The sequence below is a fragment of the Vanessa atalanta genome, chromosome 22 (assembly GCF_905147765.1).
Source record: "Vanessa atalanta chromosome 22, ilVanAtal1.2, whole genome shotgun sequence".
NCBI classification, from domain to species: domain Eukaryota; kingdom Metazoa; phylum Arthropoda; class Insecta; order Lepidoptera; family Nymphalidae; genus Vanessa; species Vanessa atalanta.
This window is the reverse complement of record NC_061892.1, coordinates 4,864,609-5,008,787: the sequence shown is the minus strand read 5'-3', so window position 1 is coordinate 5,008,787 and position 144,179 is coordinate 4,864,609. Positions and strand designations below refer to the sequence as shown.

General features: G+C 30.4%; 10 protein-coding genes and 1 long non-coding RNA gene across 11 annotated transcripts; 4 read left to right on the top strand and 7 right to left on the bottom strand.

Moving 5' to 3' along the window:
• The first annotated feature begins 48,462 nt into the window (after nt 1–48,462).
• On the top strand, nt 48,463–69,151 carry LOC125072599 (paired box pox-neuro protein). Its single transcript, XM_047683229.1, has 4 exons — nt 48,463–48,497; nt 49,496–49,733; nt 65,331–65,532; nt 68,481–69,151. Exons 1-4 carry the CDS (start codon nt 48,463–48,465, stop codon nt 69,149–69,151), a joined length of 1,146 nt encoding a protein of 381 aa, XP_047539185.1.
• A 2,337-nt stretch (nt 69,152–71,488) lies between these two features.
• On the top strand, nt 71,489–74,591 carry LOC125072735 (protein IMPACT-like). The gene is made up of 6 exons (XM_047683417.1): nt 71,489–71,642; nt 71,943–72,175; nt 72,762–72,891; nt 73,318–73,421; nt 73,636–73,842; nt 74,229–74,591. Exons 1-6 carry the CDS (start codon nt 71,616–71,618, stop codon nt 74,320–74,322), a joined length of 795 nt encoding a protein of 264 aa, XP_047539373.1. The 5' UTR covers nt 71,489–71,615; the 3' UTR covers nt 74,323–74,591.
• A 130-nt stretch (nt 74,592–74,721) lies between these two features.
• LOC125072780 (protein PFC0760c) lies at nt 74,722–79,707 on the bottom strand. The gene is made up of 5 exons (XM_047683473.1): nt 79,567–79,707; nt 76,363–79,490; nt 75,702–75,985; nt 75,147–75,299; nt 74,722–74,861 (listed from the first exon to the last, which is right to left on the bottom strand). Exons 1-5 carry the CDS (start codon nt 79,587–79,589, stop codon nt 74,784–74,786), a joined length of 3,666 nt encoding a protein of 1,221 aa, XP_047539429.1. The 5' UTR covers nt 79,590–79,707; the 3' UTR covers nt 74,722–74,783.
• LOC125072781 lies at nt 79,506–80,025 on the bottom strand. The gene is made up of 2 exons (XM_047683474.1): nt 79,867–80,025; nt 79,506–79,762 (listed from the first exon to the last, which is right to left on the bottom strand). The coding sequence occupies exons 1-2, from the start codon at nt 79,992–79,994 to the stop codon at nt 79,591–79,593; spliced, it is 300 nt and encodes a 99-aa protein (XP_047539430.1). The 5' UTR covers nt 79,995–80,025; the 3' UTR covers nt 79,506–79,590.
• Nucleotides 80,026–80,761: 736 nt separating this feature from the next.
• LOC125072791 lies at nt 80,762–81,538 on the bottom strand. The gene is made up of 2 exons (XR_007119971.1): nt 81,332–81,538; nt 80,762–81,074 (listed from the first exon to the last, which is right to left on the bottom strand). It is a non-coding gene; the product is annotated as an uncharacterized LOC125072791 (long non-coding RNA).
• On the top strand, nt 81,508–84,273 carry LOC125072788. The gene is made up of 6 exons (XM_047683484.1): nt 81,508–81,774; nt 81,862–82,202; nt 82,349–82,538; nt 82,858–83,135; nt 83,318–83,401; nt 83,647–84,273. The coding sequence occupies exons 1-6, from the start codon at nt 81,677–81,679 to the stop codon at nt 83,718–83,720; spliced, it is 1,065 nt and encodes a 354-aa protein (XP_047539440.1). The 5' UTR covers nt 81,508–81,676; the 3' UTR covers nt 83,721–84,273.
• On the bottom strand, nt 83,615–86,050 carry LOC125072789. Its single transcript, XM_047683485.1, has 4 exons — nt 85,617–86,050; nt 85,319–85,483; nt 84,945–85,063; nt 83,615–84,007 (listed from the first exon to the last, which is right to left on the bottom strand). Exons 1-4 carry the CDS (start codon nt 85,917–85,919, stop codon nt 83,872–83,874), a joined length of 723 nt encoding a protein of 240 aa, XP_047539441.1. The 5' UTR covers nt 85,920–86,050; the 3' UTR covers nt 83,615–83,871.
• A 559-nt stretch (nt 86,051–86,609) lies between these two features.
• LOC125072721 (CDK-activating kinase assembly factor MAT1) lies at nt 86,610–89,795 on the top strand. Its single transcript, XM_047683397.1, has 5 exons — nt 86,610–86,852; nt 86,954–87,250; nt 87,412–87,644; nt 87,989–88,164; nt 88,894–89,795. Exons 1-5 carry the CDS (start codon nt 86,729–86,731, stop codon nt 88,991–88,993), a joined length of 930 nt encoding a protein of 309 aa, XP_047539353.1. The 5' UTR covers nt 86,610–86,728; the 3' UTR covers nt 88,994–89,795.
• A 525-nt stretch (nt 89,796–90,320) lies between these two features.
• On the bottom strand, nt 90,321–93,702 carry LOC125072678 (elongation factor Tu-like). Its single transcript, XM_047683338.1, has 6 exons — nt 93,312–93,702; nt 92,539–92,792; nt 92,244–92,367; nt 91,736–91,986; nt 90,810–91,038; nt 90,321–90,563 (listed from the first exon to the last, which is right to left on the bottom strand). The coding sequence occupies exons 1-6, from the start codon at nt 93,613–93,615 to the stop codon at nt 90,358–90,360; spliced, it is 1,368 nt and encodes a 455-aa protein (XP_047539294.1). The 5' UTR covers nt 93,616–93,702; the 3' UTR covers nt 90,321–90,357.
• Nucleotides 93,703–95,660: 1,958 nt separating this feature from the next.
• On the bottom strand, nt 95,661–100,404 carry LOC125072598. Its single transcript, XM_047683228.1, has 2 exons — nt 97,869–100,404; nt 95,661–95,698 (listed from the first exon to the last, which is right to left on the bottom strand). Exons 1-2 carry the CDS (start codon nt 100,402–100,404, stop codon nt 95,661–95,663), a joined length of 2,574 nt encoding a protein of 857 aa, XP_047539184.1.
• A 269-nt stretch (nt 100,405–100,673) lies between these two features.
• LOC125072803 (WD repeat-containing protein 48 homolog) lies at nt 100,674–106,385 on the bottom strand. Its single transcript, XM_047683497.1, has 4 exons — nt 104,780–106,385; nt 104,006–104,170; nt 102,438–102,605; nt 100,674–101,661 (listed from the first exon to the last, which is right to left on the bottom strand). The coding sequence occupies exons 1-4, from the start codon at nt 106,292–106,294 to the stop codon at nt 101,566–101,568; spliced, it is 1,944 nt and encodes a 647-aa protein (XP_047539453.1). The 5' UTR covers nt 106,295–106,385; the 3' UTR covers nt 100,674–101,565.
• Between the last annotated feature and the right edge of the window lie 37,794 nt (nt 106,386–144,179).

The window sequence follows — 144,179 nt, the reverse complement described above, 5'->3', positions numbered from 1 at the left end:
TGCTTAGATATGTATAGACAATTTCTAGGTTTTGTTGGATCAATGTTTTTGAAATTTATAAGTAATCATACAAAGATAGATCTGTAGAGGTATTATGTGAGAGTGAACTCGAAAATCAGGTGTGAAATGTCAGAATGTGATATGCGACATGAACTACAATAATTATAAAATTTATAGGAAATACGAAACAAAATAGTGTAAGTCGATTGTCAACATTTCAAGAGTGAGAAACTAAGTGAATTCTTATAGAATCGTACTTAATTAGCTTATCTATTCATTGTCAATCAACCAATATCTTGAGAACAATATATAATATGGCCAATTATTTTAAATAAATTTTATCTTAGGATGCGTAATAACACTAAATTATTTTACAGTTATCATCCCCAGAAGTTACGTTGCATGGCGTTGTAAATTAATTTGATTTTCTCCAAGTGAACCTTTTTTAAAAACTTGTAGTAATCATATGAAAAGAGCTTAAAAAAATGATTTAACTTAATATCACAAATATACTTGTGGTTATAAGATTATGTCACGTGGTTTTGCCGTCTTTTACTATTAAAGACTCTTTTGTATGTAATGTAGTGTCAGTAAAACCACCAAAATATCGTACCCATTTCATAATGATAATGATTAATGTTATGGTCAATTTTATTCCAATCATTGACTAATAGTACCTATTACATATTGAATGTGAATTTGTAAATTCGCCCGCTTGCTACAATATACGTAATACCTTTTGTGATTCATGCAACATATCGATTTCATAGTTTTTTTTTTCACCTGCAACATACCAGAAACCTTTGACCTCTTGTCTAACTTTCTACTAAAATATTGACACTAATTATGTTTCTATGACTTATTTAGCAAATTATAGCGCAACTCACACCAGGCCGTTTTCTAAAGATTGCATTCATTCCGCTATTCGATAGCATATTTTTTTATATAATTTTTATGTCAACAACACCCAAGGTGTCAATATTGAAATTACTTATGTAAATACTGACACATTAGCTATTATTTTATGTTTTTGTTTATGTATTTATAGATTGCGTGGATTTCGTCGTAGCGCCAGTCGTGTATTTATTAGTTAGAACTAATATTTGTAAGGCGATAAAATAACTTTATATAATTCATGGCACGATTCTCACGTGTTACATATCTGTGACATTACAATGAAACTTATCCTATTATATGCCATTATTTTTAACAATATTTGTTTCCCGTCTAACTTTGCAACGTAATCTGTATCAGCTTTACTGACATAAGATATCAGTAGTTATAGATTTTTTTTCCAAAACCTTTTTAAATAACGAAGAGTTCTAGTATAATATGTTATATCTAAAATGTTTTATTTAAATTATACTAGAGTACGTCCACGACTTTGCCCACATGTGAAGTGGTTTAGGGTGGTTAGTGGTTACGCGTTTGGTACTTTATGCGCTCTTCCTTTACCCTGATTTCGTGTTTACATTATTTTATATAAATGATCGGCCGAATAGTTAAGCCGTCTAAGCGTTAAAGTAAACAAAGTCACTTTTACTGTTACATATAATAATTGCATCAAAATTATTATAAATTGTATATTGAGTTTATCTCATGGTATGTCCTTGTTTTGCTAACGTGTCCGGCGCGTGGCTGGCGCGCGAACCTCAAGCTTCCAACAAAACGCGTTGTGCATCCGTGCTCCCGTAGGCGCTTATTGATGACCTAGTACACTGCACGACGTCCGTACGTTTTGAAACTTAATTTGCACACAGATGAGTCCTCGCCTTTGCGTAATATTTAATTTAAGATTAAAAATAAATACCAATTTGACTTATCCATTGTCTTATAAAATACCATCATAATTTATCAGTTAATATATTATAGTTTCCTTAAGCTAATATTACTTCAGTTACTTTCATTATGTATTAAAAAATTCGTTTGTAAACCAGTATGTATAGTTTGTTTTTTATGTAAGTAGATGGCGTGGATGATTATCTAAATATCGCAGTTTTTGTCAAAACATCTTTCAATGATTAATATTTTATACAAATTGCATCGGCGATAAAAAAGCGTGGAGTCGATTTTCATGCAGGATTTTTAAATTCAAATGTAAATAATTAATATATGTATGTTAATTAGTAAAAAAGAGTAACTACCGAGTGTCTTGCCGGCTGTTCGTGGAAGAATCCACATTCCGAACCAATGGTAGCTTCACTTGTAACAAACTTGTAAAATGACTACTAAAAATTGTAAGAGCCCAACAAAGTGTAATTAAATTTTTACTTATTTAAATAACTTTTTCCTTATAGAATTTTAAAATTCATAGTTAGGTATCGAGTAAGAATATTTTTCTCATATACCTAGATCAAATTTGTTTTTTTAATTTTCTTGTGCATCAAAAGTGGTTACTTATTAATTAATAAGTAACTTAACTTAATTAAGTAAAAAAAAAATCAATCCACACATACTAAACAATTATCATTAACCCTTGAAAATTAGTACATTTTAATTAAAGCCGCACGTACCAACTTGCAGTATTATTTTCCCAGTATTTCCTGTACAATTACAAATTGCTATGTTTATGTGCGCAATTAACAGGTGTACTGATTTAGATTAAAATTAAAAAAAAAAAATGTACGTCACCGGTCGCCAATAAAATAGGGATTTGAAACGCGCGCTTATGAGCGCGCTTAGGCATAAAGGAATGTGTACACAAGCTTGTAGATTTTTATAATGTTTTTTTTGGACCATGGTCTTAATTTATAAGTTAGATTCGCAAACTAAATTTATAATCTAAATTATTTAGTAGATGAACTACGACTAAATAATTATAGTATAAATAATTTAAAACATTTTAAGTGCGTCACTTACTTATATATAATATGTTTATCTGTGAGTAAATTACAAAAATCCCTGAATTATTTATAAAGAAAATAATTATAATTCAAAATCAGTAGAGCGGCTTCATAAGACCAAAATTAAATGAAATAGCGAAACACGGCTATGAAATGTCAAAATGGTAACTTTAAATAGGTAAGGTAAGTCAACTTTAAGTATCTTCATTATACAACCTTCTTACTTTGCGCTTTTTTGGTGCGTGTATCATTTAAATATTAATTCAAAATTGGTTTTGAACAATTCACGAGTGAAATACGAAGTACTGCTGACGTCATGGAATGTACCATTGTAATCTCTGTAATAACTATAATTTCCTTAGATTATGCACGTTTTATTAAAATGATTTGAAATAATTTATTTAAGTCATGTTGGTCAAATGCCTACAAATAAGGCTGCAAATTCCGAGGGCCTGTTTATAAACACCAGGTCGAGCCAAAAAAAATCTCAGTAACAGCTCTTAGTTTGGAAAACAGAATCGTGTAATACTGTGCCTCCAAAAGCACGAAAATTCTGTCGTGTGGGATTTGTCGCACCCTCGGATAATAAGAGAGTGCATTCGTATTTGTGCACGCACTTGTGCAATATAATACGTCCTGCTTAGTTGACTGGTCTCAACAATGTAGACAATAATATCAATAGTTAGCAAACCGAATCGTTTCCTCAATTAATAACCTCAGTATTAAAAAAAAAACCTGCTACAATAACCGATAATAATGGTAAGTGTGCAAGGCACGTTGTAGGCATCCGAATGACGGACATTCTCATAAGACAGGTGACTATTACTGACCACGTCTTTGTTCGATGTATTTTTGATCTGACACATCATAATCAACCTCTTTTGCAGTTATCCTTCTTTCTAAGTATTTTTTTTTTTATCTGTCTACGATAACGGTATTGACAGAGCAAAACAAAAACTAAGCACATAAAATTCAGTGGTTGCCTGGGTTTGAACCCACAATAAGAAAATTAGATATGGTTTGCTGCGATTTCCCAAAACAATTCTGCCTTCAGAGTAATTTTTATTCTTCAGTAAATGTATAATGACATATTTTACTTGACAATCTTCCAACTATAAATAAATAAACATATAAACAAGATTATATATGATAAATACTTTGAATTCTGTTGAGAATCTTGGTAGTGTTCTCGAATCTACTTATATATTTTAATATATTTATTAATTATTAATATATTTATTTTCATAAGAATTATTAACATTAATTTTATAAGGATCTATTACAATATTGAATGAGGTTAAATAATTAAATTATCGTTTTACTTAAACACATAAACAAAAAAGTAAACATGCTTTTTTGATTAACCTTTTTGGTGGAACAAAAAGAAAGTAATCTATTTATGAAGACTAATATTATTATTTTTTTATATGAATTTTGTGTAATATAAGCAATATTATGAAATTAGGTATTTATTTAGCCTTGACATGTGTAGATTTCGACTTCAAATAAATGGATTGTCGAATATTCGATAAAAGTTTCAAATTACACAAAACATTTAAAAAAAAAAAAACAATATATCATATACCGATGTCAGTTCTGACAAATAATGTGAAACGTTTTATGTTCACCTGTACAATAATATTAGAGTAGTGCCCCCACCTACATTGTAAATATTTTTTATCTACACATTGTAAATATTCTTTATGACTGGTTATATATTGGCCAGATTATAAAATAAAAAGAACATTGAGCGCAACAGAAGCGAATACAAATCTACTATCAAATTTCCGATGATACGAAATGACGCGTCTCTTCGTTAATACGTCAAAAGTGCTGTCACTATAATATTGATGAAATATTACTTTTTTTTTATTTGTGCCGAGAGAGCACAGATTATTTATCCAATGTCACGTGCGAATTCAAATATTAACAAAAGACGATCTGAGATAAAGCAAATTAATAAGTAGGTACTCACTACCACAGAGATTTTTACGTAAGTTTCTTATAAGCAATAATACTTACATAAACATTTAATTTACAGATTCAATAAAAATATATATTATTTTTTATATAATATATCTGAATTATATACTCATAACTCATCATGTGAAACCAAACTGTTTTAATGATTGGCACAAAATATTTAACACAAAGGCAAGTTTAACTTTTAATTATTATGATTTTCATTGCACTCTCATGTAAAAATGTAGAGGAGCGAGGGGCTTGATTACGTTTGTTAGACCTTGCTTTTTTCTTGTGCTTCAGTATTTCAAAATTGTCAAAAATCTTTAAAACGTTTTATCAATATAACAGTTCAGTAGTTCTAGTTCAGATCCTAAGGTTGGTGGAACATTGGACGATGGTGACCATTTACCATTACGGGACCCATTTGCATACACATATAGATATTCCTTCTGACGTACTGTTAAATATAGAAATAAAAAAAACATTATTTAGTAAATGCCATAGACAATTACTTACTATTTTTAAGCCGGTTAGATATATTCCTGATAATATTATGACATCTCTCAGCTGAATCATTGAACATGTTTTAATATTTTAACTCTTCATTACATTTTTTTTTATATGAACAATCTCAATTCCATGTCTGTCAACATGGCTTTTGTTCTTGAAATTTGTGAAAACAAATTAGGTAGTAGTAGTAGGTAATTGTGAACTAAGTATACCTTACGTTACATAAATAATGTCTGTCTGTATACAGTATTCCTCTGTTAAGCCGAACTGAATGAAGAAACGAAATCGATAGATATTAGTATAGTATCTAACTTTTAATAACAAAAATGCTATATTATAGTTTACCCTTCATTGTATTGTTTGTAGCAATGTTAGTCACGTATAACGAAAACTGATCATTTTTTTTTATATGAACAATCTCAATTCCATGTCTGTCAACATGGCTTTTGTTCTTGAAATTTGTGAAAACAAATTAGGTTCGACTCTCGAATAAACTTTTTCTTATTAATTTATTTATTTAAATTCTTTATTTCACAACATAAAAGTTAACTTATAACTTATGAGATTCCAAAAAATAATAATAATAGCCAAATGGCGCTGCAAGATTGTTTAATCGCTTATCGCTTCTCACAGACAACCTCTGGTGAAAAAAGCTTTGTATAAAAACAGGTAAATCCATATACGAGAGACAGGAAAGTATAATTATAACATTAGAATATTTATATTAAAGTATAACAATAGATTACACACAACTACATCCAAAAAATACACACATAAAAATATATATTATATAATTATAGACTATTAAACGATACTTAAAGATGGACACGGATTTAGACTGCCGAATATCAGTGGGTAGTGTATTGCAAAGTTTAATGGTCCGGCTGCATAGTGTTACAAGTTTGTTATCCTCACTAGAACGCAGGTTGTGTATGCCGTCACATCCAAGAAATTTAAAGCGTTCTTTAAGGTAAGGTGGTGTATGTTTAACATTTAGTAAAGGTAAGTTTCTTCTAAGACTGATTGGAAACTTTAACTGAGACCGATACTGGGAAACATGATCAAACTTGCGCAGTATCAATGATAGATCTTATGGCCATATTTTGCAGCCGTTCTAATTTATTAAGATCAAAGGAAAAAGCAGAGAATAGACTAAGCTGGTCTACTTCCCTTCAAGCATTTACTTACCTTACTTCACTTACTACAAAATTTACTTCCCATCAAGCATATGCTTGAGTACATTTTTTCATCGCCTTAAAAAATGACAGCGTACATCATACGGCTCATTTCTGCAATCCGAACTAGCCATGAGAAGCAAGCATCCAGAAGTAGTCCGAGATTTTGAACAATTTCTTGTAGTGGCACTACGTGGTCGTCAAACAAGATTGCAGACAGATTTTTTCCACGACATAAGCTTAAGACTGCCAAAAACTGCCACTTGTGACTTACACGGATTCACTTAGATATTTCCTTATTATTATTCTTGTGACTCGTGTGAGTGTTGCCTTCTCTATTAGATATTATGCGTCCACGCTGTTTGCTCGATATACTCAGATATCTAAAGAAGAAATAATAATAAGTATATATAATATAAATATTACTAACCTAACTTTATTACTCACACACATTATACGAACACACGTAAGACATTATTATCGAGCAGCATACGAACTATATACATAAGTATATTGATTAATTGCTTCATAATAAATTTGACCCCACCCAATTTGGCCATTTTTTAACTTCAGTCAAGTATTAACGTGTATCCCTCGTGTATATAGTAATGTAACATGATAGTACCTACCTAATAAATAAAAGTAAAGATGATTAAACACACATTAATAATATTTATTACACACACTTCCACGCAAATATCCTTATTTGAAATTTAGTTTTGATAATTTTTTTTTTTTAAACAACGCGATTCGTCTCGGAAACAAAATAACTGTCCACATCCAAGTTACATGTAATTTATAATCAATTAGCAGCACCGGTATCGAAAGGTGTCCCTTAATGTGCTTTTTTTACTACTTTACTACTGAGCCACGAGGCAAAAAATGTGTCTAGGATAAAAAAAATGTCGAATGACAAATGGATTAACTACTTAGGCATAAATATGGTGGTTCTTTGTAAAGATTAATGATCATTTTGGTTATAATTATTCACTAATTCATATAAAAAATGTTTTCGTCATTATATTAGCGTCTCGTTTTGCATTGCATCAATTAATTTTAACCAAATCAAAATATTACCCGTATCTATAGTAAATTAGGTACGAACTTATGTTCCACTACCTGATAAGGACTTCCTCGAAGTCATTATATTCTATCACTCTTAGACCATTACTTTTTAAATTCTTTTTTTTTTAAATAAATAAATAGATTAGATACTGCGCAATTTTTTTTTTTTAAGTCAGGACATCACCTAAAATATTTCGTTTTAAATTATAAAGAGTATATACTCTTAATAAAATAAATAAAAAATAAAAACGTTTAAAAATATCTTTGACCTCATACAATTTATAATAGACTTAATAATAATAACTCAATAATGAAAAGAATCCGGCCAATTAAGAACTTTTTTCATTGAGCAGATATAAATAAAAAGCTAATGGATGCGAATTGAACAGCCACGGAGTTATCTATTTGTACACGCCCACCTAAAAGCGCCGCTTGCTAAAATATACCCGTCCCTTTCACACATATCTCCGACATATTTATATTCAGATAGGCATTTGGAAGACAAAAACAATATTAAAATGTCTCAAGAAATATTCCTTACGTATGTAACTAATTTGTATTAATTACCTAAATGATTTTATAGAGACATTATAATATTATCAACCGCGTTAAACACACTCTATTTTTTTTGTAATTATACTTAGTTCGTTTTAAATGTTAGTAATATTTTTTTACATTTGTAATTAAAGTTTTGCGTAAGAATTATTTGTACGCATACATATATGGATATAGTTATTGCCTAGAATATATAACCTGTCTCTACAAATATACAACATTATTGTACAGGTGAAAAACATAAGTATTTGAAACATAAAAATGTTGAACATTATCTGTCATATTAGGTGCCATCTTTAAAAGTTATTGCGGCACGAAGACGTTTTAAAACAATAACTCATTTGGAGTAATTTCTTGGACGTTAATTCTGACAAGAGGTCTGGCAAAAGAAAGTTGTTAAAAAATTGCTATATTTTTGTTATTTCCTTATGTAATTGCTACTTGCGTCGAGACGGAAGGCAGATGCGTGTGACTTTTTTTTCAAATTTCACGTGTACAATTATTGCGACCACGAAACGTTCGGCTCTTACAAAACTAATCTTTTGAATTTTAAGTAAAAAATATATTTATAGTTTATCAAGATATTATTGATATACGATAGACTGTCATAGTAATATTTATCAGTTTTACCCATTGATATTTTTAATCTACAATAGATAAATTAAAACAAACGACCAAACTTTAATATCTTGGTGTGCGTGACAGTTACGCTTGATACTCGCCAAACGTCATACTACTTTACTATTATGCGTGAGCTTAGTGGCCAACTATTGGCCACTACTGTTGACGTATAAATAATCAAAGTTTCTACCTTGTTTAAGTTTGTATTCAATTTCGTTCTGTCACAATCTAAATATTGTATTCTGAGAAATAATTGCATTTTTTTTACCGATGTCGATTGTAAGTCCGTACTACCTATTAATGAAATAAATAATTACATTGACATTTAATTAAAGCCGTTTTGTTGTATGCGATACGAGTGAATTAAACAAATTCAAAAAAAGAATAGGTACCCAATAATGTAAATAATAAATAAAGGAATAATGTAAATAAGCTTCTTGTCTAAATACCTACTATATTTTTTGTGATTCTATACTTTTATCGACAAATATTAATTATTATTTTGTTTACACCTTCTGAAGTCACATTTATATAATGACTATAAAACGCAATATCACATCTATGAACATTTTTGAATTAACAAATTTTTGATGTAACTGATTATGTAAATTATGCATTATCGATAGGTATCGGTGTTATTATTATTTGCAATAGTATTAACAATAAGTATATAAAATAATTTACTTCGATATCAATTTATTTAAATACACAACATTTACTTATATCTATAACAATTATTCTCACTTATTCTTAATATAAAGTATAGTTCAAAAGTAAAATTTAATATCATTAACGAAACTTCACTAAGTCCACAGCTTACCCAGCTTTGCGTCCCTCCCAGCAATTCCCCCATAATTCGAGGGTGCCCGCTCGGGTGCGAACGCTGATTGTTGACTAGATAGCACGCGCTTGACATTTTATAGCGGACCAACGGGCAGATCAGTTTTGACAGTTCTTTTATTTTTTTATTGGTCGACGACTTTACGAGCGATTAGTGAGATTAGTGTTAACTTGAGTTACACTATGATTTATTGGTCTACACTTAATACAAGAGACATCAACTAGATCGTTTTTGAATATCTCATTTTCGTTATTATATGGAAATTATTTGATAGATTTTTATAGGGAGTTTTTTTTGCAATATAACAACCGTGAATCCACAGTAAATATACACAGTAAAATTATGTGTGAGAATAAATAAAATGATTTGAATATTTTGTACGTTATATACCTACAGAATAAGTACCTATATTTTATAGCCAAGATGCTATTAGCTACGCACTGCAGTTGCCGAACCTATATAGAGCGATAATTTTGATAAGTCTAATCTTACTTAAATTAAAACAAGGTAAAATTAGTTCTAATAATTTTGTAGTCTATCAATACCTACAATAAAATTGATGAAACTACTTGATAACAATTAACAACAAGTGGATAGTATCGTATTTAATTTAAAAAGTTAGGTTTACAATAAGATGTACTTCAGCGGATATTTTAATTAGAACAAAAATACATTAAAGAAACGTAAATATAGTCTATTCGAACCCGCAAGATAAATAAAGCAAAATAAACAACTTTGACATTGAATTGAAGCGATACCATTGGTCGGTATGTTGAATAACCTATGATTTTCATTATTGATTCGCGAAAAATATGGCGTTTACGTCTTAGAATTTGTTGTAATTTTGTCAGTTAAAATTAAAGTTCATATAAGTAGTGAAGAGGAACAGTGTCGTATTTTGTCTAATAATATAGTTATCGAGAACTGTTTGTAGTTCGTAATAGAAGAGAGCTATGTGTGAAATATGTAAATTTAATGTTTGTCTATATTTTTTTTAAAAAATCGATTTCAATAAGACGTTTGAATATTATATTTCGCGTTCCACTTCACATAAAAAATTAAAATTAAAATATTTCGATTCTTGATTTTATTCAATTCTGTGTTTTTGTAAAACATTTTTCAAATTATTATCACTAAAAACTGGATGGTACATGAGATCGAGTCATCACCAGTCAAATCTATGGTTGATATGTCAATATTAGGGGCAATGCCCGGTGGCTAAAATCCGAGATCTTGAAATAAACTTTAGTTTTGAGAGACCCTATGATTATTGATTGATATATTTAACTGGAATTTTGCAGTTCAAGAATGTATTGCTTAGCCTCATACGGTTGGAGCTTTAATTCACTTGAATTCTCAAACCTAAAAATAATCTAGTGGTACCTGGTGTAGCATACAATATGAATATAGTTAATATTATTTTATCTTTATTTGGATTTGTATTGCGTTATTTAAGATATAAGGAACCACAAAGTCAAGTCAAAGTCAAAGTCAAAGTCAAAAATCTGTATATGAAAAACCATTTTCCATGTACAATGATAATTATATTTTAGTTATTTGAAACAACCTGGAGGCGATTTAAAAAAAAATAGTTCGTTACCTGTACTTGACTGATTAGGTACAACACAATGTTAAGATTTCACAATCTCACACTTCACTAATTTTAATGTAATCTTATTAATATTATACATATTTGTAATAATTTTAGTTAACGATTCAACTAGAATATTTAATAATTATAATTAAATTAAAATTCATATTGCGATAAGTGTATTTGACATGTGTATCAAATGATTGCCAGAAAGAAAAATATATAAATAAAAATCATACAGGCTTGCATATTTCCCATTTTCTCTATTAAAAACGTTTGGTTAAAAACAATAAGCCTGAATATGTGATGACCTCATACATTTTGGCACCAGCACACTTTTAAAGGAAACATATCTGAAGATATTGTATTGCTTTATTTTTTGCCCAAATCCTAAACTCTACTATCTTTATTATCTTCCAAGTTGTTAGCTTCTTGCATACATCATGCTCTACAAACATTCGGTAGAGCATGATATCTTTGTGAAGATAATTGAAATGATATGAGTATATATTCAATGAAAATGTTTTCTTAAAGGTTTTTAGAAGTTTTTAAATGAATCATAATTTATTCCCAATATCCGCAATGTTCTTCCTTGGGGTTCAAGAATGTTTCGTAGCAGTACCGATTCAGTAGCTTAGCCGAGAAAGCGTAACAAACAGACAGACAAGGTTACTGACGCATTTATTTATAATATATATTTGTTCAGATTATATACTTTCCAAATACCTATCTCAGTTTCGAACTCAAAGTTTGCCTATTTCGGTACTCTCAACAACTACTATATGGAGTACTACTACTTCAAAGCGATAACATATACTATATTCAACTCATTGCATACCTATATGATTTTGAGATAAATAAATATATACTAAAAATAAAATACGGTAGATATTCATTAATTTTGGTACTGTGTGGTGAAGGAAAACGAAAACATCCTCAGTTAGCCTGCATGTATCGGGTGATATTTTTTGACATGCCGGTACCATTATTTAAGATAAAAATACCTTTGTTCAGCCGTGGGGCACTTACGACTGTCATTTACTTAACTTTAACGGGGTATTGAAGTGTATTAACATATTTTTAAAACAATCTACGTTTAGTGTTTGCATAAAAATATGTTCTAAATGCCACTTTACTTGAAAACACGTAACGTTTTCACATATAGCTAGTAGGTAGCCATTAAAAACTATTAATTATAAAAAATTTCAAACATCAGTTAATTAGTGCGTGATAACATATACGTCACAGTACATAGAGAAAATGGGCATATATACCGAGAAATAGGTGCGTAATGTCTATTGTTTAAAGACCATGACTGTCACGTGACAGGACATAGAGCCAAGTTATACGCGGTGGCGGGTAAGACTTGCTAGTAAATGTTCTAGATACAGTCGTTCAGTCGTAGAGTAAAGTTTACTATTTGATTTAGACAAAACATGTATTTTCACCTCTGATTTTAATTAAGCTGCGTCCTTAATAAAACTTTAACGATGTTTGTACAATTTTTCTTAATACCTAAACGGTGGTACTCTTAACCCATATTTTATTACCCATATTTTCATTATCTTGATAGTTTTTATATTTACCGACCGATCGGTATTACCTAATATACGCTATAATGCCGCTGAATTCAGGGTTCAAACTCCATGTTGCGTCATTAAAAGCTTATCCTAAAATCTTATAAGTCCTTTACCCTTTTCTAGCCACTTAAAATATATATTTGTGCTAAAGCGCAATTTTATTCATGATTACAATGTGTTTTTACGGTATTACAAATATTAGAAATGCCAATACCATAGGGTACTTAAATAAAAGAAAAATAATACTTAGATAATTTAAATGAACTTTTTTAAACCTCATTTACCAGGTTTCGTCTGCCTAAGGGCCCGCATTAGTTAGGGACCCCTAGGCAGTTGCTTTACTGCCTAATGGATCAGGACCTGCCTGCCAACCTTCTATAGGCTTCAGCATTCTACCATCGAACAAGCAATTGCCTTTAGATCCTAACTTCTTTGACATTTCTCATGTACAAATGAAAAATAAAGTTCTGCATTCCAAGGCGCTTGGCGTTCCATTTTAGAATACATGAGTACTTACCATCGGTTAGTATTGTGGTCAAGTGTAAGCCAAAATTTCGCTTCTAACTCACACCGCGTTAGTAGGTAGGTATATAATACTTATAGACACGTAGTCTCCCATGACGCGAGCCACACTTCGTTACACCTATTACGATTTTATATAGGAACTTTTTATTATTTTCAACGAATCATATTTATCTTTCAAAGTGGAAATATTAAACATTTTATAATATTAACGAGATTTAAATATTAGCTTGTAAGATGATTTGAATTATATTCAACTCGTTGTCGCCTGTGGATTCGCCCGCATTTTATGGGGTTGCTTGTCATGTGTTGCCTATGTCCTTCCTTGGAGTTCAAGTTTGCTTCATAGCAAATTTCTTCAAATTCAGTTCATTGGTTTTGGTAGTGAAAGAGCGACAGACAGACGGACAGAGATACTTTCACATTTATAATATTAGTAGAGTATATATTAAAATGAAAACAACTATTTGCGTGTGTAACGTTTAATTTTAGAGCCATCTCAAATTAAAAATAATGTCAAGATCGAAACCTTTAACCAAATATAAGATATTTTTTTGATTGTAAATTCACGAAAATGAATAAAATAGATTCTTAGGTTGTTTCGTTAAAATTTATCCATAGTCTATATAAATAAATAAATAAATATTTTACTTTTATTTAACGCGATATCATTGGACGTGAACTTCAATAATAAATAATTAATCTATGATATTCATTATGGTTTCGCGAACATATGGCGTTTCATCGACGAAGCTGTTATGGGAACTTTGGAAGTAAGATTAAAGTTAATATAAGTATTTAAGCGGAATAGTGTTGTATTATAAATGATACAGATATATTAATCACGAACTGTTAGTAGTGTACAATATAGCTGAGCTTTTAGAAAATGGCGTGAAATAATATAAATATCTAAGGTTTGTTTATCTTTATTTTTCTTTGATTGGAATAGGCTTACTATTTAATATCGTACCTTCACCCTACTTACTGTGACTCTTGTATAATAATGTTGAAAATAAATAGGTATCCATATTTAAATAATATGTTTTACGACAGACCATATTATTATATTTAATTTTATTATATTAGTTATAAAATAAGAAAATATTTCTAAAACGTGTACTTTTCATAAATATATGTGTGTATTTTAGTAACTAATTTTGTATATATTAAAATATTCAATATTTCTTATAGACTCTACATTTATTTATACACAACTAAAACCTACTACATCCTCAAAGAACATAATAGCACCCTTCTAATAGAAACCGTCTATATCTACTCATACCTACTGGTATTAAATTTTACAAACGTTTATCTTCCCGCCCAGATGCGCCGAAAACCAAACTCATAAAACTATCCAGTTGCTCCTTATTACAACGGTATAAGGTACTTTATCAGATAGCACAACTGAAGAGCAATTTTCTAAATGACAACCAGTTAAGCTTGACCTTTGATTTGTCTCCAAAATACCCCGCGCGGTTCTAATATATTATAACATAATAGAGGAGGTAGAGGTCGAGTAAAGCGGTTAAGCTAGTAGGTACGGTAAGTGTGAAGAAGCTAAGAGGTGTATCGGTCCCCTCCGTTCCGTGCTATAGTAGGCGGGGCTCCGGACACGCTCCACACCGTTACAAGTGATCCACGCACCGTCACGAGCTTACGTGCCGGGCACTGGACGCCCCGATTCGAATTCTAATTTCAAATTTTTATTTTTCATGTGCCAGTGTTTTAAATTTATATTGTGATAGACGTGTAAAAAGGTTCTACTGATTTAGTTTCTTTATATTTGGACTTTATTTTGAGTTTGGTTTTGGACATTTTTTTTATTTGCCATTTGTTTTGATGATGTAAAGACTGTTCGTTATACAGCTGTATAACGACATCAAAAATATTCGGCGACATCTATACAAGGTAAGTTCAATTAATGAAATTTTTATTTAATATAATTAAAAATATTGGTAATGTTTCTTACTCGAGGAAGTTTAAATACAAAATTTATAAAATATTATCATTGAATATTTTTCTAAGCTTTAAATATTTATTAGAATAAGAAATGTCAGAGAGTTGATATTATTTTACGTTCAGGAAAAGACATCAACGAGAGTATTGTTGAAAAACGTGTTCATGATACTGAATTAAACTTTAAATATATCTTATAAAAAGTATTTATGCGTAAGAAAAACATCATTAATAATCTTATTTTTTTTTATATATATCTTTCTTAACAAATACTAATCAACTATAATTTCTATTAATGTAATTAAAACAAAAAACTTAATAACTTTAACGTCCATAAACAAGGCTGTATATACTCGTATATAATGTTTTATTTTTAATATTAGCATTCAAAGAATAACTGAATACATTATCTATGAATGCAAGTTTTTTATAAATAAAATGCAAATATCTTTATGATATGTAGTTTAATTATTGTATTGTACTATTTATTGATTATAAAGGAATATTCTAAAAAAATTAATTGATTAAAGTTGTAGGTTCTATATTATGTCCTTCATCGAATATAGAATGTGTTTGTGCTTAGTTCAAACTCAATTCCAATGCACTAAATTCGTTTCCTAGAACAAACATATTAATTATAATACCATCTCTATCTTTTATCATGCTCTCTCTTTCAAAGTTGTAATTTAACTTATTATACTCTTAAACTATTAACTTTTACTTGATAATATATAAAATACATATATAATACAATACAGAGAAAATCTTTTACTGGATTATTTAAAAAGTTAAAGAGAACACTATAAGTAACAAAAAGTTATGGAAGAGGCTGTTATATATTTCAGACAGTCTTTAAATAAAAAATCATAAAGGTAGCTAAAAAATTAAAAAGCTAGCTCCGATATACGTTATTCATATTAAATAATGTCATATTATTTTCATTCACAGATTATACACCTAATATAGCGCGCGAGAGTGTAATTATGCATTTTATAAAAACGCCTAATGATTAAGGACTTGTCTATTCGTTATTAAAAAAAAAAACTATAATAATGCAAACCGACTACAGTACTAAACACATTATATTTTTATATTCTATGTCTATATTAAATTATGCTTAATATATTTAGTATAATTTAAAACCAAGACCGTGCTCACATTATTATGACTATTAACAATAATAATTACACTAATAAATGTATGAAAGTATGTTTTAAAGAAATATATTCCTATCGTACCTCATTAAGAGATTTTAATGTTCTTTATTAATTTATAAGAATAATTATAATATTTATATACATACTTTAATTATACCTATCAACTTATATCTCACACTCTATATTTGAATTTATTAAAACATTCACAAAGTAATGGCATATTTTATCCTAGAATAATCCCGCCCCGGTTTCGCCCAAGTGGGTACTTATAATGACGTCACTCATCACGTACGTTTTTATAAATGACCTTTATTTAAATAATATATGTCTTGACTGGCACATTGGTCTAGTAGCTAGATGGGTCGCCGATTAAAAGTCAATTTCTCAATGTAATCTGGAATTTCTGAAGAACTCATTCTGGTCGTGTTGAATTTGCCGTCCGATTATGAGAATGAGGAAATAGAGATTAATATAACTTGTCTCGTCTTTCTTAAGATCGACCGCCGGAACCGAAATCGGTCAGGAGGACATCATCATCATTAACAACGATAAATACGGCAAAGTTCACTCAATGTGAATACGACATTCACGGAACGTTATTCTGTAACAAGATGATACCGCGGAGTTTTTAATCGTTCTAATAAAACAGGAATAACTTAGGCAGAAGCAAGCAGGTTATATATGTAGATCATAAAAATGAATCGTGCTTGTATTTGATAACTTACATGGAGGATATATAAATTTAATTATCTGTTGCTTCTGTCATTATATTTGAGATGTAGTACTTATTGCCGGCTTATTTCCGGTCCTTCTCAAGATAATCTATTCCTACCCGGCACTAGTTTTATATTATATACCTACAATCCAAAACAAGATCTCATTAATTGTATTAAGGTAGATTATGCTTTGTGCTTTATAAATGATTTTATTGTTGATAGCTTTACTTTTCATAAGAAATTACAAGCAGATTTAGATAGATATAAGTACTTCGAGCTCTTTTAGATATTTGATGTAGGTAGGTAGATGTATATATAGTACCTTTCGTATCGTAAGTATAAGTCAGCGTGTGTTATGTATATTGCTCTTAATGACTCCTTCTGCAACTTGACCACAAATTTAGGATATATTTACTATATTTTAATATGATATAATTAGTTTACGCACATAAAACTCCAGTGAAAATTATGTATATATTTGTAAACTTTATATCAAAATAAATTTATTTTAAGTAAGCACACACAGACACATAACACAAGACTGGCTTATACTTCTAGTTCTCCTTGTAACAAACATATACATGATAAATATGTACATATATAAAACAATCACCAAATATGGCGATTTTTGAAAACATATTGAAACAAATAATGTCGTAGTTATATTCCTCTCGGTAAAATATGCGTCGGAATAAAACGTTTGATATTAATAGTTTATAATATTAAAATATATTCTAAAACTTATTAAACATACATTGAATTTTTTTTTGTTACAAATAAATAATACATTTTTGCACGAGAATTTCATATAATGCTATAGTGTCTTCACATTCCTTATAACTGTATGTGAAATGTTTTGAATATAGTGTTTTTTCTGCTACATTTATTGCGAATAGAAATTGTTATCTTGTTATTGAGTCGTGACGAAATAATAATTACCTCTAGTTACTACTACACCCGTGACGTCACAATGGTAAAATTAAGACTGTCAGATACTTAATAATAGGTACATTAGATAGCTTAATAATGATATAAAAAAAGCTATATAAGCCTTGTTTCAATAACGAAGGAGTAAACCTTAGATTTACACATTCCATACGATCCGCTAATAGGTCTGCTGTATTATGAACTGTAAACAGTTCTTCAGTAACATATATTTATTTATAATTAGCTGAAACTACGGTTTAGCCCGCGCGATAGTTATTAAACATTTACTTTTTTTTTCTCGAAGGGTGAATTAAAAAAGTAGCCGACGTCCTTCCCCGATACTCAAACTATCTCCGTATCGAATTTCGTTTAAATCGGTTCAGCAATTTAAACGTGAAGAGGTGTTACTTCTTAGACAGAGTTACTTTCGCATTTTTAATATTAGTAGAGATGTAACACCATTTCACTTAACTACTTATTAAATTGACTACGAAAGTTTTGATAAAAACTTCGCCATGTTTTTTAACAATTCCTTAATAATTAAATTATCACAGATTATTCAGGATATCGACAAATTATGTCAAGTTTATACATTGCTTTTTTGTATATAGAGAAAACTCTAGTCCTTTTGTAATTGGAATGGGTTAAATATATCTTTGGCGGTTGTGTATAGCCCAAATTTGGCTGAAACTAAAAAAATAAAAATCTTATAATATCTCCAAAAAATCTGCCACCAATTTTTACCTACAAAGTGTAATTGTTAAAATTTTATGGAAAATTACATGAAAGTTTCACATGAACTGGATTCGTATATTTTGTATAAAACAGATAAAACAACTTCACAAAATCAGTACGATGTTATTGCAGCTTTTTACTCTTGAAGTATGATTTTATAAAACAATCATCTGTATTAACGTGACTGATTATACTAAATAATACAATCGGAAAATACATTATATTTGCAAGATCCCGCAATAAACTCGCTAGTAGGTAGGTAACCCTTTTGAAAGAAATTACAGTCTTTACGGTAGTTATTGTAATAAAATTGACTATTCTGTCCGTTACTTATTCACAATTAAATTTATACATCCTGTATAAAAAATACTAAATACCATTTCCACGCTTCTTACCAACTATTAGATGATAATATTTTTTTATGACTGATGATAATTCTTCAAATACAAAGCATCCGTGAAATTGTGTTATTATGATTAATTTAACTTATAGTTAATTTAATTCAATTAAAAAACATAATATCGAGAACAACTTAAAAACAAAACAAATTAACGTAAAAGTACTAATTAAAAATAATTATTATAACACCATATAATTGGTGTAATTGTTTTACAAATTCAAGCAATGTGTGTAGCGCTATGACCTGCTGAGATTCAGCATTTCTAATAAAAACTTAAGAATTAAATAATAACATAAATGAAAATAGTATTTATTTCAACACTCTAAGGTTTGTTTTTAAATGAAACGATACTTTTGATCTGGTTTTCGAAAATCGTGTTATGACACAGGCGTTTAACAAACCTAGAGTTATTTGGCGTAAATTGCGTTTAATTTTTAACACGCAATGTTTAAGTTTCGTTATTATATGTGATTAAAAAACTCTAATAACGCATTCTTAAAATGCATTAATGATATTTCGAAAACTATAGGGTAAAAGTAGAAGTGTATCTTCCTAGGGCACTATGAGAATATCTTCATCTTACTCTCAAGTCGTATTTCGGTATAATTGTATTATTATATTACATTGTATATGTTTATAATGTAATTTTTCATAAACTTTATTACTTCAGAATTATGCCCACATCAATATTTTTAATTATAGTTTTTTATATTACGAAAATATTTATTAACACTTGTGCCAAACATAAGTGCGAAATTCAAAGTAGTTGAAACGCAACGCTATTGGCCCGATCGAATGTGACGTCACAGTCTACAATATTCATATTAACAGAGCACAATACTTCTACACGAGTTTACTAGTTAATTTTTATTAGCGACTGTGACGTCACACCAAGCGCGCCAAAATGGACGCCGTCCAAATGTCCTAAATCTGTCTGCTGATGAAAAAAAAAATTCCATGATAAATTTTAGTTTTTTGGTGTTAGCTATTTTTTTTATAATTAAAAACGATATAGGCTATCGCATAAAATATAAAAAATACACGCATATTCCCTATTATTTTTAACTTTTTAAACGTGGTTTAAATCCTTTTTATATAAAAAAATCAAATGCTAGTAAATTAAAGTTATTTGTTTATTATATACAATTAATTATATGTATATATTCAATGTATGTATTACTCATGTAGGTAATTGTATCTAGTTTTGTTACTCATGTTAACGAAATGAAATAAACAAACTTCTACTTCTAAGTACTAACTTTCTACTACGAAGATATTCTATTTGAAAACCGAATTATTAATCGATATAATTGATATTTGTTTAACAAACGTGTCCGACGGCTTGATGTCCGAACTCTAGTAGAGCGCAAAGACAATATATCAAATCGGATATCTAAAATAATCTGCTAATTCTAGCAACGACTGCTTTCTACACGCCTAAGCTTAGTTTTAAGTTGGTGGCGAATTGACTGCAAGGAATGTTAATTGTAAGTGAAATTAATATGTCCTGTTCGTTTATATGTATTTATGATACTATAAAGTAGAAACTTTATATTTGTTACATCGTAATTTATTATATATGTGGCACGTATAAAATTATGTTGATGATGGTGAAACTAATGATGAAAAATTTTGATGAATAGTTCAATATTTTACCAAAAACAGAAAAACAAACCTATGTAACAATGGATTCAAATGAAAGCACAACGAGACCGTGTAATGTAATTATAAAAAAAAAAAATTAAAAACGAAAGAGAGCTACAATCGAATAGATACTGTTTACAGCACTAATTTTTCAATGGTGTTAATGAACTGATATATTATCGATATAAATTATAATTTATATAATGAGCTCACTTAAACGAAAAAAAGATAATTTAATACATTTGTAGACATACCTACCAGAATCAAAAACAAATATAAAAAAAACAATGTTTCTACAAAATTAAGTACAAAAGAGATAAAGAATTTGAAAGGGATTTCTACTCAGCCAAGAAATTATTGGAAAGACGTATAATATTGTGTACGGTGTACACTTGTGCTGTTTTTACTTTTATAAACATATAAAATCGAAAAAAAATTCTAACTTCAACTTAAGTTTTACTCTGGTCATCCTTCTCACGAACCCCCAGCAAACGTTTTCGTGTTATTGGCATATAAATCGTACGAGGGTTAAAATTTAAACCGCGTATAATATTGCATGCCTAGTTCACCGTGTCACTTTTAGGGCTAAAATTATTTGTTTGATTTATTTGTATTATATTTTTATAAGTCGCGACGGCATTGCGGTTTCTAAGGCACGAATATTTAATTTATGAAACGCTGAATTTTGATAAGATTTTAAGTACATTTTATATTTTATTTAATGTTTTTGTTTTAAAGGTATATATTGTATTAGGGAATATCGTTTACGCTATGAACTATTTATTTAAATATAAATTAATGTTAATATATATTATATTAAAATTAGTAAAAATAACTGCACACATTACGACGTCCGACTGGGTCGAATTGTGGCAGGAACGATAGCATCAGTTTCTCATTGAGTTTCTGCTCCGATTCTTTGAAAAAATTAACCAATGAACAGAAGAGACTCTCTAGGAGAGAGGCGTAATCATAGTTCAAGTGTTTTAACTGTAAATGGCTAAATAGCATTATATATCGTTTTAAGAAAAAAGCTGTAAATATAAATATTTGCTAGGTGACATTAAACTATACAGTATAAGTATGAAAAAGAAGACTTATAATTGTGATAACCACTTATTAAGTACTTTATTCTTTCAAGCACGTTTTTGATTTCGACAAACAAAATCAACTTTATTTTTTTTTAAATCGAACTGAATATACAATTTTCTCTAAAATAGAGATTAAAAGTATTTCATTATATGTTTTAAAATATTTTTCTATCACAAACATAAATAACATTTACTATATTTACAAGTTTATCATTTAAGTCTAAGCTAATGAAGTGCTTGAATTATCAAATGTCGTCTAATTTACATAGGAAAATCATAAATTAATTAACTTTATTCTTCTGTTGTGACAGCGAACGGTAGCTATTTCATTCATTACTGAGACCACATGATTGAAATTCTTTATAAGAGAATTATCGAGTACGATACCATCAATTTTACTTTGATATATCATTCGATTAATTTTTGATAATCGATTAATTTCAAAAGCTTATCGAGTACAGTTTAAATAAAAATATTCTTTATGGTGTAGCTTTAGAATTTAAAATGCTATGACAGTATTTTATTTGGAATGTAGGTACGTCGTGAAATATAGTTTCATAATTGTTCGTGCTAGAATATTACGCGTCAATCGATTTAGCAACTGTTCAAATATGGTATGGTTTTTATAATTTATTACCTGTTACTTTATTAAAATTATATATTAATCGAGTTTTTATATGAGTTTTATTTAAGATTTTCGGCTAGGGGTAACATTGTTTTTTTTTCAATAAAAATTAAAATTACAGTAATAAAAAACGGAATAAGACTCACGTACAATTTAGTAGTCTTGTGCTGGTTAGCAATAATATAGTTAAATAGGCATTAAAAACTCAATTAAAAAATAATAAAATAGAGTTGTATTATTTTGAGATTTATGTCAATTATTTTAGCTATATCGACTACACTAAAGGCTTTTCAAAATATAATTATACATTATTAAATATATTTTAAAAGGCAATTGGAACATTGGAGCGAACCTAAAAAAAAAATGAACACGCCGTTTTACTGCCTTACTTATTGTAGGAATAGGATTATTGTTTCATCCACGAAAACAGACATGTAGGTATTCGCATTTAACGGGGAAATGTGTCGAGCGTTTTTACCACGACAACACTTGGTTTTAATTTCTAAAGGTATTGCGTAGTTTTTAACATTAAGTCTTTTATTTTTAGGCAACACATCGGGCTTTAGCTTAAGATAAGATTTCAATTAATTTATGGCTAATAAAACATTAGATCCGATTCGAAATAGATTCGACTAGGTAGTCGCTACAACAATAAAAAAATGTAATTGATTTTCAAGTTTGACATGACGTGTGTTCTCATTGGCAGTATAAACGTAAACCTGTATCTGTTAAAGGTATCGTAGTGTGTGTAATGTTTTTTTTTAATAATTTTAATGTATTTCTAACGCATATTTTATTAAAATATTAGCGTTCTGCACGCCTTCTCCACATAAACTTTAATAGTGCCAAATTTAATACACCTCCGTCCGCGTCTTATTGGAAAAAAGGGGTACAAAGTTATTGCTTCACGTATTAATATATAGATTACTATGTTACTATTGACATAAAGATGCCATTACATCAAACAGTATCAGCATTTGAGTTAGTCAAAATGTTTTTTGTGTCTTATATTGTTTGATATAAAAGTTGCTAAATTTCGTTTGTGAATACGCAGGCTTTTGAATATCTAAAATGTCCTTGAATATTATTTTATATGTCAAATTATAAAATATATTTATTTAAATAAATAATATACTTAGTATAACTATTTCGACACTAACTAATATTAAATATATATTCATTCAAAATATATTTTGAAATTTGCACCATTTATCTGTGAAAATATAACACCAATCAATAATTCACATAAAATAACAAAATAATTTATATTTATTGAGAATGTGATAATATATGGATCATTTAAATTAATTCGATTATTATATGTTACACATTCTCTAATATATTCGATAGTGTTATGAAATATCAAAGCCATTTGCATAAGTTTTTTATTTATCGTTTGAAAATTGATTTCATTCATATTTATGGTTTCCGTTGATTAGACATGTAACTTTAGGTATGAAGATGTTGACGCTAATCTATATACAAAAGAGTCTATCTTACTATTAATAATACAAAAGCGACTGTGAGTTTTTTTGTTTCACATCTTAACTTCGCAACCGATCATCTTGAATCGCATATAATTTGTCACCTGCCCCGCTTTATTCATATGCGGGCAAAGCCGGCGGAAACTAGTGTTACATACAACATAATTGTTCACAATTAAAATTATTACTAATACTGTTCGATTTTCATATTTTTATTTTATCTTCACCTATTAGAGGGTAAAATCTCAGAACGGAAATATACTCCACTTCCAGTAGTTCAACACTACTGAGCTAAAATTTATCACATACTTTAAGCGTTGGTGACTATGCAAACTATAAGATAATATTTTTTTGTTTATTTTTGTACAGAGGTGATATTAAAAGCATTTAATTACTTATATCTTTATTAATTACGTCATTCCACGACGTGTTTTTCAAGGAAGTAGTAAAACACCAAGTATTATTATATATTTAAAAGCTTTTTAACGCGATTAAATATTTTAGGAAATTTAACACATCTTTAATACCGCATAATACTATCCAACGGAAATTTGCTAAGGTGGTAATGAGACGTGTAATCAATTCAGGGGTGTTAAACTCCGAACATATCGCGTGTCCTCGCTTAACAACTCTATAATGAGATGTTGATGAGCCGTTTCATTTTACACTCAATTTTCGCACCTTCCACCATCCCTGTAATTCGCTGTAATTAGCTTCCAATATGCTTACAATGAATGCACGAATTGAAATCGTCTTCTCTTTCACTCTTATATGAAAACTCATTGGTATGAAAGGAATGGTTTTTCGGAAAATGTTACGTTAAATTTTATTGACGAAATTTGCGGCTAGTTTCGTCAGTTTTAAACGATATTAGAACTTAAGCCAAAGGAATAGAGTCGTGGATAATATTGACGAAGGAATAAAAATAGGTATTGCTCGAAGGCATTTTTGTAGCATCGTATGTCAATGAAGCTCCACTTAATTTGAATAAATGAGAAACTGAAGAGGTGCTAAATACAGGTACTTAAGGGTCTCTGACTGGTAGATTGCGGATAAAAAAATATTCGTAATAAGCGATGACACGCGCGTTGTGCAACTGCTGCGGGATTTTCCACGAAAGCTTTGTAAATCAGTAGCTATGGTCATTAAATACAAACCATTTTAGATAATGAGGATACTTTGCAGAAGTAATAACGTATAAATAGATCAATTTGTAAACGCACATTTCATTATAAAAGAATGTACTAGCTTAAGTCTGCTTAATAGCTATACTTGACAGATGTCTAATTTTGCACTATGTTCGTAAGCGCTAAGTGCTCGTTGGTATGTGAAAATATAGTACTTTATCTAGGTGAAAATAATATATTTACTATACTATATTTTTAATAGGTTCGAAAAATAATATGTTAATACTATGGTTCAATAGAATATAACCCTATGAATAACTCTATTATTGAAACTTAAATAACTACTGGAATTCATCGCTCAGCGTCTCCACGTAGTGTCTTGTTTTATCAATAGGCATACTTTACCATTTTTATATGCAAAATAAAATTGTTACGCAGAATGTTATCCGCAAAAAATGTTTTCAAATACTTTAATCGTTATAATTTAATTAATTCGATTATAATTCTTGAGACATAATATATTTCCAGTAAATATATATAACATAATATTATTTACGAACAAAAAAAATCTTAATAGCAATAATAATTGCTTATTATGACTTATTAGCCTAAATATCCCACGGAACGGTTCACCGCCGTTAAAGAGAGCGATAAAAAAATAAAATAAAAATAAAACTTATCATCCCAATAAGTTCAGCATTAAAGAAAATTACAGTAAGCGGCACACGCCATCTGATAAAGTGCCGATATATCATCACAGAGGACGACGAAAATTAAAATGGCGGACGCTAAATAACGTCTTCATACCAGATATTGTTATTCGATCGTACGTCATTACCCTGTCCCACCGATCCTAATTATTTCAACGAGACGCGAGGCAACTAATTTGTGTTGAAATTGCAACGCGTACGGTAATATTCGAGCGGAGAATTTTGATGACCATGATATTAATAGTCGTCAATATATCATTTACTAATTCTTTTGTCTATTGTGTAATACTAAAGTTATACGTATATTTTGTAATATATTTTTTTTAGTTAACCAGATATAAAGCAAGCAAAGGGAATATTTCTGGTTATCATTGTTTTTTAAAAGCGTGGTGATGATAAAATTGTAGATTTAAAATTTTATGCATATCCATTCGCGTGTAAGTTTTTATACACTTTTTTTCCAAGACATTTTATGAGGTATTTGAAATCTAAAGCACATTTTTATTAAACACAGATTAAATAATAAACAGTTAGGATTAATAAAATTACACAATGAACATTAAAATATTTGAACGGTCATTTAAAAAAAACAATGCTTAATTTCCGCTTCATACTTTGTAAGCTTAATAATTATCTATATAATATATTTTAGCTTTTCGATTTCTTAAATATGAATTTATATGCCCTTCCCGGACTTCCTACGGTTGAAATAAATTTTCTTTTTTTCTAGAAACAAATAGTTCAGAATCCAATATAAATTACCCAAATACCTATTTGAACACACAAAAAAAATTATCAAAATATATCCAGATGCTTGGAATAAGTTCGGTGACACACAAAAACAAAAAAAAATATATACAAAGATATATATATAGTTTGTAAATAACATTTTGTCAACAGTTTTCTTGTCTTCATTAACTTAGCAGTTAGTATTTATTATTTTTTAAAGACTAATAACGAAACGAAGTAGCATCCGTCCACTTTAAAAAACGTTAAATTATTACAAATATAACTTAATTTTAATAATATTTTTTTACTCTTATATTAATCGTCTCACACAAACTAAAACGTCTTGTTAGTACGAGCGTCACACTAATGCATGCCGATAATTTGACGTCAAGTGGCGCGCCTTCGTGAGTGAATATCTTATATCGACATAAATAAAATATGTATATATTATATTTAAATTGTATTTTACATACACTTTAACATATCAAGTAAACATTTAATTAATATTAATGAACAAATAATATTAACGTAACGCTAACCTATAATTTAACTTGAAACTTACATAAACATGACTGTGTAACCTGAAGTATGTGGATTTCGCTATAAATGTAATTTTTGTGGGAACACATAAAAATTGTTGAACGAATAAAACATGATATCAACGTATTTCATGCAACACGAAAATGCAAATGTTACGTTATGCTGTTTTTTGTTTCAAACCAAGTAATGAGTTTGTTTTGCGAGAATTCAAACTATGCAGTTAATTAGGCTATGCTTAACCCTTGACTTTGTATCGAGTTGAGTTTAAGCAAATTCTTGAATATTTTAAATGTATCAATTCCTGAAGAATGTGTTTAAAAGTCTTAAGAAAGAGTTTTGTAAATAAAACAGATTATCTAAGCTGTTTCATTATTTATTTAATTTCTTACTCTCACAAATTATTCCAAATTGAGAATAGCATTTTAAATTTGGAATAATTTAAAATGCTATTAAAGCAATCGAAACGAACATTGTAACATATGTCATATTTCTCGTTTTGAAGATTACTCCCAATTAACAATTAAAAAATTGTAATATTCAGTCATATAATATCCTAAAAGCGCTTATGTTTAGTGCAGTGACCAAATAACTTAACCTCTTATTATATTGTCATACAAACATCAGAAGTAAATTAACCTTTATGGAGACGCAATTTATGTCAGTTACATCAAATACCTTGCACGCCGTTTTTCTTAACATAAAGATACGTGTTCTAGGATGTATATATTATGGAAATAGCAATAGTATGGAATAAATAACAATTACTCAATTACAACGTAACTTAAACTGTAAATACTTATTTATTATTTTCATTTATATGCAATGTTAACATAAGGTAAGGTGAATAAATTATAAAATAATAGGTAAAGGCAAGCTTTTATTTGGTAGCCATTTTGAACAAATTATATTTAGAATACCAGATTATATCATCGACAGATCTGTGTGTGCAAAATGTCAGCGCAATCAGATTAAATTAGTTTGAAAAACAGTTGCAAGAGGAACAGGTGCAATAAAATAAAAACATGTAATAAACTAACTAATTTACACACAAAAAGAAAAAAAATGATATTTTACTATTAAATAGGGAAATATGATAAAAAATATTAATCTAAAAATATTTGTTGCGCTCGTAATTATGAAAATGTATATCAATGAAATCGTAACAGACAGACAGAGTTACTTTCGCATTTACAATATTATTTATTACATTTATCCAGAATCTGATATTGTGCAATGTAACGATGGAAGAGTACATCCACTAGTAGAATTATAATAATTATATTCGTTTGATTAATTTCGCAACTTTAAACTTGTATAAATATATATTTAGTCTTATTAATCTAAGATATAAACTATATCTTATTAACATCGTCACTCGCTTGATCGTATTCCATTTATCTGGAATCGGCGCCGATTTAACAGGCTTCACCGGCTTGCCCAGCAGCCAAAGACTAATTTTCCTTATGAATACTTTTACCAGTGGTTCGGTCCTTGCCGCCATACAGTTATTGACACTTCCGAGGCTATAGTTAATTTAAATCTATTTATTAATCACTTAATATTGCAAGCATCTCTAAATAGTATAAAACAAAGTCGCTTTGCGCCATCTATACGCTTTGATATTTTAAACATGGAGCTTACTGTGGTTTTCATGTATAAACAGAGTGATTTAAGATGGAGCCATATGTGCATGTATAATACATGCATATTAAAGGAAAGCAGGAAATGAAGAGGAAAGCCAATAATATCAATTTTCTTAGCCGATAAAAAACTTTGTTCTCCGCTCTAAAAGATTTATGAAGTTTCCCTTTTTTTTTCTTTTTTATATCCGTATGAAGACGGGTCTGGTAGCTAGACTACACTTAAAATATATGAAAGAGACAATACGTTATGAAGATGTTTTAAATAGTTCATATACGAACAATGATATGAAATTCACATTTGTGACGACATTAGTCGAAATTTAAAGCGATTGAAAATACAAAGCGCAACTACTATACTATGATATATACTTAGACCTTCTCCGCCAAGCAGCAATGGTTCGTATTGTTGTTTAAAATGTGAGCGAACCAATGTTAAAAAAATGGCTAGAATTTCTTACGTCTGATGTCTGTGGGTATCCAATGCTATAAAAAAGGATATTTTTTTACAATGCCTATGTTAACGGAAAAGACCACAAACTCAAGTTGACAATTAGCCTTTAATTTTAATAAATAAAAAGCACACGGCTCAATGGTTTATTTCTGTTCTAGTTCAATATGTTTGTTACATCTGCGTGAAGTCTCTACGTCCACACTAACATCGCTTCGCTTGCTCCAACCTAAGCCTTTCAAAATGGAATTCAAATAGGCTAAACCTATTTCGCTGAACCATTATCTATTAACCGAGAACATTATCTACACGGCTGGCACCGTGTAGGCCGGGATTGAGAATATTATTTAGTTAAAATGAGATAAGTCGAACCGTTAGCTTCAAGTTAGTATTTGAACTTCTTAATAAAATCAAATCTCACTGCATTTATCATTTCATTATCAAGATAATGAGATTAATCAAATTAATATAATATATCAATTTTCAATACACGTGACAGAATTGACATATTTTTGACACATAAATTTAACGTACAGAAATGATGCGTTAAAATTTTGAATGCAAATAACTTTCCTATCAAATAAAGAATATTACATACATACACACACGAATCATAATACGTTTCATATGACACTTAAAATTAACACAATTTAAAAAAAAAAGTGTCGTAAAAAGGTTATATTGAGCAATTATTTACCAAATTTATTATAACAATAGAACCGCAACATACTAAATAATCTGCTTTTAAAGTCAAAACTTAACAATGTGTTTGTCGTGAAGGTCAATGGGTAAGCTGTGAATGTATTTAGGCTATATTTTCGCAAGTAGTGATTATGAAATCAACACCCAAGCACATAAATAATGAATAATTTTATAGCAAGCCAGCAGAACTTATTTTATCCCATTGGCCGGCGAGGTGGTCTTTCTGTGTGGCGATGCAAATGCGAGGTGTCGCTGTCTTTATCTCAGACATGCGAGGCCGCCGGTCACACCGGAGTGTAATGCGGTGTTTCTGTACAATATAATGACATTCTATAAACTAATCAATTTTGTTAATTGATTGTCGTTAATTCGGGCTTGTTTTTTAGACTGTGTTTTAGTACATTAATTTGCGAATAATATAAAAATATTCTTTAAAAAAATTCCTACCTATGTGGTCAAGTTAATATTTTTAGTAAAGCTATTGAGTAGCCAATAAGTATTTATTGATAAATGATATAAATTAATTGATAAATATCAAAGAATAAAAATAAGTAATGTATTTCAAATAACAATTAAGTAGGTGACGTACATTTATATAAAATATTATTGGACTTTGTTAAATTTAATATCGAAAACATAAAATAAAACTACTCTATATGTAAAACTCATTATAATTTTGTAACAGTGCTTTGGAACATCATGTTCCAAAGCACTGTTACAGAATAAAATAAGTTGTGGATGTATAGAATGTCTTACGCTTCGGTGTGATAGTGGCTCCCATTATACCTCCCCGTTCGCAACTGAAGTTAAATGAAGATATATTCCACCGTTAATGTGTTTAAATGGCGTTTCTGTTATGGAACCTGTTATCATTTACCTGATATTAATTAAGGCTTTAAATAATAAAAAAACTATAAAGACTATCTCTTATAGCGCATAAAAAGTCTGTAAAAAACAATATTATGTAAATAAATAGATTAATGTATGTGATTAAATTTTTTATCTGTTTAGATAGTCTTGTAGAAATTGCTAATGTAATAATTATTCTTTTTTTTATTCGCTTGTCGTTGATTCATTGATTTTTATTTAATGAATAAAAAAGAAGTGTCAATGACATTTTTTTTATTTATAATTTTCTACAAATATTAATTTACAGTAGTTTGTGTTATGTTGTTACGAAAACTTCTAATACTTACGTTTAATTATATATCTCTTATAATCGGTTTTGAATTATAATTGTACGTATTTTTACAAATTTGTAACCACTCTAGCGAGCTCTTCCAACTCTGGCAAGAATGTATTTAACTAGTACAATTAGTAATTATCACTAATGGAAACATATTTTTATGAATGAAACCTAAGCTAACTTAGTAACAAGTGGTTTGGGTTTGTTTGACTTTAATTTTATTTTAACAAAAAATAGTTTTTATGCTAAGAGTTTAATAAAATAAAAAGTAAATTTGATTTTATAATACATATTTTAGTATTTAATTTTATTAAAAAAATCCAATTTAACTAAAATAAATATATATTAATCAAAAAAATGGGCGTATCCATTATAAAGTCGCATAGGCACCGCCTACACTTTAAACATTTAAGATGATAACTTTGAGTTTTAAAATAAAAAAACAGTATGCATAAAATATTTCAACAATATTAACACGTTATGCTAATTTATTCATTAATAAAATGTCATCATTACAAAGCGAATTGACATAATTATGTTATTTATAATAATATCGCAAAAAGCACAATATAAAAAAAAGAAAATCTTTTTGTTAATTTATTCGTTCCGTATATCCGTAAATCTGGTACGACAGTTTCAATTCAATTTGCAGCACAAATTACAAAAATTAAAACTCCAATGTATTAAAAGGCGTCTAGTATAAAATTCAGCAGAAAATAAAGTCACCCACACAATCGCGATAAGGGCGGACGCACACCGCGCGAACAGACAAGTAGTTTAATTGAGAGTTGTCGCTGGGGGGTCCTGAGGTGTTGCTTTATGCTAATCAATTCAGTAGTTTGTTTTTTACCCGCTATCGCCACTGGAATCGGGCCCTTACTTTTTATTTGGGTTCCGCACTGAACGATTGGAATATTTGTCGACTTGAATTTTTCGGTTAGACGAGTTTTTTGTCCCCTAATTACATTAGATATCTTTGACTTGACGTCCTGATTTTTGGTCGAGTTTTTTTAAAGTTCCTTCGGGATTACATATCTTCTTAATAGATAAAGAGTAATTAATATAATAGTTTAGTACTAAGATAATAACGAATTGCCGGTTTCTGTAGCTCAACGATTAAAGCGATTGTTTACGGTTCACAAAAGTTTGATATACGAAAATATACATTGTTTATTCGTCCACGCAAAGAAACTAGATCTTAATACTATAAAGGCTTACAACATTTCGTGTAAAGTATATCCATTCTAATTTATTTATTCGCAAAGTCGTAAATACAGATTGAATATTACCATAACTTTGAGTTCAGCCACAATAACGACAAAATGTTATGCAAATACATCATTCCTAATTTAAAGTGACCTCAATACATTCCAACATTTCACTATCTTAAAAATACCTATTACACTAAAAGTCTTTTCTTACCAAATTCTTGCGACAAAATTTAAAATAATTTAAGTTTTATATTATATTTTATTTATACGTTATCTATAAAAATAACGTAAACACTTTCAATCAATCCAATATACAGAACCTCTATGTTGCAAAATAAATACTTCTAAATTTATTTTTTAACGGAGCGTATAATTTAACCCTGTCGTCGTCGAGTTAAGATATCTTAATGTGTTCTCCGTAAATTTATTTTGACCATTCTTTATATACATTTTTATTTACATAAAAAGATTATTTCTTGAAACATTTATGAAATATTGTATAAATGAGTATTACTTTATACACAATGTTCGTAACCCTCTGCATACATGTTTAATTTATAAAACGAAAAATATGATTTATTAAATTTAGTATATTTTCGAATGTGTGCTCAAAATTAAAAGGGAATTTGTTACTTGTTTATGTTGCTCATGACTGTTAACTTAATAATTGTTTATTGTGGCATAGGGTATACCTCGTGGATGACCTCATATAAACTTCCAACGAAAAGGGTCCAAGGTAAGGTTTAAATAGGTAGAAACACGAGGGATTCGACTATTGTATCGTTAGGCGGTGATATTTGATTTGAGCAGCGTTAAGCTAGAAACAAATTTACCGGTAATTATGTAAAAGATTTTTATTTAATAAAAAAATATGTATATATTCACCTATTAATATTTTAAAGCTAAAACAAGATAATAATATATATTGTCATATTTTCTTCAAAAAAATTAAACAAATTGTTCAAAGTGTAGAAGGCCAATTTTAGTTTTATTTGTTCATAATAATAATAAACACACAGATACACAGCCGAAGTAGAAATACAATAAAATCGAGTAGCTCGTACAAGGATGCAGTTCTCGGACCGGGTTAATAAAGCATATTTGGATTTTTTATATAGAAAATTTATCTCTAGAGAATTAAGCTTAGCACGTGCAGAAAGGACATAAAGCCTTTGGTCCTACGCCTGATCGCTATCTTTTGTAGGATTGAAGGAAGATGGTGCAGACACACTTGTGCACAAAAATATAATATAAACTACGTAGTTTCTGAGTCTAAGTTTAGAATGTTCGCCGTGACCGAAATCGGTCAAATCACTTAATCTTCATTAACATTTTATTCCATTTTTAAGCTATGTTTGAATTAATAAATACCTATATATTCATTCAATATGAGCCATATGGAAACTCAGTTTCAAAGACAAAGTAAACACATAAGAAACGGTTCAAAGTGAAAATTTATTATGTAGAACCTCTGATAGGCTCTTTTATAGGTATTTCTTTCTATTCCATTCTATTTCATATTTATTAAATAAATCGTTGTTTTGTTTAAACCTCTTTTGTTCCCCTAACATTTTGTCAATAAACAATTGTCTTCATATTGCTAGATCCTGCAGGACTGTTCTGTAAGATTCCTATTTTAATGTCTATCTTTAAAATTTTAGGATATTATAATCAATTTCGCGTATCACCTTATAATATTTTACGAACGTGTTGTGTGAGTTTCGACTTTCGAGTTTGTTCTTACAGAATAATCCTCCTGAACTCTGCAGTGTAAATGTGTCGTGTCACTTGCGACCATATCTAGTGTTGTGATTTTTATTAGGGTTAAGCCACTCACTTTACTACTATGTCAAGGTTAGGTAGTAAGTACTAATTGGATGACACGTATATCACTGTCACACGTCTGTCGGTATGTCTGATTGATAACCGATAACAGGACATTGAATAACGTTATTATTATCTGTATTTGAAGCGATTAATAAATAATTAAAAAACATATGTTGCAATTCTGTATACATTTTAATTAATATATGAAAATAGAGTCTGTTAAAGGTAATTAAAAAATAATAGGTATTAAAAAATTTGAAAATAGAGTTTTTTAATCTGTATGTAGACATACTTTTCATTTTTCATATTAACGTTCAATAACATATAGATAATATTGTAGTAGTATTGTAGTATTTGTTTTTTTTTTTAAAGAGTATTGAATTATTAATATAATCAAACTTTATTTATCGTTAGTATTTACTAAAGATTTTATATACTTTTTACTTTGGATATACATAGTTTATTTATAGTATAATTAACTATTAAGTTTTTGGCTAAAACAATTTCGATGGGTATAAAGATTGAGCCCCGATGACCATTGTCAAAAAAAATACTACAAGTACGAATATTTACTAAGCGATTAAAGCGGCGACTTAACTTACGATTAGTGACTATTATGTGTAATTAATTTCGTAATAAACGAAAACTATAATACGGACGTAAAAAGTTTTTTTTCAATATTAAATTAATCAACTTCGCGTCAATAGTAATGCATCTTAATATCCAACCGTATGTCTTAATAACCATCATTTCGATAGTGTAATTGTATCGATTAACTCATTTACACGGTAGGAAATATGAGGTTTTCCTCGCACAAAAGTGGCGTGTTCACGGAGCACGATTGTAATATGCCGTTTTGTCGTCTAATATTATGTTAATAGGCACAGTAATAATTTTGATACGGTCGCCCTAACACCGAATCGGTCATGGACACGGGCTTTTATAGAACAATTTTATAAGTATATGGAACCTTTTTATTTTTTCCATTATTGGTTACATTTTTATAAAATAAGCCTATTTAATCGATTATTATAATGCAAAAATATATTAATACAAAACTAAATATATAAATTAATATCATTCAAAAGCAATTAAAGCGTTTGCAATAATTTAAAAAATATTAAATTTATTTAATGTTTCAAAAAAAATTTGGTGATAATCTAAATAAATCTATGCATATTGTCCAAAAACTATTTTTAAATCGTTGTTTATCGATATCGACAGTTAATTAGGCTAGCACGTCACTAGATCATCTTGATATGCAAAACGAAGCGTTGTTTATCTGATCGGTAACGAGTAAGCGCGGTCACACTTGGCGTTTGGTGACGAATTATTATTTTCCACTCCCCTTGAACTTTTTTTTTATTATGTTCCATATTTTTGAATATTTGAATAAATAATGACAACAATGATTAACAAGGTTAAATTATTTTAAGGTAATCATAAATTAAATGGCATGCAATTCAGTACACGTAATAGGTATAAGTTGAATCTGTTTGCTCCACTAACGTTTCACTTAAATGGTTCATTAAAAATATTAATAAAATTTTCTTGGTGATAGGTCTTTTGATTCTGGGTAGGTAGCCACTAATCACTTATGCTACCTTTAGCACGATTTAGTATTGTTGTGTTGTGGTTTGAAGGGTTCGATTACCAACGTAACTACATGCTCATAACGACATTGTTCCTAAAGTTGGCGCATTGGCGATGTATGTGATGTTTAACATTTGTTTACTATTATGTAAGGTAGTGACAATCATGTCATACCAAATTAAATTACGTTTTACATTTTAGTCTTATCGCGCCTAAACTTCAACAATATTTTAATCAAACTTACAAATGGTTTTTATGATAGTTAATATAAAAAGTCTAAAGAATAATGAAATTATTTTAAATTTCCAATGCTAACCAATAAAATAATTTATGAAATGATTTCTGGACGTTTCAAATAATTTATGAAAAAATCGTGTAGTGGCCGTAATTTGATTAAAAAAAAAAAACACTAATTCAAATATCGACATAGCTCTCCCGTCCGCACTATTTCGATGTACTTAATACTTAAAAAGTGATATTCGCGTGTAACACAATTTTTTATTCATAATTTTTTGATTTTCACGGTGATCGGCCCCGTTGATACCATTGATTTTTCGCTACGGGCACGCACTGGCTCACTTAATTCCTGATTTAGTACCGCATCATATTTTGATAAGTATTTTTAATTTGAATAAATTATGTTTTAAGCGTGCTATCGGTGCGTAATGGCCGGTTTAATCATAACCGTGGTGGCTTTATGCTAGAATGTCACAGTTGAATATTAGGCTGTTTTGTGCACGAACTTTCGTGGCGATTACGAAAAAAAAAACGATAAAGATGTCACGTGGTTTCATATTTCGGCGCCGCGCCGATCGCTTTCCGAGATTGCCTTTTTTACGAGTCGAAAATCTTTTATTGTTTTTTTACATATTTTTTTCGGCCCTTTTTAAACTTTGCTACTGGTTTTAAAGTGCCGGTTTATTTATAATATTGCGTTCGTGCTAAATTTATTGTGTTTCGTTTTAAAGTTAAACCACCTTCGTGATTAGATAAAAGGCTGTTTTTTTTAATATTTATGTTTATTCGCAACTAAATTTCTATTTTTGTTCTATACTCAAACAAGTTTTATATTCGTGTAACACCTTCTTTTTCATGCCTGAAAAATTAAACTTAGTCACGAGATATTAAATAAGATTAGGAGCACATTAATTAAAGCATTATTTATTAAATACAACAATTCTTCCGTAGCTACCGCAGTTAAGTAGTAAAAAAAAACCTTAAAATACCTAAATTTAATCTACATAATATATTCAAGACATTTCGACTCAACTGCATTACAATAACTTATTTCAAATATATCGAAATGTAAATAAAATATTTTCTTGTTTCAGATTCGCGCCGCAGAATGCCACATACAGGTAACCGAAATCACGAATTCGTAAAAAAATCATCAATCCACATCCACCCACGCATCGGCGAAGCTTAAAGCGAAAACCTAAAAACCTTTACGAGACCTCAGATCTTAATTAACTCGAACGACAACATTAAGAAACCGAAGCTTAAGCATTTTACAAGATTTTACCTCACGCATTGAAATCATAAGCGTTTCAAAGAACTCTTATCGGTCGGGACCATTACGAGTAATTAAGAGAATCGAGTCGAATCTCGTATCGAGATAAAATCGGATCCGTATCGGCCCACCCGGGCAATGCTGGGTTTCTAATTCATTATACATGCTTAAAGTTACATTAGCTCTTCGAGGTGACTATCCACGTTACTTCCTTGTGCTTTAGTGTTCATTATGCTGTGATAAAGATAACGCTTGTTCATTTGTTCGTCTTATTATCGTTTTCGTTCTATGGATACGTTATTCGAATTTGTTTCATATCACTTCGTTATTTTTTTTTTATTTTGTTCACGATTTCTGTCTGGTGAAAACCTGTGGTTTTGATTTAATTTTGATGAATTTTTGCAATCTTTCTTTTTTTTGGAGACCTGTCATGAAATTGTATTTTGAATAACTTAAAAATTAATGTTGGTTGCTCGTGAACATAGTAGCGTTTAATTTTAATATTTAGTTATTTATTGTTTAAATATTTCTATAGCTTTTTAAGAATTGAAACATTTAAAAAAAGCTCAAGAAAAATAATATGAAAATACAAGTACCTACGTCTTGAATACTTGATAGTTAAAAGGAAAAAATAATGCTTTTTTTTTTAAACACATTTTTGATTGAGAGTAAAAACCCACACCTACACCACCAACTTGTTCTACTAATAAAAATATATTCGATACCCTACTGTGACAACAGTTTTGATGTCACTCTTAATTATTTAAACAGACTTAATAAGAGATTCTTTCAATCTTTGATCGTAGACTCAAAGAAAATAATGACAGATAACATATATATATTTTTTTTTTGTTAAATAATACCTAAACTTTGAAATGACAAGATAAAATTTTGGAGGATTTTCATCCAAAAAATATAACACGTGAAGCTGTGGCATCAGCTAGTGAGCACGATATTTTTTAAAGCAATAACTTTCTGGCGTTTATCATTTTACCGTTGATACAATTAACAATCCAGTTTTTTTTTTTTATAATAAACACGAGTTAAAATCATACCAATTGTCTATGGTCACTGAATATTTAATGCCATTTCTTGTTCTAAACTGGTAGTCACAAAAATTTAATTATCTGTAATAAAATTTAAAATTTATCGATCTCATATTTGATTCGATTAAATTATACCAAAGCGTAAAAATTATCGTTGATTTGATTATGAATAGAATATTCTTATGAGATCACACACGAAGCTTCCGACTTAGCGAAATACTAATTAATGTTATTATTATACATTCTAACATCCGTGTTAGCTGAATACACAATGTCCTTTTAACAGTATAAAAAAAAAAGGTTTGTCTTAAATCAAATGCTTTAAATACTAGTGCATGTGTGTTTTTACGTTTATTAGTATAATTTTACGAACTTTAAATTTGACCATTAGCGTACAACAATCTGCAATGTATATAAACACTTGAGTTCATTGCCATATAGGTTTTTCTATTGTCAGTTGTGACCAACATATTTTTATTTGTTTTTTTTTTAATATATAGGTAGTTGGACGCACAAAGGCGCCACCTTATAGTAAGGGGTAATAACCGCCTATAAACATTGGCGCTGTAAAAAATATTAACCATTCCTGACATCGCCAATGCGCCACCAACCTTGGGAACTATGATGTTATGCCTTGTGCCTGTAATTACACTGGCTCACTCACCCTTCAAACCGAAACTCAACAATACTGAGTACAGTAGTTTGTAAAATATCTGATGAGTGGGTAACTACTTACACTGGTTTGCAGCAGCAGGGCAAAGCTCTACCACCAAGTAAATATGGTTTGAATAAACACTGGTTTATATTAAGAACAAATAATTTGAATCTATAATAAATAATAAATACACACACACATTCGCAAATGAAACACACATACGTTATGAACAACATTTATTTTTATATATTAGTTAGTGGCACGGTTTACTGCTTAAGGAATTTATGCCACGGTATGTCATCGTCAAAATAATTTAACAACAGTGACACATACGGCAATAGTGACAGCGCTCCGATACGGACATACAAAATGATACTTATATATCACAGCAAGGTACCTTGTGACTATTAAAATTGTAGCGTGAAAATCGAACTACGGATCTCTTTAATATTATTATACAAGCACTCCTTTTTCTCTTCCCTTCAATTATTTTTTAGTTTTTAATCTATTTTAAAGAAAAATATATCATTATTCATACAAAGTTAATAAAATATACATTATCTCGGATATCAGTATGTAATTGACGAAAAATAAACAACAAAAGCAAAATGGCGTTGAAATGAAAATCCGATTCAAAACCCACGAACCTTATCTATACAACACGTTGAACATTCTTACAAAAGATCTATGAGTTAGAAAATAATACACAGATTAAATATTGTTATAAATAACATAAAAACAAATATGTAATGATAACATCACATGAATTTTAAATACGGTTGTATTAAAATTTTAAAATATTTATCATTTTATTATATCAAAGTTTCACCATATACGACGAGATTCTTAGATAATTAATTATTTATTTACATCCTCAAACACTTTTAAGCCTAAGAATCACGTATCAAACAATGTGATCTTCTATCTTCGGGCTGTCGCCCTCGGCGCGTCTTCGTTTCTTTACGCCAAATTACCTAGACGGCCGTCAATCCTTCGATTTGTATAGACATGGCCTCGAAACGATTCTATCTTTATCCGTTAAAAAAATGGTGTAGGTTTGTGCAAGCTGTTCTGTGTTTCTTCGTAATATAATAATATTCTACCGCCAAATAGCAATACAGTGAGTGAGTCAGTTTACTACAGGCACAAAGGACATAAGATCTTAGTTCCCAAGGTTGTTGGCTCTTTAATGTTATAAAGATGGTTAATATTTCTTATAAATCTAATATTTATGAACGCTGGTGACCTCTTACCATAAAGCTACCTATTTGAACGCCTACCAATAGAAAACATACAAAATAAATATTTTGTACTAGTGAAATTATTCTACAAGAAAAGTCTACAAACTACATAATTAGTCCCTACCAAGTACTCATTCGGATGATTGCATATTTTAGTAAAATGAAGAGAAACGCAGCCGCGATAAAACAGACGTATAATAAAAATTGGTAGTTATGTGTTATTTTATATTAATAATTTCAAAGTCACTGTTCAGCTTGTGATGTTCTATTGGTCAAAATAATGCAGGGTCAGTCATATTCTACAATAAAATACCCATACAGCTTTCGAGTAAAATATCAAAATTATTACTTTTAGTATATCCAGACTTTGTAGCAAATATCCAGTTTTTGTAGCAAAATATTAAATACATGTTTTTATTTTAATTTAACTTCAAGGGAATTACAATTGTATAGATACGTTGTAACTGGTCATATTATATCTTGAACAGAGTATTAATATACCATAAAATAGATATACAAGACAATATAATATGTGAAATATATATTGATATCGTAAACATTGATCATGTATAGTATTGATATGTAATATCATATCAATATAATATATTGTCATGTCCATATAATTCTTACGTTACTCTCCAAATGCGGTTAAAATCAAATGGGCCTGGCATCAGATCGAATTTTCTAGTTCGGTGTTTACAACTGTATTACAATCTTAGATCGTAAGCTTTTATATTTTATTGTTAATTAATTGAAATGGAAAAAAAACCGATATTTTGTGCGGTCGTAAAGTCAGATTAGGCAATGGTGCGAAATGATTGAATTAGATCAATTATATCCTTAAAATTAGTCTATGAATAAATTTATATTTTTTAGGAATATAGAAAATTTAAAAATATTTTTTTGACTAATAGTTGTTCTCATTTTAAATTATCTTTATAACTCGTCTTATTTCGATTGATTTCAATATTATAGATAAAAAAATATATCAGAAGTTTTTAAAAATCGAATAAGTATATTTTTTTAAATTTTAAGTATTTGTGTGAGTAAAATATTGACAAGCATTTGCCCTTTTAGAGTTGAGATTAAATCGTGATTCATATTGCGTAACGTGAACTTTATATTCGGTTTTAAACGTAACTACATTTAATTTTGAAGTTTAAAGTTGATTTCATAGTTCATGTTGACACGTGTGGCAGTAGCTTTATTAATACGTCTCGTTTTCCCTCCATTTGATGAACGCAGATGTGTTCGATCACTTATAAGGCAAAGGTTACATACATTACCGAAAACGATAATTAAAAAATGCATGAATAACATTGTAAGCACATTCATTAGTTATCTTCACACTACCTGCTCGAAAAATAGTAATAAAAATACTAAATTGTGTTTAATATAATTAACTAATACATGTTTTAATTACTTTATGAAGTTATAGGAAATGTTCAATAAAATATCTTTGTTTATTTCAATAAAATAAATAGTTAAATTTTACCACAATCATTTTAAAAGCAGGTTATATTACCTGTGCCATAAGGGCTTTTGAGACGTAAAAGTGAGACGTAGATTTGGAGTTTTGAATTCAAATTTAACCCTAACGGGGTTTGCAGCATGCAAGTTGCCTCAAGATGTTTTCATTGAGGAAAGATCAATTGTAACCTCAAATTAAAATCACCTGAAAATCTGTAGAGCTTGATAGATATGAACACGATGTTCGGTTAATAACCCCTTATTCATCCCCGATATAACACAATGGAAGATTGACCCATCTAACATCTGTATATTAATATAAACAAAATATAATAAATTTTATAATTTTTATTATAATTTTATTATTTTTTGTGTTTTAATCGGCTTAACCACTATGTAAATAATTGGGAAATTTGCATAGCTCTATGAGCGGCGTATTGTCAAAGTACGAAATAGTTACTTTTTCTGACTGTGCCGCGCCATACGCGGTGAAGATCAAATAAGTATAATTTGCATTCCTATGAAACAAAAAAAAAATATTGTTTATGGATAACTCAGCCCTAGAACTTTAATCTTATAAATAAATACGGTATCTACTGCACAGTGGCCGCTGATATTATCTCTGAATCTTATCTTTATCTCATATTTGAATATCTGTTAAACGAAGCGTCATGTCAACCACTTTCGACTTTCTCTAAACCAAAATCTTGACTAATATATAGCCGAGTTTATCTGCTTTGACTAATTTAAGTTTGTTGTTTTAATCGATAATGATATCGATTTACATATTTTATTTTATTGATATTTCCAATTTCTTTTTCCTACACTTAAAAATCATACCTATATATTTTTTTACACGCGGAAAATCAAATTAAATATAATTAAATATAATTAATTAGTCATTTGTAATCAATAAATGTTTATGGTAATTATCAACATTTTAGAACAGTCATAGATTATTTTACCATTAAAAATAAAATCAGAGAATCGCCGTTTTAATCGGATTATTAAATAAGTTAAGGGCTTTTATTTGAAGTTCCATATAAATCAAATTTCAATAATAAGTATCCTTGATTGAATTGTCTCAAGTGCAAAATTGTTATCCAAATGCAATCCAACTCACAGATAGACAAAAAAAAGTTATTTAGATTAAAAAGATTATGTTTATATGAATACTATAATGCTATTAATATTATTTTAAAGATATTTTATTTTATTTACTCGTTACATAAAAGCTTGTTCATAAGGTTGAATTTATTTTTATTTTGTTCAAGTCAAGACATTTTTAGGTCTACTTCCTTACTGGTGTCATATATTTACACCACATTTTCTCTATCTTGCGACTCTGTGGTGTTAATTGGTTCTCTGATAACTCATGAGGTTCATACACCTTTGTTGCTTTTGGCTTGCTGAACTTTAAATCTTCGTAGTCAACTCCATGTCTTATCCAATTGACTACGTAGCCTGACCCTGTAACAAGAGTGTTGCCTGTTACAAAAAAACTAAAATAATATGTTCTGCCTTTAATTTACAAATGATACAACATTACAAAACAATTTCATAATAGATACAGATATGATAAAAAATGTATCTTTGAACAAATCCTTCATTTACTAGATAGTACAGGTCATGTCACGGTAGCATGTGAAACCGATGGCGCCCGCCGAAGAGATGGAGAGGTTACCGCTGGTTTTTTCGTGGGTATTCCGGTGTATTAGTCGCTCTAGGTAACGGTGAGTTCCACTTACCCACTTCACGTGGGGGAGGGAGAAAAAAGGTACAAGGTAAGGAAGAAAGTAACAGCCGGTAAATGAGCCATAGCTAGACTAAGGTCTGAGTAGGTTATAAGCTCTTTTCACGTTGCTCCAGCCCGGATTGGTAGATACAAATGTGGCAGGTTTTTCTCCGGACAAAATTTTTGCATTCATATATTAATTTTATGTTAGTATGCAGTACCTACTAGAGTAAATTAATGTCAAACTTACGATTATAGTTCTCAATAATATCAGGTCTCAGTGTTCCAACCGTATAGAACTTTAAATTATCCACAGCAGCTCTGTATTCTTCGCAACGACATCTATCCATTAATAAAATAAAATGCTCATAAATAAAAATAAATATAAAAATAGCTCCAATATTGACAGGAAATGTAGTATGAAAAATGAAAAAAATATACGTTTTCTTACAAATTATATTAATTATCTATGGGTGTACTTAATAAAAATATATCTAAGGAGTTCAATTGGTTTACCGCTCTTAATTAAAAACTTTTTGTTTTTTGTATCTTTATGAAAGTAAATGTTGAACGATGTTGTTATATTTTCATATAACTAAAGTTGCGTTGTTTTTTAAAACAACTTAAAATATTATCTAAATAATAAAAAATATCTTCTATAATTACTTTTAAAGAATATACAAGTAATTAATTAATTCAAGTAAACTTCCATCAATTAGGCAACATGATTTTTACCACAGATAAATTAAACTTTGTAATAAAAGTTGCAAACGTTCAAGCAGACAAAAAATACTTTACGTCAAGTTGACGTTTCGAATACAAATAGGGATCTTAAGAGTAACTGATGACATAGTTATATGAAAACTTTTTCTCGTCATATGTAGGCAGTTACGGCGTCCACAATCGCAATATTAGCATTTTTGCTTCATTTATTGCGCATTTTGATAGAGTTTAGAGCAATTTTTAACGTATTAATTGGCAACATTTATTATTATTCTTTCTTTTACAACATTAGGTATAAAAAGCGTATTTTTTTACTCATAAACTATTACTATATTACTCATAAAATAGTAAATGTTCTTTAGTTCCTTGAAATTACAAACACATTTTCAAGTATATACATTTTGTACTTTTTAACCTGTCTCTTAAACTCTGTAGTTTCAATATAATATAAAATTCTTTAATACTTATTTTCTTAACATCTATCTTACTTGGGAAAGCTTCGGTCATATTTTTCACATTTTTTTTATATTTCAGCATCTATTACATTGCTGTATTTCACATGATATATCGACAATAATTATTATAACTTAAAATGATACCAACCGCAAAAAATAACATAATAAATCATTTAAAAAAAAATATAATTGTCTATTGTCTTTTTCATGACTCCTTTAGAATTATTATTAATAATCAATTTGCAATTTTGGTTACCTTATTTGCATTTAAACATTATATAATATCAATAATTCAATAAAAGTATTAATTTATACAAAAAAAAAATACGTTCGAAGGTTTCACGCCGTGAGTGATTAAACACAAATGAAGACCATAAATAAATTTATCGCTAAACTTGAAAAACGGCGCGATAACATGTAAATAATCTCGTGCATATGCTTAATTTTACAAATTAAATTACTTATTACCATAATTATGTTAGAATAGTATTCTACTATCGATTAGTACTGATATGAATAAAATAAAATATTTAAAAATAATCTTTATGATGCTTCATCAAGATTATTATGACCAGTTGCCGCTAAAATTTAGCTTAAAATGAATATCGTGCTTAGTGCAACATCATGGGGAACCTCACGTGTAGGATGTAATTGTTAAAATTTCAAATTGTGTCAAAACCCTTCTTAGGGTGCTGTTAGCATTGAATTTTAATTATGGAAAATAACAGGATGTTATTTTATTTTAAATTTCATTACATATGAAAAACAAAGAGAAAAATTGATTGCGCGTCTATTTGTACACGAATGTATGAAACATCAAATATTTTTTATAAAATCATAAAACAGTACAGGTTTTATTTAAGATTAATATGTATATACATAGAGCCGAGATGGCCCAGTGGTTAGAAAGCGTGTATCTTAACCCATGATTTCGGGTTCAAACCCAGGCAGGCACCACTGAATTTTCATGTGCTTAATTTGTGTTTATAATTCATCTCATGCTCGGCGGTGAAGGAAAACATCGTGAGGAAACCTGCATGTGTCTAATTTCAAAGAAATTCTGCTACATGTGTATTCCGCCAACCCGCATTGGAGTAGCGTGGTGGAATATGCTCCAAACCTTCTCCTCAAAGGGAGAGGAGGCCTTTAGCCCAGCAGTGGGAAAATTTACAGGCTGCTAATGCTAAAAAAATTCTAATGTATATACATTGCCTTAGGAAGCAAAACAGAACAGCCAAAACGTTGAGTTTATACTCAACGTTTTCAACCACAGATAACAATAATATTAATCAAATTATAAACCGTCTTGAATAAAACAATAAACGTAACAACATCTCTATTTTATATCTATTTTTTTATTATTGTACAGTATTCGATTTAATGATTGCTAAATTGACCTTAAATTCAAGGAATCCAAAAATCACCGCTCCCGTTCCCTAACACCGTTGTAATTGACGGAGCTATAAAATTAGTCACAAGTTGTAAAGATCGCAATAACTTGCGCGATATACGAGCGATATTCTTTCGCAAAAAATCGTTTAAATAACCTTTTACGATGCGATTGTAAAACTGGGAGCATAATATTAGCGTTGATCGGACGCGCGCAATTCACTCCTTTAAGAACATTTCCTTGAAAGGTAAATCGTAAACTTGGAATACATATTCAGTGCACATAGTTCTTATGAAAATAAACACAGAGTATATAATGTTTAATGCGATGTTGTTCGCGTCTAGCAAACAATATTGTTCGAAAGGACTCTTAGAAGCTTTCGTTTTCAAATATTTTAATTAATGTTGAAAAAATCTGATAATATGTATATGGTAGAAGCGAACTCTTCGTTTCGGTTGTTTATTTGAAGTTAAGGACTTATACCGTACGACTTTTGTGTCGTACAGTCTTGAACCAGAAAACTTCAATGACAAAGTTTAAACTCAATCAGATGAATGACGAATAAACGCATTTGTCATATCACGAGACATTTTCCAGATTCAATAGTTTTGTATCTCAAGAGATGCTTGTCATAATTCTCATTCTCATATTCGGTAAGATTTCTAGCATTAGCATTAGCAGCCTGTAAATTTCCCACTGCTGGGCTAAAGGCCTCCTCTCCCTTGAGGAGAAGGTTTGGAGCATATTCCACCACGCTGCTCCAATGCGGCTTGGTGGAATACACATGTGGCAGAATTTCGTTGAAATTAGACACATGCAGGTTTCCTCACGATGTTTTCCTTCACCGCCGAGCACGAGATGAATTATAAACACAAATTAAGCACATGAAAATTCAGTGGTGCCTGCCTGGGTTTGAACCCGAAATCATCGGTTAATATGAACGCGTTCTAACCACTGGGCCATCTCGGCTCTAGATTTCATATAATACGAATCTTAAATGTATATATATAACAACAATTTTACAGTATATTTGACAGACATATTTTGAAGAAATTATAATTAACGAATCCAAGTGTACCAAAACAAATCGAATACGTAGCGTCAATAGTAATTGGACTTTCTTAACTCCTCTTTTACAACTACCGTGACCCCAGAGTTCTCGAGCAAAAATAATCTTTATAGTGTTAAGTTTTAAGTATGTTTCACCGTGGCAAATTATAGCAGTCCACTAAGAGCAATCGTAATGCGAGGAAAGCAATTTGCAACCGTTCGAATCGCGGTGGTTTTGAATGACAATACCCGTGAAATGGTGTGGCGGGTGTGTTAAAAGAAATAGCAATAAATACTAATCGTTGCAAACAAATTACAACTCTAAGTTTATGGTATTAAGATGATAAATCGCTCGGCTCGAATGTTTTATTACTTTACAATGGACAGTAACGGTAGCCGTTAAGTTCGTAAAGGATTTAATCCTAGAATTTAAGCTGTATAGAAAATCGACTTGCTATAAAGCCTGATTAATCATTAAACTGTTAATAGAAGTAATTTAATGTTCTACCGTAATGTTACGTCGAATTATATTTTCACTTATTACTTTTTTACTCTGCGACGTTAAATAGTTTTCTTAATAAACTTTTTATTTTCTTTTTTTTATTCTGCCCTTGACCGAAACTATTTGGGGTCGACGAAATATGTCTTTTCCTTCCATTATCTTTAATATACATTAACTATAAAATATAAATAAATTAGTTAATGCTTACTTAAATTTATAATGATATCATTTTTGAAACTTAATTTAAATGAAAACAAATAACGTAAGAAAACTTACCTAACGGTTTACCTATAGACTTTAAAGATACCACTAGGTAATAAGTCATAACTCACTTTGGTGGCAGATCAGTACTCCAACCGACCTGGATACTATTGGTACCACTCGTTCGCTCGGATTGACATTTCAGTTTACAGTAATTTCTAGAATTTATGATGCTGTTAATGTCAATTTCACTATTAAATGCGGATACCATTATATAGTTAACTAATTAATTTTGATCCTTCGCATTTTTGTTTTTTGTTAATATATATTTTGTGATGTTTATCAAAACAAATAAAATTTTAAATTATAATGACGGAAACTACCACATAATTTACCGTTATGTCAAATTTAAAAATCGAATACACGAAAATAATAATATTTATACAACGACCATTACAAAGTTCATAATCGTTGTTCAGGTAGGAACGTATAGACGTTTGCATTTGGCAATCAAATAAATATTAGTCCAAACGAGACAGGTGTACCGCAAAATAACTCAATGAGACCTTTGTTTCCAATTGACAGTTAAATAACCTCTTACTAATGAACGTAAATTATGATTGTGGTTTTTTATTACTTTTAGTTTACATTTGTATCTTTTTTGTCTATTTTCCATTGAAATATATTTCGTATTAAGTATTTGACTTAATGTTTACGAAATTCCAATTTGGTTTAGAAAAAACTAAAATTTCATTTTCGAACATGCCCAATTCAAACATGCCTGGCCTTGTCAGTCAGTATGTCTGGGTTCTGTATATGTTTATGAAACGTTATGTGTAGTTTAGAAGTTTGCATACCCCTATGTGAACACATAGATAAATAAGCTGGAACTTACGCGTGCGAATTCTGGTTGTATCATTCAGTGACAGATTTTTTTTTTTGAAAAATAATAATTAAACTGACTTGACATAGGACTTTTTATTAATAGTTTCATGTACTACAAACAATCTGAAGTCGGTGTCAATTTTTTTTTGTATATTTACATACATGGGAACAAGCTTAGCCTAAAATTAGATATACGTGAGTATTTAAATTCCAATGGCATTAACCGGAAACTGCGATTGTATTTATACAAAACCACAAAGGAACTGTGTAATGGAAGAACTAAAAACTCCCGCTACTCAAGTGACTTCTTGACTTCACTACACCATTCCTAATTCGACCCAAATAGCAAAAGATCTTTTTTATTTATGTTTTAGTTCATCTTAGGGATCTTATACCATAGTGGTCTTTATAAATAAGTCAAAATTCGAACTCCTTTTACTAGCTCATCGCAATTATTATAAACAATGTGCATACATTTGTCAGTTAAATCAAAGCTTGCGACTTAATTTTTAAAATTGTGCTCAAATTTACATATACTTATGGCGCTAATGGTATTATATATTTATTTAATTTTAATACTTGGATAAGTTAATGAAATAGTTCTTCATCATCAAGCTTGTCGATTCAGACTTTTTGAAATAAAAAAGGAAATAATGCAAGTTATATAATGAACTGATTCCTTATTTCTTGCCAGTTACATTAAACGAAGGACTGGATGGGTGAATGTCGCAATAATCTATGAATAAAACAAATTGAATATAAATTTCAAAAAAAATGTAGACCATAATTCATAAGGTAAACTCAAATTAGAGTGACAATCGATAAAAATCGTTTTCTACGGCGCAATTACAAAGAGTCAGAAATCGTTAAGTTTTTACAATGAGTTACATCTTATTCGTTTATTCATAAGACGTGTCTCCTTTCCAGGCCAGGCAGGCGTGAACCAGCTGGGAGGCGTGTTTGTAAACGGCCGGCCCCTTCCCGATGTGGTCCGCAAGAGGATCGTCGAGCTCGCCATATTGGGAGTACGGCCATGTGACATCAGTAGACAGCTACTCGTGTCACATGGCTGCGTGTCGAAGATTTTGACAAGATTCTACGAGACTGGCTCGATTCGACCTGGATCCATCGGCGGTAGTAAGACTAAGGTTAGTTGAAGCAAATCTTCTCGGTTAAATTGCTGGTTAGTAAGTACCATTATTATTTTAAACGGATATCCGTTGAATTTCATCGTTATGACCTCGTTTATTTTACAATTAGAAAAGATTAAATTTCTTATCTGTTCTTATAACGAAAAAAAACATAAGAATAGATACCAAAAAACAGCACCAAATTTATAAAACAAAAGTTTCTCAAATGTGTATATTTTATAAGTTTTATTTCATTTACTAAAATTTCTAGTGTAAAAATAATCGAACAATTTTCACACATTGAATCTGCTAATTACTTACGGCTACAAATCACTATTTCGAGATCTGCATTGCACGATTTATTTGTCATTTTAAATTTATTAGGTAGATTAAAAACAAGGATAAAAACAAAATAAACATTGCAACCGTGGGGATCGTTCGGAGCGGCGAATCGAGTGGGTCACGGCGGCAATCAGGTGTAATTATAAACTATAAAATGACCTGCCTTTCGGCTTCTTATGGTGGCCTTTCGACACGCCCGACAAGCAGTGATATGAACGTGTGAGGGTTCCGTATTAATTATCGTCATGTCCATAATAAGTTGCAAAGTAACTCGATGTGATTCGGAGTAGGAAATTATAGATTATTTCAATTTATTATGATTACAGCATCAAACATTTTATTAATTTAGAATTAATTCAGTTAGGTCGATTTTCAGGATTTCTCAAAATGTACAAATTTTTATTGTAGATTATGACATTTTAAAATACGTCTTGACAGTTTAATGTCTGATGAATACGTTCCATAAAAACAATTATCAGACCGTTTTTAGTCTCTCGTATCTCAATCGATGTATCCTAAAACCGAGTGTGTGTAAAAATCGCTCACAATCCAATGATCGTATTCATCGACCTCACTAAATTCGGTACGCCAATAAAATCTCCATTTTTGTTGTATCACAAACGAACGCCGACGTCAGAAATTGATTACAACAAAATACTTTGAATCACCGAATACTTTTATTGATGCTGTTATGGGAATGCTTAATTGACTACTAATCAACTATATATTGCATGGATCGAATGATTTCTGAACTCAACAACACAAAACTGAATTCATATTGAACTCTACATATAAGGTTAATTGCTGTATGACCGTTCGGAAATTTCTTAAATAAAAATATTACGTATTAAAGCTATATATTAGTTATTCCTTTGCCAATTTAATTAAAAAAACAATTCGATACATTTTTACCACGATTATGAATAAACTTATAGACACCGCTTAGCTGTATAATTAATTCCTTTATTGAGTAGTAAGAGTTCCGTCCACGTAAGAAAAATTCGTGAACAGATACAGCAATGACATTATCGTGGTTATTTGTTAAATTCCAAGCATTAAAGAAGCTTTCTAAATTAAAATACTATTTATAACTCATAGTTTAGCCATATTAAGACTTTGAAGCAAGCGTTCGAATAAACTTATTTAATTATTAATAAATCAATATTGGAAACAGTCATCTATAATACATGGACACTTATAATTGTTTAATCGGTATCATCAACCTTCGCCTTAATGCCTAAGGTTGCGAATGGAGGCACCTTGAATTAGGAACAGGGATTAAAACATTTTTATAATATTTTTATTAGTAATTCATTTATCTGATAATAAAACGCAAACACAGCGATTAAGTTACCTTTTTCATGCAAACAATGATTACAAATTAAAGCATTTAGTATGTTTTCTTTACTGCGTCGCTAGTATAGTGGGTAGCTTGTAAGGCTTAAATATGAAATACGCAGTCTCGAAAATCTTCGGTCGGTGTGATAAAAAGTTACACTTCCAAGTCGAAGCAACATCGTAAAGCTATTAGTTTTGCGCCTGATGTCTCTCAGTTCTTGTCGGAATACTGTCCCAGATAATGAAAGTTAGAGATACGTTACACATAAGAGCACAGGTGCTTTCCCTAGCACCTTATTAGTACGCACATATTTCTGCACTATAACTCCTCCTCAAATTCCTATCGACAATGTTTATTAAGATTGGAAGAAAATGCCCAGGAATTACGTTAATCGTTTTGCTTTCAGAGATTACATATATAATACACATATTTTTTTTAATCTTCCATGAAAAGTTGCACAATGATTGATTACTTAATTTATTGCCTTATAAGTTACCTATCGCGTTGCTAAAACGTACCAATTATCCGGTAGAAATAATATAACGCGTTTTAACTAACCCGACCGCGACGAATCCACACTGTGGGAAACCACGCTATTGCGTATATTGTAACAAATATTTACCGTTACAAACATGTGTTACGAATAGCGAAAATCACATGAAAATTTACAGAATACATTCGTCTAACCATTAAAATAACACACGCTAATTAAGTCTTAATTGCTTTTAGTAAACGTTCGAAAACCGTATGAATTCATTTTAAAAATAACCGCCTACGCTTTAGATCTGAAGCCGTAACGATTAGAGCGATATGACACGCTTTTTCTTTAATAATCTGTGGTGATTACAGAAGCGTTTATACTCTATATCGGTCGAGCTTCCATTTGTTATAATTCATAATTGTACTCGGCAATCAATCGATTTCTACTTCGTAATAGACTCACGAAACATTTATCTCACGAGCATTTAATTTTTCAACTTTTATTTTATGATGTTTCTACTTTTTTGTTTTGATTATTGATGCTTTGATGGGTTCGAAAGAATTTATAAGCACTATAGTATAATGGTATACCTTTAGTTCGTCATTTTATTAAAATTAAATGTTCAAACCATAATATGTGTTATGTTTTTAAAGTTATTACACTATATCATTTCAATTGAAATTAAACTCATTTGCCTGTCATTTGAAATATTTCTCGGAATTTCTTCAGTTACTTGTGTAATTGTTTTTACTGTTAAAAGTAGAATATTTTCTTCGCTTTTAAAGATAATTACATATATTTTAATACAACATACACTTATGCTAGTCTTCGCGTAAAAGCTTGTTTCTTTGCATAATAGCTTAATGTCGTACTTAATTGATACCAACACGCGACAAGTTACGACTGCAATGGTGACAGATTTCGATTGCATCTGAAATTAATTATATTGAAAATATTAATAAGTTGCCTTAAATAAATTGTTATGATACTATTATCGATACGTATTTTGCAATTAATATACACTAATGCTGGAACACTTCCATTATTCAAACAAGTTTCAAAAATATAAGTATCTACTCTCCTTTAGTAGAAAAGATTTTGAACGATGACGCTTCATTATCTCCGAATGAATTGTTATTTATAAGGACAAAATAAGCAAGTGCAAAACTAGGTCTACCTGGATTTGAACCAGCGATCATCGATTATAGCCATATGTTCTATCCATTGAGCGGTATCGGTAAATCAAGATCTCAATAAAGAATCCTGCTACCAAAGAATCTCTTTGAATTAAAATAACATAAAATGTTAACGGTAGGATTTGTATATTGTGCATAGGTGCTACATTTTGCGCATTCGGATCTTGTAATCCACGTTTTACGACCACGAGTTATGGTCTTTATGATCGATGACCACCATTTATGGTCAAATGACCGTAATTAGAGCCGGCACCGCTTTATGGTCATGAGGGCGGTTCGCTATTGACCACTTTCACACTGAATTTGTGTGTTCATCGAATGGCCCTGTATACAGTTGCTGTGTATTTATTTTTTAAAGTTAAGTTATTAATACACATATAAATGAGTTTTGTATTTTATTAAATAAATATTAGTCTTATTCATCAATAAGAGTTCAAAGTAATTAAACGGATATGCAACCTCTACCGATTTTATAATCATGTATTAATTAACGTGTCTTTGTGTGTCTGTAATAATATAATTTTAATTGTAAATTATTCTTTATAGCTGAAATGGTGGAAAGAATAACTACTGAGTTTCTTACCGATTCTGTACATACCATGTACCTGTATGAGGGGATTGTACCAATGGATAAATATTGATGATAAACTTATTACCAACCCTACCAAAAGCTATGTATGTGCGCGTGTCGACGTGTCGCCGCGCAACAATGAAAAACATTTATATACAAACACATTGTATTCAATTTTATGATTAAACACGTAAAACAACACATAAATATTGGTAATAGGAAAATTATTTCCTTTACAGCGTAGCGTTATGACCAATTAGTATGTTGGCAAGTACTCGCGAAATTCATTCACCATGACATTTTGTAAGGTTAGAATTTTATGCTTAAATTACGATTAGAAACAAATTTATACTCATTCTATACTTTAAAATTATATTTTTTATATTTTAATATAAGTGATTTTATATTAATATGTATATAATTCGAAAGCCTTTTTTTTTACTTACGTTCTAAAGTTAACGTTCTGGTACAAACTTTTTTGGTCTGTGAGATATCGACTAATTTTTTTTTCCTTTGATCTCATTTGCTTATTTATAATTTTAAAAAAAAATTGCAAGCTTCTTGAACATAATTTCACTGCTCTTCAGATAAGTTCATATAATGTCAGAGTTGAAAATATAATTATATAGGAAGCATTATTGCGATCAAGAGAACATATATTCATGTATAAATCAAGTATAGTTATAGCCTGTAAAAGTACCACTTGCGGGCTAAGGCCTGCTTTCCACTTGTCGAGATACTTCGGACCATATTCCATCATGCTTCGACAAATGAACATGACAGATTTTCATTGAATATTGCTACTATTGTGGCACTCGGAATTATAAAGGATTCTAACGATACTTTATAAATTAAAATCTTAAACAGAACTTTAGAGTTATACGCGGGATAATGATACAATTGGCCAGATGGTTAATATATAAGAAATATTTTGTTACCAAATACATTATTCATAAATGTAATAAAATAATATTTCGAAACAATAAACTTATAAATAAATACATAATTAGCATGATTGATAATAAATAATTCACATTTCATTCACCGAACTAACCGTTCAAACAAATTTAACCCTGCCCTACCAATTAAATACTAATTCACCCTTATTTCCGGACGAACATTATCTAAATAACATGTTAATACATCGCAGCGGGGTTAAGTTTTAACATGTTAAGAATCATTATATCTTTATATCATCATTCCATTATTTGATTTGGTTCATTTTTGAAATAAATGAAAAATATGTTAAAAGGGGTGATTCTTTTCTAAATTCAAATTTTATTAATGATTTTATTATGAAACTTGTACATTATGTGATCTTATAATTTAAATATAGAAAAAGATATACAGAGTTTAAATAAAATATTATGTTTTGGCTGAACTGCGGCTTTACTCGCTTTAAATTTATAAAACTTTACCTATAGCAACAAACCGTCACCCAACATTTTACCTCCTCGAGGTTTGTATTAAAAAAGTAGCCTATGTCCTTCCCTGGTCCCTATGCCCTATGTTCACACTGTCTCCGTACTTTGAGCATGAAAAGGTAAACTACTGAAACAATTTAGATGAAATTGAAAATGGTACCTTCACATTTATAATATTATGTATTACATATGTTTCTTAATATAAACTAATTGTGGTTAATACTATTATTCTTAACATAAAACTCCTCAGGGAGATAATCATTGGACCGATTTTTTTTTTTGTTATTGTTTACTAACATTGACTACACCACAAAAATCTTTAAAAGGAACTTATCCTTTTAAAGATTTTTTATAGTTAAATTTGAAAAATAGAGTATTTATCTGAATTTATATCAGTAATACTCCGTGCGCAGATTAAAGAATTATTCACACACGAAGGCGCGCCCCTCCACAATTAAGTATCGCCGTTCATTAGTATGAGTGAGGCTCGAGCTTACAAGATGTCTTAGTGTGCGTAAGACAAGAGTAAAGACAGCAAAAATACTAATTAGACTATGATTTACTGGTAGTTCATCGTGTTGGAACTCCTTCACTCATGAAGGTGCACACCTTCATAGCGAAATACGTTTTAAACTAAGAGGAAGGTGAGGAAATAAACTATTTTAGAAGTTTTTTTCAATAAAGTACGCAAATTAAAATATCTAGCTTAAGAAAGTTTTAGTAATAGAGTGTGTAGATAAAAAAACACCAACAAGGATAGGATCATGTAATAAAAATATTTAAGAATAAATTTTATAAGGAAGTCATGTAGAAGTATTTAGTATTCTTGTTCCCGTTGACTATGAAAGAACCAGTGTAACTACAGGCAAATAAAATCTTGATATCTATGTTCGGTGGTATAGTAGGGGCATTGGTAGTAGATTGAGTGTAATTTGTTTCAGTGCCATTATCTGTGGGCGGTGGTGACCACTAACCATCAGACCCATTTGCCCGTCCGCCAACCAATGATACATTTATGAAATATATACTCTTACATGTATGTGCATAATACACATGAATTGCTTATTTTTAATAAACCAAATATGACTATTGTTAATACAGACGAAATATTTTGATATCAAATACCTAAATATACGTTTATTCATACAACGGGAAGTTAAAAAAATTGTTTTTGTTTTTTTTTTTCGTACACAACGATAAAGCCAGAATTAAACCTATACTAATAACACCACAGATGTATAATTAAAACCAATAATAATTTGACGTAATTAAATCGAATGTGCCACAAACATTATCCGTTGAATATTTAATCGACAATTAATCCAACCAACTCAATTACAACAAAACAAAACTGTCCACGATGAAAAATAGTTCCGATTCACATGAATTTAAAAAATATCGTATATTATTGAAAACTACGATAAGAATCGACACAATGACATGCCAAAGTGACATTAACAGTAATGTCAAACAGAATGACGTGAGTATGAGGCGGCAAAACACGTTAGACATGTTTAATTGTGCAAGCAACACCGGGGTAAGAGTTTGTTTATTTTATTACGAGTAATACCCATGACTCCTCGAACCATTTCCTATTTTGCGTCACAAAATAATTACTCAATGGGATGGAAGGCAAGAATTCACGTTTAGGTTCTAAATTTTTCGACTTTAAGTTCGTTAAAAGGTAAGCTTTAGTTTTTTTACCAATTATTTAAAAAAAACATACTTAATAAATGTATAGCAATATAATATTCTAACCAGGCGTTCTAACCACTGGGCCGAGATGGCCCAGTGGTTAGGCGTTCTAACCACTGGGCCGAGATGGCCCAGTGGTTAGAACGCGTGCATCTTAACCGATGATTTCGGGTTCAAACCCAGGCAGGCACCACTGAAATTTCATGTGCTTAATTTGTGTTTATAATTCATCTCGTGCTCGGCGGTGAAGGAAAACATCGTGAGGAAACCTGCATGTGTCTAATTTCAACGAAATTCAGCCACATGTGTATTCCGCCAACCCGCATTGGAGCAGCGTGGTGGAATATGCTCCAAACCTTCTCCTCAAAGGGAGAGGAGGCCTTTATCCCAGCAGTGGGACATTTACGGGCTGCTTATGTTTATTATGTTATGTAATATAATAAATATATTAATAGTTTGTTTATCTTCATAGTATGTTAGCTTAAATTATATATTTCAAGCATTACCAATATTATTTGGTTACTCAGTTACCATATATTGCATTTTATTGAAATTTGTTCATTACTGTTATAACGGTTAATTTTAAAACATTATTTCAAATTCCGGATACAAACAAAGAAAACGCTTATAAACTTTGCGTATTTGTTAATTATATAATTGTATCATGAACATCTCCAGCTCGCGTGGGCTCAATAAAAGCTTGTCTCTATCAACCGTAAAGGATATATTATAATAATTAAAGTGTGCGAGTCAACTCAACTGCACTGTCCAAGCACTCATTCTCATAATCCGATGGAACGGCAAGTCAATCGCCACCGGAAAAAGTTCAGGCACAGGACCAAGGGCTACATGTTCTGTAACATGGAAACTTAGACATTTCTAAATTCCAAACTGCTACTAAGAATTACCTACTTCTCTTCCGGGGGTTAACTAACAAGACCCGTGAAGCAGTAATTTTATTAATACAAGTACAATCGCAGAAAGTTTTTATATTGTAGTGACGATAATTGAAATAAATATAAATTAAACACGACGTACATAAACAATAGTTTTAAAACAAATTATACGAACAATTCATGCGTAACTAATCATAAAATATATTGTAATAGCACTTTAATGTAATTCCTATTATTTTAATTTCATACATGTATAAATGTGATTGAAACGATGTACATACATTGTTTCAATGACATTACAAATTATTATTATTATTATATTAACACAATACCTCTTAATGTCTATATTCTGCTGAACGAATGATTCGAATGAAACTTAGTAGGTACATCATTTTTATATTTATTTTAATTTACCTAGGTATTAAAATAAAATGGATATTGATATTCGTCACATATCTCTTTTTTTATTTATTATTTAATAATATATAATATATTTTAAACTAAGTCCACCTGTTTGATTGTATTCCTTTCACTATCAATGCACCGCCAACCACTAAAACTAAGATGTTAGTTATGTTCCTTGTGCCTGTAATCACAGTGGTACAATCTTAAAAAAAATCATTAAAAGAAAATATTGCATTTAGGTGAAAAATAATGAAAATAGTATTCATTCGTCTGGTGCCCAATGTGCAATTTCTCAAATTTATATACTATATACTCTAAGTATATAGTTACAACATGATAATCCGAGCATGGTCATCTCATGGACAATACAGTTCATATTTATATCAATACTAAGAATGTGAAAATATACGAGTACTATACATTTGAGTGATCATTTTTTACACTTATTTTTATAATCTGTTTCTTTGACATTTCACGGTATTTTAGTTCTGTAAATACAAAACTAAGTTGTCATCTTATTGGAATGCGAATGATCTGGCTTCTTGACCCCTTAACAGTTTCGTGAAACTCGTTAACCTTTTTAATAATAAATATAAGCCTCGTGTCACGATATATACCACAATATATTTATTTGCAGCTCAAAGAATAGCTCAGTCCGAAAAAACACTAATAAGGAAAAATATATCTAATTCTCTTATTTCAATCTTTTTTTTTTTAATTTTGAACAAGAAATTAAAATAAATAAATAAATTTGGAATAATGTTTTTCAATTATTAAATATTACAAAAAAAATATCTTCGAATTAACGGAATGCGACGTTCCGAATTCGAATAATTAGGTATATTCCGAACACAATCGGAACATCGAGGTAATTTGTAACAGCGATGGCCATCGAGTCGGGTCATGGGAGCGGTGAGCACCTGTCAACTGTCACCGCCGCTATCTGTTAATGCCTTAATAACCACGTAGGGTTGTGAAAAAGTATAATATATCTCGAAGCGATTGTTGTGATCGTGATAGATAAATTGTATTTCATTAATTTACATTCTTGTATATTTTTTTAAATATAGTATTAATTTGACACCAGATTAGGATTTAAATACTTAAAACCTATGTTTAATAATAAAGATAGAAAATTATTTATTGCGAACGTCATGTTGTGTACTCATAGGACAAATGACGCAGTGTGTACTAGCCGTTAGTATTCCCGTAACTTAAGTCGGATTTGCACCGATAATATACGCTTTATGGTCGGCTCACGTGGATTATATTGTCAATATTATTACTCGCCTCTTAATACCGTAAAGCTGCTTCATAAAACATATTGGAAATTATATGCGATATGTCGCGTTTATTTCGCGTTGGGTATTGCCGCTTTTGAACGCTATCTACACAGTATCCAAACGAGTGGTATTTACACGAAACTTCCTATAATCCTAGAATTCTTTATGCTTTTTTAACTCGCCTTTGTTTGATAAAATATAAATTATATGTGAGTTTTTTAGACGATTTATTTAATTTGACGTCCGTAGAGATACTATTTATCTCAATATAATTCATTGAAACCATATTAGAGTGTCTGTTATATTATTACTCTTTGAAGGTCGGTGTTATCAATTTTCTCAAGTCTTTTCTTTCGTCTAAAATATTTTGTTTTTGTTTATTTTTCATTTTATACAATTCAATGTAAGTTTTATTTACGACTTTTATTTTTCTTTCACACATACCGCTTGTCGTTAGTTCATTCAGCATTAATAAAATAAATATTTCGATGTCTTAAGTGGATATATTAAAAAAATGGTGGTGCACGTGAGTCACCTCAGATATACTTCAAATCAAATATTCCATATTCTACTTCAGAAAAACTTCTAACCAGTTTTGAAACGCCTTTCCGTCTCTGAGCTAAGAAATGGTTACCTCAGTATTTATATTTATTGTATTCGCGACATCTCACTCGCGGACGACAAAACCATATTTTAACATACATTAATACGTAGTTAAGGATTATCATAAAACTCTGACTGAACATGAATATTAGAATACATATACAGATATTTTAGATATAGTTATTACATATGTCCGAATTTAACTCTTTTCTTGGTGATTTATTCATGACAAATATAATATGTATACCCCAATGCATTCTGGATGCCCTTAACTAATTTAAGTAAAATATATAAGACACTCAATGTTAAATGTATAAATAGTTAAGGTTATATATAAAAAATGTATATATATATATTTTATTTTATTTCACAAATACTTACGTCAAAACCGAGTTCATTGTTCAATTAAAAAAAAAATAGACGTAAGTTGTGTGCTAAGATCAATTGCTCGTTCGGTTTTTCTAAAAGATCCTATTAATTATCCACTCACCATAACTATAGTATATAAGTCAGTATTAAAATATATTACGATGGTAAACACGTAGGAAGAAATCCCATAAGATCTTCAGTGCTATAACTGTGCTAATACGTCATTAGCACAGTACACGGGTATAGATCATTATGATTGTTTTATGAGTAAGTAATTTGATTGTAAATTACAAATTCCAATGCCATCTAATATAATAACTCTAATAAGAGCGCCTATTCTTGCCAAGAATAAAGTTATAAACTTAACTAATGAGCTAACCAGAGTAAAAATAGCAATGCATTTTTAATATATTATAAATCGAAATATACCTTATCCGTAGGCTTTTAAAAGCACTTTTGAATCATGATTTTACAAAACTATATTAAGTGAAGCTACCACCGGTTCGGAATGTATATTTTATTGAGATGAACTGGCAAGAAACTCAGGAATTACTCTTTTCTAACATTTAAAATACAAAGTTATGTTAGTTAAATCTTCTTCTTCCTAGTCGTTTCCTCATTACTGAGCGTCGTGACCACCATTCGTGTGGCTCTCCTGTACACTTCGCACCACCTTCCTCCAGGCATTCCTATTCTGTGCCATTCGTAGGCAAGCCTGGGCAATAAATCCTGTAGACGCCTTTATTGTGTCTATCTACCGGGACGGCGCTTTTCCTCTACCTCTCGTCCCCTTCATCGATGTTAGTTAAATACAATTATATAATGTATTTAAAAAATAACAGTTCGGTAATATAACTTTTTCGACGTTGCTATTCATTTCTACGCTTTAGATTTCTAACAGTTTTGAAAACCTTACAAAACCTGTAAAATAAAACAACGTTATTGAATTGTTTTTCACATCTGTAGTACATTTACTTACGTATTTTCTATTGATTTTATAAATAAATAAATCAATGTATTTAATATTGCAATCGAAGGCATTGTGGCTGTGTAGCACCAACTTAGCTTAATACTTATTTTTAATTTCTTGTTACTGTTGTTTTCATAGCTCGTATGTATATAAATAACCACAGATAAATCAAATGACATAAATGTGTAACGTAACATCATATAAAAACTTTTTTATGTAAACGTCGGCCTTCAAATTACATTCATAACGTAACCTTTCCAATCGCGGAAATCACGAACTTATCGTGTCGCTACCCGTTTTTTTATTACAAAAAGCTACCTAGACAAGCACCTGTAGTACATTAAGCCAATAACGGGGAAACATCTTCCTACCTCGAATTAATATCGAATCAATCCGTCATTAAAGCAACGGGTCTCACGCCCCGGCAAATTATCTTTCACCCCATCAGGAAGGTGGAAAGTCTAATAGAAATCGGTAATAAGAAACGCTAATCGTGCACGCGCTTGACAGTTATCAGCGCCATTTTGTTGCGTAGCGGATTGTGCGCGGACTAGTGAGGTGATACAAGTGTATGGAGAAAATGTTTTGTTTTACTCGACGTTCCATTTAATCTTATTCCTAAAGTCTAAATTGTAGACTATTTTAATAATTCAATGATTACTGAAACATAATGTATTTCTATTAAAAACATACGGTATGAATATTATTCGTTTTAAGCCTAATAAAAATGTAAATCTGAAATCTAAAATACTATTATAATTAATGAAAGATTTATTTTTAAACAATTCCAAACAAGACGAATATTTGGAAAATATTAATAATAATTTGATTGTGAGTTATTTGATATTAAATATTAAAGTTAATTAAAAGTAATATTATTTAAATAACTCTAACTTTAATAACAAGTTATCTATCGACTATTATCGTACTAATTCACCAATAGAAACTGTCCACTAGCTAAGTTAAATGCGCAAGCCTATCGTGCAAAAACCGATATTGGATGTGTCAAGTGATGATTGATGCGCGTGCGCAAAAAGCATCGCGTCCAACGGAACGGCCGTCACGCGCGGAATCGCTCCCTGTGCGCACGTTTCATCATCTCAGCTTTGTTTACCGTAATATTACGATATTTTCTAACTTATTACGAATAAGTTTACGATATATTTATATACATAGAATAAAAAAAAAGATTACTTAGTCATTTGAAAACAACACTAGCGAGCAACTGCTTATAAGATGTGTGCTACACTGCTTTCACAGTACACACGATAAATAGTTATTAATGTATTTTTTTATTTATAATAAAATAATTTAATTAACATTTCAATCTCTTGGAACGAAGTTCTTTTACACGGCTTATAGTAGAGTGAATGAAGTTAAATAAACATACAGTTTAGAATATTAATAAAAAAACACAAAACGACAAAAATTAGAATGTAAAATGAAAAAGAAAAAATTCTAGTTGCCGCCCGCAGCTTCGCTCGCGCTTTAAGGGTTGGTCATCATCATCTTTAAGAAGTTGTTTCATGATAAATTTCATCAAATTCGGTACAGTGATTTTGATGTGAAAAAGCAACAGACAGACAAACCGAGATACTTTCGCATTTATAATATTAGTATAAATAATTTGAACAACTCTAGGTACTCAACATTTTGTTAAAAGTATATAAGATGGTAATTTTTGAATACCTACTTATATTAGATATACATTATGCGAATGAGTAAGTTTTTTCAGAATAATTGAGTCTATATCTATCTGCACTAGATGAAAGCTACGTGAGTAAAATTAATAATTCTCTTGTTGCTAATTAGAACTGTTACTGCTGTATTCTACCAATCAATTGTTTGAGATTGTCTTATAGTTAAACACGAGTTTATTCGTATTTATTCAAACGCATTTTTTTTAAAGATTTAATAACATAAATACATATAAAAATAAAACCAGAATAAGTGTTTAGTTTCGAACGACGTTTATCGATAAACTAATAAGAACAATTTATAAATAACAAATCGACGATCGTACGAAGGAAACCCCAAAAACATCATAGATTAAACAAGATAGTAGACAGTAGTTAATTTGAATCTGATCGATACCACTTCACAGGCGACTAATGAGCAAAGCCAGCGGACTAAACAAGTCATTACTGATGCCACCTGTTATTTCGCACGGACTTTCATTTCCCTATATTGCTATGTGAAGTGTCGTAGATATGTCGTAATGAATTCCTACACTAATAAAGTTTGGTTATTACGTAGCTTTGACATTTATATTAAATACATAAAAAATAATTGTTAAATGTTAAGAAGAATTTGTTTAAATACATAACTGAAATAACTTCACCCTTTTTAAGTATTTTTTTTTTATTTGATTCATAATTAGGATAGAGAGATATTATTATATATTACTGAAGTAAATACGTCAGATATATATAGCATTTTCTTTGAACTATTATTGGCATGGATAATGGTGTTTTTTTTTTTTTTTGTTTAAACGTATATATTTTATTATTTAAGATAATGTAACAGATATTTCAGTTATAAATTTTAACATTAAATATTTAAAAATAAAACGTTAAAAAACCATATTATTTAAGTTTATATAGGTAAGTAGGTATATATTAAAAACGGCGTGAAGTTTGTATTCAATGAGACTTATATCTTCAGAGTGAATAAAAGCAGCTTTGAGTAAAAATGTTTTAGTTTTGAGTATGAATATATTTTACTATATAAGAGTATATATGTATGCACTCCTAAATATAAATACCTTTTTATAATTTAATGTTAATATCACAAGAAAAAGGTATTCTGAAAAGCATGTACATGCTTTTAGTACAGAAGTACGTAACAAAATCAAATAGTTCGAATTCATTTTAAGCGCTATTTTTTTTTTATATTTACATAAATATATAATAAATAATATAAAGAAAACAAAGTTTTAAATTAATTATATTTATTTACATATGTAATTTGATATTTATCTTCAAATAAAGACTAGTAGATGTCTAAAATAAACATTTTTAGAATTTCACTACCCGCAGATGGCCACAAAATATTTTGACAGCAACATTTCTGAACGCATTACTATAATTACAGTGTAACCTGTGAAACGCGCCCTTTCTAAACGCATAAAAAACATAGCGGCTTTCAATAGTATCGATTGTGGATCTAATGGCGTAATAACTAGTTTCCCGCCAAAATTAACGCCTTGTGATCACGGTAGGTTCTTTACACACTCCAATCCGAAAGCTACTATTTACGCATTAGTTTTGACAGGGCGCTTAAAAGTATTATAATTATTTAAAGCGTGCGTGAGGAAGTGAGATTTTAAAAATTATTAAAGTTATAATGGATTTCTGAACATATGGCTAACTTTTTTTTTTATTTATTTAGAAAAAAGCAGCAGCTGAGTTCCGCTTTTTTCAATTAAATTAAAATACAATTATTTATTGTTTATAATTTAAAATGATATTATATAATACTTTTCAATAGTACGGTTGAATAAAAATGCTACATAAAAATGAATACTTACGATGCGCATTTTAGTCATTACCGTCTCGTTGCATTGAAATCTTAATTTCATTTCGACATTAAAAACAAATTACTTTTTATGTCAAGTAAATAAGACGTTTCTCGACAAACAGACGAATGGATTTACGTCATTATTTTACAGTCATTAAATAAAATATACCTACCTCTTGTATCCGCCATGTGCATTTGTTAATTGTGATTTTACGACTGGACAAGTATTGCAATTCTTAAAATTACACAGCCGTGAAGAATTGAAATGCTAATTATAGTTTGTAGTCTCTTAATGATTAATTTAGTTTCATTAAATATATTGTTATTAACGTACTATTATTATACTACTTAGAGAGTATAATAATAGTACGTAACAATGTTTTTGGTTTTAAATTAAAATGTAGAATAAAAATATGTTATTTATCTAAGTTGGTCCTGTACTTATCATATCATCCATTTATTTTTACATATTTTATAGTTATAAGAAGAATCCTAGATTAAAATATATCTATCTCTTTCCAGCAAGTAGCGACACCAACGGTAGTTAAGAAAATACTTCGCCTTAAACAAGAGAATCCAGGGATGTTTGCTTGGGAGATCCGCGAGAGGCTACTCAGTGCGAGAGTGTGCGAACCGCACTCTATACCTTCTGTGTCGTCTGTGAACAGAATCTTGAGAAACAGCGGGCTGGCGTGGAATGAAGATGAGGCGCGCGGTGGACACGGTAAGTTAAAATTAAAATTTCAAGTACATAATTATATTTTGGTAATTTGGTTGGCAATTCAATCCGTTGTAAGACGGTAAAATAAGCCAAATCGAATGTTGCTCAAGAATATTGACTCCTATTTTAAAAATATTTCAAGGGTCTACGTTATACAACAAAATGTATTATTTAAAGTACAACTTTAAAATTGAGAACCAGTGTTCCGTACAATAGTTTTATATAAAAAGAGACTGAAATAGTGTAAAACAAAATTAACTGACCTTGAGTAATTAATTTAATTTTTAATAATAAGACACTAATTCAATTTTTTAATATTACATAAGCAATTTAAGTAAATTATGCGTATGCGTACTTCGGCCATAAAACAATATTTATAATAAAAATAAATATTCGACATTATAATCTATAACAAATAAGTTGGAGAAAAATAGCCTTTACGACATTTAAATTAGGCATTATAATTATATGCATAATGTATTAACTAATAACAAACATTAAAACAGTCATTGCACCAGCCAGGTGCATCAAGATAAAATAAAACTATCAGTTCAAAAAACACAGTCCTATGCATAGTAATGAATAGGACGACATAAGGCGTTGCATTTATGGTTTTTACTTATAAATAGAAAAAATTAAAGATGTCAATTAGCTAAGCTTATAATTATTAATTTGTGATGTCCAATAACAGTCGGTGTGTGGTTGATTTTTAATTTTAATTACCTTAAAACATCTTTCATTTATATTACATCTAATGTAAAGAAAAATATACAAGGTAATGCTTATATACATTCATAATGTTATCGAAAAGTGTAAAAAGTGTTATAAGTTAAGCAGATGGTAGGTCAATAGGTCTTTTTAAGATTACAAATAAAATAAAAATTAATTAAATGTACAATTCGCAATGTCCGAAATAGTAGCACCATCACGTTTATCCCAAGGCTCTCATCGCTACTGTCTGGATGCTCAACATCCATCTAATGTAAATCCACCGCGACCCTTTAACCAGCAGCTGAGGTTTTACCTGTATAGGATTTTCAATGTCGATGTTCTCAGATATCTCATGTTGATGCATGTTGCGTCGAAACCTCTGTTTTTAAAAGAAAACTTCACTTTACTGCCTCATTTAAAGGATGTGTATTTAAACGAATAAAAACTTTCCCAACGAAAAGAAATCAAATACTGATAAAAAATAATAACATGAACATCTTACTCTGCCTAGTTTGTAGCCTATCCCTCGCTCTATTCAAACGGCCAAGTGCGTGTTGCTTTCACAGTAAATGATTCCGTAGTAGAGAAAAACGATGAATTGGTAAATATAATAAAACGTTATGAATGATTTATAGCTAAGCATTTAGTCTAAATGTTACATTATTTATATTACATTTATTTATTTAGCAACTCTAATAAAAGCTCAACTCGTACTTGTATTTAGATGTCTATTTAACGCCTTCGTTAACCTGCGCTTTGAGTATTTTGTTGGATTTAGAAACAAAACATTATTGTCTATTTATCTACTTCTATACACTGTTAATAAAACATCTGCTTCTTTAAGAATAAACAAAAAGTTTGTCTAAAATGACTCACAACGTCATGCACGTCCGGGAACCACCGACTCATCAGATTTTCCACCGACAAACAGTATTATTTAGTATTCTTACGTTCCAAAAGCCAATGTCTATGTGCGGTGAAGATCACTTACCTTCAGGTGGCACACAATAATAATGTTTTAGAGAGATGGTGAAACAGAACGAACTCAAATAACACGATAAAAACCACAGTCACTACGGAACCCTAAATTAACTTAACTTGCTGTTAATTGTTAATTTGCATTATTCAACTAAGTACTTACCAATCAATTAAAATTTAAAAACTTTTCAATACCTATGTAAAAAAATATTCTTAGAATATAACATTCGTGAACATAATTAAAATACCCATCTAATTGGTCTTTAAATACCTTTGTATTAGATTTTAAAACGATAAATGTTTTCTTTTAATAAATTAAATCTTGATTTATCATATAGATAAGTTTGTTATATTTAAAAATTAACAACATTTTACTAGCTATTAATTTAGTTGAACGATAAATTGCGAAAACAATGAAAACAGCTGTTTTATTACATACAGACTCGTGGGTGATGTGTCTGTAATTTATTTTATTATATTAGTTAGGGTCGATTAAATAACTAGGATATATATTTTGGCAACGTCTTTCAACCGTTTTGGAGTATTTCTTGTTTTATTTTTCGATTTTTTCTTTTCTAAGCGGCAGGACTAACGATATGCCTTCCTGACATAATCAGAGACAGCATTAAGTTAGTACAAAGTGAAATATAACAGGCATTTACAACACCACGGTTAATAACGACACAATGGCAAACGTAGAAAGAAATAATTAAATTAATAGTAACAAAACTAGTAAAACAAAACATTTGTTATATAATAATTCGTTATTACAAGTTGTTCGTAAGATCAACTTACAACGGTTACAGTAAAATCGCACAAAACCCCACGTACGTAAATAAATTTAAATCCCCCCTTTCTTACATTAATTAATATTTGATGGTAATCTTAACACCTTAGCTAACTTACAGTCTTTTGTTTTCCTTCAAATTAAAAATTCGGAAGTTGATAGCAATCGTCGTGGCAAAATTAGTTATATGTCCAAAATGGGTTAGATAGCTAGATAGTGTTGTAGATACGCAAAAGTATATATTATTTATAAAAGAATACAACCTACATAAAGAAAACCTTAGTTTTTGTGGCAACTGCCTCTTGAAGAATTTATAAAATAAGTTTTGAGGACATGTACCAAGTTCTACCGGTATTTACATTTTTAGGGATAGAAAATATCCATAGAAATTCATGTTCTTTATCAATTAAAGATAAATCACAATAAAGTGATTTCCTTATTTTCACATTGTTATTAATTTACTATTTCTTTTCAGAACCATTTCCGCCGCCTGAATTACCCCCCAACATGGTCGACTACATGACAATGAAAACATCGCTACCCACACCAATGCCTCAACAGACACCATATTTTGCTCACACATCTGTCAGATTACCACAACCTTCAGAACCTCATGCATACGATCGAAGACTCGCCACATCATGGCTCCTAGCAAACCAAGTTCAAGCCCAAGGACTTCTTAAACCTTATCCAATTTCTCCTTGGCAAAGAGTCATGATGCCTTACCCGGATTCGAAGAATTTTTCCCCCTATGCATTAAACTTGCATAGCGATCTTTTAAATAGAATAAACCCTGAAGAAGTTAAATCAGAAAGTTCTGAACACATATCCGTAGAAGCGAGCGATGACAGCACAGACCGACCAGATACAGACGAGCAAGAAGTAAAAAGGCCGAGTGAAAAAGAGAAGAAAAAGAATCCTTATTCAATAGAGGAATTACTGAAGAAGCCTGATAAAATCGTTAATTCACCTCCCGTAGCATTTCAAAACTATCTTCGTCAACCTAGTGGCAGTATGATTGAATATAGCCAAGAAAAAACTTCAAGTGATAGGAGTTCCCCTGCCAGTTACTGTTCAGTTCAAAGCGGCGTTTCGAACGATTGTTTCGCTGATTCTGCCAGTTCGGAAATTAAAGCGGGAAATTAAAACTATAAAAAAGTCTAGTCAAAATTTTATTAGAATTAAAAACAACTGCGTATTTATTTATTAAGTGGGAAAATAAACCTATTAAACATTTGTTGTTTTATTGTTGAGTAAGAGTCGCCATATTTGATGATATTGGAATATTGTAACAACCAGAAGTTAAATATTTCAATAAAATTTATTTTTTAAATAGTTAATAAATATTTTAGTATAAGTTAATTAGATGTATAAAAACCATGTAAATCATTTTATCATAATAAATTAAAATCACAATTAGTTAAATGTATGTATTTATTTATTTCTTCTACGAATTTATTGCATTGTAAAAATAATTTGGCCCCTCATTTCATTTTAAGTCTTTACCTTTCAAAACGCAATTAAGAAACATTATTTCTTAATGTTTACGTTATGAAGCAGTAACATTGTAAATATTGTATAGAATTATAATGTATTAAGAAAAGTTTATTCCTGAATTTGGATACTGACCCTTTCAATTAAAAAACTATAATGGTAGTCCAACCAATAAAAGACAAAAATTAAGGATTTTACTTTTAAGTTGTTCTAATTCTATATTTAAAAAGTATAATTTAGTAAATACGTAATGTGATTCTGTGATATTTTACATTATTAGTAACTTATAAAAATACTGACAAAAAAATTAGAAAATAACTGACGCCCTATGCAAAAATATTTAAAACTATAAGAAAAAATAAGTATAATTTATTAAGCTTATGTAACTGTATGAAAATATACATAGGTATTGTAATGGTTAAGATAAGTAGGTATAATAAGTTGGTTTTGTTCTATGTTTTCTATTTTTAAAAAAAAGTTATTTTTTGGAAAAAGTCTAGGTGTCTATGAAAATTATACGATAACGATTAAAATGTTCATCATTAAGTAAATGTATATAATTTAGAACAATATAGTAAAAAATATTTAGAAACTTCAAACGCCATATAATATAGATATGCATTAAATGGATAGTTGTTTATTTGAACGGCACAATAAACCAAATATACCTAATCCAGTCTTTTTTTAAACCTTCTAAAATTAAATGTCAAACTTGCTGTCAGCTAGTTTTTAAAATCACATAAAAATATTTATTTTACAATGTACTGGACATATTATACGCTTCGTTTCTTACAATGCACAATAAAGGGATAAATTAAAAACTAAGTAGTTTAAATAATTACACTTTCGGTTCTTATCTGCACTATTTCAAGAAACGTATGCAAATATGTTAGTAATATGTGCATTATGGAAATGTGAGAGAAAACTCAGTAATTTAATTCAAAAGCTAATTCGCGTCATTACGACATGGTACTAATGAAAGCTTATAATACGTTTGACTTTTAATTTCAGTGTAAGCAACTAAAGATTTTACAATGATAAGTAAAGAGTGAATGATTAAATTGAATGATAAAATGATAAAAATATTTTAGAAATGAATCTAAAAAAAATTCCTAGAAACATTTTTTTTATTTTATTGACAGGTTTTGAACATGACAAGTGGCGGAAAAATACAAGTTGCTACGAAATTGATAAAAATTAAATCAATTAATTAATTGATTAAAGTAATACCAATATGCAATTGTCATAAAATAGCAGGAAGGCTTTAATCTAAAAAAAAACATGAACAGGATTTTTTTTATGTTTCACCAAATCAATTAATAATAGAAGGCTGTCACAAGTACTTCAGAAGTGGTATTTAACAATATTGAATTGAATGTAAAGCGACGAAAACACGTAAACCACGGTTCAGACTTCAGAATTAAGAAAGGTAGGAGAACTCGGCAATTACTCTTTTGTAGTTATTCAAAATATATTGAAATAAGTTAAAATCTATACATAAACATAGATCCATTGGTATTATATATTTACATTCGCTAAGGTGTAAAGATAAACACGTACATATACGCCGTGCTGGTTTATACGTACTCACTCTAGGGCCCTAAAAGACAAGACAATGTAGGACCTTTTTTATTCATAGGATGAAAAACACTAAACTGTTAAAATCCAAATTTAAAAATGAAAAATAATATAAATATAATAGTTACGTAATAACTCTGTTTGCCTATTTATTATTTGGATAACGAAGACTTACAAAAATTCATGGATAAAATCAATTAACAATAATTATTACCTAATGTTGCCTATACTTTGACCAAACGCTTATAAACAACGTTACACATTAAATTTTTTGGCTGTAACAAACCAAAGCTAGAGCTAAGTTGAGAGTAAGATAGTATAGATTACCTGTGGACACACTCACTTTACAGGTCCTATTTAGTGCCAACTGCCAGATGTTTATGTTATTGTCAAATGTCAAATGAATGTCAATTCTATTGAAAAGTGTAAATATTTTGCATTTTAATATATATTATTTAATAAAATTATTATTTCAATAATAATTACTCTGATAAATAGAAATTGTATTACACTATTAGTAATATAAAAGATCTGTGCGATGGATACTGAGAATTTAGCAAAACAGGTATACTCAATGGTTATTGTATTATCAAATAAAAATATAAATAAATAGTTTTCGCTCGCTCGTTAGGGGATTATAGGCATAAAAGAAAAGCTTTGTCCATCCTTGTGGTTCAAGCTTTATACCACATTTCATCAAATTCGCTTCGGTCGTTTGACAGAAAAACAGACCTTTCGTATCTAAAATATTACTATAGATATGTTTTTTTTTGTAAGAATGTACTCTAATTTTACTTTTAAATTGCGATTCTATACATCTATTAAGTTCATCTATTCAGTACATAAAACAAAATGATATTTCCAGGTAGAAGAAATAGAAGCACTTAGCTCAATTTACGGTGAAGATTTGATTATAGAGAGTGAAGTCAGTAGATCCTATAATATTAAAGTAAGAGATAATAAAAATGAAGTGATCCTATATGTTACCTTAAATGAAGGATATCCTAGTAGTAATCCACCAAAGTATGAACTCTCAGCTCCTTGGATGGACAGAAAGGCAAAGGAAAATCTTCATTATTGTTTAGATGAGATTTATTTGTAAGTATTACAGACTTGTATTTCAAATAGTGGACACATTTGTCAATTATTCTACCATAGTGGTAAAATTATTATGAATAAACAAAACCTTACCCAATTGCCAATCTGTTTCCTATAAATTATACAAAAACTCATCAAATTAAGATTAAGTTCAGGTAATCTAAGTGTTGATTCCTATATAGTTACATTTATATATATTTAATATCTCTTTTGTTATTTTTTTTGTTTCTTTGCATGCTAAGGTTTCTTATAAAGTTGCATTGGCACACTATGTTCTAAGAAAATTGATCAGTAGGATATTTGTAAATAAACAAATATTTATAAAATGTGCAATATAAAAATAAAAGAGAAAACTCGGTAATTTCATTGTAAGATTTAATCAATGAATGATAGAAATTTTAGAAATGAATGCAAAAAAATGACTCAATACTAATTTTTTTTATGATTTTTATCCTCACATACTTCAATTGTATTCTTCAAAAAATATATCAATAAACTTGTATTTAACATGACATGTTTTTCTATATGGGAATATCTTCTTGGAGTTTGATAATATATGTTATATATTTACTTGGTTTAATTTCAGAGAGAATATAGGGGAGACAGTTATATTCCAATGGGTTGAAAAAATAAGGGAAGTCCTACAAACAATAAAACCAATAGAACCAAAGAAAGATGAGAAAAATTGTGTAGAAAAAACATTAGATTTTTCACAGGTATTAAAGTAAAATTAGTATTAAATCTTTGTGAATATTGAATTGAAATTAAGATTTCAATGTCAATTTTGACTACATTATCTTCAAAATACTCCTTTTTGGTGATAATTTATTAGTTCTAATCAAATGCTATAACATGCCATGGAAACATTATAAGTTCACAATACTTTTTGTCTTCTTCTATCAAATATCAAATTACCGATGAGGAAAAGATATGGGTGATATAAACAAATAATGTAAAACCAAATAGATTTAAAATAATTCAATTTAAATATTCTTATTTGTTTGATTTTAGGTTTTGAACATTTTTAGATTTCATACTTAGCTTAGCTATAATCATCAAAATAAACTCAATTCTGTTCATCTTCAACAATATTTTTACAAGTTTTCCAAGTAATAACTGTAATTTTAACCAATCCATTTCAGCTAGAAATTAACTGCCCCGATATAACCCATGGAGAGGTGATCATTGATAGGAAAAGTTCATTCCAAGGTCACGCAGCTGAAGTTCATAGTGCAGATGATGTAAGGTATGTATGTGTTAAACAAAGTACCACTTACTAATCACTCATGTTACTATCAAATTATGCCAATTCTCTGATAATCTGTAATTTCTGTGTTTTGGATAGTAAAATGACATCAATGAAATTTTGGGTTTCCATAGTTGGTGGAAGATTGACATTAAAACATATTTTTGAGACAACAGTGAATGAATTATTGTGACCATATTGTTTGTATTTTCAGTGCAGTGTTAGCCAAACTTAAACAGAATAAAAAAATATTAAATGCAACACACAACATGTATGCATACAGGATAGAAAAAAAAACAGATAAGGGAACAACAATGCTACAAGACTGTGATGACGATGGAGAGGCCCATGCTGGTGGCAGGATGCTACATCTGTTACAAATATTGGATCAGAAGAATACATTAGTGGTTGTATCTAGATGGTATGTTTATTATACTATTTTATTTGGTCTTGCCATACATAGAAAGCTAGAGGTACAACAGCTGCTTTGGGTGGTACAACTAAAGATTTGAGGGTACAACAAATTATTTTTGGGGGTATACTACAAGGTGTATTGTCTTCATGCCCAATAAATAAAGCAGAAATGTAAATTTTGGTAGTATAAAATTCGAAAAATGGTAATTACAATTACGGATTCGTAAATAATTATACAGTAATTTCGTAAATGGAGAAATTCTAAGTTTACAAGTTTTAGGTTTTCAAAATAATATTAGAAAAAGTCCAAAACTGTCTTATCTTCGCAAAATTTGCTATTGAAGCAGAAGGCGGAAACTAGTAGTAAATTTTTTTTGTGTTTCTGTATTCTAGGTATGGTGGTATACAATTAGGTCCAGATAGATTCCGTCATATCAACAACGCAACTCGGCAAGTCATTCAGCAAGCTGGACTATTAAAGAAATGACAGAAATAGTGCTACAAAAGTGATAAAAGGTTATAAGATAAAGCTACAGGGAAGAGATAATAACAACAATTTTAAATGATAATGTTATAATCATAACTTTATATTGTCATTAGGATTTTTTATTTTTTTTTAAAAAGACAATTTTTTTTTGTATCTTAACATTGTACATATAAAATATGTGACTTAAAACTGCCAGAGAATAAGTTCTGTATCTTCTAGATTTTCAAATACTGACTGCACTTATAACCGTAATTAAAAATATGTATGAATTAGCTACTTAAATAACTTTATATATAAAATATTTTATAAGGTGTAAATTAAATGTTAAAATAAAAAAAATAAAAAATAAATGAACAAGATTTTTTTTATACTAACAAGAAAACAATTTCTGGAAAATGGTATAAAATATATTAAACTTTAAATATTAAGAGTCACAATTTAATCTAGAAATTTATTAAATGCTATGATTTTCTATTCCTTGAATTATTATCTGTTGTCTTAACCGTTATGCATTTCTTGTCCAAAAATCTTAGAAGATCCTGTAACAAAAATAAGCATCAAATGTATCTGTGTTAAACAGATTATTTTGCAAAATTAAGCATATTTTATGTTATAACATACTATGAACTGGCTACTAGTATGGAAAGAGATCATACAGCCCAAAGTGGGGTGTGCGGAGGAAGGGTGGGTATTTCAGAACGTAGTTTTAGATCTGCTTAGGCAGAACTATCACTTGGCTAATCTGGATTACATCATTAAGCTTTTACATATTGTTGTCTACTTTACAAATTTATTAAAATAAAAGTACTATGTTTTTTTTGTACCTTAGGATTGTATTTAAATCCGTAAGAAACGAGATCTTTATGTATCACATCAATATTAACTGGTTCATATCGTAATATCGCTTCCCTCAGTAGTTGACGACACGAAACGTAGTTGTGAAAAGCAATATGTAATGGAACTTTGCATGAATGCACCTGAAATAAAAGTAAAATTTCAATTTAGTACACATTTGTAAAGCTAAGATGGCCCAGGGGCTAGAATAAGTGTATCTTAAACCTGAGTTTGCAGATTCAAACCTGGATAAATACCACTATGTTTCATGGTTTGATTTTTTGTATAATCATTGGATAAAATCCTGTCACAAGTGTAATATGTATGTGAAAATCCGCATTGGAGCAGTGTCGTGAAGTAAGCTCTAAACCTGTCCAAAAGATTAGCTTAGCCCAGTAGTGGAGCATTAACGGCTTGAACTTTTTACGATTTTAGATAACAGAAACTTTTATCCCTCTTAAATTTTAAGCAATTATTAATTAAGTCAAAATACTGGTAAAAATTTACAATTCCAAATTGCTAACAAATTGGTTTTCTTAACATACCTTTGCTTTCTCCTTCTTTTGGAACACCCACTCATCTGGAATACATTTAATTTCTCTTAGATCAGGAATTTCTTTTGTTATTGCATACAATGTATTTTCCTTATTAGTTTCCTCAAAACTGGCAGAAAGTTGTTTCCTGGGAGACTCTTTAGACTTTTTTGGTGAATCATGTTTGGTTCCAATATCGTATTTTCTTTTCTTAGATGGTGATAAACATTCTTCTACATCACATGATTCTACTACTGGATGAGTTTGATTGTACAAATGTTTTAAAAGTTGTATAGCTGTAAAATTAAATATAATTATATATATATACATTTGAATGATAACAATCTAGTGAAGAAATATTGAGAACTAGGTAGGCTGACTGGCATCGGACACCTAAAATTTCTGGCCATCAATGCTAGATAAAGGCTTTTAAAAAATATTAAACATTCCTTAATTTTCCTTTATGAACTAAAATGTTATATCCCTTGTGGCTACAGTTAAACTGGTTAATTCATTCTTCAAAGTAGAAGACAACAATGAGCATTGCTGTTTGGTGTTAGAATATTTGATTATTGGCACCTTCAGTTGATAGACTGCTCACCATCAACTGGCCTATTTGTTTGTCCACCGAACAGTGTTATAAAAGGAATGATATAAGAGTAATTAATCTTACCTCTTTTTCTTTTAAATGGTTTGAGTCCATATTTTTCTAATTCCTTATTTCTTTCAGGTGATGACATTGATTCATAATCCAACATTGGAGTTACATTAATTGTCTTAATTATGTATTCACTATTCCCAGGAGTTTGTTGAACTTCTTTGATTAAATGTTTATTTACCACAGGTGTACTTGTTTCAGGGGCAAAACTGTGTGATTTAATTGGTTTAGGTGTATAAACAGATATCTTGTTAACATCAGTAGATGGTAAGTCACTATCACTAAGTGATCTATTTAAAGATCTAGAATGATTACTTTTATTTAAAGATTGCATTTTGGAATCAGAAACATTATCCATTATTGATAGACCACCAATATCAAAATTGTGTCGTGACTGTTGCAAGGAATAGTTAAATTCTTTGTCAGATATTTCAAAACAATCTGATGTCTTACTAGGATTTGATAAAAGCTCATTATTTGAGTTATCAGCACTATTGTCTTGTGAGACATATTTACTTCCTGTACTCATAACATCATCAAACATTTCATCATAATCTATTGAAATATTATCTTTTTTACCAAGGCTATTAGTATCATATGTTTTTGGATGATGATGATTCTCTACAACTTCATTGGATGAATCAGATCTTTGAGTTAAATCAATATTATCAATTTCATCTTCAACGCATATATCTTCAATAACTTTATCAGTATTGTTTATTAAATTTTTATGACTATCACTTGTTGAGGCACATGGATTGCAATCAGGGAGTTGAAAATAAGATGGGCTTTTATCATTATTGCTTTTCCCAAAGGAAGTATTTTCTGTAAGTATTTGCTCTTGGGTTTCATCTTTATGTAAACTATTCTCATAGTCATCAATGTGAGAGGTATTGTACACATGTTCATTAAAACTATAAGAAACACTGTTATTCCCGAAATGTTGTCTCCCATTGTTATCTAATTCGGTTTTTTCTTCAGATTTATTACAATCATTATGCATAATTTCTGAATGTTTTTGTAGAATTAATAATTCTTCATTAACCACAGGACTTACAATGGATTCAATATCATCATCAATCAGAACAGTGTTCTCTACAGAAATTTTTCTCATACTACATATCTCTGCTACTTGCCCATTATCGAAATTTAAAGGCTGAGTTAAATCTATTTCTTCTATTTTTTTATTTTTATAATTATCCTTGTTTGAAATAAGGTCTCCATAAAATTCTGAGAATAATTCATCATTGTTTCTATATTTAGTACACTCAGATTCACTATAATTTTTAATACTGTTCTTATATTTTAAATCGACTTTTGAACTATTAAGGTCATCCACATTTACTGGATTTATTTGTATAGGTAATGTTTCATTTCTACAAACTGGATTTAAATCAAATTCAACATTTTCTATAATTACAACAGTTCTGTCTAATGAATTATCCTTCTCTGTACGTATATTCTGTGACAGGTGGAAGTCATCATCAGAATGAGTTGATTGCGTTAAATCAATTTCTAGATTGTCTGGTTTATTATTCACAGTACAAAATTGGGAAAAATGATCTTCATTTTCATGAAAACTATTTGTTAAACTACAATTTGCCACATTTTCTTCATTGATCTTTGAAATACAACTTTTTAACTTATAAGAGTCAATACTTTCAGTTTTTGGTGTCATCTCTGTGTTCAATTTATCATTGCTTGGTACTTCATTTACTTTAAAACTTTCATTGATTAAGACAGTACCGTCTAATGAATTTTCATCTTTCTTGCCAAGTTTTATGGGTGAAAGGTTGTCATCAGAATTTGATTGTGTTAAATCCATTTCTAAATGTTGTTCTATAAATTTATTTTCATCACTTGCTCTATTTAAACTGCTAAAGCTCTGAGTTAGATCAATATTTTCAATAGGATATTTTTGATCAGTAGGAACACATTCAGTAATTTCCATTAAATCATTTGATTTCCTTTTAGTTTCATTTATTTGTCTTTGTGAATGTTTATATATACTACTAGTTTCAGGGGCATGGTTAACACATTCGGTTAAATCCATAAAATCTATATTATTATCAAGTTTTTTTATACTTTGTTGTAATAATTGAATTGATTTTGTGTCATTTTCTACTATGAGGGAAATATCATCATCAAATATATCTGGGGATACACTTCTGACTTGTGATACCTCATTAGCAATATCATTACTTGTGTGTTTCTCTATATAATCAACTTTAACTAGACTTATATCTCTATCATTTGTATCCATTTTGCAAAAATTGTTACTTAAATATTTGTTTTTAATGATATCTTGTGCTGCTTGTACTGACCCACTTAAAATACAATCTAAATCATCTTGTGTACATTCAATATTGTCAAAATTAATATTACTTATTTCTCTTGTAGGACTTGCCGGTCTACCCGGTATTTCTGCCCAATCTCTTAATAAATGAGATTTACATAGAGGCTTTTCAAACAAGTCTTTAACATAAAATGCATCATCATTTCTCAAAAACTCATAACCTATATTACTAGCCTTGAAAAATAATTCTTGACTATTATTGTCATTGGATATATTGTGTTTTAAAGGAGATCTATGTATATTTGTGGCTAGAACTTCAGCATATTTATCAGAAATATTTTGATGTTTCTCTTCATCTGACAAAAGTAGCAACTTGTATTGTTTTTTTAATCGTTTATTTTTTCGAGACTCTTTATTTATTTTTGTGTTTGGCACTCGAAATCCATACTCTTGTAATGTGGTTCTTATCTTTGCTGTTTTTTCTGCGAGACTTAAAGGTTTTGATTCTTGACTACTATCACTATTGGTTTTTGTTTCTGTTTCGTAAAGTGACTTAGATAAAGCTATAACTAGCTGCAATTGTTCTGAATCAACATCAATGTTACTTTTCTTGCACACTTGATCAAAGTTTTTTGAATACGACACCAGGTCACTGTCTTTATTTTTAACCAGAGACCTTATATCTCTCTGACCTTTTACTTTCTTCAATTTTTTCTTTGGTTTACTAACTTTATTATTCTTTATATTCTTTGGTCCAGTGTTACATTTTTTTTTCTCCTGAAAGTCGGATAAACTATTGTCCATCACAGTTTTCTTTGGAAAATATTCGCTTACGACAAGGCATTCACTGGCAATTAAAAAACAATTTTTAGTAACTAAATGATTTATTTACACATTATTTTACAACAATTTACTATCCCCACCTACTATTATTATCTATATTCATATTATTTGTCTGGCAAATCCGTTCTAGCTTCTTCTTTTAACAATTTTCTAATAGTGTCGCCTGTCCTATTAGGTAATCCTGTTGCGATTAAAAGCTTTCTTTCAACTTCTTCTATTGGGTCAGAATAGAAGCGATTTAGGGCTTGCCTTAATTTGCTTGTGGCACTAGAATATCTGAAACGGTAGCGATTTTTTATATTTTATCCTAACCTAAATCTTTATGATTGTAAACAAATAGTTTATTACAATGTTTCTTTAAGTGCCACTAGGAAACTTACTGATAAAATACACCACACAAAAGTCCAAAACTTAATACACATGCACCAAGAATGTTTACAGCTTTAGCAGCCGGAGTTCCAGCTAGTTTTCTAGGTTTCCATTTTGACGAATCGATTCCAATCGCCATTTTTCCAGTTGAAAATTGAAAACTGCTGTCAATGTCAAAGCAAAGTCAAGATCAGAGAGTTTTAACCAAACCAGAGACGAAAAATACCCGCATAATAATTATATACATAATATTCTAAATTTATTTATTATTATTTATTATTTTAAATTTTATTATTATTAATTTATTTATTACTATTTTTATATCAAATAAAATATATGCAACCCACAGCTGGCTACTATACCGGTATTCCTATACTGGTTCTCTTGACAAATTTAGCTAATCTAAAAATCTATTTAAGCTACGCTTATTAACATTAAATTATTTAAATTATCTACTGAAATTGTATACTGCATACTTTATATTATAGGTAAACATAACTAAAATTCAATTTTTAATTCCTTATTTATTATTTTACCTCTGGCTATTAAGTTGGCTAACTTGTGCAATGTGTTGCTATAGCTAGTTTCTAAAATTTCTTTGTTTACAATTAGGAAGTCGTGATAAATGAGGGAATATTTGGTGGTAGTGGCAGAATGATATGAAGCTGTCCTTCATATAAAATACCTATTTACTGCTGCCTGAGCCGAATGAAGAATTATATTTTTAATCCGTATACAGTGGTGGTCATATACCTACATAATTCGGTGCAACCAGTGGTAGTAGCTATAGGAGACAGTCCCGTAGATGGATGTAGACGTAGCGTGCCACGTCTATACCTTGTATAGTCATAAATATATTATTGTAACCATATAATTATTTATTGGTAATAAATAAAAAGAAGTACGGATTGGTCAAAGCTTTTATTTAGAATAAGAATGATCTAAATGGACATCATTAGAAGGGAACGAATAATCAGAAGTGCTATCAGACTCAGTATCCGAGCCATCGTTTACTTGTATAATATTTTTTTCAATTTCATCGTCTACGTATTCATCTGTTTAGTAAAATTTAATATGATGAACATGTTAACATTGCTTTTGCTATTCCTCTGTAGTAATTGATTGGAAAGCTTCATCGGTCAGCTTTACTATGTTATAGATGTGGAAGCAGTAATTTCACCTTCTTTAGTAATGATGCTGATGGTTTTCTCAGACAAACCTGAAATTTAAAAAGCCTTATTTATTAAACCTACAACATTTAATTTACACTTATACATAATTTTTACTATTATATGTGGAATTTATATGTGGAAGGTGAATAATACCATGACGCATATTGGTACAAATCTATTCATTTGTAAAAAATAATAATTATGTAATAATCATTAATCTGAAATTATAACATATCACTAAAGAAGAGCTATATTTTTCAAAATACGGGAATTGTTTAATAGTAGGTAACATTATTTTACATACCTGTCATTGCAGCTACCCGTTTCAAACAGAAGTACAAAACCTTTACTAGCTTTTTTCTTTTCACAAAATTCACGCACAGCTAGCAAGATCTTTTTTCCACTACTCTGAATTCTTTTTGGCTAAATGTAATTAATCGCTAAATTTATCACATAAGTCGAGGAGGTCTAAACAATTAGACAGTCAGTAATGCCAACCTAACGCACAGCCTCTTTGATAGATGTCAGAGGTAAAATAAGTGTGAACGGACTGTGTGATGAATTATGAAGCATTTGATTTTGACATTTTTGACACACCTATCAAATTGTAAATCATATATGTAAACAAAAAAGGATAAGCTATTCAGATATGTCTCTATTGCAAAAAATATCTTATAAAGAATACAAATACGCATCTACACTTAGTATAGAAAAATGTGAAATCATAGCAAAATTAGCTGACCTGAAGTGAGGACGCCTGCTTTACTTAATTTAGCCAACGAACTATTTTTTAAATGTAAGTTACTGATATATAATAATGCATATCTTTTTCAGAGTGCCTTTCAATGATAGTAAAAAGCCAGGCGAATTACTGATAAAATATCTCGATCGATGTGGCTGTTCTTTACAACAATATAAAAGTCTTATCAACTCGGCCCTTAATACAAAAACAATAATTACATATTACCATCCACTTTCAAAAGTAGCCATACTCATAGCAAATGAAAAATATGAACATTTGTCTAAATTAGCGACACCATCCGTAGATTGTGATTCATTAGCATGTAATCTAAGAAATCTTGGTTTTATCACAATTACCATAAAAAACACTAAAATATCTGATTTAAAGGATATGATAGCCAAAATAATTCTAACAGTACCTGAAGACTCTTACTGTAAGTAAAATATTTAATTCATTAAATAATTGCAATTTGTTCTTGTTTTATAACAAAACAACACAAAAAGTAAATTTAGAACTTTTAGTTTTAATTTTATAAACATTAATGTTGATTAACATATTATAAATTATCAAATTTTGCAGGCTTCATTTTTTATGCAGGCCATGGCTGTGAATTATGCAACACAAAATGTATACTTGGTATAGATTGTCCCACAGAAAATATAAAATTTAGTCACTGTATCACTGAAAATTGGCTGTTAAGAGAGGTAGCAAAATGTAAGCCAGAGACATGTATTCTTATAATGGACATGTGTCGGATTAATTTAGATAGGTAACTAGATATTGTACTTTATAATCTGTATATAAGTAAAATGTAAAGTAATAGCCTGGTACTTTTTCAATGCTTAGATTTTAGGTGTGGACTTACACTGTTCTCCAGTGTGCTCCTATTTAAATGTAAATTTTATTGTAATAGACTTTTTTTTGGAGACACATTATTACTTAAAACTGTCACCTGTACATATTATTGTCTAATTTGGTTATCAAATGGTTGGTTAAAAATATCTTACATTTGAAATATAACAACATTTTCATCATCAAAAAGTTTATTTATGAATTGGTGAATTATTGATTACTCTTAATTTTTTTAGGTATACGAATTCCAGCATATATGCATCAATGTCAGATTTGGAAGATTATACCATACACAATAATCTTTTTATAAGTTATTCTACACAGTCCTCCCAAGCAGCATATGAGGTTCTTCAAATAGAATGTACAACTACAATTGACAATGATGTTACCTATGAATTAAAGACGGGCGACACAGAAAAAATTGTTCCTGGAGCAAGCCAATATGTTAATGCTTTGTGTACTAGATTGGTTGATAATTTTGATATAAGTACATTATTAGATAAAGTTCATGGAGGTAAGCAGTTATTATTTAACACAAACGAAATATTAAATTTGTATAATTTATATAATTACTATGCTATTACCCTTAGATGAAAAAAAAGATAACTTAAAGATTTATCAAAAACTATGATTGTAAAAGTGATATTGTTTGTTAACTTTGATTTGAATTTTTAGTTATAATATGCTTTTTTTTAGATGTTGAGAATTCAATAAAAAAACAGAGACCTATCAAAGTTCAATGTGGAGTAAACAAGAGGTCATTGTATGATCCTGTCAAAGGTTAGTAGATATGTATAATATAGTATTTAATAAAAAAATAATAATAATAATAATACAATGTTTATCACTTTATTTATTTACTGGGACGACATAAAAGAGTTTGTATATTTTAATTGTAGCTTAGCAGTACCTAAACTACTATCTTATAATTCTTAGAAGAATTTATTAATGTATATATCTTGATAGTGATATCTTCTCTGTTATTGTCTATTGCATTATTATCATTAAAATGTATATTGTTTTAGGTGACACTAAAGAACTTCTAATTAGGTTAAGAGATATTTTACAAAACTATAAAGAGAACTGTTCTGTATTTTGAACTATAATGAAATTTCAAGAGAAGCAACAAGAAGAAACTAATGGTGCTGAAAAAGTGATAAATGAAAACATAATTATAGCAATAACAAGAACATTTTTATTTTATTTTAAGCTTTTCTCCTATATTCTATAAAGATTACATATATTTACATTTAATTTCTCTTTAATGTGTGCGGTTGGAAGTGATTTACAATATTAACCCACCAGCTGTCTTCAACGCCTTTGGTGAATTCTCTTATAAATCTGTAGTTGAGAATAAATATTTTGTCTTGGTACTCAGGCTGCACCCTAAAAACAAAAGAATGGTATCCAATCACTGCAAAGTTATGAATACATAAATCAATGAAATTTTCACTTTTAAAACATCATGCCTAATGCATAGAATTAGAATTCTACAGATTACAATGTCTCACTGCAGTTATAAAATGTTATTATACAACTTATTAATTAAAAATTGTCATGAAATTATCATGTTACATTATTCAACATCAATGTTAGTAATTATATTATGAACATCAGAAAGTATATCCACAACCACAGTAATAAAATGTAACATGTCGTCCATCATGTAATAAAATCTTATGCATTATATAATTATTTTATTTTTATTTATTAAATAATTTAATCTTAGGGGGGCGTTCAAGTATTACGTAACGCAATTTTGGGGGGGGGGCTGGCGTGTTTCGTAAAACGTTACAATGCGTTACATGGGTAGGAGGGGTTTTCTTACAACTTACGTATGTTACGTAACATTGTTTTTTTTTAAATAAAAAATTAGGGAATCAGAAGTCCCAAATTGGCAATCCTTTTCATCTTCGTTTTACTGGTAATCCCTCGATTGTATTAGTCTGGTCGTCATTTTTGTCCAACCTGTAGGATCTATTTCACATCTTACAAGAGTGTTCAAATGCACTGTTGTTATGTGCATAACAAGATTGTCTCAGACCATTGTGAAACTAAAGTATGGCCCAGCGCCTTGCTCTCAGAAGGGTGAATGAGCTTCTCTGCATTGTGTGTTAAGATGCGTTACAGACAAACGTTAACATGCATTACAAGGGGAGGAGGGGGGAGGGGTCAAAAATCTTTAAAAATTGCTTTATGTAATACTTGAATGCTCCCTTATATATAATGTTTTAAAACATTTTATAACAGCATAGTGCCATAAGAGTGTCAAAAAAAATTAAGTTATTAATTTATAATTGCGAGCACATATTATCAGACATACCCTAATGAGATTGGTGGCAAATCTCCAGTTTCTTGCATTTGTTTCATGCCCTTAAGAACGTGATAACACATAGTGATTTCAACCCAACGTTTTTCAGAGTCGTCAAACATAACTCCTACCTGAAAATGTTTTACAGAAATAAAAAAATATTTTTACAGAATTTATGAATATGAATAAATAAGAATATACAATCATTCATATGACAAATTCATAAGGATTAGTTATGACAGACAAACAACAATTGTTTGTTAATAAAACATTTAAAAAATGTATTGGTTTAACTAAGTTAAAGGTATGTACTTTGTTACCAATTTTAAATTTTTAAACTACAAATATCACTAATTACACTAGTTATTATTTAAATACTATTTCACCTGATAAGGAAAAGCATAGAAAATATCTTCCTTATTAATAGCTAGCATCTGCCTTTGAGTAACAGATAGTTTCGAAACAGCCTCTTTTAAAGTAACAATTGCATCTTTGTCAACCAGTCCTTCAAGTGCTTTAAAATTACTCGATTGTAGACTTTCTGAAACAACCTAAGAAAATGTTATATTAAAATTTGCAAGTATAACTAATAAATATGTTAGTAAATTAAGATTTATGTTTGTTTTTCATCAACTTTGTAGTTAAAACTATATATTAAAAAAAATACGTAAAATTTATACAGACCTCTACAGCATGTTTGGAGGCTTCGATGAAATCGTTTAAGCTGAATTCTGATTCAAAATACGGTCTGATTATAAAATTTGCATACATCCAATTCTTTATGAATTTTAAAAAAGAAGGCCATACTATTGGTGGGAAATCCATTAATTGTGGCAACCTTCTCGCCTCTGCTCGGTCTTCGCAATATTTTCGATGTTGTATAATTTCACATTTTGTGGCTACAGGAACTTGTAAATATTTATATGAAATCCTATCATATAACCTAAATGACCGACTTGTCAATACTGTCCTAATAGCTAAATTCATATTCAACTTTATAAAGAAAGATCAATTTAAAAATATAGAAAAATGCCGTAAAACATGTAGTAATTCACTGTAAATTAAATATACACATTCCACAACAACTTTCGATTGTAATTTTTTTTTTAAATGTCAATTTTCAATGTTGATTTGCGTTGTGAAATCGTAATTACTGTCTGTTTTGTAAATTGAGCATAATAATAAATAATAAATAGCACTGAATATTATTGTTATTCGTAAAATGCTTAGTATATTTATACTAATGGTTACTTGTATTTTGTAATCTATAATTTACGGGAACTCAAATTTGAAGAATACAGAAACTCAGTAACGGTTTTACAAAGAAAATGCACATCTTGTTTTTATTGTAAAAACACTTTATACATTTAGTTTCTTATCTTATCCGTATTTTGTTTTGAATCTTCGCTATAGTTTTCTCATTATTCTTTGATTTTGTTAATTATAAAAACATAAACAAATACACTTTAAATTAATTATTTTGAAATGATCTATGATAACATTTTTGAAACACATACTACTGTGGTTTTCTTACCACAATTACTACAAAGTAATATAATAATATAAGCCTATCCTATGAATATTAAAATATATAATAATATTATTAGTGACATGGCAACTTTAAATTTGATTTTAAGCAAACTGCAAATGTCATGTCATTGTCAATGTGTCAAATTGAGTTGTAACAAGTTTCATCGAAGTTGTTCAAAAAAAAGTTTAAATTTGTCTGAAACTATATGGTCATGACAATAAGTACATATTTTAACTAACTCTGGGGAAAACATTTATTCGCAGACATGGATGATCAAGCTTGTCCGCGTTGTAAAACAACTAAATACAGAAATCCATCTCTGAAATTGATGGTAAACGTTTGTGGCCATGCTTTATGTGAAAGTTGTGTTGATTTATTGTTTTTAAAAGGTAATGTGATATTATTAAAATATGTATATACTTCAGAAACTTAATTTCTTATTATATATTTTGTTACAAGCCGAATAATATATTCTTTTTTTCATATCAAGGTTCCGGTTCATGCCCAGACTGTAATGTCCCTTTACGCCGAAGTAATTTTCGTGTACAATTATTTGAAGATTCTATGGTAGAAAAAGAAATTGATATAAGAAAACGAGTTTTAAAAGATTTTAATAAAAAAGAGGAAGATTTCGCTACATTGAGAGAATATAATGATTATTTAGAAGAGATCGAAACAATAATATTTAACTTAGCTAATAACATAGATGTTGTAGGCACAAACAAAAGAATAGAACAGTATAAAAAAGATAATAAAGAAATAATTATGAAAAATAAGGCTAAAATAGGTATGTACAAACAAAGCATTTTATAAATAAGATCAAGTATTAATTACATCAAATAAAAGTGCTTAAATATTGAGGTGAAGTATGTGTTAACTAAGTTATATGAGGACATTGTTATAGAATGGTAGATAAATTAAGAAATAACTATTGAATTTCTGTTTCAGGTAGAGAAGAATTAGAACTAGAAGAAATATTGGAAATAGAGAAACAAATGGAGGAACTCCGTAGAGCAGAAGTTGTAAAAATGGAAGAAGAAGCAAAAAAACAAAAGATAAGAGAGAAAGAGGCTTTGATTGATGAATTAATGTTTGCTGATGGAGATGCAAAAGAAATATTAAGCACATTTGCTCAAACTGTTGCTAATAAGCAGGAGGAAGCTGTACCAGTCCTACCTAAAGTAAGTAAAAGTATATTTCTACACTCTGAACCAGTGATCACACAAAATTAAAGTTAATCTTGTGCATTGATAGACATGATTAAAGCATATTTTGATTGACAAATGTTATTAATTTTTATCTTTGTTCTTTTGTGTGTGTATGTAACTGAACTCCTCCTAAGCGGCTTGATAAATTTCAATGTTTCTTTTCCTGCATTAGATTTGATCTCGAGATAGTTTAGATTGCACCCTAATTAAATTCTAATTTCATATGGACAAAGCTGAAGGTTGGGATGGGCAGCAAGTTATTAAAATAAAAATCTTGTTTTTTAAATCATAAATCATTCATCCCAAAAAATTTTCAGGTGACACAGTTCTCATCAGGTGTTAAGTTTACGAGAGGTTCAGGACAGCAGCCACTGCCATTCATTGAAGAAGGACCGTTGTATAAATATGAGGCCCCTCCTCAACCAGATCGAGTAGGACCTGACCCACCATCTGTGCAGGAAATTGTTAATAACGGGTATCTGCATCATGTTAGGTAAGTTCAATGATTTTTGTTAAGTATGAGTATAATTTTAATCAGAGATTTTATGGAACTCTGTTACTAAATCCTAGAAAATAATGTGTATCTCTTCCCTTCTGTGTTTATACATAATAGCAACAATCCTACAAGTATAGCCTACAAATAAAGTCAAACTGTTACCTTGTTATTTTGTCTTTTACAATTTCTAAATAATCTAATATTTGTAACTGAAACTATTAGATTAATAGATAATTCGAAATAATTTCATCCATAACCATATCTGAATCCGGTAAAATATTATAATATATACATTACCATATCCACAATATCCCTGATTTTAACACTTATTACTAACTTGAAAACTTGTATTATCATCATCAATAACTTGCCTTTTCCCATTAAAATGATTTACGTATAGTTAATACATTATGTAAAAAAGATTTTGGTAAATTTTTAAGACCAATCCTCTTTGGGAAAGATTTTACTAGGTTCTACTTCTTAGATGCTACCCAGGCAATGGATGGATGCTCAATGGATTTATGTGGTATTTTATAATAGTTGTCTTATATGAGTATGATTGGTAATATGATCATTTCAGTTGGTAGTAAGGTTTTGCAAGTGCAAGCCCGTCTGGGTAGTTACCCTATCATCAGATATTCAAGTGCCAAATAGCAGTACACTGTATTGTTGTTTTCCAGTGTGAGCCAGTGTAACTGATAAGATGTTATATTTTTATTTTTATAGGGCAGAGACAGAGACTGAAAAAGCGGGTGGGTACTCCTCAACATTACCCTGCCTACGAGCTTTACAAGATGCACTCTCAGGGCTCTATCATGCTAGCTGACATAGTGAACAAGTTGTTGTTGATACTATTGTACTTGATTAGCACTACGTTAAAAGCGATATATTGTTTACATGCTATCTCTTTTACTCATTCATATAGCCTATGAATGTAAGCTAAATATATAGCTTATTTCAATTTAATTCGTTTTAATGAGAAACCGACCTTAATAGGTATTATTAAAATATAGTACAGAAGCATAGCAAAGGGGTAAAAAAAATTTTTACTGTCGTTTTCTTATTACTCAGTTTGTTAATATGTTCAACAAAAGAGACTGATAGTAAATTTTAATATCTTTGTTGAAAGTATTTGCCATATAAATAAAGTATCCATCTGATCTTTTAAACAGTATATCGCTTTTTATGTAGGGTGTATTTTATTAAGATAATGTGTATATATGAAATGTAAATATGTATGTTTATATATATAAGTACTAAATTCAGGGTAGTGATAAGAAAGTGCAAAAAATACTTTTTTTATGATACAAAAATATCTATTGCTCTATGTTCAACCAAATGTTATAAACGAAACTTAAAGATTTTAAATCAGTAATGGAAACAATATTGTTACATTTTAATAATTGTTTATTTTCTGTGCTTTAACTTAAAAATTATTCATTGAAAATGTTTTAAATATCATTTTAATTAGTATCTATTACTAATCTATTCTATCATCTTGTTTTTTTCTTTTGTAACATGCCTTGCAATAAAATATTTGTCTGCGCACAATGATGCTATTAATAGTCTCTAAATATTAATTTTATTTCATTTCGAGTTTTTGTTAAAGTTAAGGCCTTATTGTTATGATTGTGGGCATTGTTTGTTATTTTGTGTATAAAATGCAAATTTGATATAATATTGTTTTATTTAAAATTCTATTATAAACTACAGTCATTAGTGAAATATTTGAGTGTCCCATAATAAGGCACCGGTTACGCACTTAGTATATAAATACATTACATTTACATACATTTTCACTATGTATTAGTAGGTCGCCCGCGAAACTTCGCGTTTCAACAGATTTTTTAGGAATTTCGTAACTTATGACAGGTTTTATTTTGATTTCATTTAATTTTAAACTGCAAGTCGCTCATCTTAATTTGGCGCCAAAATTATAAAACCTTTTTTAAATTATTTTTAATGCCAAGTTAAGTATATAAGTACAGTTAGAATTTGAGTTTGTTGATAACATTCGAAACGAGTTGCACGTTGATGGTCCAATTTAATGAAAGTATTTTATTGAGTCTAATGCAGATTAACTGCAATTACTAACCAGAGTCTTACTTTTAAAGTTATATTTAATAAAACAACAAAAGAAAAATTAAATAATATATTACCTACATATGTATATCTATATATTATGTATATTTACAAATCATGTTTAAATACAACTTTTCCTAATTTTCCATTGGGTACATCGATAGAGGACAATGTATCAGTGACTATTCCAGTTGCAACAGTCACATTATTTTCTCGTATTGTGAAAGGCTGGCCTTCTGTCATGACCATGCCTTCGAGAAGAGTCAGATAGACCTCGCCGTGATCACCGGGCATCATCATGTCCATGGTAGGTTCTAGAAAATTAATTTCAAATTATAACAGACTTGACAGGCGATCTTATAGTCCACGATTGTGACTGCATACATATTTTATAAAGATGGGTATAATTTAGGTATATTGTCATATCTTATCAAAATATATGACATACTTAATGAAATAGTTTACTGTATTAAGCTATTAAAAATAACGGAAAATAATTCTTATTTACCAGTACAAAAGCAGGGGTGGGCAACGAGTTAACAATTACAAAAATAAATTACCTAAATCAATTCTGCAAGCAATATTCCAAGTACCACTGAACATTTGTTGGGAATACTTAGAAAATATCGGTTTTTTTCTGCCACCTTCGCTTCTCGATAGAAAATAAATCTTCGCTTTGTAGTGGTTGCTTAGTTTTATGCTTTTCGCAGCACAGAGGAGCATGCCTGTTTCAACTGCACGTATTTTCATCCCACGAAGTAAAACTCCGACATTATCACCCGCCAAAGCCTATGAAATTTGTTAAAAATAAAATAGACAAATTGTATAAGCCCATCTGGGTAGGTAAAAAATTATGAAGACTCAGAATGGGCTTGTTAATGTCTCACTGGGTAAAGATTTCTGCTTCAGTTTATGAAAAGGTATGGAGCTTATTGTTCTTGTTGCCAATTAGTGAATACAATGTTTTTTATTTATTTTTTATTTTATTAGTAAATTTCCTCAAGACATTTTCATTTCAGTGCTGTATTTAAGCAAAATTCAAGTGTTTTACTGGATTTGAAAATATGTTTTTCATTTGAGATCTTTTTATTATAAGTCTTGCTCAACTATCATTCACTAATATACGTAATTATTATAACAGAGTTATTCGGCCTACTCATCCATAGCCTTCTGGCGTACTGGCAAGTCAAATATAATAGATCCTAAAATAGATAGAACTAAAACTAATTAAAGACAATTACTACTTTTTACATATTTCATGTTTTCCAAGAATCTTCTATTTTGGAGTTTTTCAGTGCAAATTAACTATTCACTAATAAAACACTCACAAAATAAATTAATGGTAACACATAAAATAAAATCTTATTTCTACATTGTAATATTTTGTATATAAAAATTAACATGTATAAATACTTTTTATCGGATAAAATAAATAATAATTGTCGATTATAAAAACTCAAAATAGAGAATATAATATTAATCTTACCTCAAGGACACTTGATCTAAAAATCTGAATATCAGACAATGTAGTTTTTGTGTTAAATCCGAATCCCATTAATTCTGCCTCATCATTTTTCTTCATAATACCACGTTTAATAGTACCAACCACTACAGTACCTCTACCGGGTACTGTGAATGCATTGTCTATGGGCATTAAAAATGGCGACTCTAGATCCCTGATTATTGGCGGGACGTATTTGTCTATGGTATCTAAAAGTTTTCTTATTGATGGGGCACCTATGAAATTGTAAATTGTTAATACTTCCGACCGAAAACTAACTTTCACCAAAGAATGAATATATAGAGTATGATAAGCAAGACATTTAATTGGAAATATTTAGGGAAGTATTTTTTTCTTTTCAATAGGAGCAGTAATGGGCAGAGTTTAAATTTGCTCCTCCTCTTTTTCGGGTCATTTTGTAATTATAATTATTTATGTATTTTTAAAAAAATTGTGGCAGATAAAACTTCTTTTTAAAGATCATAATACTGACCTATTTCTGATTCATCCTCATTCAAAGCTTTTAGAGCGGATCCAAAAACCATAGGTACAGTACTTCCATTGTAGCCAAAGTCTGACAGCATTTCCCTCATTTCAATTTCAACAAGTTCAATAATCTGAAAAATAGAATACATTTTCATGATATAAATTTATGGTGTAGCATTTTTGAAACTCAATTTCAACAAAATATTTTAATGCTTGCAACATTGTAACTCTACCTTTTGATATGAGATTGAACTTTAATGATTTTAAAATTAGCATTAGGATATTTTGAATTGGCAACTCACATCTGATCCAACTAAATCCACTTTATTTACATACACTATTATATATTTAATTCCAACTTGTTTAGCGAGTAGCAAATGTTCTCTAGTTTGAGGCATAGGTCCATCATTAGCAGCTACTACCAATATTGCAGCATCCATCTGAGATGCACCAGAGATCATGTTGCGGATATAATCAGCATGACCGGGACAATCTGTGTGAGCATAATGTCTGTTTTTTGTGCTGTAGCCAACATGAGCTGCGTTTATTGTAATGCCTGAAGAAAAAATATTATATATTGAAATTATGAATGATAATTTTAAGCACAGGTATCAATATTTATTCTGTAGTTTTGTCCTATACAAATACAAATTTGTTTGTACATTTGTCAAATTAATGGACAACATTTTTAATTTTAATTTCTTAAAAATCCAATCATATATTAGAAAATAATAGAGTTTCAGAAAATATATCAAAAAATTCTTTAGCACAAAAAATTCCATATACTTTATTGTAAATCTCCAATCTCCACATTTAGTCCAAACCCAATATGGGTTTTCTTTTATTTTGATGGAAAATCTAGAATTTGATGATATGCGGTTGTCTCTTTCATGCAGTTCATTCCAAGATTAATCTTATACTTATGTAATAATTTTAAGTAGATAATTAGCACTATTCATATTCGTACAAATAAAAAAAATATTCGATATTTATTATTTTATAATTTTATACTTCATTCATTTTTCATAAAATTATATATTTCATAGTGCCAGAGAATAAATAGAAATTAGCTTACCTCTTGCCTTTTCTTCCGGCGCTTTATCAATTTCGTCGTATGATACATATTTAGAATTACCATCTTTTGACAAAACTTTTGTAATAGCAGCTGTTAGTGTAGTTTTTCCGTGATCAACATGACCTATTGTACCTATATTACAATGTTTCTTTTCTAATGTTTTAGGTTTATGCTTGGTGGAAAGATTACGAACCTCTAAACTAAAAACACTGGCAAATTTATAATTAGTTAAGAATTTAGGTGTAAATGTACTGTTATGTGGAATATTACGGACTATACAACGAATAATAAGTCTTCCAGTCATATTTTGATTTTAATTTGGATTATATCATTGCTTTTTGAGGTTATATTTATATGAGTATGACATTTGTCATTGTTATTTTTTACTCAGTGTTACTGTCGTTGCCGTCGCAGTGACAACAGACAATGACATTTAATCTCACCCTCATTTCTCAATATATTTATTTCCCCTAGTATGAAAGAGCCAAAAAAAAATATTTCCGTGCATTTGCAAAAAATAAAATTCAGTTTTGTTTTCAGAACGAAACGCTAGCTAGTTAGATTTGAGTAGAAGATATTTTTTTTATAATAGGTATTACTTTTTTAAATTCCTTTTGAAAACAAAACATATTCACAGAGCGCTGACTTTAATTTATTGCATTTGACATTACCGTATCGATTATCGACAATCTTCTAAAGTAATGTGTTCACCACAGTTTAAGCTTCTTGAAGAGATTATCGCTCTTATTATTAATGTGCCTGCATGTTATCTTTTTCCTATAAATGATCTTAATAAACAACTTGTCCTCTGGAAATAATTTATTTATTATTTATTATTCACAAATAAAAAATCTGCCTTGAGATATATTAAATAAAATTTGATAAAATGCAATTGATCAATACTTTTTATTCAATATATACTTTGGATCGCTGAACCGCTCTATACGCTGCGTAGGGTACGTCTTCCTGCCGAAGATAATGAACTGTGATATAGGTATTAGAATTCGCGAGTTCGAATTAATTTGAACCGTCCCAGGTTCCTGATGAATTTCAGCATAAAACTAGCTTCGAAAACATTTGGCCACGTTTGCACCTAGTAAATTCGAGAAAGTCTTGCATGAATTACTTACAATCAGGGCCGGATTTACCATATGGGTTTTTGGGCTTCAGTCCAGCGCCCCGTGGATTCAAGGGGCGCTCAGCTAAGTCAAAGTCAAAAATACGGACGAAGCGATAATGCGAAAGAATCCATAACTTTATTAAATTAAACAGATCGTATAGTTTGCAGCCCTGCGAGTCCTGCCATTAATCAAACCCATTCATTAATTTAATTCTAGTCTACGTTCAGATATGTCATAGGTGGGCCCCTAAGTAGTGATAGCCCAGGCCCCCCTAAACTTAAGGTCCGGCCCTGCTTACAACATCGTACTCATAACTGCAATTTAGATTATACTATTGCAACGCAATCGGATATATGAAAACATTAATGAAATAAACAGCGTTGGTCGCCATCTTAAAAAAGGGATTAAATGTAGTTTTTTTTTGCGATAACTTGGCTGTGCATCGTGATATGAGAATTATGATAAGATACTTTTTTGTTGCTTCATTTACGCTCTATAAAATAGCAGATAATATACAGATTATACTAAATAAACAAATTTCTAATTGCTAACTTACAAAGCCAATGGACCAATTTTCGTATCTTTTAGTGAAATGTTTTTAAGTGGAGCTAAAAAAGGCATTGAAATAATATGTTCTAAAATGAACCTTATAATCTGGTATTACAATTACGGAAGCGAAACCAATTTATTATCCTGTTTTATAACATGTCACAAGTTTTATAACATGTCATAAGTAGTAAAGAGTATAATGATTTTGTAGGCGGTTTTCGAAAAAGCGTTTTTTGTCAATATTGAAAAAGTTGATGAAAATGCTCTTAAAAATGAATAATCTCTATTTTTGTATAAGCCAGTGTCAGGCCGACTGTGCGGCTATACGAATTTGGTTGATGTACGGTAAGGTATTTTAGATTCAGTAATTTAAATTTTGACAAAATATCGTCTGTAATAAGAAATTCGTTTCATGTTATCAAATAGGTCCCTATTTTTCCTAAGTCTTATAATAATGCTTGAAGATGCTTGTTCCAATTAGATTATTGTAACATCTCATAGAAATTCCAAGTTTCACCCGTACCACCTACATGTCCGAAAATCCACAAAAGCACGATTTTTAAGACATTTTCTACTTCGCACAACCACTCTGTGGAACCATCTTTTGCCGGCGGATTTTCACCGATACAATTTGGGAACCTTCAAGAAAAGAGCTTATTAAATCCTTAAAGGTAGATAATCACTTTCCATAAGGTGAACCTCCTGCTCGTTTGCCACCTATAACGTAAAAATATATATAAATAATGTACTTAGTTGAATTTTAATGGATAATATAGTAAGTTATTTTTCCGGATGTTCGGCAGTAAAATTTGCCACAGACAATACCAACTTACCTTAATCTTCATTCAATAAGTCTAATTCCAATATGTGAACATCTCCTATTAAATAAATTCAATTACTATTTCATTTGATTTGTTTTTTGCGTAATTAATTGAAACATTTTTATTTTACTTTCAAAATTTTAATCATATATATTTGCAGATGCTGTATTAAATAAAGCTCGACTTTTTTGACAATTGTATTATCAGAATTAATTCTCTTTTTACCAATCGAAAAGGTCAAATTTATGAGGATATACGTTGTTGTTTACATCTTTAAAGACGTATCACTTTGTATGTTACCCAAGTCAGATATTAATTTTAAGTGCTTAGTGATAAGTTGATGGTGTAAATTTTCCAATAAATAAATAAGTAATATGTTTTCGTTTACCTTTTACTGCAATTACTGTAACGTTTGTGTTGGCAGCATATGTACAAGGCGTAGACTGAAAAGCAGCCTAGCTGAGACTACGGCCTTTTCACCAAATCATCAAATCTCATATTGTTAACTTTTTTTATGGTTTTGTACCTTAATTTTGTTTTTGTTTCTTCTTGGTGAATAAAGTTACTTATTATTATTATTATTTTCGGAAATTTTGTTTTTCTCAGCCTTTAAGCTGGTGTAAACTACATTCACGGATATAAATCAAGTGAATGCAGTATGTGGTGTGTGTTATTTATGTATGTAATATTTATGTGTAGTAATTATGTTGTGTCAGTCTCTTCTAATTGCATGAACTTTCTTACTATTCTACATGTGTTCAAGATAGCAGCCTTCTGTATTGGGATATAAAGGGACTCATTTAGATCTAATAATTTTAGACTATGGAGGAGATGGTTTGGGACGACACCAGTTGTTGAGATAACTATAGGGATGATGTACACTTTTTCTTGTTTCCAGATTCTTGTAACTTCTTCCTTGAGCTCATTATATTTATTTATTTTTTCAGCGATAGTTTTCTGTAGATTGTGCGTATTGGGTATTGCTATGTCTATAAGGTAAGTGACTTTATTTATTTTGTCTTGTAGAGTTATATCTGGTCTGTTATAGTGAATGGTCTTATCGGTAAGAATGCCTCGATCGTAATACATTTTGTGTGTGGCATTTTCTAAGATTGTTTGTGGTGTGTATTTGTAATATGGCGTTTTTGTGTTTTGTATAAGTTTGTGTTTGAGTGCTAGTTTTTGATGAACGATATTGCTTACTTGGTTATGTCTATGAGTGTAGTCTGTCTGTGTAAGGGTTATGCACGCTCCTGTTATGTGTTGTATAGTCTCTGGTTGGATATGACATTTACGGCATTTATCATTTGTGATAGAGGGATCTTTGATAATATATTTTCTGTAGTTTTTCGTGTTAATGATTTGGTCTTGGATTGCTATAATGAAACCTTCGGTTTCTGGGAAAAGGTTTCCTATTTTGAGCCATTTGTTTGATGCTATTGTATTAATGTGGGGCTGTTCTAAGTCATGTGGGTGGCGTCCGTGTAGTACCTTCTTTTTCCAGTTTTCTAGTTTTTGCTTTTGAGGATCATCAATACAGTCATTCATATGATATCCTTGCTCATTTAAATTTAATGGGGTGTAGTTAATGTCATTTACAACTATTGCTTTATGTATATCACTAGTGCGAGATTTTAAATGAAAGAATGTTTTTAGTGTATTAATTTGTTTTTGCCAGAGATTATAAATATCTATCAATCCCCTTCCTCCATTTTGTCTTTTGAGTGTTAGGCGCTCTATTGCAGATTTAGGGTGGAGATTATTGTGTTTTGTTAGAATTGTGCGTGTATTTCGTTCTATTTGTTCTATGTCAGTTTTAGTCCATTTTATAATTCCAAATGAGTATGTCAGTATAGGTATAGCATATGTATTAATGGCTTTTATAAGATTTTTCCCAGAGAGTTGAGTTTTACATATAACGTTTATTCGTCTTTTATATTCTATTGTAAGTGTATGTTTGATTGATGTATGATCGAGTCCTTTAAGTTGATTATAGCCTAAGTATTTATATAAATCTGTTGGTTCCATAGCTGTTATTGTATCAGAAGAAGTTATTGCGTAGTTACCCGGTTTTATTTTGCCTTTTATTATATGTATTGTTTTGCACTTATCTAATCCAAATTGCATGTTGATATCGGTGCTAAACTCTTTTGTTACTTCTATTAGTTTTTTCATGTCTTTATCGCTCTTTGCATATAATTTTATGTCGTCCATATAAATCAGATGTGATATAATGGTTTCCTCTATACTTTTAAGAGGATATCCTACTCGACAACGGTGTAATAGATGCGATAAGGGGTTAAGGGCGAGGCAGAACCATAGGGGACTCAAGGAATCACCTTGATAGATCCCTTTCTTAATCTGTATCTGTCGTGTAACGATAGTATTTTGGCCATAGTTAAGGTGTAGTGTTGTTTTCCAGTATGACATTATTTTACGCAAGAAGTCTATTATTTTTGGGTTTATCTTATATATTTCTAATATTTGAATTAACCAAGAGTGTGGAATACTATCAAAAGCTTTCTGATAATCTATATAAGTGCAATGGAGATTTCTATTTTTTGTGGCAGCATGTTTGTGAATTGTGGAATCAATAACTAATTGTTCCTTGCATCCCATATGGGCCCGCCTGCACCCCTTTTGTTCTTCTGCTATTATATTGTGTTGTTCTATGTGTGTGTTAATTTTGTTTGTAATGGCTGATGTTAAGATTTTGTATATTGTAGGTAGGCATGTGATTGGTCTGTATTGGGAAGGTTGTGGTGAGTGTTTGGTTTTTGGTAGCATGTAAGTTATTCCTATTGTCATGAATTCGGGTATTTTCTGTTGTCCTAATACGATATGTGTTAGATTTTTTGCTATGCATTTATGTAATGATGTTAATTTTTTATACCAGAAGTTGTGTATCTTGTCAATGCCTGGTGATTTCCAGTTGTGTAATTTTGCTGTTATGTTTTTTATATCTGTTTCGGTTACCTCTACAAATTCCATCTCTTTTATTATACTAAATTCTATTTTTTCGTCATTTATCCATAATGCTTTTGAATTATGGCTTACCTGTTCTTCCCATATACCAGACCAAAATACTTCTAGATCTTGTTTAGTAGGTACGTCTGTGTTCCTGTCAGTTACTGTGTTAGTGGGAGTATGTGGTTTTTGTAAATTTCTATAGAAGAGTTTTTCATTCGTTGTAAAGATGGCGTTATCATTTCTTCGCTGTTGTGCTTTTTTGTATCTTCGGAGTCTATTAACTTTAAGAGCGAGTTTTTGTTTTAACGTGTCCAAATATTCTTCTGGCTTTCTATTATTTTTGTCATGTTTAGTGTGTATAATACAATTTTGGAATATTTCTTCTACTCTTTTTACTACTTTATTTGATCTATTATTATTGTAAATATACTGAGTTAGTCTACCGCAGTCCGCTCTGAGTTTTTCGATATCTTTTTCGAGTCTTTGTTGCCACGGTGGTTTATTAGTTTGCTTAGTTTTTGTGCGTTGCATATTTTCTATTTGTTTAGGATTTACTTCTTCTGTTATTACTAATGCTGTACAGTATATGAGGGTATGTATGTCTATTAGCTGTGTATCTTCTGAAATAAATCTATTTAATATGTTTTGGTTAAATATTTGAATTAAATTGTAGAGTTGTGGGCTATATTTTATTTTATGAAGTCGAGGACGTATTAGTGGATCCGTTCCTGAGTATTGCAATAAAGTTGTACTAAATTTATCATATATTTCTTGTATGTACGTTTCAGTAATCGGATTTTGTGCGTTTAAAGTATTAACTTCGTTTTCTAATATTATCGTTACAGATTCAGTTTGTGTTGACATATCTGATGTGTGTGTGTTTTGTGTGTTTGGTATTGTAAAAGATTCTGTTTGAGAGTGAAATTCTGAATGAGACGGATTTCGGGGTAATGGTGTAGTAACGTCGTGTTGTTGTAGCTGTATACGTGCTTCTTCTTTTAATCGGTTCAATTCGTCTTCGGTTAGTAGTTTGTTTTTTACTATAGTTCTTCTCTGATCGGAAATTCGCTGTTCTGTAACCGTAATCCCTGGGTATTCTCGTGTAAAAAGTTCATGCATCTTCTGTCTATATGTGGTCATGTCAGTCTCTAAATTGGTAATATAGTAATATGTTCGCATGATAAATGAGTTTACCTCTTTGCTCCATCTCATGCGAACTCTCGGTTTTCCAGCCTTGGTGGACGCGGGCAAAAAGGCATTCGCCTCCCGCGCAACATTCAAAGCTGGTAAGTGTGATTCTGTATTTAAGCTAATAGTGGAAGGTGATGACTGGACGGAGGGTGTGTATGATGAAGTGCTAGGACTATAATAAGGCTCTATTGGGCTACTTGTTCTGTCTGTCAGTCTGTTAGTTTCATCATCGGTAGCGGCTGTAGCATTAACGCCGTGAGCCCGCCTGTTCAACTCACGACGACCGGCTGTAGTGTGGAATTTATCGGGAGAAGCCCGCCTGCTCAACTCCTCACCGCTGACGGTCCGCATGCTGTCACACCCAGCGCCAGCTCCAGGTGTGCCCCGGCGATCGCCCCCGGGTAGCGGCCCTATACGTTTCTTCTTACTACGCGTCTCCATACTAAATGGGTTACCATTGCCACGTTTGCCACGCCAGTAATTTAATTATCGTGTGTCCGCCCCCCACGTGATTAGATGGTCAATCAGGACGTGTGGTTGGGTTTCGGGGGGCTTATTATTATTATTATTATTATTATTATTAAGTCGTATCAAGCAATATGTACGTTTTAGTTATTATTTTTTATCTAATAATATTTTGCCAAATATATTAATTAAATTAATTATTTAATTATATAAAATTTAATTATATAATGACTTGTTTTGACCTTTTAAATTGATAAAATTAGCCGTTGAAATTATTAGGAACAACACTGATCGGCCTTAACTATATTATACAGAATGACACAAAGAAACAATGTTATCTGTGAAATAATATACTTTATTATAATTCTGTATGGCGTAAGATTGTGTACTAATCGTTTCCATTTAGTATCTTTTACTGACTTTTCTGTGAGCCTAATACTGAATAAATGTCTTTGAATATTAGAAATTTCGTTTCATATTTCATAATTCTAAATCTATCTTTATATTCTGTATTAAATTACAACTTTTTAAATTTCTAACAAAAACTAAACCTATGTTGCCAGTTCTTATATAAATTTACAATCATATTTTAGAATATTCGCATATATAAAATTGTTGGCGTTCGCATATAATTTTAGGCAAGAATATAGTACTGTTAATAATAATTGTTTAGGCACAAGTGATAACAAAAATCAGAAATATATGAAGGTTTATTTTCTACACTTTTACTAAGAGGCAACACTCATCAAGGAATGTCGATAAGAAGTTTCGTAACATTTTTTTACATTTTAAAAGCATATGAAATATCGATTATAATTCATACTCATTTATTCTTATTTTTATAAAGATAAAATTATCAAATAACCAATATTTTTGTATTAGGAATATTATTTGTCACATTTTGTATGAACATTGTTGTAACCAATCATTTATAACTTTCGTATTGTTTTCATGTATTTGTTTGTAATAAATTTAGTATTGACATATATATAATTAGTCATTATAAATGTCTTCCTGTTTACATTTGAGTCTTATATCCTTGTTATGGAAACACTTAACACTTCACTTGAAAATGTTTTGAATAGAACAGCACTTTTTCAACTGTTTATTGAACTTCACAATGTATAAACCCGAATTTCATTGTTTCAGAACTCTATAATGTAATGTAAATTCAACATTCGATTTCCAGATGAAGTGCCTGACGGTCCGGAGGTCCATGTTGGGGTCCAATACCTGAATTATAAAAAAAATTAAAGATTTTAAATGTACAACAAAGTAACAACCTTGAGTCAATGAATATAGAATTAAAAATTAAAAATGATGTCTATAGATAATATATATATATTACAATTGTACAAATGAAGTAACCCTTAGGTACAGCAGAACTTTGTACTCTAGAGATATTATTGATTTACGGGTGGTTGAAGATTTGTTTTATTTTAAATAAATTGTTTACTTGTAATGTTTTTATATATCATACTGTTTCTTAAAAGTTATATGAATAAACACATTCATGGAACACTTTCAATTTTTTTTTGTGTTTTATTCTTAGTCGTCTCCTTACTAAATCACATTATACACACGAGCGTGATTAACTCACACTAATGTACGTTGATGATAATGAAACGTCACGCCTTCGTGAGTAAGTAGACCTATATCTTCTATCAGCTGTAATATTCTCTATAACTGAGGTAACTTTGTACTAATTATGTCTGCAGGTATGGAAGGAATTCTTTAGGCATATAATAAGCTGTGCCTAATGGTTCATTTTATGGCAAATTTTTAATTATAATAAAAAATATGAAATAATTTCTTTTGAAATATGACTTATATCACAGATTTTAGTTTTTGTAGCAGTGAAGTAGTTTGTGCCACAATAAAAACACAAAATCTATACCATATACAAACCACTTGAGCAATATTGATTTCAATTATTATAAAATCAAATTGATTTAATTAACATATTAATATGATTCAATTTTAACAACAATAAAAAGTATAAATCTTACCTGATCACAGCACAATAATTCCACCCTCTCTTCTGGAGAGTCATTTGTGCTGTCTTCGCTGCTCTTACCAGCACTTGCTCCGTTAACATCACCACCGCCTACTATTTTCTCAACAACGTGCTCCGCTACCTTCCGACATTGGATGAAGTCGTTTGCAACGAGGCGGTCCTTATATTTGAAAAAAAATAAAATTATTGATCATCATCATATTTAAACATTCTCCTTAAGAGGACAGAAGGCCTTTGGAGGAATTTTATATAAAATTTTACATAGATTCATTAATTTATTTAATTTGGAATACAGAACAAGTTGGCATAATTATTAAGCAAGATACTTAGACATCAGGCAAGAGCTATGTGCTCAATAAAAAAGGAACTTACGTACCTTGTATACAATATACAGCATGAATATTAAGAATAGGTATAAATAGCAATAGTATTGAAAATAATTAGTCTTATATATCAATAACGTGAGCTAATTTTTGTCCCGGTGATTATGGGGCGATAGCTGCATATAAAAAAAATATTATTATCTTATTTTGAAGAGCTCCAGCCTTAGATGCAGAAAATCAAAGATGATTCTTGATGGCATTTTACTAAATTGTTACGAATTAACAAAGAACTTATTTTGAATAAAGTTATTTGCGAACACAAGTCGTCAGTTTACGTGGTATTAATTTTTGATTTAATTTTTTTTTTTTTTTAATATATGGTCTTATTTTGAAGTGTATCAGCCGTAGATGTGCAGAAAATTAAAGAGGATTTTTGATTCCAATTAAAATAATTTGGAATAATAATAATACTAAATTGTTACGATATATTATAGGGATATAGGATAAAGCTGCTGGCCGGGTAGAGAGCAGCGCTATGGGTGTATAAAAAACCAATGTAAAACGTGTGAACAAAACCTGTAATAGGTTTCGAAATTTGTAAAAATCTGTTGAATAAACGCGAAGTTTCGCATGCGAGCCACTAGTATTAAATTATTTACAGTAAAACTGACGAAAACACATACAAATTTTATAAATAAGAAAGTTTTAAATTTTATAATAAATAAATAAATACATTTTTGAATTGGTACCAACCAAACTTAATACCAAATATTAAATATTATTCTCAAATAACAGTACTCTGTATTGTTGTATTCCGATTAGAAGGGTGAGTGAGCCAGTGTAATCACAGGTACAACGGACATAACATCTTAGTTCCCAACGTTAGTGGCGCATAGGTGATGTAAGGAGTGGTTAATATTACTTACAGCGCCTTTGTCTAGGGGTGGTGGTGAGCACTAACCATCAGGTGGCCCTTATGATTGTCCGCCAAATAATGCCATAAAAAAAAATATGATTACATACTATGTTTCAGAAAATCAGTAATTATAATGAAAATGTATACTGGTATAAGACTTTGTAGAGATTAGCTTATCTGAAACTAAACAACAATATACAATACTGTATTCTAGTAATAGTAGCGACACAGTGACCTTAATTACAGACAAAGTATACAGGTGCAGTCCTGATGAGCTCACTGTAAGATAAATTAACTACAAAAAATAACTGATCTAGTAACCTTTTTCTGTCTGTCCTGTTTGCTCTGACAAGTGGAGTGTGGCAGTAAGTAAAAAGGCAATTTGTTTAATTTAGGGGCTGCCATTTCTATGGCAACATCGACCACCCATGATGGCACTGTCTCAAGAAGTAAATTTCCTTCTGTTTCCCCTCCCGCATCACCTACCTGGAAAATGTTATTTGTAAAAAATATATTAGATATTATAGCTTGTTAAATAAATTATACCTTCAAAGTTTGTTGATTTTTTCACATTATAAGATGTATTTTTTATATAAGTGCAATGACAATTAACATAAGTAAATAAGAAAATTTTAGATAATAGATTTACATAGTTAGAAATGCTATAGTTTATATAAAATATATCTAAATAATATTTTTACTGTTGGTCAGCAGGAGATGCTTTATTCTTTCAATGTATTTAATATTTTATAATTCATTTAAAAAGTGTATGTACTTTATTTTTGTGGCATTTATGAAAATATACTCTATATAATATACCATATATAATAAACTATTTCAATAAGTGAAAATGTTTCCTGTTTAAACATATTATTGGCTAAGAATGCTGATTAATGTTGATGTAACTATTAATAATAGTTACATAAATACTCATTATGCTTATATTCAGCTAATTTTAAATCCTGTTTTGTTATGTAATTAGATTAACTGATACAATAAAGAACTAATACAAATGTTTCAGTGATATCAATCCTTGATAAATTCAATACAACCTGGTAATTTGAGAAATAGAAGGCAAAAACATGTAATACACACCTGTAGCCTATAAAGAGTTCTGCCCCCTACTTCACTAAATATAAGAGGCGTGTGTAGGGGAACACTGAAGAAATTATTTCCTATCACCTTCTGGCCAGCTTCGTTTACCCTATTTGGGTGATTCCAGTGTTCTAACAAGGCTTGTAACAACAATGCCCCAAAGTTAACCTTTTGATCATTTTCTGTCGTCAAACCAGCCTCTTTAGCACTTACCCAAGCACTAAAACAGTCTGTCTCGTCTTGACCTAAATGTATTGTCAACATCCCAGTTTTTAAATCTACATTAAACCAATTTGGTACATACACCATTTTGAAATGTTTTTTCAATTCCTCCTCATAATCAACTTCACCTAAATCTTCAACTTTGCTTGCTTTTAAAACGTCATATAAGACAACATTGTTTGTTGTGTCTTTTGTTAATATATGACGCTTGTCATTTAGTACTGTGTAATGTTTAATGGCTTTTCCACCAGCAATATTATGTAGAGGTTGTGTTTGATAAACATTATTTGTGTTGTAATTATTTTGGTTGTATGTATCGGAGTTTAATGAATTAAGAGCTGGAAGCTTCCAACATCGAATATCGGAGTCCGATGTAGCTACCCATACACCTGACTGATCGGCAGTGAAACATAATTTAAGAATGGGTGCAGTCTCTTCACAAACTATCATAAAATTGTCTGGATTCCTTAACTCTGTTATAATGACTAGACGGTCTCTTCCTCCAGAAATAATATGGGTGAAATTCTCAGTGGCTAAAAGTGCCCAAACTGCTTCGGAATGTACACGTATTGTTGACACACATCTCTGCTGTGATAATAACCACAGCTTTATGGTACCATCAGAACTCCCAGAGACACATTGAGAACCATCCCTACTAACAACTAATGCTTTTACATTGTCCGAATGACCTTTTAATTTCATAAGACGCGAACAATTTCTAGGATCCCAAACTCTAAGGACTTTCTCTGTTGAACCACTGACCAGAATAGTGCCAGGTGGATTCATAGCCAGACTGTATATTGATTCTTTATTACCAACTAAGCTTGAAGTCGTTACTGTGTTGTTACTAGCAGTTAAAGCAGTCAAAGTATTAACGTCCCATAGGAAAATCGCGCGGTCTAAACCAGCACTAGCCACTTGCTCCTTGTCTTTAGCGTAAGCCAATGTTCGCACGTAATCTTTATGGGTGCGTAAAGTCGACATGCAGAAACCTTTAGGTGCATTCCATACTTTCACAGTTGTATCGGACGATGCACTTATAAGGTTTTTTCCGCCGCAACATAGGACAATATCGTTCACCCAATCTGTGTGATGTTCCATACTCTGGATGTACCTGTCCTGTGTACCACCACCAGTGTGCCAAACTCGTATAATCCCATCTCTGCCGGCTGAATACAACCTGCCCTGTATTGGATCCAATTGTAATGAACTAACGCCATTTTTATGCCTCCTCTCCTCCTCGTCTCTGATAACAAATGATACTTGGGTCTTTTTACGCATGGTCGTGCCCATTTTCCGACATTTTAAATTGATAATTGAATTATATTTAAAGGATTTTAATGTAAAAAAGGTACTTGAGGCTAGTTGTTTCTCATTTGACGTAAGAGATTTGACGTTTTCGGTTTGACTTTTGTTTTTTTTATACTTGTCATTAGTTTTCTTTATTTATATTGGAAACAAACGGTATTATTATGTACTCTGAATAAACCAAGATATGTTGAGAAAATTTAATGAATATTAAATTCCGATATTAGATTAATATAAAATATTAAAAGAAAGAATATGCAAAATATAAGTTAAATTATAATAAAAATTTACAAATTCCATAAAAGAGAACAAGAGAGACGCTATAGGGTTAAAATAAATAAAAAAAAAAACAATTACTACTAGAATAAATAATCAAGGCAATATTAAAAGGTAAATAACAATCAATATAAATTTATTATGAGCGAAATAAGATATCTTATTATTTATAGACATATTGTTGTACTGCGCACAACTTCTATTCATAAACCAATTATTTGGCAGTTTTAGCTGTAGAAGAATAAAAAGTTACTTTATGTCTATAGTTATTATTTCGTGAATATTTGAAAATGAATTTAGAAACTAAATAAGGTTACATAGGTTACCTTCTTATAGAAAATAAAAAGAAAACTTTACCTACCAGAATAAGTCGGTAAATCAGCTAACATAGGTTCAACAAACACACTCCTACAAATAGCACCCGCACCCGACGAACCGATGCGTAAAAAAAACGTCTCGTGCGCGGTTGACCTGATGGAAATTGGGATATCGCCTGAAAACCCTGACGTGCAAGACATTTAGAGAACGTTCGCCACCCACGACCACTAGACCACGAATGTTGCTTGCTGGACCTCCTCGAATGAGGTCTCATCCGGTGCACTTGACCGGCTCGTGAAAGTTTGGGGTTGAAATTGCCGTACAAACAGCACCATCTCTTTACGCCTAAAACCGACAACATCAAAACCAGAAAACCATCTTCTTCTTCTTTTGTCCGCCTTAATCGTAATCGTGATATACAAACCAACAACACCACCAACAATAGTAGATGTCTCCGAACTTTCCTTCTGTACCATGACATCTGTCGGTGCAGACATTCGCAGAGCAGATCATTCGCTGGACATCCCCTCAAGGCGTCTCATTCGAGGTGCTTGATCGCTTTTTGAATGAACGGAGGACCCAGAGGTGGTCGTTTCACAGGCCAATGGGGTTATTCTATGAGCATAATCCCACTTTAACGACCCGTTCGTATTAATAGCATACAGGATTTCGTAATAGATGTGGCCGTAGGAACTGCCGTCACCATCGATCGATGATAGATGATTGATCGATCGATCGTGAATGCTTTTGATTTTATAAAGATTTTTATTCAATATAAAATCGAAAGCATTTCAAACAAGAGGAGAAAATAGACTTAAGCTAGCTTTTAACAACCTCTGTGAGTTGATAAAGGCTTAAACTGTATGGATATCCTCAGCATAAATCTAGAATACAATAAGCTTTCTTAACTATAAAATCGAAGGGATAACCAAAGATTAACAAAATATAAAAACACAAAAATAACAATACAAATTCTTCAAATTATGTGCCATTTAATTTTTACACTTTTTATATCCAAAAATAAGGAATTTTTGGTACCGCAATCACTCCGTATTGTGTACCTAGCGTGTCTATAGTGTACCGATTAGAAGGATGTGTGAGCGGGAGCCAGTGTAACAACGACAAGGGACATCGGCTATGTAAAAAATGCTTAATGTTTTTTACAGCGACAAAGCGGTGGTTAGCATCGGGTTGCATATTTTCCCGTCCACCTCGCCTATATGATTAGTTCGGGACGTCGAAAACCATTATACCACAGAAATTAAAATTAATTTAAAACAATCGGCTATGGAAGGTGAAAGTCTCCAAAAAAAACTTTTATTTCTCCCAGGTAATTGATGGCAATTGCTTTTTGGGATAGCAAATGGGATGCATTTTCACGTTGCGTAAGGACCAAGGGTTTTGTCTAATGTGTAGGAAACTATTATTTTGCAGAAAAAAATGCCGATTACTATTTAATGGATTAAAGAGTTGCGAGCATCGCTTGGTGTAATGTGTAGATTTACGAAAAGGCTATTTTGAAAAATGAATATTAATTTGAAGAAAAAATGTCTTATATCTTTCTTAGGTTGGAAATTTATCAGACCGACCTAGTACCTATGTTATTTCATTCCCGAAGTAAAACCAAATATTGTACTTTTATTTAAAAAGACATTTTGCTTTACGTCGTAGTCAGCGATATTTATTTTTCATTACACCTACAACGTTCATATCATGCAAAATCACTAAACAAAATATTATACTAAAAAGAAAAAAAAATGTTATTTTTTTGCAATAAGTCTTGCGTACAGATTATGTAAGTCAAATTGATCGAAAGTTTTTCGCAAAATCGTAATTTTCTTAATTTTAATATAGTATTAAGTTTTATATTGTTAATAAAATGAACAATTAAAATAAAATATTTTATTTCTAGCAATAAATATGACATATATATGTACAAAACCAGGTACCCACCTTAATTTCGTGCCAGTACATTTAGTATAAATTCTTCTGGAATAAAAAAAAAACACAAAAATTATATCCTAGAACTACGAACAAAATCAACTAATTCAAACTTTATTCACGTGTGGAAGGGACAGAAAAATTGATCCGAATCATTTTGAAATATTTCGAGATAACGACGAAGATAATTCCTTTTCGGTCAACACTATTCAGAATCTCAGTAAATCAATTAAATCGATAGAATGGTACTAAATTATATATTTAGCATCTAAGTTAATCATTTTCTTATGCCTTCCAAAATCAAGTCCTTACAGGTGAAGGCTGACTTTAACATGGTCTCATATTTACAAATCCACTGCTCCATATACCTGTTTTAAATCTCGCAACCTAATAATAATAATAAGTAATAGCGTAATAAATATAGAATATAAATATATTATTACAAATACAGTTCACAGAATCCTGTTTATTTATTTGTTTAATTTTATAAACCTAAGGTTGAAATAAAATCAGAATTGATGAATCTCCCATTTCCAAGAAATCGGTGACTGTAATTTTTTTATTTCTAATTTTACGCATTTAACATCTTGTATTAATTTTTAAAGCCATAAGAATAACGTTCTGAAATAGAATACACTTATTTTTACATGTTATTTATTCAACGAAAAAGTATCTAATACAATTTATCAGGTATGGTACAAAGATCAATTGACTTCATAATCGCCGTCGACATTAGGTAAGAAATGTTATAAGTGGTCAAACTTTAATAATTAAGACAAACATTGCGTAAAACTAGTACTATATATATAAATAATATATATTTGTAATACAGTGAAATTGAATAACAGAGCAGAATTTTTATATGCTTTCTTCTGTATAAAGAGGTTAAAGTTTTAAAACAAAATATAAATCCGTGAAGTTTGTAACGTGTCCACAAGATGAAACAACTTCTTCCACAGCATAGGTAATGCTTAGAACATTTATAGTTAAGCTTTATAAATTAAAAAATATAAATATAAAAAAAATATATATGTATTTTGATAAAAATATAAATTTAATATTAGAATGTTCTATTTTTTTTCAGGCGGCACGGTTTGAGTTTATGTCTTTTTATTATCACTAGAAAAGGGACTCGCTCTATACTCAAATTAACAAATAATCTACTAACTTTAAAAAGGAGGTTTCAAATATCAATTCTAACATTCATTTACTAACTAAAATCTCACGTTAGTTAGTTCTGTTTGGACTATTATTAAACAAAAATGAAATGAAACAAAATCTGCAGGTATCTGTGATGGATAAAACCTATGTCTTAAAATATAATCACATATTTGCACACCAAACGAGGCACAACTTTTAGTTTTGTTATACACAAGGAAAAAATACATCTTTGGACAATGCAATTTTTATTATCTACTAATATAGCATTGAATTTATCTTTTGACCATTTATCCACCATTGCCACCATTTGAGTGGTATAAAATTTGATAATTATATAAGTTATTTCTCGTCCATTCTTTAAATTCAGTCGGCCACTCCTTTCTTGCAGTCATTCCTTAATTAAAATATCCTTGACGAAGAATTTATACTACGTAACTTCTAGAAATAAAATTTGAGACTAAGATTTCTAGTAACTATCGATTTTAGTGCGCTTCTGGGCTCGGATTTGAGCACCCTTTTCTTTGCGGTATTTATTAATGACGTTGTTGAATAATTATCCTTACCACGTCAATTACCTTACAAATCAAATCAATACAAGGTGGGATTGCGTATATCTTTAGAATGATATCAAAACTACTGGATTAGTACGCGTGACATCTCATATGTAAATAAGTATATTACTTTTTAAACTTGTTCTCTAAAAAGAGTATAGACGGTGTATTTAATTACACTATTTATGATCCACCGTCTGAAAGAAATTTAGTTATCCATGACTACCTCGTTGGTCTAGTAGGTAGATATAAACCCGGATTACTTGTCTACAGGACTTTTCTAATGAAACATTTCTTAGTAACCCTGGAGTCAGAACTAAAGTGCACAGTCATCAAAAATTATAAAATTTGGAAATAACACTTGCCAACACAATTTTTTTTTATAGAAATGTAATAAAAATATCAATATATTATTTTATAAAATTAAACAATATTAAAAATTGTAAACCGAAATGGTTTTTTTAACGTAAATATTTTTTCAACGCAAAGACTTTTGTTCTTGAAATTTGTTAAGAAAACAACCCTTATTATAAAAAGAACGTATCACGTAATATAGTGAAATTACCAATTTGGGTTTCGATATAGATATTTTTAATTTACGCATCTCGGTATTCCTCATTAAAGTAAATAAATTATAAAATTGAAATAAGCTATTTCTTATACAATATGTTGATATCACATATTATAATATCACTGCTATGTTATGTTATGTACTTATCTACATATATACATATGAATTTTCATGAGTAGGATCGTTTTACTGAGTAGAAACATGAAACTTTATTTTTGGGATACAGATTAAAAATGAGTAGATACGTGTTTAAGGTTTTCTGCATATTCTACCCCTTTGACATTTCTTATATTCTTAGGTTAGTCTGGAAGTCCGTCATTTTTTTGAAGTTAGATGATTGGCGCGCCTATAATGTACTGAGGAATTTAAGATCTCCAAAATTATGCAACGGCAATTTAAATTATTCTGTGATATAATCAATTTCCACGCGAGCTAAGACGCGGGCAACAGATAGTCAGAATTTAATGACGTATCAGTCTATTTTAATACTACATAATACCTTGTTATAGTAATTTCAAGAATTTGCTGTGGTATTGCGTAGATTTAAAATAAGATACAAAATATGTAAATAACATTAATGATTAGTAAAACACGGTAATGGATGGAATATTTTGTTATTTGTTGTGATTGCCAAATAAATAAATATAGAGGATTTTGATGGATTGCATGCAGGTTTTTTTGTGGCGTTATTCCTTTACCACCGAACTCGAGATGAACTATTAACATATATTAAGCTCAGTGAAAATCAGTGGAGCCCGGGCTTGAACCCACAATCTTCGGTTACACGCATGCTCTAATCACGTTAAACGTAGTTAAACGTGTCTTAGTTTCCAATTGAGCCGTTGACGAGTTAATGTCACCCATATGGGTGATGGTGAACACTTACTATCAGGTGGTCCATTTTCCAGCCGCCAATCTTCCAATAATAAATAATTTATTATTCGTAAAAATAGTCATGACACCCATTATTTTATATCAGATGTATTTTATTTCTTTATTTGTATTGTTTCCTTTAACTAGTCGCCGATTCGGAAGTTAGCCGATCTGTTATTATATTAAAAATTTTACCAATAATATTTATAAATTATAAATACTTTGTAATATATCTCCTTCTAAATATGCATTGTTTAAAATTTTTCAGCTGAAATGAAATACGGATATTTTTTTTAAAGTTTTTTTTTTATGTTATGTTTTTGCAAGACCTCTTCTGTATGTAATTATATAACTCTAACTAACAACGACGAAACATTCTATAATTTCTATATATACCGCTAACGAGATTACTCCTTAGCGGTATATATATAGTTATATTTTGTTTGTCGAACTCAATCAAATGTCAAAACTTATTACTTTGACATTTTGTCGCTGTTTACACAAAGGAAGAAAAAACATGATTACAAAACGTACAAAAGAAAAATGTTCGAAAGTTATTTTGTTAAGTATATATTTATATAATTCTCGAACATTGTCATGTTTGATTTATATTTGAACATATTACAAAAGTATAAAGGCGTACGTCAAATTTTGAATTGATTGATATTTTTGGGAAAACTTTAAGAGCCGCTATATACAAATGCTGCTTTCGTTTCGTTTACATTATACGTTTTACATTTAAAGCTATCTTTATTTTAAAATCCTAATAAATGTGAACGTATAATGACTCGCTGTTGGTTTGGTTAAGGGTACCTTTGCATGCTATTATATTGAATAGGAACTTATCTGTAAGAACTTTCATATTATTTTTGTAATCAGCTGCAAAACTGTTTTATACGCGTCAATTTCCTGTCAAATGTTGTTTATTTGGATTTTTTCCTGTTATGGTTGGAAAAGAGTATATACATATATATCTGACTGAAGACTATTAAAGTCTGGTTACAATATTCAAGAAACGTATGCTTACGATTGGAACTGTATACGAACTTAATTTAAATTCGTTCCAATAAAAATGTTTCGAAAGATTCGAGTATTGATGTTATGTATAGTAAGAACTTTAACGACTCGTTACTCGTAACTGAAAATACGATCGGTGATGATTTTAATCATATCTTAACGATTATAAGGATGGGGATACATAGTCTAGTCTTGGGTACAAAATCCAGGTCATGCTAAAAAAGTTATTAAGTTTCTCTGTCAAAAAAAATTTAGAAGCAGCCCAGAGTTTAGAAGTTGAAAGTGTTTATTATCTTTCAGCGTCCACCCTTAGGACACACGTATTCTGAGCCTTTAAATAAGCTCCTTACACCAGACATGAGTATGTAACACGTAATCCCGCTCGATTATGCTGTAGGCTATAAGGGCCAACAATAATACACAGTCCGAAAAAAAAAATACACATTCCGGAAAGCATGTAACAGTTCTTGCTCTGCAACTACTGCAGGTTGTGCTGAATTTACGTCCCATAAATTTATGATAGTGCGATGACCGCTGTTACCGAGATTGCGACTCTTTTATAAAACTGAGTTATTTTAGATAATGGAATACGAAATAGTTTAGTAAATAACACACACACAAGAGGCATAATAATTCAATTTCTTTTGTTGCTAATACATTGATAAGCTGTAATCTTCTATCTATTCTCGTTATAATGATTTTACACTTATTTGGCGAAATATAGCAATATTAATAATGAAAAGAAATTATTCCTCATAAAGATTTACTTACTATTGGCGCCATTAGCATTTATATATCTGACGCCTTGATATTAACGGCAATATAAACGAAGAACTACAGCAGATCTGATTTGGCTGGAATTGTTGGAAGAAAGAATTTAAAGCAGACTTTTTTGCTATTTAAGTTAAGACTTTTAGCAAACTTGCAACAGGTCTAAGTAACGAAAGTAGTCGGATCAACTAATTGCAATTTATTGTAATTGCTTTGTATATTTTTAGTGTGTTTGTGGACTCTCGCTAAATATATTTTGTAATTTTCTTTTTACAAGAAGTTGTGTTTTTACGTTGATTCTTAAATGTAAATAGTTTGTAGAACTTTGTTAAAACATTATTTTAAAATTAGAACCTATCTGCAGAGTTTAGGCTTCAAAAAACATACGTCACAGCTGTCATGAGGCATGTAACGTTTTTGACAGCAACAGTATCGTGAGCTCGTTGGAACCGCGATGTTACGTCTCTTGTTTAACTGGCTTGTAGTTACACTGGCTCACTTATCCTTCAAAACGCAATCCAACAATCAGAATTTCTTCTGCTTGGTGGAAGAATGTATGTATGTTGGGTGGATGGTATTTACCCAGACGGGCTTGCACAAAACATTACCACCAAGGAAAGTAAGGTAAAGGCAAAGTAAAGTAACGTAATAAATTTGAAAAAGATGTAAATAATTTAATCATTAATAAAATATAATAACTTCGCTTATTTGATTTAATTAAATTCCTGGTTAATTTTATCCAAAATAAATTATTAATTTATAAGCAAAGTTTCCAAGAATTTAACCATATACGAATTCTCTTTTAGGTTATTTATTATTTCATAGATGTATGCACTAAATTAATTTACATAGAGTTAGTAGGCAACAAAACAAGTTTCGCGAACATTAAAGTTGGTCCCACTGGAAGAAAACTTATCACAATACGCAAAAGCAGAGCAACTGTTACTAATTTAATAACCCAGAAAGTTTGTTATCTGGTCTTATTCCAAGCTCTTTCCCGAAGATTATTTTGCGTGTTATTCTCATTAAACTAGTTGATATGTTATATTAGGCTTAGTGTCTATTGGTATCCCCAATTTTATGCCATTCGACTAAATCAATTAATTGAATATTTCTAGATAGAATGTCGCAATGCTCTTGGAGTCTACTACTAAGGGGTCAACTTCCTTATCTTAGTGTGCGAGACATCTACGCTTGATACTCGCCAAACGTTACAATACCTATTGTGGTCATTCTCTTCATATTTTAATGTGTGTGTGCTTAGTACCACTCACTTTTTCGACCCGTTTTCAGTTTTGACAGTGTATCAAGACATATAATCAAAGCATTCCTATTAATGTGATTGTTTTGAATATATGGAGCATCAATCCATTAAAACGAGACGGATAAGTAAATATAATATATGTCCAATAATAATAAAATTTTGAAATTTTATATTTTTAAATCATTATGTGGTTTGCGCTGAAAATATTGAGTGGAATTTATTATATAGTATCCAATAATTACGGCCATCCTAAGAAATCTATTAACTATTTATTAATGAATTTTTAATAATATTTATAATATTAAATGCAATTGAGGTGATTGATAATTACTTTATTTTTTATTATTACCGATAAAATAATATAATTTAAAAATTGGATCACGCTATTGTAAAGCTGGAAGCAGGTGGGTACAATCGTTAAGTTCAGATGCGATTTGAAATTGGATTATGATTTCAAACGATTTCACAGTTGCGAGTAATGTATGAAAATTTGAGTTTTATTTTGAGTTTGCCCTCAAAAGTTACTTCTCATAATAACGTTCTTAATAGTAACACTATCAAACTAGCGTATTTTTTTTAAAATGAAATAGTTGAAAATTATTCTTATTATTCTATTCCTTGTAGTTTTGGATTTGTAAAGAGTCACTCTTTATATACATAAATGTCATTCTTACTCCATTTGAAAAAATTGAATTCCACGATTTCCTAATCATTAAACGCTGGGCCGATCATTACTATAAATAAAATAATTTCTGGCATTATTATTTTGTTTTCTCAGAGGATCTTCTCTTATTACGGAGTAATCTTAATTAGACCATTACAGTAAGGCCGCTCTCATTATAAGACTCTGTTAAGCGATTAACGAATTTGTCTAAAGCGGCCCTTGTTTTGAGCATAACAAAGACAATTGTATAAACTTTCATTAAAAAAATCTAAAAATATAATAGAGAGAAAGGGAAAATACTAAACTCTTCAAAGGGAGAGCGGATTCATCGCCCAGCATTGGGATATTTGCAAGGTCTTATTAAACTATGATTTTCTAAGAATTTATCATATTTTCTGTGTTTCGAATTACATTTTATTTTTCAATTATTTTTAATAAACGGACTTTTATATTATCATTCCCTCGCTACCCGCTATTTGATAAGGTATTACGGCCCTGAAATCTATATATATATAAAAGCGAAATACCACTCACTGATTAATCACGAAATCTCAGATAGTAAAACACATAAAAACTTTGAAATTTGACAGGTAGATGAAGATATCCCCTAAGAACGGATTTAACAAAAGTCAACCCCTAAGGGGGTAAAACGTGGGTTGGAAATTTGTGTTTCATAAATAACGCGCGGGTAAAGCTGCAGGTTCAGCAGTATTATTATAATTGTGTAAACACCACAGTGTTGTTTTCTCCTTTCAAATTTAGCGCCCCTACTTACGTACCCTTCACTTAATATAGTTTGTTAAATGACGATTCAAAATGCTTGTAAAAGCCTACTTGAATATATAGATTTTGATTTTGTAATAATATCAATGTTAGTTTTATCCATAGTTGGAATATTGCTTTTCCGATTTGGTTCGCGAAAAAATTTATCATAGAAATATATTTTTTTTATTTTATATTTGGAATATTCCGCGTAACAAATTTTGATTCGCTACAATGATGTACCAAATAATACACTTTATTTATAACTTTAGTATTTAAATTAAAAAATATATATATTTGTTATTCGTCGTTTATTTTAAAGTTACGTCATTTATTTTTAGGTACAATTGTTCATTGGTATGTATATTGAGGTTATTGTATAATATGTTTACGTCATTTCGCCTGTGGGTAGTTTCAGGTACTTATATATTTATATCATTTAGAAATTTACTAGTATGGCTTGTATACCAAATTATTGTTTCACTAGTTAAGCGGTCGTATATTTTATTATTTATTTATACTGTTCATAGATCACTACATACGATAAACCGATAGACTGAAAACGATAAATGGAATGGCCCTCTTCATAGGATAAGCTAAATAATATAAGCACGCCACAAAAAGGGGTCCTGATCGCTTATTAGTGATTTATTCTAGACAACCTTTTATAAGCAGCAGTGCGATGTAAGAAATCACCTCGTATCTCACTTGTGAAATGTTGACAACCAACTTACAATGATACGCCATTTTGACACATGTATCTAATTTTATAATTATTATAGTCATCGCATACCTTCTGACATGTCACGCTCGTGTTTACCCTTGAGTTTCGAGTTTCTTGTTACAGAATACTAGTAGCCGATAGATTTGAATATCGAAATGGGTATATAGTGTAATTATTTTTACGTACGCACAAATGATTATGAAATAAATACGATGACATATATTATATGAATGTTTACTATGTATAATCTATATACATATAATAAGCTTTGGTTACATAAAATATGTTTTTAAAATTCGATCAATAAAGTATTCTCTGGCCAAACGTTCGAGTGACTTTTAGATTTTTTTACGAAAAAGAAAGTAAGTACTTACATTTGGAAAAACATGTGTAGCAGTTCAACCAAAAAAAAAACTTTATTTTTAGATGTTCTTAGTTTATTTGCTTTAGGTATCAATAACCATATAAATATATATATATATATATATATATATTGCATAAGTCGCATCTATGATAGCCCTGAAATTAATTCAGATCGCTCGTGCCCAATCAAAATATAAACAAGAAAAGTCTATATTTTGTGGTGTTAAGATGGATTGGTAGTGAGAACTAATTCTCATCATTGTCATTTCTGTAACGGAATCCGTATTCCGTGCTAATAAAAGTGCTTCTACTATTGTTTCACTAGATGGCGCAATTAGCTTATTCTGGTAAAATAAAATAAAATAGTCATTAATAATAATATTATTATGTTATAATAATATTTATATTAAAAATAATAAATAAATCTATCTACAGACTGCATTCATCTTTTGTATCCAAGGCCTTCGCTGACGACAGAAGAACACATCAAAATATTAATTATTCAAAGGATTAATAGGAATCCATAGAGGATAAATATACACACATACATATATATATATATATGTCTTTGTATATATATACAAAGACATTAACGCTGTAAGAAATATTAAATCGCTAAAAGTTATGTACTTTGTACTTGCTCACATACTGGCGCTGGTATTCACACACACACACCTACATTGGCTCACATTTTTTTTTTGAATCGGACCACAAATATACTAAGTATTGGTATTTGGTGGTACAAAAGTTATAGTGTAACTACTAATTATTGTTACAGAATCCCTAGGCGTAGTCTTGTAGTCCCTACTCTAACATAGCGTACTGGCGTACAAATTAGTATTATTATTATAAACACATATGTATTATTAATAACATCCCTTATTTTATTAATTTCAAATTTTCTAGAATAATGATTATCTGGAATAAGTCGTTAGTAAGAGATCAGTATTATAAAAAAAATAACTCGAATATCAACTCATAATAAACTCGAGACTCATTCCCCGAATATAATAGCAATGTTAAAATGTTATATGCGATTTTGACTGTAATAATTATAATATCAAAATAACGTATTCCCGAATGAAAAACGAAGCGAGTTCCTGCAGAATAGTCCTGCTGGCATATGTCTGTGTCTATATTATGTTCAGCAGTCATCGTATGTTCATTAATATTAATAGCGTATTTATATCAAAACAGAAATTCAACTTCATTATATGTGAAAGTTTATTTTTGTTTGACTTTTATATTATTTTTCCTGTTATTTGGTCTTCTTATATCATTTCGTAAATGTAAACATTGTATAATTTAAAAATCGTGATGTGTAAATGTAATATTTTAGAACATTTATAAATGTAATAATAATAATTACGACTTTAATTTTTCTATTAGTACTATTTTATTACGATTATTTGGAAAAGGCAATTAACTATAAACAATGCGTTAAATTAAATCTCGTTTTTAAAAAATTACATTAAACTACTTATGGTGGAGGAATTCCCAAAACGGAGAATTTTTGTTTAACTTTTATGTTAATAAGATAGCATTAAATTCCCACGGTTGTATTAAAAGAAATTTAATACTGCAGATAGTCTGCGAAACATACCTCAGGATAACTTCAAAGTACAGCCGTCAGAGGGCGACACAGCGGTACTACGCACAGTCGTAGTCCCTCTACGGACGTAGCACCACGTTGCTGTCGCTACGAAAACTACGCGGACTTTTTCGATACGAAATATTTTCGAATGTAGTACGGTGAAGTGAAGGAGTGCTCTTTTAAAAAAATAAGAGTGTTTTATACATTTTATTTTAAAACAAAGTTTTCTTACAAGTGTTTTTTTTGAGTGTAGAAAAGTTGTGTCTCTGATAGAGTTGGTGGATCGTGCGCTGAATGTGAATTGAAGTAAGTACAACTAATTTAATTGAATAATAAGTAGATTATTAGATGGTTAGGAATTTATATTTAATTCCTTAAACTTTATAAATACTCATTTTTAAATAGTTTTCTCCAATTAGATTTTTAATTGGGAACATTTTTTGATACAACTTGTAATATATTTATGAAAATACTACATACAAATTATCCTGAATTGTCTTAAAGGTTTTTTTTTGTTATATTATATTTTTTATTCTTTTACAATATAAATATAAATAAAACATATGATATACATAATGACGTAAATCGATTTAAAACAATATGGTAATATTTTTATAACTAACGTTAATATATTTAAATTGTATAAATCCCCCATATACCTACACATATACGAGTGCCTACGTTAATAATAAATTATGCGAAAATTTATATCCTAAAAAAGTATTAATATTATATTTAATATATGTACGTCAATTATTGTATCGATGCAAACATCGTTAAGAATTATATGAAGTTATTTACTAGTATTTTTTAAATATTAATTATAATAATAAAATTAATAATTTGAAAAGAATAAAGTCGAGCCGCCCGTTAATAGGAAGAATAAAATAAATTAATCGTGAACGAATTAATATTTTTGTGCTTGTTAGTTTTTCCGAATTTAATTATATACTATGCGAATATATTCCGAAATATTTGGATATTTCATAGAGTAATAAAAATATTACGAAGTTCAGTTAATGTGAAAGTTCATAATTAACAATTATAAATTAATAATTATAACAATTAATGAGAAAATGTTGACCTCTATTATAACGTTCCGAACAGTTACACTCAATTCTATACAACACTATTTCGTTTATATTGTTGAGATGCTTAATAAAATTTGTATAATGTATAGATCGATACTTTTAATGTAGAAATCCAAATATCACTTTTTTAACTATAGATATAGTATCCAGGTTAAGTATATGATTTAGAAAGACCAATGGTAATGATGATCTGCTTACAGATTAGTTATTAACTAATGTGATGTACAGTTATTTATCTTTGCTCGTTAAAAAAAATTAACGTAATATTATTATTTTTATTTTTTATTATTATTATTCTGATTAATACGTGATAGCTCTGAATATTTGTAAGTCTGTAAAAACAGTCACTGCAAGTGATTTTTTAGTGTCGTGGATTTTTTCGTATAAATCATAAATATATACGTAATGTTCACAAAGGAAGTTTTTCATTGTCTTTTTGTGTTTGTTTTGCGCGTGACAGATACAATTCATCGTTTCTTAGTGAGAGACAATGTATTTTATTTACTTTTTAAACTACCTTTGAGAAAAGAAAAGGCTTATATATTCGACACGTGTATAGACCGATTTGGATGATTCGACCTTTTTTATATTTTAGCTCCCCAGGTGGTCTCATGTCATCCTTTGATGAATAATATTTATCGAAAAAAAAAACTATTTTCATTAAACTATCCCCACTGTACGCTTTTCATGAATTCTATTCTAATAATAATATATTATTATGAATTATAATAGAAACCGATTTCTAAAATGGAAAAAATCAAAATGAAAATATACTTTATTCAAGTAGGCTTTTTGAATAATCCTTTAACAAAATATTTTATGTGAAGCTACCACCGGTTCGGAATGTAGATTCTACCGAGAAGAACCGGCAAGAAACTCAGTAGTTACTCTTTTTCAACATCAAAAAATACAGTCATGTTAGTTAAATACAATTATATATGTATGTTATGTCTCCTGCCTGGAAGTCAACAAGCATTAACTCCACGCTTTTTTATCATCTATATAATCTCGTATCGAATAATATGTCTTCTTTACCAATGTATTTTTTACAAATGACTTGAATCTATGAAACGGCAAAGTTAAAAATGTCTGTGGAATTTTATAAGATATAGTTTTAATACACATGTCGTTTTTTTATTGAATTTAGTTGAGTCTTAGCGCTATATGTATATATATTTATGACATACCTAGGGGAGACAAAGAGGCAAATGAGCCACCCGCTGTAGAAAATGCTAACCACTCCTTACATCGCCAATGCGCCACCATAGAAACTAGGATGTTTTATGTCTCTTGTGAGCGTTACACTGGCTTAATATATTCAATCCAGAACACAACAAAACTAAATATTACTATTTGGAAGAATATCCAATGAGAGGGTAGTGCTTGTCCAGATAAGTTGGGTTTGTATAGAGCCCCACATACCAATATACAGCCAAGTAAATATACAGAATGCAGCTTATATTTACGCTGAACGGAGAACTGTGTAGCTTTACATTTAATTCAACACTGTATCATGACGATTCCAAGTGCTTTTATGAGCCTATTCGAATGAAGAATATTTTGATTTTGATTTAACGTACATTTTCTATCATTCACTTATTTCTCAGTTATATTATTTCAAATCTTTTGTGACAAGATATGAATCTGTTATCAAAATTAGTAACAGATTAGTTTTGAATTTTATTTGCAGATGTAAACTAAAGCATTTAAAATTTGGTTTCGTATTTTCGGATGTATTACCATGTTTTGCGAAAATCGCATACGAAATGAAGACGTGTATACTAATCTTTTTGATTTGCACCTATCTATATATTTTTATATCGGCCAGTACATACATGCATGCATACATTAGAATAGTAGGCGGCAAAGTTATTATCACAAAACTTACGTATGTATAATATATTGATTGGGACGTTTGGTCTTAGTACTGTTGCCTGTTTTAAATGCCTTATAATAAAATAAAAAAATTACGGGACACCATACAGTTTATTTTAAAATAATATAAGAGGTTTTAGATATGAATTTATAGAAATTTACAATTCATAAGACTTATCTAATTTTTTATATGACAATAAAATGAAATACTTTGAACTTCAAATATACTAAGGATAATGGCAAAATTATCGTGAAAGGGTAGAACTTTTACATTATACCAAATGATCTAGATTTTCTCCGCTACATTTAAGTGTAATCGTAGTCGTCGTATTAAATTTATTACATCGTCAAATAATCTTACAAATTTCAAGAAATCCTCGGAAAATTACTCTCGAATTCGTTTGCGTCAATTGACGAAAATAAATTCAATATAATGAAATGGCTTAAATCTTTTATTCGTTTTTATCGTAATAATTTATTTTACATTTATATTCTGTTTAATTATCTGTAATTTTAATTTATTAATCAGACACAATAATACTACATTTGAAGTAAATTCCATTAGTAGGTCAATCGAGTGATTTCTGTGCTATTTTGTAAGAACTCACTTTGTATCTCACTCGTTAAATATTGAAATCCGACTGAGAGTTATAGTATGTATACTATGTATAATGGCAATTTTGATGCACGTTGTATATAAGTATTATAATCATTATATATTAGTCAAAGTCGCATATCACTTTAGGATTAAAAGAGCCGCCTGTGACTTTGGAATTGGCTCTTACAAATTAGCTATACTGAATGACAGTTGTGTATATGTATTTTAAGCGAAACATAAAACACATGAATCGATTAAGAACAAAAATTATACTATTATACTATACATATAATTATTACTATTTATCATCTCATTGCATATTAGTCAAATATATATAATATACCTTGAGTTGTTTTTAATTTATTTTAAGCGTCAGATCGAATGAACCACCTGAAAAATATAAATACTTTTTTATTCCTTCAACACTTTTTTTTAACACTGTGTAGTTAAGTCGTATTAGTTCAAGACCTCATACATGAAATTCTGTTGAAACTTCAGCAATAGCTACAAATGACAAGTAAATTTTCTAGGGCCACGCTTAAACTAAAAACTATTTACATGGTCGTACGGTTTTGTTTTGTCTAAGCGTGTCTGGGTAGGTACCATCCATTCATCAGATATTCTATCGCCAAACATTAATTGTTTTTATTGTTGTACTCCGATTTAAATATTAGTAAATATTTGCTCCCAAGATATTTGACGTATTGGCGACGTAAGGAATGGTTAATATTTCTTGCAGCGCCAAATCTTATGAGCGTTGGTGACCACTTACTACTAGGTGGTTTATTTATTTGTCTGCCTACCTATATCATAAAAAAATTCTATCCTATAAAAAAAGAATCAATACTATCAGTGAATATATCACGTAACATAGAACGATTGGAAAACAAATATAGTTGGATATTTTGTTTTTTTTTTTTTGTTATTTCACTTTACTAGTATAATAAATAACCTATCCATTAAAAAAAAAAAACAATCTAACTTGCCAATCGAGGAAGTTACTACAGCATATAAGGAAAAATTTTTTGCTGACTTGATAATCGCCTTCTTTTTCCAAAGCCGGCACCCTAAGTGTGAATTCGATTACAATTTAGGTTAAAAAGAGATCTTCCTGATTGATTTAGTGCTTGCCTTACTTAAGATACTAGCCAGCTGCGCAGACATATTATAGTGCACAGGTGGTGCAAAAACAGAAGTGAATTGTCTACTCTATCACTTTCATTATCTGATTGGACAGAAAACCAGAAACGAATGGAAAAAGTTCGTTTTCGGGTTTGTGTGGTACTGGAGTATATAAATACTGCCTGTATATAACATTTCCTTTGGGCTCTTACTAAGAATATCTTTCTTTAACATAATAAATGTAAAAATATATATCGCAAAAGTTTAAAGTGAGTCACTTACCCTACTTAGTGCTAGTGACAAGATTAGCGAAGGTTTTAACCTTTTTTTGTCAGTGAGTTGTCTCCATTGATAAGGTATCACTCGACTTTTATTGATTCGTAAAAGGTACACGAAGAATTGGATCAACTGATGTCAAGTGAATTATTGGCATTGTAAGAGGTTTTTCAATAAGTCGCCAATGCACTCTCGATGATCGAGTAAAAGTTACAATATACCTGAAACTATAATTACACTAGGATTTTGATAAGGCATTTAAGACTAGACTAGTCTATTTGGTAAGGGGGTGTTTTTTTCTCGGGTAGTATTCAGAGAGATTATCTCGTTTCTGTAAAGTACTAGTTCGATTTATACACGTATGTTAGAATTTCATACTTATATTTTAATTTAATTTTTTTTTATTTTATTTGGGACACGTACAGTAAACACAACAAACACTATTTAACAATTACATAAGCAGCCCGTAAATGTCCCACTGCTGGGATAAAGGCCTCCTCTCCCTTTGAGGAGAAGGTTTGGAGCATATTCCACCACGCTGCTCCAATGCGGGTTGGCGGAATACACATGTGGCTGAATTTCGTTGAAATTAGACACATGCAGGTTTCCTCACGATGTTTTCCTTCACCGCCGAGCACGAGATGAATTATAAACACAAATTAAGCACATGAAATTTCAGTGGTGCCTGCCTGGGTTTGAACCCGAAATCATCGGTTAAGATGCACGCGTTCTAACCACTGGGCCATCTCGGCTCTTTAACAATTTACCCGTGCACAAACCAATCAAGTTTCCACTAAAAACTAATTCATTTATAGCAGTAAACGAGTAATTCTGTGAATTATATATAATAATTATCAAAATTCAAAAAGATGAAGAACCAAAATAAAAAACAGGGTAAATATATATAAAACAATGACTAAATTGACAAATGCTTACTAACTTTCGCTTTAAACGTATTGAGCGAACAAAAAACATGTCCAAGTCATAAAACTTCCTACTGTAATTCTTACAAGAGCGATAAATAAATTCATATACATATTTGATTAAAAATATATTTGATAGAAATCCTTGACAGCGCAATGTCTAAGGCATTTTCTGCCTCGCACAACCACTCTGTGCAACCAGCTTTCGCCGACGTTTTTTCCGAACCGATACGGCTTGTGAACCTTTTCAAAAAGTGCTTACACCTTTCTTAAAGGCCGGCAACGCATCTGCAAGCCCCCTGGTGTTGTAGATGTCGATGTGCGGTGGTAGTCACTTTCCATTAGGTGAGCCTTCTGCCCGTTTGCCACCTATACCATAAAAAAGTCGTTGTTTTACCATTTCGTTTGCAGAAAAAACCCTCATTCATATTTATTATTATCATCAATATAATGGACCAAAAATACCATACATATTGACAGATTGGTCCCTTTTCATATCAGGGAAACAATCTTAAGCGGAACATTTTGAAGTCATCAAAGGGCTCAAGTATTTCGAGTAATACGAGTTTCGAGTACGAAACGAGTAAATATTGCTAGAACATATAACACGCGAGTTGTTAAAGTGTATCATTCTATTCACCAGCGACAAAAGATCTGTTTTATATTTCGTTGAGGTAGAAAAAAATATATTTGTATTTTTGCTAATAATTCACGTGATCATAATTTATACAGTAATTATTTTTAATAGTTAAGTGTACATATGTCCTTAATGAAAGTGATTCTTATATAAATACATGTTTTAATAAACACATATTATGTGCAAAATTTCATTTATCACTCTCATAATTGTTATCTACAAAGCTCCCAAGTGATACGGAACTAACATTAGTAGCTAATACCGTCATTTTGCGACTCTTGTCTCTTACTAATTTTCCTGATAAGAGCTGTAAGTTCTACTATACATGAATATGAGTTTACAATATAGCCGTGTTATGCAGCGCGATTATAAATTAATTTATTAAAAATATGTGTTATTAATAATAAATTACTTGCTGCTAGGCCACTTACTCATCATATATTCTAGCAAACAGCTATACTTTGTATTGTTATGTTCCGATTTAAGGTCGAGCAAGCCAGTCTAACTACAGGCCTTGTGCCTGTAGTTAGGCTGGCATAACATCTTAGTTCACAAAACCTTGTGCCTTGTGCGTGGATATTGGTGTTGGAATTAATGGTTAATTTTTTTACGTCACAAATGTTTATGGGTGACCACTTATAATCAGGTGCCCTATTAGTTGTATTATAAAAACGAATCTATATTAAAGATTTTTTGTAACGTTATAAATGTACAGAATACTAGGAATCAAGCGATATAATATTTGTTGAAACTGTTTAATGCAAGGGTAAGGTCGAAAAATATACAAAAAGTACAAACATACGAGTATACTACTGGTACTAATTGTTAGCTCTGTTAGGCATTATTAAACCGAGATGATAATTAATATTAACTCAAATTAATATATTCCTGTTAAATGTTATTACAATTAGACCTATAACTATGCACGTTGACTGGAGGTACACAAACATTAAAACTTTTAATAATGTATATTGTATATCCTTATGTGTCTACTGTAAAGGCTGTAGCGTTGACTATGATGATCATCCTCTTTTTTGTTGAAACTTCACGACTGAGTCGTGCTCACCACAAGTCGCTCCAAACTGCAGTGTTCCCCAGGCCTGTGGATCTCAGCCTTAATTTTTCTTTAATTTCAACAAATTTCGATCCTTGAAGTTTGGGGAGTGAAACCTTCTCAAGCGCGTCAAACCAGCAATTGAATATTTTGCCTCTACCTTTGTTCCATTACACCTGACCGACTATACTACATATATAGATAAAGCATATAATAACGTAAATAACATAACACATAAATAAAAATAAACAAGTAAATAACCTTTAACTTACCTAATGCTGGGCTAAAAACTTTTTTCTTTTGAGGAAATTTTCTAATGCTGGTTTCTGGGTTATCATGTTTAGGAGATTATGATCCGTCTCATGAGATGAGTAATAAACATAATTTAAGCATAATATATCCAGCTCTGTGATGCATGTCCGGGTTCGAACTCGCAATCATCGGTTAACATTAACGTGTTCTAATCACTGAACATCTCAGCCATATATACATATACATAGTTATATTTATTTTATCATACCCAATCAAAAATAAACCCTACCGTTGCGTCTTACGAATAACATCGATTCGAATCGATTTTATTCATAAATGAACGAAAACTTTAAATTAGGACAAGAAACGTTCAACCTCCCGTTACGTTGATAACAATGGCGTCGGTTGATCAATGATAACAGTGATGCCACAAGAAACTTCCAACTTCAAACTTGTGTCAAGTAAAATATCCAATCTTAAAAGTTACCAAAAGGCGACGTCCTTTATTCTTTAAGTTACTTAGGCTTAAAATATTTACTATCTAACGTTCACTTCATTAGGTTCCTGGGTTTTATATTTAAGGTTGTAAAAGTAAAGATAAAATGTAGATTAGCTTGCAGCTATAAAATAAGAAAAGTTAGGTGATTATGTAATGCAATTTTTTTATGGCATTGGCTGGCACGAGCATTTGGGCCACCTGATGGTAAGTGGTCACCACCGCCCATAAACAAAGGCGCTGTAAGAAATATTAAACATTCCTTACATCATCTATGCGCCACCAACCTTGGGAACTAAGCTGTTATATCCATTGTGCCTGTGATTACACTGGCTCACTCACCCTTTTAACCGGAACACAACAATACAGTGTACTGTTATTTGGCGGTAGAATATCTGATGAGTGGGTGGTACCTACTCAGACGGGCTTGCACAAAGCCCTACCACCAAGTAAATTTGTTTACTTTGTACATTTAATTTACAACATCTTTTATAATTCATGCGTTAACTGTCTCGTTGGTATATTAGTGGCTTCAAACTATTAAATTCAAACACAGTCGAGAAATTTTAAGCAGCGAGCTGGAGTTAGGAAATAGTTAGTGTCAGACTTACGATCTTCTGATGTGATCGAAAATTTGGCCAGAGGAATATCGTTTTCGTTTTAGGACTGGCTAGTGAAAAAGTTTTTGGGTTTTTCTGTCGAAAAGTTCTCAGGCAAGGAGATAGGAATTTATATTTGAGTTTAAAATTACATTTATTTTTTTCATTGTTTATTTACTATTTGATTGTAATAGATCGGATTTTTTGTAGTCTAAATAAAAAAAAATATATATCCTCATATATACATATAATTATTCTGTTTGTGAATATGTTACGGAACTTCTAAACGGCTGGACCGTACTTGAAGAAGATTTTTATGTTTGAGTTCTTATGATTGGTGGGTAGTTTAGATTAGACTCGGTATGTATATGTTCATATGTTTGTGTATTCATAATGATATATTCTTACTTATATATAATAATAGCAAGAATAGATTTACAATTTATTTAATCAGAAGTTTTATTTATAACAAATAAGCCTGTGCCCAAACAATTTAAAAAATTTTTGGAACCACCACACCAATGTTATTCCGTAAATTTGACAACCTTTGAATTTTGCTGATACGCCTTTTTAATGCGTGTTTCTTTTAAATGATAGGATTATTAAAGCTAAAGTCGTATATTACTTAATGATATTTCACGATCTTGTTCTGATGAGTTTGTACAAATACGTTGAAATCCACTTTCAAATATATATGGGAACTAAAACTTTATTACATTTCTTCGCTGTATTTATCAAGTGCGACAATGAATGGGAATTTCAAAGACAAAATGTTAAAACTTTCGTCATTTTTCTCAAACCATTTTGTTTTCGGATACTTAAACGGATTTGTAGGAGACTTGAAACAATGTTGCGAATGTATCCTTTGCTTAACTCTAACCAATTTATACACAAATAGAAACGTGACCATCGAAACTTTTGCTCATTTTATTTTTTACTTTTTTGAAAAGCTTTTATTTAGATCTAATATTATATTGTACCTACTAAAACTGTATTTTTTATTTTTATTATTGACCTTGATATTTAAGAACTTATATGAAAAAAAAAATTACCAGAGGCGATTTATAGTTATTAAATTAAAAATTATTAAATAGACAAGATGAGATTTATTTTGTGGTAGTGCTTTGTATGAGCCAGCCTGGGTCCTCACTAGATATTCTTCTGTTAAAGAGCAATAGATAATATTGTTATTTTTCCGGTTTGAAGGGTGAGTGAGCCAGTGTAACTACAGGCACAAGGGACATAACATCGTACTTCCCAAGGTTGTTGTCGCATTGGAGATGTAAAGAACGGTTAATATTTCTTACAGCGCCAATTTCTATGGGTGGTTGTGACCTCCTATCACCAGATGACCCATTAGCTCGTAAGCCTACCTATATCATACAAAAAAGGCGTCATCCAAAAAAAATATCTGTACCTAGAATGCTGACGCTATTACCTTCCTGAACCGCTAGGCTTAGTCTTCGAGCTAAGTAAGCGTCAGCTCTTGGGTCAACAAAAGTGTACTAGTTTCTTAGAAGAGTGTATTATTATTATTTCATAGGAATAGAGATAACTATACTTTAAAGTGTATCGTTGATGGACAAGAAAAAAATAATAATGTCGTACTTGGTGCACCAAATATGCAAATCGCGATCACACGAGTCTCTCTCATCACTCATAACATATTCATGTTAATCAAGACTTTAGTAAGTAATCAAATATTAATTTCGAATACAATAGTTTCAAAGTAATTAATTAAAATTAATATATGTGTATGAAGAGCAGAATTGCAAGTCTGCGATACCATCAATTAGTTATTCTATTCCCAGAAATGAGTGAGCCAGTGCAATTACGGGCACAAGGAACATAGTATTGCATGATTATCTCTTTATGACTACATCATCTTCGCATGAGCTAAATATGGACTTTATCCCGTGCATTTTTTTAAACTATAACACATAAATATTCGCTGGTCGATTCATTCTTCCGTACTGCGCTTATGCATCGTCCAATCCTCGTATTTTTTCACGCGTTTGTTAAAATATCTCGTCACATTCTAAAGCTACTAGTTGAAATTGCGAATTGTAAAAAGCAATATTTGTCGCGATAAAACGTTAATTTTTTTTTTTAATTGTTTTGTTAAGTGTTAATGTATTTTGACCACAGATTTAGACTAGAGATACTTTAGTCTATAAAAATGCCTAATTGTGAAGTTATAAACTGTAAAATCTCTTCTAGACCTCCGTGGTCGAGTAGTGTGTACACCCGTTTACATGGGTACGCCACTCCGAGGTCCCGGGTTCGCTTCTCGGCCGTACCGATGTAGAAAAAGTTCTTTAGTTTTCTATGATGTCTCGGGTCTGGGTGTTTACGGTACCGTCGTTACTTCTTCTTTTTATTATTTATTCTGGAGAAGATGGAGGTATAACCTACCATCGGTAAGTAATTTTGTGGCTCAAATAGGAGTAATTAATTCAAGTTCAAGTATAGCTGCGATAAGTCATGGTATGTGTAAACAAGATGACACGCTCGGTTTCTTTAGTATATAATGAACATGTGGTACTAGCCTACTTTAAATCTGCTATTGTAAAAATTAAAGAAAACTTATCGTATTTTTTTTTTAATTCGTGTGAATCAAAAAGAAAATAATAAATATTTGCAATGCAAGATTATTTAATGATAAATCCATCTCGTACAACTCAAATCTTTATAGAATGAAATATTGAAATAAAGTTTTCTAGTTTAGTTTTTGCACTAGAACCAATGTTCAAGTATTTACTTAAAGCCATCTAGTTACTCCGGAACTTAATCTCACTCCTCAGTCTATTTACTGTTATCCAGATTATTTGGAGAATGAAAAACCATTATGATCGTTAAAATAACAAATGAAGCTTTTAATTTAAATGAAAATATATAAATATTGTCTTATGTGGGCGAAAAATTCAACATATTTAAAAAAAATCCCTTCCCGCCAACCCGCATTGGAGCAGCGTGGTGGAATATGTTCCAAACCTTCTCCTCAAAGGAGAGGAGGCCTTTATCTCAGCAGTGGGACATTTACGGGCTGCTAATGCTAATGCGTACGTATATTAGCGTTATATGTGATCACATTATTTGGTTCCTAGTAAGTAGTCGCATATTCTTCGAACATTGATATTGATTTGTAAAATTATTAAATTTATTGTTACCGCCTTCATGACTTTCTGTTTGGCCTAAAGGTTGACTGGTAGAGAATGCCTTCAGGCATTAAGTCCGCCTTTTGTTCCAACTTTTGTTGTTGGTCAATAAAGTTTTTAAATAAATAAAAATAAAAATTTGTTGAGTGAATATGTTAACATTTTGATTTCTTTCATGAACCGAAGTCAAATGAATCGTGAGCTTCGAATCGAGGTCAAGATCGACATGCATAGCAGAATCCAATGAGTGTTAGTTTATACATTAAATAAGACTGTAGATCCTGAAGTCCAGGAATCGAACTTGTTTGCTGTTGTTTGTTTGTCTGTTGATGATACCTCATTTTTTTTTTCCTAAACCATGGTTTTTAATCTGTTTTAATTTGACCACTGTCCCTTGTAATACGTCCTCTCCATGCCCATTTTAACTGCCTTACTTTCCTATTTATATACTCCACCTTTGCTCTTAGATCTTATTTCTTCTGAATTTGGTATTTAAGTGTGATCCGTTTATACTTCTTTCCATTCCTCTCTGCAATGTTCTTAGCTTAAAAATACGTTTCTGAGTTATGCCCCAAGTGTGGCACCCATTGTACATACGATACATGAGTTGAACACCTTTCTCTTTTCTGTCATTGGAAAATATTTACTTTTCGGTATCTCTTTTAGTGACCAATATATTTTTCATGGATACGTAAATCTTTTCTCTATTTATTTTACTGTCTGGTCCTTGAATTATTTTGTTTGCCTTAAATATGTGTAATTCTTTACGTATTCAATATCTTCAGTATCTACTTCAAAGAGTATTTCTTCCCTGTTTGTCATTACTTTTGGTTTTTTTGATTTATTCATGGTAGGACAAATGATGGAGGACCAATTATGTTTGCATGAACTAGCTGGTTTAGCATACGTTGAGACGTATGAAAGTTATCAGATATTAGGGCTAAGTTATCCGTAAACTTACATGGTTAGGTCGCTTCCCATGTAATCCTACTACAGTTTTGTAAATACGCTTTCCAATATTGCCGAGAAAAGTTTTGCGGACAGCGAATGAGGTGTAAGACAGTTAGTCCCGTCTTTAGTCGAGGAAGTCGGCGTTTAGCTATTGGAAATTCTTTGCCGGTTATTTCTAGTTATATTTGTTCTATACCATGTCTTACATTTGAAAAATAATTAATTATTATACACATATTATTGTTATTGTTTAAACTAATTAGTATTATGGACGAATCGTTACAAACGTTACAAACGAATATAATACAATGACCAAGTAACCCAAAAAAACAAACGGTTAAATCCCGACTGAAGCTGAGATTAACAAAGGCATTTTCCAGGTAACGTGGCTTAGAGATTCGACGTAAGATAAAAACTTTGCCGTGAACCGCAAAGAAACTCCAAGATAAAGGAGATTAGATTTTGTTGAAACTCAGATTTAGAAAGAGGTTACTTATTTGGATTGAGAAAATTTCTTAGCTAATAGTCAAAATTATATTAAATGCATTTGTATGTTTTAATTGATTGCGTGTTATATATATAGTGGATAGTATATTTCTTGAAAGCAAAAAGTAATTAGTTGGAAAAAATACGGAGATTATAAAAATATAGGCTCTTTTACTTTTGATTATTATCACTATGTTCAATCAACTTCAATTACATACCGGTAATTATTATTTTTATTTCTTGAGTCTTGATGTCTTCTGAACTGGTATTTTAAAACATGGTAATTGTTTGTTTACTTAGGTACTTATACTATAGTTAGGAGACATAAGAGAAAAAGATCTTACATTTAATTTTCTAATACTAGTATGACGATTTAAAAGTGCTTATAAGGGTCCACTTGAAAAAAAACAATGTTTGTTTTTGATTTCAAACGGAATACTAGCAAAGGCTATTCTCACGACATTGCAAATATTTCTATTTTCCAGTCCATTTAAGCGGTAAGCTTTTAGCAGTGTGACAAGGACCTAAGAGGTTAGGACTGAATCTGTTATTTTCGCATCGTTTGATTTAAGAATACTTTATTCATAGATAACATTTAGTGCTTCAATATATATACAAATATCAATTAAAAATAGTTGCGGTATAAATCTTGACCGCGTGGAATGGTGGCAAGAATGCTAGCTGCATTTCCCCGTTGAATCGCAATTCCGATCCTCTGGGCTAAAAACGAACCAGCCCTCCTGTCACCAGTGAAGGCAATAAGGCGAGGTGTTATACTTTTGATGAAGCTTTTTGCACCATTATTCCAAGGGCCAAGTGTTTCGACAGTAAATGGGACAAAAAAGTAATTTGACATAGGACACGAATATTTAGATCGTTTGGTCAGTACACCATTAAGCAAAACCTCAACTCATTGTTTCTAGAAATATGACGCAGAAAATCATTTTACATTTTCAGAAACATAATTAAACAAAATATTATCTTATCTATATTCGCAGACAATATTGAAAAACATCAAATGTTACGACTAAGAATGTTTAGATTTTTTTTTTAAGTAGAGATCTCCTAGCATAATTCGTTAAACTTGATTATTAGTTGGTTAGTATATAATTTACTATATAATATACTATATTCTTTGAGCATTCGTTGCATCTACGGCTTAATATACTTATAATAGTTATTATTCGATAATCCAATTTTTGACGCTCTCTAAAAGTCAAGGAGCCACAGTGACGTGTCAATAATAATCGATCAGTAAGTCTATCCTAATAGCTGCATTAAATGTCAAAAGCGACGTTTAGTTAGGAAAGTGTTTTTAGTAAAAATAATTGCGACGGAACGTTCACTATAAAACGTTCTTAGTGGAATAAAATATATGACTGTTTCGTTTGTATTCTAAGAATTTTTGTATCATTGAGTATTTTTTTACAGTTATGCCTTTGATAAAATAATACGAGAGTCATCGGCGTAATACACCAACCGTATCAGAATATTAATTATCGATATTGGAATGCGCGCTGGCTATTAAAAAGTAAATATTTATTTGTGTATTATGGTATTTATAATAGACAATGGCGCTGTAAGAAATATTAACCATTCCTTACATCGCCAATACGCCACCAACCTTGGGAACTAAGATGTTATGTTCCTTGTGCCTGAAGTTACAATGGTATCCTTCAAATCGGAACACAACAATGCTGAGTACTGCTGTTTGGTGGTAGAATATCTGATGAGTGGGTGTTACCTACCCATGGCTTGCACAAAGCCCTACTCAGGTGGTAATTAAGGTAGTGGTAATGAGATATAGGCATTTTGTGATTAGCAGCATAGTAGGAGAGTGTCTAATCAGTCCGAAAATGCTTTCTAACAGGAATTCGAAATTTAAATTATTGTAATAGGTATGTATATATAACAATTTTTTTCTAATAAACAGCATTTATGTTTTATTATTTAGATAGAGTCTTGCAAGAAACATTATAATGATTAATACCAAAATATCTCAAGGTCATTATCTTTTACTACGTATCTCATTACGTTCATTTGATTTAATTTGATTAATCATTATGGGTCTTTCGATGTTACGTATAAAACCTGCGTCATTCCTTGAAGTTAAAGCGTCATACCTAATTATATCAAATTTGATTAAGTCGTTTAATCGTGAAATAGCAACACAGAAAGGAAAAGAGTTACTTTCGCATATAAAATGATAATAAAGATAATGTCTTTATATACAATTTAACACAAAGATAAAAGCATTATGCATATAGCAGTACCGCTTTTCTGGTACTGGGTTTTCTCTAACTTTTCTGAATCGTTTGTAATGGGGTCGGGATTAGCCAGGTGAGGAAAGTCTATATAAATTGATCCGCTTTCAGTGCCTTGATTGATATCAACTTCAAAAGCTATTAGCAATTAATTTTCAAAATATTTTATTTAATAGAGGAGACAATAGTGATTGTGAAGTAAAATGCGGGGTAGCATGCTACTTGAAAATCTTATGGAACGTGTCTTTTCTATAAATTTTATGGCGTGTACTTATGACACATTTAAAAAACTAAAATACATCGATAAAAAATTATGATATTGCCGTATTTTAGGTGATTGATTGTGATATTAAGAAAATATATTTATAATAGCGAGTGGACATAATCATAGTTTTTAGAACACGTGAATATTCACCAAGGATTTACATTTCTTCTTTATTGTCGTGATACATAAAATAACAGCCAGTCCCATTGCTGGCTAAGGCCTCTTTGCCCTCTGTAAAGTGTGAGATGACCGCCAATTACATTCACGTTTAATTACATAAACCCAATATAAATTCAATTCACCTAAAACTAGTACTCTACAGTACATTGCGATGGTATGAGTTGAATGTTGCTTGTAATGTAATATTGGTACTTAGGTTTTAAAGCCAACGCAGCAAAAGATTCTGCGAGTGCGCCAATATAGGTTAGTTTTATTTTCTTTTAATAAATGTTAATATGTAAGTACCGTAATATTCATTAAAATTTGCGTGGGATTAGTGTTTATATTGTAGACTGTTCAAAATTAGTGTATAATTAAAGTGAAATCAACGCAAGCTAGCAATAAATTCGGCTTGTGGTTCCTGTGGCGTAGTGCAGGCGATTATCGTTCTAGCCTATATTTTGTATTACATGCCATTGTTATTAGAGTTTGATTCGAAATTTGCCATAAACATTGCATATCTTAACTCAGATGATCGAATGTATTTATTAAATTATTCGATATGTTAAGTGACATTCATAACAGATTTATTCCTCACGATGTTTTTCTTCAACTTTTTAATTTTTATTATCTAACTACTGGACCATTTTCTTTCCATATATTTTTTATGTGCACTTCTATAATATTCAATTAACTAACTATAATATTGCATCTAACAGGTCACGGTGATCTGGAATTGCCCTGTATGTAATACAGTTAAAAAAAGGTTAAAAATCGTCATCATAAGGCGACATGGCACCTGATTGGTTCGTTGATTTATGTAACTTGTATATAATTGAAGCAAGGTTAGTACATGAACAGTGGCTCGTGATATACAATTTTTAGAACTTATTTTAAACTTTAAAACAAAAATTGTTTATTGTCTGATATTATATAATATTATATATACATATATATATATATATATATATAACAATAAACGACTTATGATAATGTACGTAACCTCTGTAATTGAGTATTGCCACTATTGAAAATAATTATTAATTAAAATTCAAATATCATTCATTGAATGTATTCAGTGAAATTACAATTTAGTTGAATGTGATCTGATATTTTATATCGTATGAAATTACGATCTAATAATACAAGAGATATTCGTATTGAAACTTTTAGAAAAATCCGGCCAAATGCGTATCGGGCTCACACACGAAGGGTTTCGTACTATTTTCTATAAAAAAGGCAAAAAACCATGTCTGTTGTATGGCCACACAGTTAAATGTTTATTTTATTCTGTTTTTAGTAATTCTTTTAATACATCATCTGTTACATAACAGTTCATGAGATACATCCTTGTGACAGTTAGACTGACACACCAACGGACGGACAACGGAGTCTTAGTAATAGGGTCCGTTCACCCTTTGGTCACGGAACCTTAAACAGTACTGCAATAAAGACGCTAATTACGGTGTTAAGTTTCTTTTCATAAGAACTAAACGCTATTCTATTAATTAATAGATATTTAGTACCCCTTTTTTAAAATTCAAAGCTAGACTTCTATGTAATTTGCTTCTAATTTCTAGCCTTTATATTCTCGTTATATGAACAAAATAACCCGCGGTGGGTTAATTAAGAGCTCAAAACAGGAAGGCGAATTTTATAAAGACAAAGTTCTTTAAAATATACTCTGCTGGCATCTCGCCACGTGAAAATATACTTTGTCACAATTAAAATAAGCCCTATATTAACTTTCCAACAATTCGGACTTAATGCAATTTATATTTTAGTTAATTTATCGTAGAAGTTGCATAGCGCACGATCTTATTTTTATAAGTTCTTGGTTTTTACTTTTCAAAAAGTTTGTTTCGTCTGATTTTATTTATTAATGGTATTGTTAGTGATTTATTTCGGTACGATATCCTACGTGGTATTATTTTGTATCTTACAATAGTAGGAATGCAATCTAGCTATCCCCGTAAACCTATCTTGGTTTAGGGGGATAATAGATTGACACAGAGAGATTGCTTTCCGATCACAATGCTTTGTGGTGAACCAGGCACACGTTGAGTTAGAACAATATATATATCTACCGGAACTATTAAAACCGCTTAAATACACGTGATACTAATTAGTTACAGCACATCTATTCTATTTAACGTTGAAAACAATGCTCGCTGAAGTGGAAGTGGGTTGGTCATGTCTCCAGGTGCCTTGATTGCCGATGGAGCTGACTCTTGATAGAGTGGAGATGACGCCATGTCGCGAAGAAAGTGGCAGGGATGGGATGGGTGCGGTCTGCCCAAAATCGGTATGGTTGGCGTTCTATGGTTTAGGTCTTCGTGTAGCGGTAGACAGCAAAAAACTTTAAAAATAATATTGAGTAGATTCACTAGCACTGTTGTATCGGTTATATATTTAACTTTGAAAAATGAAATTGAACATTTACATTTTTGTAAATTCTGTGAATACGAATACTGGCTCTTACTATACGAATTCAGAAAAAAAAATAATAGTCTTATTCCATAACACATAGGTAACATTTTATCCCATAACAATGTAGCTAACCTACCTACATGCCTCCCCCCATCACATGTGAACATAGCCGCGGATAAAAACTAGTTAAATAATAAGAGGGTAGTACCAATCTCCTCTCCCGTTTATTACAGATCCGGTGGTTACAGACGAGCAATCCTTCCGAAGAGATTGCTGGAATGCAGAAATGTTTATACAATACATGTGTGTTAACCACAATGAAATGAAACTCCAAATGGGTATTCGAAACATTTTTGATTATAAGAATACATTACAAATAAAGATTTCGAAGTTACAGCGTAGTGTCTATTCAGAACACATTCATCTAAGTGTAACCAGTGTGAGTTACACAATAAAGAAATAAGCTCTGATAAAGATGGCATTGCTGGTCTAGTGCTTCCGCATATAGTAGAAGCATACATTATCAGTCCATCAAAGCATTTTAATGTTTTGCAATTCATCAATTCGTGTGATTAAGATTAATGACTAGAATATTATTCAAATATAATGTAGATTTTTATGTATCCAAAAGGCAAAAAAATTTTACTCAAGGCTGGTCATTTTTAGATATATTTAAATCAAAATGTTCCGAAATCCTACAAAATTCGGTGCGTAATGTTCTTAAATGTGAACAATTCTAACGTGTGTAATTTAGGTTTTAGGTATATTTGCTAATGGAACTGGTGAAATCATTTTATGAACAAGCATAGTCTGTATTTAAGCACAATGAATTGATATTAAATTATGTGTATTGACATTGATATTACTTGATGCTTAATTAAATTATAACAATATTTTTTTCTTTAACATTGAACGCTTAATTTTGTTTCAACGATCTTGAGTATTTGATCCCCCTATTTTAAAATATTTTTACTAGAATATATTTATTGCTACCGTCTGTGAGAAAATGACATTAATTCAAATTTCACATAATTTGTATTACCGAGCGGAATAAATTTAAGAAGATCGCTTGAATTTTGACTGCCTGTGTTGGATATGGAGGTAGCTGTTTTAACCTTTGGAAGCCCTTTTAATATAAAGTAGAAGAAAAAATAACTAAACATGTACCCTAAGATGGTTATATTTGCGTTTTAAGAAAACACATCGAATCTGTAAAACGTTAATAAAAGTCAATGTTATTATATATTAAGCATTGATTATCGGGGAAGAATAAGAGACGCTTGTGGCTTAGACGCCATCGCTTCGTCGTCTTTATGTCACGTCAGTCCTTCTAATTGTTTTCATATAATATATATATAGACGAATGTAAATGGACCACCTGATGGCCTGTGGTCACCATTGCTGGTGGTATATGTTATGAGAGGATGGTACCTATCATAGTGCAAAATCTTACCACTGGGTAATTTAAATAGCTTTTATTAAAATGAACTTTTGAATCGTCATTTTACAAACTATAATAAGTGAAGCTACCACCAGCTATTATCAAAGACGTTAGTGTCATGTACGTTGAACTGCTGCAAGTCAGATACAATGTGTCGTATAATTTTACTTAAAACAACAATAACATTTTATCTATTCGGGACACGGTGCAGTCATTGTTTCTAAAATCGGTTTTTTCCCTTGAATGTTATTTTTTGTGTAGATCAACTGATGCCTATTTTTATCAGTTTTACATACGCCTTTTATTAATTGTGAAATATTCATGTCTCAAAGAGCCGAGATGGCCCAGTGGTTAAAACGCGTGCATTTTAACCGATGATTTCGGGTTCAAACTCAGGCAGGCACCACTGAAATTTCATGTGCTTAATTTGTGTTTATAATTCATCTCGTGCTCGGCGGTGAAGGAAAACTTCGTGAGGAAACCTGCATGTGTCTAATTTCAATGAAATTCTGCTACATGTGTATTCCGCCAACCTGCATTAGAGCAGCGTGGTGAAATATGCTCCAAACCTTCTCCTCAAAGGGAGAGGAGGCCTTTATCCCAGCAGTGGGATATTTACGGGCTGCTAATGCATGTCTCAAATATAACACATTTTTGTAGATAGGAGTTTATAATTGCTGCGGCTTACCGAACTGATAAACATATTACAAAAGTAAAGTAATGGATAGTTAATGTCCTGCTAGGGTAAAAGATAGTAAACATATTGGAAGACAAAAACATGATAATAGGAATAGAACACAGGTTACTTTTTATCACAGTAATGTACCTAACACGTGTAATCTAGCCTCACATGTGGGCGTAACCACGGAGGAGAACTAGTTAAATAATAAGAAGGTTTTATGTCAAGTGTGCATATATAATTTTTTATTGTAAAATATCGTCCGTGTTTTCTTATTGTTATTTCTTGTAACGTCAAAATTAGTCGTCCTTTTTACCATAATAACTGGTGTTTTTCATGTTGAGTACTTAATGTTTTATATATATTATCAAACTTACTAATTTTGAGCGTTTACATTCGTAGATAACCGATAGAATATTTGACCTCCAATTTATATATGAATATGTTCGATTTCAGACAGAAAACCTTCAACATTATTTCGTGTTCCCCCAATATTAATTGCTCATTATAAGAACAAAGTGCGTTTCATTTTCGTTAATTAAAGATACGCTTTGTAAGCTGGGATAATATTTATATATAAATATTTGGCTCTCTTTAATTTCTTATTCTACGTCTTAAGTCGATTAGATGAATGAAGAAAAGCAATTATTTGCCCTATTTCAATGACATCATTTGGATTATGCCGTGCTTATTTCTTATATATTTATTAACATAAGAATTAATAACATTAAGTGCTTAAATATATACAAATATGAATTAAAAATAGTTACTGTATAAATCTTGAACGCGTGGAATGGTAGCAAGAATGCTAGCAGCATTTCCCCGTTGAATTCTCTGGGCTAAAAACGAACCAGCCCTCCTGTCTCCTTCTTTTATTGGATATTATTATTGTTTAGACATTAAAGTGATAACAATGAAACGTGTGTTCGAATACAGAATATTGTATTTGAAAGTAATTATAAAAAAAAACCAACAGTACCAGTAGTAGCTTTAAATTTAATTTAAGTGTCAAATAATGATTCGAAAGTGCATTTATGAGCCTACTTTAATAAAGAATATTTTGATTTTTGACTCAAATATTTTGTTTACGCCTTTTTCAGATGTCATATATAAACTGACTAAATAATTGTTATCAGTTTTATTGATTCTTTTAGCAAGTACAAGTAAGTCAAAAAGTTGATCAGAGTTGTACAAAGGTTATTTTGAAGGGCTCTCGTGAACTGAGATAGTCAGAATACGGAAATTCTAACCGATGATTGCAGGTTCAAACCTGTCCCTGATATTTTATGTATTTGTGTTTATAAGTCATCTCATGCTTTGTGAAAAAACATCAATAAACTTTCACGTGCCTCATGAAGATCTCTCACATATATTCACCAACCCCATATTGGAGCATGGTGACGGCGTAATCTCCAAACCAGCCTTAAGAAAAAAGACATACAGATATTGATGAGCAATCGTTTTTTTTTAAATATTAGAGTTTTTAATTTAGAGAATTTAAAACAAAATATATATCCATGCACAAATTTATTCCTGGCAACATTTTTCCGTCAATTGATGCCGATAAAAAAGTAAGCGTGAAAAATTGAATGCTAGATGGAGCCGTCGACGAGACTGCTAATCGAATCAATCGAGAGTGAATACCAAATTATCGATCAGACTTGGATACTCTTCACTTACTAAACTCAATTCAGTGTACTCTGTGCAGCCAGACTTTCGGATTTAGTGCACTCGAAACAATCGAAAAACTCTCGATTCGATGCAAAACTCGATTGGAGATTTGAACAAAAGAGTTATTCGAATTCTGTGATATTTCTTTTTAAATTTTCCAAGTCTGTTCAATTTACTGTTTACGACATTTAAGTATGGCATCTTGTTCATATAACAGATATATATATCATGTTGCATTGATGATATATAAATTCGCTGTTATATTGACAATCCAAGCCCATATAATATTTAAACAAGGAGTAAATGTGCCTCACACAAGTTTGGATGATGACAATTTGATGGACGGAGATAGATTATAAACTTTAACAGCACATAAGTTACTATATGCCGGATAAATGAACCCTACTTAATAGTTACACTCTTCCCTCGCGCAGTCGACGCCGCAGGCGGTAATTAGTATATTATATTTCAAGATAAATACTATATAATATAATATGATATCAATTAAAATATTTAATGAATATACTGCTCATGTGATACGCCTGAAATTAATTAAAAAACTTTTTTGCGTGGGTGATCGAAATATGTATATTAAACGAGTTTAGGATTGCGATAATAGTACAATCAGAGCATCCAGTTAAGTAAACTACGCGAGATTAGTAACGCACGGACGACTACAAAATGACTGTCTCCGTTAATATGGCTAAGCTGGCTTTAGTTTGCTTACTGTATTAAATGACACAAGTTCATTTAATACGGACAACAAAATACCAAAGCTCAAACGCACCACGCGATCGTAGGACTTTGTACCTACAGGCTCGTCTGGTTAGCTATTACCTCTTCATCAAATATTCCATCGTGAAACAGCAATAGGTACGTAATGCTATTTTAGAGGGTGATTAAAAAACACAAGGATCATAGTGATAATTCCTATGGTTGGTGGCACATTCATGATGTAAGGAATGGTTGTAGCACACATTGGTTTTTAGTTTCTTGCGTCGAAACTACATTTCAACTCGGTGGTAGCTTTAAATTTAATTTATTCCTGTAACAATACCAATGGAAATTGCTTCTAAGATAATACTTTTTTTATGGTTTGGGTTATATTTTGTAATGAGCAAATGCTTATTAACGATACTTGGTGGTAGGGCTTTGTGCAAGCTCTTCTGGGTAGGCACCACCCACTTATCAGATATTCTACCGCCAAACAGCATTACTCAGTATTGTTGTGTCCCGGTTTAAAGGGCGAGTAAGCCTCAGTATTTTGTCATTAAGGGAACGTCGTATTGAAAAAGATGAACTCTTGTGTGTATTTTATAACTGTTTGTCTTCCTTAAAAATAATAAAAAAAATAAACTACATGCACGAGGGACGTAATATCTTAGTTCCCAAGGTTGGTGGAGCATTGGTGATGTAAGGAATGGTTAATATTTCTTACAACGCCTTTGTCTATTGGGCTGTGGTGACCACTCACCATCAGGTGGCCTATTTGCTCGTCCGCCTACCGATATCATAAAAAAATTCATCATTCATCGTCATTGCTGCGTTCTAATTTTAAATATATAAAAAATATTTGATTGTCAACAAGATCAATGCTTTCGATATTTAGTAAAATGTAAGATATTAACTACGTTTCTCAATCTCCATGCATCATGCATGTCACGTGATCGATCAGTGTAGGGTTTCATATTTGCACAAATATTTTAATCGTTACAGTTATATCTGTGTGCGTATAAAATAAAACATTATTATTTTTTATTCTCTTAATATTGGCTTACATTAGCGAAAGAAAGATTTAATTAATATATTACAAATTTAGCACTTGTACTGCCATCATAATTATTAACCTGATTTATTTGCATACATAAACTACCAGACACTTATATAATGTATCCACGTTATAACAAACTTAAATACAATACATATATGTAAGTGTGTTATGTAACACAACGATAAACAGTCATTATAAGGCATGTTCACTCGCAATCATGCACACATAACGCACACATACAACACGAAGTTATAATTTCATTAAAGATCCATTCACTCATGAAGGCATTAGTATAAGTGACGCCCGTGCTTCTAAGATGAGTGCGTGAGACGATTGACATAAAAGTAAAGTAAATAAAACAATATAAATTATATTAAATTTATAAGATGACCTCGCCCTCATAAGTGAGTATATCTGCACAAAGCAATGTCGTTCATTATCAAACACAGAACAAACTCCCTTCGTAGGAAGCAATATTTCGAAATCCATATGAAATTATTCCATTGAATTCAAAACAAAACCTTTGCTTAATAAGTTTGATCTGAGTTACGAACAATTTACTTATGTTTTATTATATTCTAAAGCTCTAAGTGGCTTGCCTCACTTGCCTAGACTGACTTAACGATGAATCTCATCACTCATTCATCCGTGCACCACTCCTCGTATCTGTTTGTACTATTGTATCAACGTAGCAAGTTTATAACAGACTGACAATACGTTGAATTATAAATTTCATGTATATTAGTAATAACTAATAACAAACCTTTAAGGTCTTGTGTGCGTGGGGCATGTTCTATACATTTCGTTGTTATGTATTATTAT

Excerpts from the sequence above, each read along its gene's own strand:
- LOC125072599 (XM_047683229.1), top strand. The coding sequence starts at position 48,463 with ATGCCCAATTCAAACATGCCTGGCCTTGTCAGTCA. Across the intron at positions 48,498-49,495 it reads ATGCCTGGCCTTGTCAGTCA|ACGTGTCTCCTTTCCAGGCC; the intron begins GTATGTCTGGGT and ends TTTATTCATAAG. Across the intron at positions 49,734-65,330 it reads TCGGCGGTAGTAAGACTAAG|CAAGTAGCGACACCAACGGT; the intron begins GTTAGTTGAAGC and ends ATCTCTTTCCAG.
- LOC125072735 (XM_047683417.1), top strand. The coding sequence starts at position 71,616 with ATGGATACTGAGAATTTAGCAAAACAG. Across the intron at positions 71,643-71,942 it reads CTGAGAATTTAGCAAAACAG|GTAGAAGAAATAGAAGCACT; the intron begins GTATACTCAATG and ends TGATATTTCCAG. Across the intron at positions 73,843-74,228 it reads TTAGTGGTTGTATCTAGATG|GTATGGTGGTATACAATTAG; the intron begins GTATGTTTATTA and ends TCTGTATTCTAG.
- LOC125072780 (XM_047683473.1), bottom strand. The coding sequence starts at position 79,589 with ATGAATATAGATAATAATAGTAG. Across the intron at positions 75,986-76,362 it reads ACCATTTAAAAGAAAAAGAG|CTATACAACTTTTAAAACAT; the intron begins GTAAGATTAATT and ends TTAATTTTACAG. Across the intron at positions 75,300-75,701 it reads AAAAGAAGGAGAAAGCAAAG|GTGCATTCATGCAAAGTTCC; the intron begins GTATGTTAAGAA and ends CTTTTATTTCAG.
- LOC125072781 (XM_047683474.1), bottom strand. The coding sequence starts at position 79,994 with ATGGCGATTGGAATCGATTCGTCAAAATGGAAACCTAGAAAACTAGCT. Across the intron at positions 79,763-79,866 it reads TTGTGTGGTGTATTTTATCA|ATATTCTAGTGCCACAAGCA; the intron begins GTAAGTTTCCTA and ends CTACCGTTTCAG.
- LOC125072788 (XM_047683484.1), top strand. The coding sequence starts at position 81,677 with ATGTCTCTATTGCAAAAAATATCTTATAAAGAATACAAATACGCATCT. Across the intron at positions 81,775-81,861 it reads GCAAAATTAGCTGACCTGAA|AGTGCCTTTCAATGATAGTA; the intron begins GTGAGGACGCCT and ends TATCTTTTTCAG. Across the intron at positions 82,539-82,857 it reads TGTCGGATTAATTTAGATAG|GTATACGAATTCCAGCATAT; the intron begins GTAACTAGATAT and ends TAATTTTTTTAG.
- LOC125072789 (XM_047683485.1), bottom strand. The coding sequence starts at position 85,919 with ATGAATTTAGCTATTAGGACAGTATTGACAAGTCGGTCATTTAGGTTA. Across the intron at positions 85,064-85,318 it reads TCTATGCTTTTCCTTATCAG|GTAGGAGTTATGTTTGACGA; the intron begins GTGAAATAGTAT and ends AAACATTTTCAG. Across the intron at positions 84,008-84,944 it reads TTGCCACCAATCTCATTAGG|GGTGCAGCCTGAGTACCAAG; the intron begins GTATGTCTGATA and ends TTTTGTTTTTAG.
- LOC125072721 (XM_047683397.1), top strand. The coding sequence starts at position 86,729 with ATGGATGATCAAGCTTGTCCGCGTTGTAAAACAACTAAATACAGAAAT. Across the intron at positions 86,853-86,953 it reads TGATTTATTGTTTTTAAAAG|GTTCCGGTTCATGCCCAGAC; the intron begins GTAATGTGATAT and ends TTTCATATCAAG. Across the intron at positions 87,251-87,411 it reads GAAAAATAAGGCTAAAATAG|GTAGAGAAGAATTAGAACTA; the intron begins GTATGTACAAAC and ends TTTCTGTTTCAG.
- LOC125072678 (XM_047683338.1), bottom strand. The coding sequence starts at position 93,615 with ATGACTGGAAGACTTATTATTCGTTGTATAGTCCGTAATATTCCACAT. Across the intron at positions 91,987-92,243 it reads TGAGGATGAATCAGAAATAG|GTGCCCCATCAATAAGAAAA; the intron begins GTCAGTATTATG and ends ACAATTTCATAG. Across the intron at positions 91,039-91,735 it reads TTAGATCAAGTGTCCTTGAG|GCTTTGGCGGGTGATAATGT; the intron begins GTAAGATTAATA and ends CAAATTTCATAG.
- LOC125072598 (XM_047683228.1), bottom strand. The coding sequence starts at position 100,404 with ATGGAGACGCGTAGTAAGAAGAAACGTATAGGGCCGCTACCCGGGGGC. Across the intron at positions 95,699-97,868 it reads AAAAGGCAAAATAAAACCGG|GTGGCAAACGAGCAGGAGGT; the intron begins GTAACTACGCAA and ends TTTACGTTATAG.
- LOC125072803 (XM_047683497.1), bottom strand. The coding sequence starts at position 106,294 with ATGGGCACGACCATGCGTAAAAAGACCCAAGTATCATTTGTTATCAGA. Across the intron at positions 104,171-104,779 it reads GAACTCTTTATAGGCTACAG|GTAGGTGATGCGGGAGGGGA; the intron begins GTGTGTATTACA and ends AACATTTTCCAG. Across the intron at positions 102,606-104,005 it reads AACAGGACAGACAGAAAAAG|GACCGCCTCGTTGCAAACGA; the intron begins GTTACTAGATCA and ends TTCAAATATAAG.